Here is a 109796-nt window from a genome sequence, read left to right on the forward strand (position 1 = left end):
AATATGAATAATTTAATTTCAAAGATGAGCAAAACAAATACTGCCAAACTGAATTGGTATTAACAGACTGAAGAATATAATGTATATTAAATGTAAGATGGCAAAACAAATATAGGAGTTCAATGAAGCTGAAAAGTTTCAGAATGCTGGCATTCATTATACAAATAATGAATGTTTATGAGTGCAATGGACAGAATACTTTATGAGGTGAAAGATGAAATGATCCATTCAGCGAGGCGTAGCCGGGTTGAATGGATCATACATTTCATCTTTCACCGGATGAAGTATTCTGTCCATTGCACGAATGAAAAAAAAATCATTATTTGGTTTATATGACACCTAAAAATTGATATATTTTTTTTTATTTATGAAATTTATGAATTTCGATGCAAAATATGCTCATTCAGTGCGAATTTGGTCTGTTGATTGTTACGTCATTACAACATGCGCACTGCAAACACGAGTAGTGCCTGCAGCAGTCTAGCTCGGTGCGCGTGTGCAATGGACAAAATCATATGGATCCAAAATTGCATTGTTGATGACGTCATTGTAAAATGGGCTGAATGAACGATATCAAACAACCAATCAAATCACAAGGATCTATCTAGGTGTCATATAATGAACATTCAAATTAAGTTTGGATAAAAATCTTAAGACTATGCATACATTTTGAATGGAATAGATTATTTAAGGATAAAAATGATAAATATTGTTAAGAGAATTTCTATGGCAAAAAGAAGCTGCTGAAAACTGCTTATCTAATAAAAGAGAGCCAATGGAGTAAATTAGAAAGTCAAAAAGGGGCCTAAGCTTTCGATCCTAGCAGAATCTTCGTCGGAGGCAAAATGACAAACATATAAAGTGGAACAATCATAATATAGACCACGAACAAGCTACAGCAACACTAGAAACAAGGAGACAAAAGGGGCATTAGTGAGTAGAGAAGACCAATCAGGTTAGTGAAGGGGATGAAAGAAAAGGAGTAGGCAGACACAAAGGGAAGTTAGTGTAAGTAAGGCCAGTAAAAGACCTCAAGCCAAGAGGGATTAAAATAATGAGGCAGGCAACATCAAACAGGATCTGGAACAAAACAGTGATAATGGGATGAAAAACAAGAGAATTAGTGAGAGGTGGGTCAAACAGGTTACAAAGAAAGGCTTAATAAACTGGTGCATTAGAGTGGGGGAAAAAAAGAAAAAGAATGGGGAACAACTGATAATGTGCAAAAGACATATAAGTGTATATGATAAAGCATTAAACAAACTAAGAGAAGAAGGTAAGTGTAAATATGTATCTATAAGTGATATGTATATAAATATATCCAAAAAAGAAATGTATATGAAAAAATATATAAATACACATATGGTGTAACTGATATTGTAATCCGCTAGGTGTGACGGGAAAAAAACATAAGACTATATAGCAGGGAAAAAAAAAAAAAAAAAACCAAACCTGTATATGTGAAAAAGAGGAAGCAAATTGCCTAAAAAGGTAAAAGCAAATATAGAAGAGAGGGGGTGTATTATGAAGAAACCATAGTATACATGTAAATAAGCAAATGTGGTAAATCTAAAAGAGGTGAGTGGAGAAAAAACAAATATATATATATATATATATAATAATTATTATATCGCCTGAATAAGGAAGGAAAAATTGGAGCTGAGCTTGTATGAGATATGGGAGGAAAGTAGAGTAAGAAACTATAATGTAACTATTCAAAAGAGCTGAGGGGAAAAATTATATGTATATATAAACTGAAAGTGGATAGGAAAGAAAAATCAGTCGTTCCCCTCTTGGATGTTCAGGCCATGAGGTTGGGTGGTGCGAAGTCGTCTCATCCAGAGCTTCTCCCTGCTAGTACGGACTGAGTCAGGACGGGTACCTAAAGATTCGATGCCCTGTTGCATCATGTCAGTGATGGAGTGGTTGGGGAGGTTAAAATGGCGGCCAACTGGAGTGTCCAGCTTTGCTGTGTTGACGGTGGATCTGTGCCCGTAGAATCGTTTCTTTAGTGTGGTCTTGGTTTCCCCTATGTATTGTACCCTACAAACTCTGCAAGTGATGAGATATACAACATTAGTGGTAGTGCATGTGATGTTGCCCTTGATTTGGTGAGACAGGCTGGTAGAGTTGCTGGTGAAAGTATCGCCCTCGTGAAGGTGTATTTCACATATGATGCACCTGTTGCTGGTGCATTTGAAGGTGCCATGCTGTATGGGAGAAGAATGGTTAGTGAGGGAGGGCACTTCAGCACGAACAATGAGGTCCCTGAGATTCGGTGGGCGTCGGTATGCTAGAAGGGGAGTATCGGGAACGGCCTGTTGGAGACGATCAGAAGTGTGTAAAATGTGGTGGTTATCAAACAGGATTTTGCGGAGAGGGGGTAGATTGGGATGGAAGGTGGTCACAAGCGGTATTCTGTCGGTGGTCTCCTTGTCACTTTTTGGTTTGAGAACTTCAGATCTGGGGAGAGAACGAACTTTGTTAATTTCCAGTTGGACTGCCCTGGCCCCGTGGCCCCTGGCACAGAGATGTTTCTGCAAATTCCTGGCATGGAAGGAAAAATCAGGGTCCTCGGAGCAGATACGGCGAAGTCTGAGGGCTTGACTGTAAGCGATGCCGGTTTTGCAGTGACGGGGGTGGCAGCTGGATGAGTGGAGGTACTGGTGGGTATCTGTGGGTTTAGAGTATAGGGTAGTGGTGATACCATTAGACTTTTTCTGGACTGTAACATCAAGGAAGTGGGTTTCCTGTTGATCGCAGTCTCGGGTATCTGATCCTTGATGTCATTTAGTTTCCTGAGAAAGTCTGGAGTGTCGTGGATGTAAGAGGGTGCACGTGAGACAAGGGGCTTTATGTGGTAATCAACAAAAAGGGAGATGTTCTCTGTTGAGGAACCATTTCCTGAGAGGATGGGTCGACCGGGGTTGCCAGGTTTGTGGATCTTCGGGAGGAGATAGAAGCGGGCAGGTTTAGCATTAGTAGAGGAGAGAAATTTGTGGGCCTTCTCAGAGAGATGCTCGTGTTCTTTCATGTCATTCAGTGTCGATTGGATCTGTAGGGAGAAATTACAAGTAGGGTCAGAATCGAGGAGTGCATAGTGAGATCGATTATTGAGATGTTTCATGGCTTCATCGATGTACTGCTGGCGGTCCATAACAACGACGGCTGATCCTTTGTCTGCAGGCTTGATGATGATGTCGGACCTGTTTTTGAGTGATGAGAGAGCCTGGCGTTCTTCTGGAGGAAGGTTGTCATGTGCTCTGGTGTCGAGGGTATCTGTGGAGCGAACTTGGGATGAGACAGCTTGGATGTAAGTTTCAAGGGAAGGAACTCTATTCTTAGGTGGAATCCATGTGCTTTTCTTGTAGAAGGGCTCGGGATCAGAAGGGGGTGCATCTAAAAAGAACTCTTTGAGACGTATCCTGCGATAGAATGTAGAGAGGTCTTGGCTGAGAGCTATCTGTTCAACTTCTGGTGGCGTGGGGCAAAACTTGAGACCTTTAGAGAGAAGAGAGGTTTCTGCTTGGGAGAGAGGGGAGGATGAGAGATTAACAACCAAATGGGGGGATACATCATTGTTGTTGGTATGTCGTCTAAATCTGTTTGACCGTTGTCGCTTCTTTGTGAGGTTGCCTATTTTCTTGTTCCTGCGTTCAGTGAGGAGAGACCTGTGTTTAGAGAGATCAGATTCAATTTCATCATTATACTGAAGCCATTGGGTTTGGGTACAGCAAGAACGTAGTTCGTCTTCCAGGCTACTGATGTCAGCTGAAAAAGAATCAAGAGAAGCAATACACTGTTCAGAGAGGATGTTAATTAATCGAACTGAAGCTCCATGTAAGGTCTGGTTCCATCGTTTGCGAAGTTCAGGTGTGAGCGTACCGAGACCGGGAGTGCAATGAAGTTGGAGGCCTGTGGGTATAATGCGATTGAGGGAATAAAATCTGTAATTGTCCTGGTGAAAAGAGGTCTTGAGGGCCTTCAGCTTGATCTTCCTGAGCTGGTGAAATAAAGATAGATGGTTAGTCATGGTAGAAAAGAGACCTAGAATTAAAAAAAAGTGTAAAACAAAGAAAATGGATATTCATAACAAATTAAAATATAAAGAAGGAGAAAAGTCGAGTAGATTTGAACTGGACCTAAAACAGAATGATAATAAGAATACACAAAGTTAAGTAAATCAAGCTGAAAGAGACCTAGAAAAAAATAATAAAAAAGGTGTAAAACAAATAAAATGGAAATTCAAAACAAATCAAATATAAAGAATGAGAAAAGTCGAGTAGATTTGAACTGGACCTAAAACAGAATGATGATAAGAATACACAAAGTTAATTAAATCAAGCTGAAAAGTAAAATCGACCAGACAAAGATACCAGAAAAAAACAAAAAACAAAGTTATGCAAGTTTAACTATGGAAGGAAAGTAAACAAGAAAACACTAAAATACAAATACAGAAAATCAAACATATATGGATAAAACAAGACAAATTAGATAAGGAGGATCACATGGGAGTGATACAACAGCAGAATAGGAGATCAATGGCAAAAAGAAGCTGCTGAAAACTGCTTATCTAATAAAAGAGAGCCAATGGAGTAAATTAGAAAGTCAAAAAGGGGCCTAAGCTTTCGATCCTAGCAGAATCTTCGTCGGAGGCAAAAAAGAGAATTTCTATAAGAATAAATGATGATAAACTGGAGTTTGGATATTGGAACCACCAACAGCAAAAAAAAAAGCTATGAGTAAAATGGACAGAATACTTTATGAGGTGAAAGATGAAATGATCCATTCAGCGAGGCGTAACCGGGTTGAATGGATCATACATTTCATCTTTCACCGGATGAAGTATTCTGTCCATTGCACGAATGAAAAAAAAATCATTATTTGGTTTATGACACCTAAAAATTGATTTTTTTTTTAATATGAAATTTATGAATTTCGATGCAAAACATGCTCATTCAGTGCGAATTTGGTCTGTTGATTGTTACGTCATTACAACATGCGCACTGCAAACACGAGTAGTGCCTGCAGCATTCTAGCTCGGTGCGCGTGTGCAATGGACAAAATCGTATGGATCCAAAATTGCACGATGAATGGATCCAAAATTGCATTGTTGATGACGTCATTGTAAAATGGGCTGAATGAACGATATCAAACAACCAATCAAATCACAAGGATCTATCTAGGTGTCATATAATGAACATTCAAATTAAGTTTGGATAAAAATCTTAAGACTATGCATACATTTTGAATGGAATAGATTATTTAAGGATAAAAATGATAAATATTGTTAAGAGAATTTCTATAAGAATAAATGATGATAAACTGGAGTTTGGATATTGGAACCACCAACAGCAAAAAAAAAACTAAACTAGCAATATTGTACAATCAGAATAATGGATGAAAAGTTGGACATACATGTAGAATTGGAGAAAATGTATATGAGATGTATATTAACTTGATATTGCTACATATCAGCTTGATGCTTTACTATAAGACCAAAAAGCTTGGGAGCGTACTGTAAGCATTTTTTTTTCTTGGCAAATATTGGGGTATGAATTTTGAAAAAAAGAATTTTGGGTGGGATATATGATGTTGATGATGGGTAAGGAATGAGGTAATGGTAATCTAGGTCTTGGGATTGTTCTGGTCAAGTTGATTGTGACGTGTTGACTTTGATTCCCTGTATTTCTTTGCTTCACAATAATACAACACAGCTAATATCATTGTCACCATTATCAAAATACAATTTGCAATTAACAAGTACTTCCAGCTTACATATCTTTGTTTGATGACAACCTGAACAGTTGTACTTTCTAAAGTGGAATAATCATCATGGTCTGTGGTATGATTTTCAGATATTACTGGGATTTTTGTAGACAGTGGAGTAGGGCTAATGTCTGGGAATTCTGTTAATTTCATGTTTTGAATTGGATTCCATGCAAAGTCGGTACAATCACTGCTGTTTTTATATATGTCTGATGTGCTTGAACAGCAAAATACAGGTTGCCCTCTTAATCTAAGTAATATTACTTGACTGAAGAATTCTGTCCTTTGTTCTTGGTTAGCCAATGAAGGAAGTCTTAGACCATCTTGATAACAGATGATATGACCAGCTATGTTACCAACTGGAGCTTTACACAGTATTGAGCCCCACACACCATTATTGTAATAATTACTTGATTCACATGAAGCCTTTCCCGGAGGGTACATGACACGTAACCCAATTCTTGGATAGTCGGGAAGCATGTTGCCATTAATATATGCAGTCAAAATAAATGTTCCTTCATCCTTTCGTGAAACAGGGTCAATGGTTAGATGGATTGAGCACTCTTCAATCCTGTTTTTGTTATGATTTACTTTCAGTACCTGTTTGTTTTGAGGCACAGTGTTAGATTCAGAATTGGCTGAATTGTAAAAAGGCAACTTATATCCATGCCTCAATGTTAATTCTGTACTGTCACACGGATAGCTGAAAATTAGCTCTGCCTCTTTTCCTTCTTGGATATACATCACTGTTGGTTTTATACTTTGTATGCTTAAAAACAGTAGAGCCAAGGTAATGAAAAGGCCCATGATGAGTTAAAATTTACTTTACAAATTGAAATGTCATAAAATGAAGAAAAAAATTGTAAGTGCCTAAGGTTGAAAAAGAAATAAAAAACAAGTGATTTGTATGAAACTTTAATAATAAGCTAGAATGGTATCACACTGCAGTGTAAGAAGGTTCATGTAGTTAGATAGTAAAATAGAAATTGTTTCTTTCTTCTTAATGAAGGGTTGCACTTCTTTAACCCTTAGTTAAAACTGATGTTATTAATTGTGGAGTATGATGATTTTGTACTATAATGTCTTACAAGTATCGCCTGAGTTTATATAATGGTGATTATACATGTATAGAAATGTGCAAACTAAAAAGAATGACACATCCAATCCAGTTTTCACCTATTCAGTTTATGATGATTTTCTGATAGAATGCTATAAAGTAATTGGTAAACAGTGTTCTCCAGTTTCTTTTAAATATGGAGTCTTTGTCCATCTACAATTTATTCTAGGGTATCTAGAATCAAGTTGAGTAATACAGTTCTAGAAGGTGTCCTGGGTAGCAGTAACTTGATGATCTGTTAGAATTTGCTCTCCAGATAGAGTAATCCTTAGCTGTAGCCTTCATCCAGGCCTCTTCCACCGGCTTCCAAGTTGAATTTACTTGTATGAAGTGTTATGGTACATGTATATTATTCTTTCTGAAAAAATATAAATAGAAGTTAATACATGTATTATTATACACATTCAAAACCATTGTATGATAGTGGTAGTAATCATGAAGATGATGATGACAATGACGATATGAAGGATACTAATTAAAAAAAATACCAGTAGTATCGATGATGGTAATGAAAAGGGGACGTTGAGCTTTGTTTTATGGGAGCTGTTTCATAAAGAAATACTTCTGACTTAGATTACATTTATTCTTAGATTCAGTATGTAAGACAACACTGCATTGGTCAGATCATGCTTAGAGAATGCACATTACTGGGTCGTTATCAATGCGATTTAAATGTAAATATATGCACATTGGGATATTAGCATGCTAAATGCTGAATTACAAGAGCTAGGAGCTGATTGAAACTAAACATTACGCTCAGCTCCTCTTTGTGATACAACTGCCAATTAGAGTTGGCGGACGATTGGTAAAGTGCTTGAACAATAAAGTTGTAGAATATGTTGCTAACTTACAAAGATGTTGATACATATTCTTTCCAACATGCTCCAGAAAAATCACCCTTCAATATACATGTATTGATAAGAGTCACGATGATAGGATGCTTTAAAACATGAAGATGTAATTGATACTCCTCTAAAATCCACTGTATAAGTTCCAATCAAGTTTGTTGTCAATTGAGAAGAGAATACAGCAATAAAGACTGCAATATGCATCAACACTGCACACCTTTGCACTCTCCTACATGTACAATTTGGGCAGGAATATCTGTAGATCTGTCTTACAACTTCCAAGCTGTCTAAAGATACAATTTTAGCAGGTGTAGCAGCAATTTATATTTCCCATCATTCGATATGCAACATGTTTCTTTATTGTTCAATTTTATGAATGTTATCTTATTTGTTCAGTCTAATTAATTATATCTTATTTATTTCAATTTGATAAATTATTTTGATATCAGTGAAATTGTACTGCATATGCTCATTCACACGATCCATATCTGTCTATGCCTACACTGTATTTTGTCACGATTTTATTGCTGAAAAGATAAAGGATAAATAATTGAGAAAACCAGTCCCTAAGAAAGTAAATGAAAAGACTTAACATTCCCTGTGGGAAAAGTTTTGTGCTATTGTGTTTTCATATTCTCTTTATCAATAAAGGCACATTTATCAATAGAATTCTTATGAAAGAGAGCTATATATTTATTACTAGTTTAAATGTTGCTATTTGTATTCTAAACAGCAAATATCGCCTTTTCTGTATTTTTGTCTCGCCTGCATAGCAGAGCGAGACTACAGGCGCCGCTTTTCCGACGGCGGCGGCGTCAACATCAAATCTTAACCTAAGGTTAAGTTTTTGAAATGACATCATAACTTAGAAAGTATATGGACCTAGTTCATGAAACTTGGGCATAAGGTTAATCAAGTATTAGTGAACATCCTGCTCGAGTTTCAGGTCACATGACCAAGGTCAAAGGTCATTTAGGGTCAATAAACTTTGGTCAAGTTGGGGGTATTTGTTAAATTACTATCATAACTTTGAAAATTTATGGATCTAGTTCATGAAACTTGGACATAAGGTTAATCAAGTATTAGTGAACATCCTTCCTGAGTTTCAGGTCACATGACCAAGGTCAAAGGTCATTTAGGGTCAATGAACTTTGGCCAAGTTGGGGGTATTTTTTGAATTACCTTCATAACTTTGAAAATTTATTGATCTAGTTCATGAAACCTGGACATTAGGTTAATCAAGTACCACTGAATATCCTGTGCGATTTTCAGGTCACATGACCATGGTCAATGGTCATTTAAGGTCAATGAACTTTGGCCGTGTTGGGGGTCTTTGTTAAATTACCATCCAAACTCTGAAGGTTTATGGATCTAGTTCATAAAACTTGGATATAAGAGTAATCAAGTATCACTGAACATCCCCTGTGAGTTTCAGGTCACAAAACCAAGGTCAAAGGTCAGTTAAGGTCAATAAACTTAGGCCATGTTGGGGTAATTGTTGAATTGCCATCATAAGTTTGAAAGTTTATGGATAGAGTGAATGAAATGTGGAGATGGGTGTAGTTGACAAGTCTTAAGTCACCGTTCAAATGTCATCTATGATCAATGAACGTGGTATTATGTCATTATATGAATGGTGTTTTTGTGAATGATTATTTCATAGTAGTTTTCAAAGTTTGCACTGCTGCTATATTAAATCGCGTAATGCAGGCGAGACTGCCAGAGGCGTTCCACTTGTTGTTTTTGAAGTCCAAAAACCTGAACCATTTCTCTAGTACATTTTCCTTAAGTACATGTATCACTATCATAGCAATATGATTTTATAGTGCTGTTAATCTTTGATTTTATAATTTTTTAACAGATTGTGAACTGATTGCTTTGCTAGAAGATGACACAGGGATGGAGGTAATACTCTTTTATATTTTCATGCAAATGTGTGTTTCTATACCATTCTTCAAAGTGTAATGTAACATGATATTTTCACCACCCCCCCCCCCCCCCCCAATAAGTGGCTGTATTCCGCTCTTGCCCTTGAAAAAGAATACATGTACGGAGAAAATGATAATATAAATGATAATGAAGTATAGATACCAGGCAGGGAAGACATTCAAGCACCATAGCACCTTTGCATTGTAAATTAGCTGTGAGAACCAATGAGAAATCTCGATGCACTTTTCATTGCTACTTGGAGAGTGTAATGATTTTGTTTTTAAATTTAATTACTAACTTCATATGTAAGGCCCAAATGCTACATATATTTGTTTTGTTAATCAGTGGAAATTTAAAAGCAATCAAATTTGAGTGACTTTAAATCAGTAGACTTTGAAACTTTGTAGATACTATGCTTTAACAGGTGTTCAGTTATTTATCCCTTTTTGTGTGTTTGTTGGGTGAGGGGTGGGGTGCAGTAACTAGCCCACCTCACCCCCTCCCCCCATAAATTATACAGAGACCAAAGGTAGCTTTTGTGTTTATAATATGTCTAAGCTGTAGGTTTGAGAAGATATTGTGAAGATGAGTTTTATTGAGATAAAATGTTCATATTTTCTCTTTTTCTTGTAGTTACTAGTGAATAATAAGATCATCAGTCTTGATTTGCCTGTGAAGGATGTCTACAAGAAGATATGGTGCCCAGATAATGAGGTAGAGACATCATCTTTCTTATCTTTTTTTATCCTTGTTACTTCAGTTTTGTCTCCTCATTTCCCCTCTTTGTTAGTTTGCTCTTCTTCCTCCACTTGTCCCTCTCTCTCTCCCTTTCTTTATATTTTCCTCTCCTCTCCCCTCCCCTCCTCCCCCACCCCTCTCCCCCCTCTCTCTCTCTCTCATAAATTATTTCCACATTACTGCTAGTGAAGTCTAACAAGTAATGTCATTACTTTCCTTTCTTTCCCATATTGCTATATTTTTTCCCATCTACAAAATTGTTTACTACATGTAGCTCTTCAAGTTTGATTGCATGTAAAAGTTATAACCATTTTTTAATTTAATTTATATTTGATAGGGTGAACCAATGCGTATCACATACAGGATGAGAGGTCTCCTGGGTGATGCTACTGAAGAGTTTATTGAATCTGTGGATAACACCAATGGTAAGATTAGTGTATTAGTTTATTATACATCTATATAATTGAATATTTCTGAAGGTTTGACTTTTCTTATTCTTTCATTGGATAAAATATTTTACACTTCCAGATAACACTTCTAAAAGCAATTATTGAATCCATTGTTAATACCATTGATCAGATTGATATGTGCCCCCATTTTGGTGTTTGGTGTTCAACGATTATTATGAAATTTTCTTAACAATTTCTTGATTTTATTGTTCCAAATTCTTGTTATGTCATTAGATGAAATATTGTGCACCTTTACATAACCCAAGTGAAGAGTTAATTGAATCAGAGGATAACATGAGCTGTAATATTTTCAGTGTTTAGTGTTCCATTAACAAGAATCAGACAATGAGAGCTCCAATTCTAGAAGATTGTAACCATAACTTCCTGAGGGATTTAAATATCAAAAGTGATTGAAGGAAATGTCTGTGTTATATTCTGATGGAAAGAGTTCAGACACTTTTTCATAGACACTGAACTCTGGTTAATAATGTGCATGCAAAATGGAAACGAGTTATCATTCATTTTACCTCATTCAAATATATTTTTATTTAGATGAAGACACCAATGATGAAGATGTGTACAAGCTTGCATCTGTGATGAGTGAATGTGATGGTCTAGCAGTCATGCTACACAGGTACGTTATACGTAGATTCCAATCATTCTAATTGAATCTTAACCCTAAACAGGCCAAGGGGGTTGAATAAACCTCCCCCCTCAACATTTTCTGCGATCATTCCGCCGCACGAAATTTTTTGACCGCGCCACTCGCAGAGTTTATACTTTTAAGTCTCGCGCATCTTTTGAGAACAAACTTACGACGCCCGGGTACGCGGTTCCAAAATTACGCAACATTTTGTAAGTGCATGTCAGACCAAAAATTGTTCCAAAACGTGATTTTGTGTACAAAGTCAATGCAAATTGAGTTTTCTCAATTTGTTCATAAAGATATGATTATTTTTACTTTAAACAGCTGAAATCAATTGATTTTAGCATAATTATGGTGAAAAAAACAAAGAAAAACAAAAGGTTGAAAAACAGGAAATACAAAAGAAATTCATAAAACAATCAAATACATAAGAAATTGATTTCCAAACCAAAGTTTTTTTCAATTGCGATTGTTAAGAATGCTACAAAGAATATTTTTACCAAATATTAGCATTCTAGGAGCTTTATTTAGTGAATTAGAGCAAAAAGTATGATTTATGCATAAATTAGCATAATTAATTCATATAAAATGAAATCTCATTATTTTGGAAAATTTTATTATACAGCCTTGTAGATTACATCGCACACTACCAGCGTGCAAATTTTTGCAGCGCTCGTGCGATCGGCAGCCGTGATCTCAGGGGGGGTTGAATCAACCCCCCCTGGCCACAGAACAGCCAAAAAAGCCCGGCCTAGTTAGGGTTAATCACATGAACAGATACTGTTCACACAACATCCCTTTCTCTTGACATCCAATATTAACCACCCTCTTTCCTCCTTCTTTCCTGTCCTATCTCATGCCACAATGTGTATTTTTGTGGTAATATATTTGATTTATGTGTTACATATGTTTATGAATGTCAATTTTGGCCTTTAGCACAAGCCTGATGAGCCAGATTTCATTGGCCCATCAATTTTCTTATTCTTTATTTGTATACTCCTTCGTGAATATTTTCATTTTTGTGGAAATATATGAAATGAAATGGAATGAAAATGTGAATGCAAACATCCCTGGAGACACAATTTTGTTTACCCTATATAGGTATTGAAGTTGTGAATTATGGTGGTGTAAAATTGATTCCTGTTATTCATGATGTATGTATGTTTTGGTGATGCCCATCAAAAAGTTGTACAAGCATATATGCAAAGATGTTCTATTTTCAAGTTATCAGAGAAGTAAAAGAAATAAATCAGATCATTTCATGAATGCTTTGCTCATTTTGGAATTCATGTACATGTACATACATCTCTTTTAATTGATACTGTTGTTCTATAGAAAATGTACATGATCATGTACTTTGCATTTCTTTAAATTCATTTTTCCACCAGATTGGCATACCTGAATGACCTTGTCAGAGGTCAACAGCTATTGATCGTCCTTCTCAAGCTGTTCAATTATAGTTCAAAGGTCAAAGCCAATCGTCAGCGACTCATCGAACCAGGAATGCAAACCCTTAACATCATGCTTGCTGTTCTTAATAGGGTTAGTCTCTCAAATTCTTTTTTTTTAGTTGAGAAATAGCAATTAATTAATACAATTAACAATACTACATGTTTGATGCATGTTTGATACCTTTTTTGAGTCTTCATATACAAGGCATTTGAAACCTTACCTATGTTATCAATCTTTATATACCATAAACCGTGCACTATATCAATCCAGTTATTGTCATCATTATGATTAGTAGCAGAAGTATAGTGGTTGGTCTTGGTGTAAGTGGTATTGTTGGTAGTGGTATTGGTGATGGTAGTGTTAGTCATAAAAGGATTTAATTGTAAGAATAAAAAATATGAGAGGAAGGAAGGGTTGAAATATCAAAATATGATATTTTCTTTAAGAAAAATATAATCATATTTGCTACTTTCATTCCAATCAGTATTGTGAAAATGGCTGTAAATGAACAGAAAGATGTAGATCACGATGCCCTTTGAAACTTTACTATAAACTACAAACTAGAAGCTATCAAGATTGGATTATTATATTTTTCCTAATAAAAATGTGAAATTTATGTGATAATTTGGTTGCTTCATAAACTCATCATATTGATAATTGTTGAGAGAGTTTTCTTTATGTTATGCTGGAAATCTATTTCATTCGCTTATCTGTAGGTGCTGCTAGCGGAACACGAGGAGCCAGGATCTGGAGGCGGAGCTTCGGTTGCCGAGCAACTGCTATCCATCATGGAGGTGATTCTTATGGAGGCTAACAATGAGCCTCTGGAGGGAGGGAAAGTAAGTTTATATTCCCAATATTCTACGGACCTGTTTCACAAAACATTCTAGACAGTTAGGACTTGGCAATTTCTCTAAAGTTTCTGAAATGGCTGTATTTGATTGGTAAAGAGCAAATTTGTTCAGAAATGTGACATTTTGCTAAAGGTTATAAGTTTTATGAAACAGGAAACCAGTACCCCATACATGATGCATTATTTTCATCAACAGATACCGTATTGAACGATGGCTTATTTTTTCATATTGAAACATTGAGGGAGTTTCAATGGAAGAGGATTAGCAACACCTATAAAGCTCATGAAAACCTGCAATATGCATTTATAGAAGCAATATTTACAGTTTTAATATAATTGATGTGAATATCAATTAATTGGTTTATATGTAAGTTGAATATTGTAGCATATCCTGATGAATGAAAACAAAGTCAAGCCCGATGTAACAACTCCTGGTGTAAAAAAGACCCGCCTTCGTTTTCATTTCTCAATATATATAAATCCAAACTGTCTATTCAGACCACATTTTTATCTCCATCCATTTGATTGTCTTTATACACATTTTCATTGTACATGTATCTCATTTCCCTTTTTCCCCTCCTCTTGCAGCCTTCTGTGATTCTCTCATGTGATAAATCTCAGTTGGTAGCCCTACTGGATCGCATCAACAGCCCGTTCGTCCGTAGCCATGCCAGCGTCCTCCAAGGTTTGATGAGGATCATACCGTTTCTCTCGTTTGGTGAGAAGGACAAGATGAGAACCCTCATTCACCACTTCAAGCCATACCTAGACTTTGAAAAGTGAGTTTATAGCGTTTCTTCTGTACTGTGCATGAGTTTATATGTTTGCAGCACGCTAAATTCACTGGTCCGATATCACCAGAATTTCCACTTTAATATTATTGCTGCACATAACCAAAATCTTGATATGAATTTTGATGTAATTGCACCCGACTTTGGATAATGGATCATGCATTTTTTTGGATTAGATTGTAATATAAATCTGTTTCTGATAAAAAAGAAATTGGAGTCCATAATTCTAAGTATTTCTAACATTCTAGTACCATTGTTTCTTGTATATTGAATAAAAACTTTCGTGGTAAAGTTTTAGCCTTGTTTTCTCTGTGAACCTCAATATCCTTTGTGAGAATAAGTCCAATATGTCTTTCTCAAAAGGAGCTTTATGTTTAAACACCTGAATTTTCTTTTGATCCTTTATTTGATAGATTTGATGGTGATCATTCCCAAGACGATGAAATCCATGTCGAAAGCTTCTGTGTAATTACAGCAGGTATAGAGGTAAGTGTCAAACAGAATTACCACCATTTAGTCCAAACATTTGTCATCACCATGTGCTGTAATGATCATTTTAATAATAATTATAGGAATTTTTGAAGGGCCGACATTCTTGAAATGTTCTATTCCAAGGCACACAAGAAAAATAGAATAGAGATTTGGATAAGTATCACAGTCCAAGGAATGGAAATGGTTGAAAAGTTAGACTTCAATTCAGATTTGAAAGTCTCTAGATTTGAAATGGTATGGCTAACTATCCTAATTCCAGAGAGGTGCTGCAGCAGAAAAAATCCAACCCATTCACCACTGGCTCCTCGTGTTCTGGAGGAGATGCTGGTGTAATGATGTTAGGCTATGAGCTATTCTAGTTAAAGCTCAACTAGATCTTGTAAATATTTTGGTGCCAAACTGTTCTAAACTATGTTTTTGGGGATTCTAGACATCAATATTCTTGGTATATCAAACTTTTTGTAAGCTTATGGCTAGTACTAGTAAGTTTGAAGTTCAAGTTTTTTTGAGGAAATAAAGAGTTCTCTTTTTTTGGGGCTGTATCTCATCTATCATGAATTAGTAGCAGTTTCTTTTTCAAACTGCAATTCATATCTCATTCTGAATTCTACTTTTTGTCATTCATTATCCTTTGGGAGAAATGTTCAGCTATTAAGTTGAGTCTTGCTTGTTTTTCTTAGTCTTTAATATTTGTCATTGATTTGTCATCTACAGCTAGGTGAAATAGCTCTAACTTGATTTATGGACTTAATTTTCTATTCTTTAGAATAATGCCAATGGTGTTCAGCTGAAGGATATGATGATAGAGGAAGGGATCGTCAAAGATGCCATCAAATATGTCAGTCGCAAGATTCCTCTTGCAAGCAAGTAAGAAATTTTCTTTGTTTGTTTGCCCAGTGTTAACCCATTGCATATAAACATTTCAAGCCTTTCCTGCCAATTGTTAAATAATTTGAATAAGTAATATTGTTTTGAGTGAAAATTTACAATTTTTTTTCCTATTAGTAAAAAATAATTTCTTCTTAAGAGTTGATTCAGATTATCCTCTTTATTTCTGTAAAACACAGTTTGTTTGTTGAAAACCAACATTTAAATCCATGCTGATCAAATACACATATTAGAAATAACCTGGGTGCCATAACACAAAGGATAACGATTGATATGCTTCATTTTCACGATTGATTGTATATTGATTGCTAAGGTTTGTGTTGCAGGGCGCTGCCTATGTTATGAAGCTCATCTTGTTTCTTTCAGTCTCGACTCTTTGCCTTGGAAGGAGTTCTTATCCAAGCCTGCCTTGCCCTATGTTCTACGTATTCTGACAGGATTGTGTACTGGACATGCCAAGTCACAGGTAAGATGGAATTGGGTGCATTGAGGACTGTTGTTGTGGCGATGGGGTTTGGGGGTGGCAGTGTGATGGTGATGATGATGGCAATGGTTGATGATGAGTAGGATGATGATGAAGGTAATGATTGATGAGTAGGATGATGATGATGATGATGGTAATGATTGATGATGATGATGATGGTGACTATGATGATAATGATGACGATGACAACGACGATGACGATGATGATGATGATGATGATGATGATGATGGTTTTGATGATGGTTGTAATGATGATGATGATGATGATGATAGTGTTGATGGTGTTGGTGGTGGTTGTAATGATAATTATGATGATGATGATGATGATGACGATAAGTAGAATGATGACGATGAGTAGAATGATGATGATGATGATGATGATGATGGTGGTGATGATGATGATTAAGATGGTGATGATGGTTGAGAAAAACATAGATACAGCTTTGCTGAAAAAAGAGAGAAGATTTGCAAATGACTTTGTAGAAAGCTACTTAAAATGTTGTCTTATCTTTTGATGAGAGTGATGCATAGACTATGTATATGTGAATTCTAACAAATCTAAAAAATATAGGTAAAAGGTTGACCTGATCCTAAATGCAAAGAGACTAACAACATTTTGTTTTGTACCATTTTTCTTCAAAGCTATTGGCAGGTAATGAAATCATCCCAGCCGTTCATAAGATGGAGCAGATCTCATCCGAAGAAGGCATCGGGTCTCTCTCAGAGAACTTGATGGAAGCTCTTAAATCCAATCCGACGGTCGCTAAGAAGATTGACGACGTCCGGGCTCAGACAAAGGCTGAGAAGAAGAGGCTTGCCATGGCCATGAGGATGAAGCAACTAGGAGCTCTTGGCATGTCGGTAAGAATGGTAGAGAAGAGAGAGTGTAAGAGATTAATAAAGAGAGAGAGAGAGAAAGGAAGAGGGGGAAGCAAAATATAGAGACTGTACTTATATAGTAAGATCGAGGCAGTGTAAAATGAAAAAATAAAATGATATGTTTGTTGATATTCTGATGGAAACCACCATAATAGATATTAATGCTGATAAAATAACCTGGAGATTTTATTCATTCATTTTTTAATTAGTAATATGAAATAGGAACAGAGGAGTGAATTGAGAAATGAAAAAGTAGACAATAGGAAAAAAAAAGAAGAGTTTGTTAGATAGAGATACAGGGTTGATTTGATACAGATGGTGATGAGAAAAAAAAAGGGGGATGGGAAATAAAAGGTAAAGAGATGGCCGGATCAGTATCATTATATAATGAATGAAGTGGGTTAAAGAAAGAGAGAAATATGAGAAGATAAAAGATATATTTCAGTGATTAAATGCCTATTTCCTTGTCTTTTCTGTTTCAGACCAATGAGAAGGGTCAAGTGACGGCCAAGAAGACAGTATTCAAACAGATGGAGGAACTGATGGAGGAGACTGGTTTGACATGCTGTATATGTAGAGAGGGCTACAGATACCAACCTGAGAAGGTAAGACATGTATTAAGGTCCTGTGGCTCAGTGGATAAGTCTCCAGACTTTGAACTACAAGGTATGGGGTTCAAATCCCTTCACGGTAATCTCGTCCTTTGGCGTTTATCTACATTTGCCACCCAGGTGTAGTACATGTGTAAATCGGTATCTGGTTGGAAGGAATTCCTTGAATGCTTGAGCACCTGATCAGGGTAGCCATGCTAAAACCTGCGGTAACAGTGTGCAGCACGTTAGAAACATGGTATTAAACGCTACATAAATGTTGCATATTATTATTATCATTATTATTATCATTAGACAATCTGATACCCCTTTTCAATGTATCACTGGTCTGTGTGAGGTCCTCTCTTAATCATTCAAATTTAGATAATTCAAAAATGCAGGTGGAAATAGCTTTCTTTAATTTAGCACTCTTCCTCTATTTTTTTTTAACTGTACCAGGATAAGAGCAGGCATTTCCCAGGGACCCTGTTTCAAAAGAATGACTATTTTGATAGCTTTGTCATTCACTAGTATGAAATCTTAGATTTTGAGTGGCTTTTTAGCATTGTGACCATGGTAGCTACCATTAAAGTGAATATTATGCAACAGAGCTAAAATCCTTGCATATTCAGTTCAAATCTGAAATACAGTGTAAAGACCTCTTTTTTCCAGCAACTGTGTGAATAACAAGATAAATGGCCCTATACAAATGCTGTTCTTCATTATCATCAATGAGAGGTTTACTATTGTGTATGTTATTCTTTTGTTGCAGGTTTTGGGAATCTACACATTCACCAAGTGTACACCGTTAGAAGACTTTGAGATCAAATCCCGCAAGACTCAGGGATACACTACCGTGTCTCACTTCAATATTGTGCATTATGATTGCCATGTGGCAGCTGTGAGGTGAGTCTTGACTTGATAGATTGATTGGATGAATTGATTAAGTCAAATAAATAAAGGGGAATAGAGGGAAGGAGTGAAGAAGTTGAGATAGAAGCTTGTAGAATAAATAGATAAATCTCTTGAGACTTGAATTGAGAAACATGGATTAATTAAGATAGAGAAAATGAGTATTGAGAGGAGTAAAGAAGTTGAGCCAGAAGCATAAGGATGCACCTCTTCATCTCACTTCAATATTGTGCATTATGATTTCCTTGAGCAGCTTTGTCATTAGTTTTGAATGGATGGATAAAAGTGTGGAAGGGAGATAGAGAGAAAAGTAGAAGAAAGATAAATAGAAGTTTGTGGTATACAGTGTAGATAGAGAGAAATGTGGGGATGTAGATTATTGTTCAAGATTATTTATAGCTTGCTCTGTTTTGTTCTGTTGTGTGTGATCAGTTGAACACAGAGCTGCCAAGTAGTATGGATTTTCCGCATTTACTGATGGTTTCATGCAAAATGCTGATTTTGTAAGTTTCAGTTTTATGTGTTGTCCTATGGTATTTCTTTAAAAATACTTATTTCCTCACCAAAATAATGATCAGCTTTAAAACTACTAAAATGTTCTTGTTCAGGTTGGTACATGTAGCTTTGTGAACATACTTTAGTGAAACGAAAGAACACATAGTCCATCTGTATAAAGTTTAGTGTCATTGACCAATTCAAGTATTTCTTTTACTAATCTCTTTCCTCAGACATGCTCGTGGGCGTGAGTAGTGAGTGAGTGATGTAGTGAAATGAATGAATATATAGTCCATTTTATTATCTTGAATAACTGTAAATATTGTAATTCGATCTGATTTGTAATAAAAAACATCAATACAAAAAAAATAGTTGCATCAGCCAATTTAAGTATTTCTGTTATGAATCTGTTTAATCAGACATGCTCGTGGACGTGAGGAGTGGGAGAGTGCAGCCCTTCAGAATGCCAACACTAAGTGCAACGGACTCTTACCGCTGTGGGGACCTTCAGTACCAGAATCTGCTTTCGCTAGCTGTTTAGCAAGGTAAGTAGGTCAAACGTTTCATCATCAATCCAGCCTATCCTGAAACTGATTAACATTAACATTCTAAATGCTTTTGATATAGATGGTTGGTTGAAATGAAACATTGTATCAGATCTAGATGGCAAAGTTGAATAGAGTATAATTGGTGTGAGCATGTGTAGAGGAGGGAGATTGATCATGTTTCAAGAAGGGTGTTTGAGATCGTTTCATCAACATTTTTGTCCGACAAGTTGTTGGATCTGACATCTTTCCTTGATTCTGATTGGCTGAAAGCACTGTTCCTATGGTAACTGTCAGATAAAATGGGACTTGTCGGATAAAATGTCTGACAACTCTTTTCATGAAACGCTCCCAGGGGGTATTAAAGTAGGTCAATGTAACAGACATCTTTTTGTTGAAAAATCCTTTGTATTGTATTTATGTTTCAAATGGCTACAAAAACACCCTGGGCGTTGTGACATATGCCTGTAATCCAAGCTATGTGATTAAGTTACAAACTGATGCAGAGGTTCAGGGTTCAAGCCCTGGTCACATCTTTCATATGGTGACGTTAAATGTCGGTTCCAGTCGTAAATAATCATATCTGATTTATACACGTCTGAAAAAACTCAATTACACACACACAATGGTTGGTGAAGTTAGGTCTAAGTTTTAGAAATTGGAATTCATTTACTTTTACTATAATAAATGTTGGTGACACATCATTAACCCTAAAATGGCCGGGGGGTTGATCCCCCCCTCAACATTTTCTGCGATCATTCCGCCGCGCGAAATTTTTTGACCGCGCCACTAGCAGAGTTTATACTTTTAAGTCTCGCGCATCTTTTGAGACCAAATTTACGACGCCCGGGTACGCGGTTCCGAAATTACGCAACATTTTGTAAGTGCATGTCAGACCAAAAATTGTTCCAAAACGTGATTTTGTGTACAAAGTCAATGCAAATTGAGTTTTCTCATCTTATTCATAGAGATATGATTATTTTTACTTTAAACAGCTGAAAGCAATTGATTTTAGCATAATTATGCTTCAAAAAGGTTGTGCAATAAATCTGGTGAAAAAACAAAGAAAAACAAAAGGTTGAAAAACAGAGAAATACATAAGAAATTCATAAAACAATAAAATACATAAGAAATTGATTTCCAAACCGAAGTTTTTTTCAATTGCCATTGTTAAGAATGCTACAAAGAATATTTTTACCAAAAATTAGCATTCTAGGAGCTTTATTTAGTGAATTAGAGCAAAAAGTATGATTTATGCATAAATTAGCATAATTAATTCATATAAAATAAAATCTCATTATTTTGGAAAATTTCACCATACAGCCTTGTAGATTACATCGCACACTACCAGCATGCAAATTTTTGCGGTGCTCGCGCGATCGGCGGCTGAGATCTCAGGGGGGGTTGAATCAACCCCCCCCCCCCGGCCACAGAACAGCCAAAAAAGCCCGGCCTAGTTAGGGTTAAGCATCATTTCACTTTTTGCAATAATTGCCAATTCGTGTATTATTTTGCAATTCTTATTCTTAATTTTCACCAGACACAATAGTTATCTTCAGGAGTGTACTGGTCATCGAGAACCAGCACACCATGCCACCATCCACGATCTAAAGCTGCTGCTTCAACGGTTCGGTTTTGAGCGTTCATTCAGCGATGACAGCGGAGGAGGGGGGAGACAGAGTAACGTTCATCTCATTCCTTATCTCATGCACATGGCCCTCTATGTCATCAACACGTAAGTTTTCTTGTTGGCCCTAGAGTGTGGGTGATTAAAGTGAAATGAAGGGTTAGGAGAAGCGAAAAGGGCATGCTGTTGAATGTTTGTTTAACAATGTTTTACAGAGGTGGGGAGAGTCAAAAGAACATTTATTTCATTCCCCATCTCGTCTGTTATAAACCCTTGAGTGATGATGATCAGATTGAAATTAAGGATTAGGTGGAAGATATGGTGCATTGAAAATGTGCAGAATGTATTTATGTACATCTATATTCAATGCAAAACAAACACAATTCAGACTGCCATGCATTGTTATTTTTTTTTTTTAATGTTATTGAATTGGATTTGAATCGAATCGAATATTTGATCAGCGGTGAATGAGGAAGTGGGGAAAGACAGATATTCTCATTTGAATTTTCATCTTAATATCTCAAGTTCATAGCTCTCTTTCTTATCAACATGCAAATTTTATCACATATTGGTGTATCTTCAAGAATGAAAATTAGTTGCTGTATATATATTATATATTCTCTGCTTTTGTCACAGAACTCGGTCTGTGCCGCGGGAAGAGAAGAACCTGAACGCACTTCTCAAGTCCCTCCCATCCAAATGGGTGGAGGCAAGCTACGAGGTGGATGGTCCCTTCTACTACGCTGTTCTCCATGTTCATCTACTACCAAAAGAGAAATGGAAGGAGAATCGTCTCACCATCCTCCGGCAGCTCCTGGTCGCGGCCCAGACCCGGCATGTCAGTCCTTCAGGAGCTACAATGTAAGTTTTAGAAGGAGGTCTTTCTAACTCTCTCTTTTCTATATCCATCTCTCTCCATTCTCCACCCTTCTTCCTGTCTCTCCCTCTGACTTTGGAAATTTGAGATCATGCTATCCCACAACCATCTACTTCACAACCTGTGTCATTTGTATGAGTGCCCACTCCAGATTGTTTCACTTCTTCCTCTTCCAACAGTTTTCACGGATTGTCCAACCCTCCCTTTTGTTTCATGCTCAGTTTTCCTTCCCTCAAACTTTCATGCCAAAGTAATATTCTCTAGGCTTTCTTCAAATTTGATCTGATCCTTGGTGTTTCCTCAATCTTAAAACAATTTTGAAATCGTATTTTAATGTTCATATAAGTTGATGAAAATATCCTCCGGAGATGAACTGTGAACTAACCAAGGTGCGAGGACACCAGAAAGCCCATTTCAAAGTTGTCATTATGTCCACCCCTATATGTTTTCCTGAAATGACTTCTTTCTGTTTTCTAGTTTGTATGAAAGGTTACCTGTAATGCTCTAAAAACCACCATAGCCTGAACAGTCCATGAAGTAAGAATGCGGGAAGATTGGAGTTGGACGTTTGAAAAGGTTTATTATTTCACGGAATCACCCCTCTGTTTTCTCCCGTACATGTAGGTTGACGGACAAGCAGGTCAAGGATTACAAGATCTATAAAGGAACCCTGGTCTTCTTTGGTCTGATAGAGAGACTATACTCACTCCTTCTCAAAGAAATGACCCATACAACAGGGAACACCTGGCCTGTTAACCTAGCTAGCTATATCAGAAACAACGATGAGGTCTTACTGAAGGCTGGAGATAAGGTTAGTTGAAAGTAGCCATTTTCTCCAGGAGCCATTGTCCCTGATACCATTAGAACCATTCACAGGCATCCCAACTTCCATTAATTTCTTCCCCTGTGCCTCAAAGACTGGATACACACTATCAATAAGACCTGTTAACCTAGCTAGCTATGTCAGAAACAATGATGAGATCCTACTCTAGGACGGGGATAAGGTCTGTTGAAAGAAGTCATTTTCTCTGATACCGTTAGAACCATACAAAGCTATCCCATTCATTTTTCCCCCATCATCCGCACTTGGCTCAAAGTTTCGACCTAAACTACCAATATTACCTGGTGGGTGTTTCATAAAGCTGTTTGTAACTTAGAAGCGACTTTAAGAACGACTGATGATCCTTTCTTACGCGCTAAATTATCACCAATGAACATTTATTGGTAAATATTATTTATTACAAGAAATGATCACCAGCCGTTCTTAAAGTCACTCTTAACTTACGAACAGCTTTGTGAAATGGCTCCCTGGCCTGTTAAGTAGCAAACTATACCAGACAAAAATTACAGGGCCTTACTCGAGGCTTAAGGCAAAATAAGTTTAAAGGAGTCATTTTGGCTGATTCAGTTAGAACCTTGTTCACCCCATCTCATTATTTTTGTACCAAAAGATGTAGCTCATTTGTACTTTAATGCAAAACATGGCCTGTTAACCTAGCTAGCTATATCAGAAACAGTGATGAGATCCTACTCAAGGCTGGAGCTAAGGTATTTTTACAGTAGCCGTTTTCTTGGATACCATTAGAACCTTCTGTAGTTCACCCCTTCTCATCACTGACCAGTTATATAAACCTCTTAACATTCCTGTCTGACCTGAAAGGACTGTAATTATTGAATTAGCAGCTGAATCACATTAATTCTAAAGCGTTGGTATTAAAGTTTGATTCTTCTATTTTTTTTCTCATCACTTCCAGTTGCTGCACATGTATGAAGAAGATCTCTTACCATGCGAGTCCTTTGCTGAGTTCTGTGATGTTGATGGTAAGAAATATTGAAGAATTGAAACGTAATGTTTTTTGTTGTGGTTGTTTTTGCAAATAAATTGATGGAATTCACAAATGACATTTAAATCATGAATAAAGATAACCTACACCAGCAAAATGAAATATAATAATAAATGGCCCAATCAATTTCCAGAATGATATAGATTAGCCTCCCTGTAGAAATAAAAGTAATTTAATTCCAAAACACTGCGACGTCATACCAGTATTGCGGTTGCCTGCGATTTACACCAATTTACTTTTACTGTATTCCTGCAAGGCTTGCAGTCAAGAAATTTTTCCAGAAAAATGAATGTAGTGTTGATTTGTATTCCTTGTAAGAACAGTGAGAAGATGAATTTTTTCAAGTGGATTTTAGAGCTACCAGTTAGTTGGATTTTTAGTCTATTTAGTAGGATTTTTAAGGGGAAAGTGACACAAAATATGATTTTCCCCCCTAGAAATAGGATTTTTGAAACTTGTAAGAATAATGATTTTTGGTATGTTTTTCCAAACTTTAAAGAAAAATAGGATTTTAGGCCTGAAAATAGGATAAAATGAAATAAGGAATGTGATATTTCACGATTAGATTTGGCAGCTCTGGGATTTGTCAGTTTCCTTCAGCGAATTATCAACTTATTACCATGTCCTACAGATAGGTTGTAAAAGCTGTCAGCTCACTGATTCCTCAAAAGATGTATTAAAACTGAAAGCAAGCTTCAAATCTATGAAATGAAAGATGAACTGTAGCTATGAATCCAGCCTCTTCCAGTCAGCACCAGATGATCCAGTTTTGCAACAAGTGTACAGTACATAAGTGCAAACGAACAGGAACAAATGTTCTTAATTATTGAAATTTAGGCAGGACGGGTGATTATGTTGCCATTGGTATAAAATGATAAAGCATTATTGGCTGTTTGGCATAGGTATGGAAGTGACGGTATGTTGCTCTCATGGTTCTAAAAGTACTTTACAATTCAGTATTTATGATACATTGGGATTTTCCTTCATGTTCATGTTCTCATATGTGAGGCAAAGTGATATTACATGTATGTCCCCTGCCTCCGTACACACTCGTGCTCATACCGAGGGGTTAGAAGCACTCACTGCACATGATTTTAGTACACTATACTCTGACACTATAGCCAGCTTTAGGAAGCATATCTTATAACAAATTGTTTGTAACACCCCCACGCTTTTCCCATGTCTTGTGATGTTTGTAGAGAATTGAGGTTTATATTTTGTCATAAGTTTGTGGAATTTCGCAGATAGCTTTTCTCATTCCTTTCCTTTATTTTGTCTGTTCAGGTCTCCTCGTCGATATACCGAATCCGGATCAGTTCTTGGCTGACACGCTCAAGTCCATCCCGTAATTGATTCCAGTCTCCACCTGTGCAGTGACTTTGAGTGTCGTTTTAACTTATCATTTTTAAATGTTCTTTGTTATGCGATCACAGTGAAAGTAGGGTACTCTTTTTGTTTAAGGGGGAAGTTCTCCTTGTCACCAAGATTTTTTTTTTTTCACTAAAGGAGAGAAATATGAGAGAAACACATTTATGAAAGTTTGTTGAAATTCCATCAAAGAACAACATGGCCATGGATTTATAAAAAGTATTTTGTGACATCATGTGAGAGGAGCTCCTCCATATTTCATGTGATATAAATTGCAATTTTCTTTAAAAATTTGATATTTCCCCTTTGCATTCAGACATATTATTCGTACTCTCTCTTATGAGATCATAAACTAACGACAAATTATATTTATTTCATGACTAATTTTTTAGAAATAAGTACACTTTTCATGATGAGTGTACTGACTACAAGTATCTCGCTGCACGTTCACATCAATATCAGGGCTCTGTTTCATAAACAGCGCTATCATTGTCATCGCTTACAAACTGCTACAAGCTAGTGAAATCATGGTATATGATTGGCCAAGAGATTCTTCATAAAATTTTTGAATTTTACTAACAAGCTGTGTAATAGACCCCTTGGTTGGGCAGTTGCAAAGAGTACACTACTTTCACTTGGTATCTCATTTATATTTTTTATTTTTGCAAGCAAAGTATGTACCTGTATTCCATGGTCTTTATGATGAATACTAATTTAGCTTTACTGAACATTTATAAATGCACTGTTTGAAGCCTAGTTGGTTCACTTTACGTGTACATGTTTTGTGAGTGGCATTTCTATGTGAAAGAGTGTCAAAATCCAGTCAATTTTTTTGTCAATAACTTCTTTACCTGATGATTAAAAGCTGTTTGAAATGTATGTTTGTTCAACAAATGTGTTTTCGTTCTATTTGAAATAATTATTTTTAGTAATACCCTTATAGCTTTCTGGAAATTCATACATGTTTTTGTCTCACCTGCATAGCAGAGTGAGACTATAGGCGCCGCTTTTCCGACGGCGACGGCGGCGGCGGCGGCGTCAACACCAAATCTTAACCTGAGGTTAAGTTTTTGAAATGACAGCATAACTTAGAAAGTATATGGACCTAGTTCATGAAACTTGGCCATAAGGTTAATCAAGTATTACTGAACATCCTGCCTGAGTTTCATGTCACATGACCAAGGTCAAAGGTCATTTAGGGTCAATGAACTTAGACCATGTTGGGGGAATCAACATCAAAATCTTAACCTAAGGTTAAGTTTTTGAAATGTCATCATAACTTAGAAAATATATGGACCTAGTTCATGAAACTTATACATAAGGTTAATCAAGTATCACTGAACATCCTGCATGAGTTTCACGTCACATGACCAAGGTCAAAGGTCATTTAGGGTCAATGAACTTTGGCCGAATTGGGGGTATCTGTTGAATTACCATCATAACTTTGAATGTTTATGGATCTGATTCATGAAACTTGGACATAATAGTAATCAAGTATTACTGAACATCCTGTGCAAGTTTCAGGTCACATGATCAAGGTCAAAGGTCATTTAGGGTCAATGAACTTTGGCCAAATTGGGGTATTTGTTGAATTACAGCCATAAATTTGAAAGTGTGTTGGTCTAGTTCATAAAACTTGGACATAATAGTAATCAAGTATCACTGAACATCCTGTGCGAGTTTCAGGTCACATGATCAAGGTCAAAGGTCATGTAAGGTCAAAGAACTTTGGCCACGTTGGGGGTATTTGTTGAATTGCCATCATATCTCTATAAGTGTATTGGTATAGTTCATAAAACGTGGAAATAAGAGTAACCAAGTATCACTGAACATCTTGTGCGAGTTATAGTAGTTTTCAAAATCAGCACTGCTGCTATATTGAATCGCGTGATGCAGGTGAGACGGCCAGAGGCATTCCACTTGTTAAGTATAGATGTTCATCTATGTGTGTTAGGTATTATTACTTGGAAATTCAATGTCGAAATCCATGTAAAATATTTGGAGCAACGTTTGTTCATTTATATTTGTTATAAGCATATCGCAATATTTTTCTTTGTTTATTATTGTAGTTCAGTAGATTCATGTACAATGGCAATATATCTGTAGCTCATTTTTTTATAAGCATTATAGAATTAAAATTCACAAATTGTCTTTGTGAAACCATACAAATAGTACCAATATGTCAAGGCATATAGCGGGTGTTCAGTGTTTTCCTCTGTTTTTTATAAGTGACATTGTTTTCCTATGTTTTTATGAGTGGCATTGTTTTCCTATGTTTTTATGAGTAACATATTCCCTGACCAGGTCAGAATCCACCCAAATCAAAAGGAAGATCAATTGATTGCAATGTGTGTATTTTCTGATCCCTCGGATAGGACGTTAAATGGAGGCCCCGTGTAGAGGAGAGTAACCACCTTTGCACGTTAAGAACCCACTTCACTATTCGTATAAGAGTAGGGGGAAACCCCGGTGTAGTGGTCCACCTGCATCCCCCCCAATCAGTTATATCGGGAGGAGAGACCTGCGGGTCATAGTGATTCAGTTGATTCAAATTGATACAGATTTGTTGTTTGATAAAATTAGCTGATAACTGTATTTTCTTATCTTTTAACACTTATTAGATTACTGATAGAAAGAACAAGTGTGTATGGTGGTAGATGTGTTGAAATTGATATGGACTTGTTGTTTGATAAAGTTAGCTGATAATTGGCTGTGCGCACTTCGGTTCAGATGATATACATGTAAATGTACCAGTATATAACTATATAATTATTGTATGAATGAGTACATATCAATATTTTTGTTTGCTTGTCATTATCTGACCCAGATTTTTACGATTTAAATGTAAAAATAAATTCCTCTCAGCAGTTTTTCTGTTTCTGAGGAGTACAAGGATGAAGTTAGTGCCGAGATTTGAAAATATATTGAAAAATATTTATTTAGAAACAGTTTAATTAGTTTAAAGGTTTATCCTGTGTCATAGCTTTTCATTTGAATAACAACTTTTAGTCCATTATAATCATGTGCAAATTAAACCATATCTAATGGCAAATAAAGTAGTATGATACACAGATGATAATTAGGGTTTATGTAATCAGTGATTTATGTCTCAAATATATCTGTGTGGTATCGAATAGATGAATATTAATGAAAATATATGTTTGTGCGTTATAATATATTTCATCACCTTCATAGTCGAGTTAAAAGATAATTATTTCTATCTGCGGATTGTAATATGCACCTCCACATTTACTTGAACAATCAATGTGCTTAAGTAACTTTTCATTAGGTTTTGCTTATGAATTTTCATTTGTTTACTAATAAATCCTATTATTAACTGTGATTTAATATGTCCTATGGTAGATGCTATCATTATTCATCTATATACAGAGTAGCCATGCAATATAGAAGTATGTGAGATATTACCACAAAGTAGCCAATAATTCTGAATTTTTACATAGATAAGAGATATTTAAATGATATAAAGGCCATGAAATGCAGGTATTCTAGATTTATAATTCATTGTGCGTGATCTTTGATGATGTGTACAGCAAAAGTGCATGGCTTAAATATGCAGTAAAATTTGTAGCATTACAGTCAGTCGACAGCGTAATATATTGACATTTAGAACTGACCAGAGTGGATTATTTTGAGAGTTGTATCAGCCAGGCGCCCACAGTCAGAGATCAACATTGACTTGAAATGTCCCTCTACATAACCTTAATGGATTTGATGATAGTAATGACAATATTCCCTTCTTGTATAGCACTAGATCAGAAGCTGCCGTCTCTGTAACATTGGTTGTTCCGCTGAACTACGTTGCCGACATTGTGTTATTGGGTTATTCTTGTCTTGTATAGCACATACCTGTATCGCATTATCATCTATGTGCTGTAAATAACATTGGATATATAAATATATAGAAGGATCTTTGAATTATCCAACCAATCAGAATCAGCGTTTACTGTTGAATGCGCTGATGGCACTCTCCTAATAATACCACTCTGGTTTAAAGTGGATATTGTCCAAGCAGAGTAATTGTGAACTGAATGTGAACTACAATTGATACCTAACTACGGTACCGTACAAATGTAATCATACTTCATTTTTTAGCCATATTTGGAAATTAATAAGTAAATAGGTAATTCCACTGTACTGCTACTATACAATTGCACAGAAAAAAAAAATTATTTCCTTAGGAATTTTCAAATGGATGACTTTTCATACTAGAAGCTCAGCTATTAAAGGGAATTTTGGGCTGTTTGATTGGAGGCAATAGATATATGGTTGTTTTGACTAAAACTGTTTGCACGTGAATTACGTGTATTTGTGGATTGTTGTAACACATCTTGGCACAGTTTTGATTTCATTAGCCTATATTTGTGAGATTTTGTAGTTAAATACGCATTATAATCACAGTTGAATATACTTTGCTTGCAAATAAACAAATCTAAATACATTTCATGCTTTCTTCATTCTTAATTTGTTGTGTATCTGAAACGAAAGCAAGTGAAATTCATGTGCACCCCTTCTCTTATCCAGGGGACGCGAAACGTTTTTCAAAGTGGGGGAGGGGTCTGACCATGCAAAAAATCACAATCATATGGTCATTTTTACGTTTTTGGAAAAAAGTGGGGGAGCTGAAGCCCCCCCCTGCTTCCGCTGCCCCTGTTATCTAACTGCATACCGTAGCTGTACGTTATTTTTTTAAACTGTAGTTACATAAAGAGCAATCAGAATCCTTTGTTACAGACTTTGGCCAAGGCACATATATTGTATTGTTAGGCAAGCACAGTAATAAACTAAAAGGTAGCCCACTTGAAGCGAATTGGCCAAACTCTAATAAGGGGCTCTAATTGCATTCAACTTTGAAGGAAAAAACAATAAGGGAGAATGCACTCTGTCACATGATTACAATTACCAGACTATTTTAATAATTTTGATAGCTCCATTACAGTATCGCAAACAGTGCATTCCAGTTATTACCAAACATAATTATATGCACCTCTGTTATATCAAGGACGCAACACGATCACACAAGTCAGACAAAAATAGAGAAAGAAATGGACTAAATAAACACAGTATTGAATGAAAACACAACAAGCAATTACCACATGACAAAGCCACCAACTTTAACTGTTCATTGAATTCAAATTGTGATTTCTGACTAAAAAAGTTGTCATTCCGCCATTATTAAATTTTTAAAATGTATTTGAATCATAAAACGAACAAGTGGAATGCCTCTGGCCGTCTCACCTGCATCACGCGATTCAATATAGCAGCAGTGCTGATTTTGAAAACTACTATAACTCGCACAAGATGTTCAGTGATACTTGGTTACTCTTATTTCCACGTTTTATGAACTAGACCAATACACTTATAGAGATATGATGGCAATTCAACAAATACCCCCAACGTGGCCAAAGTTCTTTGACCTTACATGACCTTTGACCTTGATCATGTGACCTGAAACTCGCACAGGATGTTCAGTGATACTTGATTACTATTATGTCCAAGTTTTATGAACTAGACCAACACACTTTCAAATTTATGGCTGTAATTCAACAAATACCCCAATTTGGCCAAAGTTCATTGACCCTAAATGACCTTTGACCTTGATCATATGACCTGAAACTTGCACAGGATGTTTAGTAATACTTGATTACTATTATGTCCAAGTTTCATGAATCAGATCCATAAACTTTCAAAGTTATGATGGTAATTCAACAGATACCCCCAATTCGGCCAAAGTTCATTGACCCTAAATGACCTTTGACCTTGGTCATGTGATGTGAAACTCATGCAGGATGTTCAGTGATACTTGATTAACCTTATGTATAAGTTTCATGAACTAGGTCCATATATTTTCTAAGTTATGATGACATTTCAAAAACTAAACCTTAGGTTAAGATTTTGATGTTGATTCCCCCAACATGGTCTAAGTTCATTGACCCTAAATGACCTTTGACCTTGGTCATGTGACATGAAACTCAGGCAGGATGTTCAGTAATACTTGATTAACCTTATGGCCAAGTTTCATGAACTAGGTCCATATACTTTCTAAGTTATGCTGTCATTTCAAAAACTTAACCTCAGGTTAAGATTTGGTGTTGACGCCGCCGTCGCCGTCGGAAAAGCGGCGCCTATAGTCTCACTCTGCTATGCAGGTGAGACAAAAATGAAGAAGTTCCTCTTAATTCTTAAATGAATGTAAACTCTTAATTTGGCAGCTCTGTATGACAGACAACTATGGGGAAAAAAATTAAATACACAAAATCAAAAGTACTTCTAATAGCAAGTACTGCAATAATCAAAGAACGTATTTGTACTACGATGTAAACAATAGGAACGCAAATATCACAAGTCATAGCATGAATCTACTCATTGAATTCTAAAATTGGGTTAGTGGAAAATCCAACATCTTGTGTACAAAAATGACTGGCCGGAATCCCATTATAAATGATGCATCATCATGCAAGTAGATCTTTCAAAGAAACACGTCTTTAGAAGCGCATGTGCATTTCACTTTTTCATTATTTCCATTGATTTTCATGACCAAACTACATTCAAATTACACAGTCTGAAGATTGATGAGACAAGAAAAGCATATAAAAAGATTTAGAGTTGCCACTAGTCTCAAATGTGATCACTGTATGCACGAGTATGGAGTAAATTGAAGCACTGAAAATTTGCTCCTATTTACATTACCACCATCATGTGCTTTAAAAAAGAAATCTATCACAAAAGTTAGTTGCCCAAAATGTCACATATTCTACATTCAAAATTGCAGAGTACAAAGATGCTTTACTTTGACAAAAGGAAGCAAATGACATTTACCAAAATTCAGTTTTCAATGACCCATATTCTGAACTCTGATTTAATTTAAACTCTGGTCTAAAGTTGTGGTTTAACTATGGAGAGCCAACTGTGACAAGAATCTCAAGCTGTACAAGGTCGATTATTTGACACTCAAATCATTCATAAATGTCAAGTATGAATAAAAGGAAGTTGTTTTCTTCACCATGAATGCATGAAGAAAGAGCAGAATAAACTTAAACAATGTCGACAAATTTCAATGAATTATACGCATGCCTTCAGAAAGTTACAGAGAAACAAAAAAAAAACCTACAAAACATCGCCATGTTCACAATGCATCTAACAACTCGGTTAAAATGTACATTTTCTTTCTCTTCAAATGAAATTGAAGGAGTACAATGTAAATAATTTACATTCCTCTAAATAAAAATCAGTACCGGTATTTCAAATTTTGAATCCCCCCTCATTAAAATAGATCTTCCAAACCTCTGATTTCACAATTATTCATTAGAAATATAATGAAAATACTAATATACATGATATTAAAGAAGAAAAATAAGTTAAAGCCGTTACAACAAATTTCCTTTCAATTCTTCTTTAAACCCATATTACATCACAATAATTTTATATTTAGTGAATTTTTTTTCCAAAATATGTACTTTTTTCAAAGCTTTCCAAAACTAAGATCACTTCATTATTATCATGATTATACCGTAATTGTTTTTGTAATTTCTTGACTCTTTTGTAACATTACCTTTTTGTTGATTTTATGTATATTTTTTATGCTCTTTTGTAAAACATTTGTCAATTCAGCTTAACAAGCTGCGATCATATGTTTTAATAAATCTTGAAATCTTGAATGTACATCTATGTGTTACTAGTCCCACTATCAAGATTTTGTGTTTAAAAAAAATAATATCTTGTCACCTTCAAAAGTTTTCGTACAGGAATAATTAAACACACTTTTTTTCTTGTTTTGCCCATCTTCGTGGCCTTCAAGTCACGTTTGAAGGTCTCATTACTTGAAATGACAAGGCATAAAACATAACTGGGAATATTGTCCAATGCAAAGAAAAATATGAACCTGTATGGTATCTGAAAGTTTAAGATATATAAATCTGTTTGGAATCAATTAAAATACAACAATTGCACGTCTTGCAAAGGCACATAGCAAGAGACATTGTGCTGCCTATCATCCACAAATGAAATTGAATTTTACATTACAAGTGCAATACATGTACACTAAATCATGGTATATAGTAAAATGCCTGCTTCTGCAACATCACCATATAGAGTAGAGCAATGTCAACACTCGATGCACATAAAGAAACTTGTGAAATATACATGATCACGTACATACAACATACTTGTTTTCACATTGTTTGCACATTTCACAATCCAAGTATGATATACATTTTAGTTCAGATTTCAACTGACAAATAATCAATCTTTAGAAAAAAAGAGAACTCTTCGAAAAACAAAACAAAAAATATTAGTTTAACCATTACAATGCTAACCACAAGTCTGGTGCAATATAGGCAGGTTAATTAAATCAACCTCATGTCTGCTTAGAGTTAGTTATTAGATATGTGATATTTAAAACATATGTTCCTTCATCTACATCGACAGTTGATCAACTTTTATTCAGATCACAACTTTGTGCTATAAATTGATTAATCACAAAATGAATGAAATTACATAGAGGACAAAGAGACTCAAAAGGAGAGACTACTTATCATTAGAACTGGTGCAGATCCAGCCGGATTAGACACATAGGAGCCATACTGTTTTTGCACGATACTCTGCCTCTCAAAACTATTGTGTCTTATCTGGCTGAATTTGTGCCTGTATTAGAAATAGCTATGCTACATTAAGAGAAACTTTTAAAAAAAAAGAATAGACAAGAATTACAATCAATTGGCAAGAAATTAGAACCTACCTACCTATTCATACAAAGCTATAAGATACATGAGTCCCACCCCGGCCAAGAGACCAGCGATCTCCATGATGCTCTGTTTCAGGGTGGTGTCTTCGAGGAGTTCTGGGATGACGGTAACGGTAGCGATGTAGATGAAGCCCCCAGCGGTGATAGGGAGGACCCAGACGGAGGTGGCGTCCCCTGCACCTTCGGCCAGGAGAGCACAGGTGCAGCCTGCCAGGGCTCCAACGGCTGTCAAGAGCTGCAGGTACATTGCCTGTTGGATTGAATATCATATTCATGAAATAAAAGAACGCATTTAGTGGTACCGTACTCATTATGGCTTATGCTACTGTCACATGAGGTGCTCCTGCAACAATTGCTCTGGGCTTAATTTCGTCTTAGATGTAGGGTTAGGGTAAGGGTTGCAATAAAGTTGTATGTTGGGTTTAGGGCAAGCTTTACGGTAGGGTAAAGTGTTAAATCCACGGTTGAAGTTGATAATTTGATAAGTATGTGAAATTTAGAGCAGAGCAATTGTCGCTGGAGCAAATGTCATGGAACTGTCACATCAACAAGCATTCAATACTTCATTGATTAGTCTCCAGCTTGACTGTAATGGTCTTTCTCTTTCTCACCACTCTTTCTGCCAAGAATAGACGAGCGATGTTCCAGCTGGAGCTTTTCAACGATCTAACCCTGAAACCCTGAGATTGAAACAAAACTGACTCCAGACCGATCAAAGGTATTACGTTATTACAAATGGCAAATCATTAGTCCGCCTGAAGCTGGTTCGTTGGGGCTACAGTAAAATAAATCTTTATTCAGTTTGATGTTGTTTGAAGGTTTGCATGGTGGCATGTACAATTGCTGATGTGGTTTACGGTACACCATGTGGAGTATTGTAGAAGAAAAAAGGAAAAGAAAAAAGAAAAAGAAAAGGATAGGCGAGAAAGTGGAAATTTTAGAGTAGAGTAATCTTTCTTGAATGTAGTCCTGAAAAGGACTGTAAACCAGAAGAGATTGATGAGTTGAAACAGCTTGAGTAGCAGGATGGATGAGGAGGTGCTGGCTTTAGTCGGCGAGTAGAGATGAGCAGAAGCAGTAGAGAGACTTGACGTTTCGGGCAGGTTGACTGTCCGTCTTCCTGCTCATCATCTCTACTCGCCGACTCAAGCCAGCATCCCCTCATCCATCCTACTACTCACGCTGTTTCAACTCATCAATCTCTTCTGGTTTACAGTCCTTTTCAGGACTACTTTCAAGAAAGATTACTCTACTCTCAAATTTCCACTTTCTCGCCTATCCATTTCTTTTTCTTTTTCTTTTTTCTTTTCCTTTTTTCTTCTTCTACAATACTCAACATGGTGTACCGTAAACCACATCAGCAATTGGTTTATTCAGTTTGTTTCTCCTGCTTACAAGGCAGAGATGAGGGAAGATTGTGAGGATGAAACTTCAATGGTTACTGGATCTATGACAGTTTAGGCCTCAAGATGATGTTCAAAATTTAGGTTTGCTATAAAATAGCACCCAAATGGGTTTAGCAATAGAAATGTAGTAAATTTGGGGATTAGACTAACTGGTATTATCCTATTATGTCTACAATGCAATAATTTGACTTTGGTTTTCAAAATTTTAACCCCAAAAATAAATCAATGCTTAAAATTGATTTTTATGATTTTTAGTCCACAAACATGAGACAAGATGTATACAGCTGATCAAATACTATGGAAGTTTGATTTCCAATTATATCAAATGAAGCTGTCAATTAGGAGGATAAATGCTCATGGAAATAAATAACCATGGAGACAAAACGTACATATATTAATGCAAATGAACTTTCAGCAAATATCAAATGATATGGGGCTTTAACAAAAATTGTTTGAATCTCAAAGTTTAGATTATCAAACAGATAATATGCTCCACTTTTTTAAAGACTGCTGCACAAAAAGTCTTTTATATAGAAGATTTTTAAATAGAACTGAAGTACAGAACTTTGTTGAGAACTTTTCTGTTATGACCAATAATGCTAATCAAATTTGGTAAGCAATATCATTCCTTGTCAAACTGTACAGTAGGCAGTAGAGCATCTTGAAAGTAAAAAAAAAAGAGTATTTGAACAGCATTTCCTAGAATGCTCTCCTGCAGAAACCAAGTTTCATGTTTGTGCTTTGATCCGTGAGCCATGATTGCGATTCTAGCTTAAATTAATTGCTTGAACGCACCCCGTATACGACACAGAGAAAAGACATACCTTTCTCTTGTTGCATCCAGACTGCACAAGGATGGCAAAATCTCCTATCTCATGCGGGACTTCATGAAGAAGAATGGTGATGGTGGTCACGATGCCGACATTGCGACCCGCTAGGAACGAAGCCCCAATGGCCAGGCCGTCGGTGAAGTTGTGCGTGCAATCGGCCACGAGGTTGAGGTAGGCAGAAACTTTAATAGGAGGGTCTTCTATGGTTGTACAGAAATAGCAAAAGTTAGAAAAGGTGAAAATAATTGTATGTATTGAACTGTCAAGATTACCAAATAAAGGAATGTAGATACAGAGCAATCCATCCTTGGCCATAAAATGATTTGTGCAAAAGCATGTCAGTAAGGCAGGAGTGTGAATGTTTCATAAAAAAATTGGACAAGGAATACAATGGTTATGGTTAATGGTCAATGTTCCAATTCAGATCAGACCTCTCAAGACAAAACAGAAATACACTTCCATAGTAGATGATGACAGTTAAATGCGTTAATGCAATATGATCTGCTGAGGACAAGACTCAAATCATAAACTGTAACAAAACTAAGCTTTCTTATCCTGAATATTTTTTAATGGGAACTAAAGATGGCCATATACAATATCTACAGTCATCAACAAATTGATTACAACTGTGTTCAGTCAATGGTCATACATGTACCTTCTGGTTCAACGCTCTTTTTATCTTTTTCAGCCTCTTCTTGCTTCCCAGCTATCCTGCGTCGTACTTGCGAAGAACTTCCATTGGTTTCTTCCTCCCGTGCTGGTCCTTCATCCTCAATTTGTGCTTTCTTTGGTTTCCCCTGGCTGTGGGAATGGGCCCCATCACCCTTCACAAGGCGAACAAACTTCTCCACCAGCAGAAATAAGAGAATTCCAACTAACACCCAGAAGCCTGTTGCAAAACAAATCAAGAAATTGCCTCAATCTAACATATTCATGAAGCTAAATTGCATTCATATTGGGTTGATAATTTTGCAGATCAAGTTGATCACAAGTGAACCCATATCTTCTGAAATAGATAGAAACAAAATTAATTCAACAAGGAGAAAATAATCTTGTCGGATGTCCGAATAACAAGTGGAGAATAACTTTTTAAGTGCTTTGATCATGAAGTATTTAAAAATGTATTCATAGACAGGCATGGAAACTAATCAAGAAATTAATTAATGCAGGGCTCGACGTCAGCGGTGGCCCGGGGCAATCTAAATTGAGAGTTGGGCCACCAAATTTCTGTAAAAGCTTACACTTGGTGGCCTGGTCGGGCTACCAAAGTTATGACAAATTGTAATGTTTTCTATTGTTTTAGGACCACCAAATTTGCTTTGCGGGCCACCAAAAATATAAAATTGATGATTTTGGTGGACCGATCGGGCCACCGAGCAAAACAGCTAGTGTGGAGCCTTGATTAATGTCATAAAAACTACCAAAACATTTATACAAATTTATAACAAGGGTGGCATTTGATTGTTTTTCACATAGGCCCTAATGGATTTCTGATGACAGAAATGGACTTGTACAAAGAACACTCACTTCACTGCAGTTTAGTTATATGGAAATAAAATCATGAAAATGCCTGTATACCCAGTTGTTGTGTGTCTGGACAATCAATTTCAAACAGCCATTTGGAAAAATAACAAGCAAAGTTTATCATTTTTAGTACAGAATGTTAGACAGTATAGAGAACAAAATAGATGATTACAAGTTACAACTATTGAATTTATATTTTTTTTTTGTAAATCCAAAGACAAAAAGGCTTCAAAATTATAAAGTGTCTGGACACCCAATCCCCAACCTACATTCTACTAGTAGTAGTACTACAATCAATTTGAACTTTTTGAAATAATGATACACCAGTACCAGGCAGTGGTGGCCTTGTGCATTTAAGGTTAACTGCCAATTAAACGGTTTGCTCAAAAACAAAAGCCAATGAAGGAAGCCATATTTTGAGTTACCTATATGATTATGTAACATGAGTCAGGACCCAGTCCCAGAACAGAAAAATTGATAAGAAATGAATGGTTGACCCTCTAACAACATTAGAATAGAATCGTTTTTGTACATCTGTGTGGTCATTGTTCATAAAAGGTTGAGTGTTACATACAATATCTCTATCCATGCTACCTCGAGCGAAGTTCGTGCAGGCTCCACTCCACTTACTTCACTACCGCTACACTACGCTCCACCTACCCAAACTTTGAGACCATGAATTCAATCAGAAATTCCGAGTGACAAAAGGTGGGATTTTATGGGGAGGAAATGTAAAATTCATGCAACATCACAATCTTTAAAAATAAGTACAACTAATATTCTTACTTTACACAAAGTTTCACTTCTTTTCCATGCTTCTATCAGTCTCAAAATTGATGATTTAGAGCCAACATGAAGTTCCTCACACGTATAAGTAATTCGCTGCCGATTTTAAAACATCTCACACGCGAGGTAACGGGTCCGGTCCGAGCTCGGTACCTCGCGCATGCAATGTTTTGAAATCGGCAGCACATTAATATTTATACGTGTGAGGAACTTCATGTTGGCTCTAAATCGCCAAAACTTGAGACTGATAGAAGCATGGAAAAGTGAAACTTTGTGTAAAGTAAGAATATTAATTGTAACTTGTACTTATTTTTAAAGATCGTGATGTCGCATTAATTTTATATTTTCCCACCATAAAATCCCACATTTTGTCACATGGAATTTCTGATCGAATTCATGGTCTCAAAGTTCGGGTAGGTGGAGCATAGTGTAGCGGTAGTCATGGTATTGAAGTGGAGCCTGCACAAACTTCGCTCGAGGTATATCCATTGCATTTAATTGTTTCGATATCAAAACTTTTGCTAAGTATAATACTAGGAATTAGATAAACCCTGTAATCTGTATTGACAGATCCAACGTTAAATATAGTCAGACCTAAGTACACTATTCTGGATTCGTGGAACTTTATCTAGATTCATAAACATTATTTTGAAGTTAGAGGAGTATATCTAGTTTAAGCTTGAATTTACCAACAAGCATTGGTCCAGAGTGGTCATGATCATGACCATGGCTATGGCCGTGATCATGACTGTGCTCATGTCCGTGATCGTGCCCGTGATCATGTCCATGATCGCCATGACTGTGCGGAGAAAGCGAATGCGGGATCAAATGCAGAAACGCGTCACCAAGCAATCCACCGGATGCGAAGCTGAGCAGCACTTTCAACAGCGACTCCTGTCCCTCGCGCCCCTTGTCCAGCGGGATGAGAAAAAGGATCACGAACGGTGCTGCAGAGATCAAAACTGTGGCACCTATTGCATCTGTCCAGACATTTCCCTCATAAGATTTTGCTCCAGCTGCTTCAGCGTGGGAATGCTCATGGCTGTGTCCACTTTCTGTTTCATGATGACCATGGGCGTTGTTGTAAACGGCGAGAATTAACAACAATAAGCAGACGATGGGCATTCGCGTTCTTCGCACGGAGGCTGCCATGTTTCAACAATAGAGAATTATACGTGGCTTATCAACGATCGCAACCTCGTCTCCAGTCGTCATGTACCGTACGGTAACAATGAAACGAAATATTAAAGGGAGGAGGGGTTGTGGGGAGGGTCTTGGGAGGGGATCATTATTGATTCGCTGACTTAATGGCCCGTATTCTGAAGTCAGGTTTAAGTTAAACTCAGGTTCAAAGTTGTGGTTTAAGTATGGACAGCCAAAAGTATCAATTTTTTTTATTAAGTTGTACGTTTCTTATGTTTGCTGTGCTCTTTCCGGATTCATCGATGGTGAAGACAATAATCTATATAGACAATAATGAATGATTTGAGAGCCAAATGAGCTGAAATATTATATCCCTTCTGTTAGTGATTTATGTAACAATTGGCTATCCATACTTAAACCACCACTTTAAACCTGAGTTTAAGTTAAACCCGACTTCAGAATACGGGCCAGTGTATTTGATTTTTCTTAATTCACCAGAAACAATGATATTTTTTTTTGAAGTCAAAATAAAAAATATCATTGTTTCTGAGTGAATTAAGAAAGGGTAATATGTATTCATATAATAAACAATAAAAGCGACCTAGGAAGTGAGTGCAATCCCAAGGGCCCGGGGGGCACTCAGTATATGATGCATAGTGGGTATGTGCCGCGGAGGGCCGGGACCCCCATTTTTACACTCAAATTTCCGTTCCAAGGCATAGCATTTTTGTCTTATTGAGAAAAAAGAAGAAAGAAATCCGCTCCAAAGCTTCGCATATTTTTCGTTACGCTGTTCCGATAGCATTGATCTGCTAGCTACAATGAGCTGCAATTTTGGTGAAAAGCGGCCGCAGAGCGCTGTCCGACCATCGCCTCAGCTCTGCGCGAGCGCACCCGGCGGAGGCCGCGCTAGCTGCATCATGCACGCATGACCGTTCCATAGGGAGGCATACGCACTCACACGCTGGCGATCCGTTCCAAGGACCCCCGTTTTCACAAACATTTGTAGTTCCAAAGGCCGTTCCGAGGACCCTCCTGTTTACAATAAGCCCGCTCCAAGGCCCCCGTTTTTTTTGTCTCGCCCGCGGCACATCCCCACCACTTTTTTGGTCGAGTGCCCCCCTCTGGGCCCAAGGGGCGCGCGCCAAAAGTCATATTTCCGAATCAAGTACGGTTCCCCACCTGACAGAGTTCAGAGCTGGACCTAGTTGGGCCCCATCTTACAAAGAATTACGATTGATCCAATCAATCGTAACTCTATATGGAAATTTCACCATTAGGGTCATATTTTTTTCTACATGAAATTCACAATATTTCTTTTGTAAACAAAGCTAGGAAAACACACCAATTCGTCAAGAAATCAGTGAATCAATGGATATACATTCATATCCAGACAATTTTTTGAACAAATATTCATTTCATATGTTGACCTTGCTGCACGTACTGTAAAAAAAAAACATTGAATCAGTAGTTAACACTTAATGTATTTAAGTAGAATTTACAATTTGTAATTATTTTTCGTTGTTTTTAAGTAGTTTCAACTTGTCTTTTAATTTACTTGATTTACTTGATTTATTTGGTTTCAATATACATTTAAGAAAATTCACGTATTGATAGCTTGCTTTGATTGAGTAAATCTAACTCAATTAGGCAAAGATGATTATTACTTATAAAATCATGTTGAATGTACTTATATTTTCAATTAACGCCATATTTAAATAATGCATGAATATTCATTAGAGCAAGTAAATGTGTTTTTTTTTTAATAACTGTCATTTCTATTTGTGTTTGAAATTGTTTTGGATAAGGGTGTGCTAACTATTGTATTCTTTTGTTGAATCAAAGAAAAGGCAACATTAAATAGTCATTTAGCAGAAAATTATTCTCACTGTTTTATTTGTAAGAATGAAACGATCGCGTACTAACTATCAATGTCAGTACCTATACATGTACAGGTAAGTGACAATTCACAAAGTCTAATTGGATAAAACATGTATAAAATGAAAATGATGCCACCAAAAGTGGGACGATGGGGGAGCGGACTTTCGAATCACGAAAGTCCATCCACTCCCCCATTTGATATTTTCAAATATTTTAGTGATTGTTTTACTTAATTGAATTAAGTTATTGTAACTTAATTTTCTTGAGTAAAATGGAAGCAAAGAAAATAAGTAAATTTTACTTAAAACTGCCAAAGTCATAAATACTTGAAAAAATTAAGGCAATTTTTTGCCACAATTTTATTAAGTAATTTCTACTAATTTTTTTTTACAGTGTGGCTGTCCATAGTTACGATTGATCGGATCAATCGACACTCTCTGTACAAGACGCCCCTATTGTGTCAAGAGACATAGACCCCATAACAAAAAAAAGAGGTTTGATATAAGCTGGCCATAAGCTGACAATATAGCTCTTATAAATAATTAGTACGTAGTCTGTTATTTAATAATGTTTGAAAAGATAAAACGAGAAAATGAGGCCTGTATTGGCCTATATATAGGCCTAGGCCTATTTCGTAACTGAAATTTCATCAAAATCGAATGAAAAAAATAATAAAGTTAAGGTACTTCAAAGTTTCATTTATTTTCATAAAACGGTCCGTACTGTAACACAGGCGATAAAGCAACCAATTGTATCATTTCTTTTGTAGGCATAATATAGGCCGGCTATACTATTGTAAAACCATGCAGGGAGTTGGGAGGTGAATGACTCCGGCATGCATCTATAAACGCTTAAGCCCCCCCCCCCCCCAAAAAAAAATAATAATAATAATAAATAAAAGATACAACCAAGATGGAAATAAGAAAAAAAAAAAAAAAAAGAAAGAAAATGAAAGGAATAGAGGTGAATTATGATATTACTTTTCTATATGTCTAAATTTATCATGTACAATAATAATGTTGCCCATATACGCCATGTCTGGCATTCTCAGAATTTTTGGAGCGTTACACTGCGACCTTTATCTGAAAGATTGTTGATTACATGTACTACGAAATCATTTTTTCCTATAGTGTTTGACACCATTCATTTTTATAGAGCTATACCACCCGTAATGTGTTTGTTTTGTGAAATCATATTATAGATCAACACATATTGATATCATCCGTTGTTTTTCATGATGAAATAAAGCGCAGCTTTGTCATGCTTATTTTACCTACTATTTTGTGAAAATGTTGTTTCAATTCAAATCAAACTATATTGTTGGGGTGCATTGACCTAAATTGGTTGATCGAGTGACTAGTACTTTTTAATGAACAAAATAACTATCAAAACATAGCAAACTTGTGTGATAAGAGAGCATTTGTGCATTTGTGGATCCGCATGCAGATAGAGGCACAGCCACAGAAAAATGTCGTAGATACACAACTGACGACATTTTCCCTCGATCTATTTTTTTACTTGCTTGCTTGTTAAATTTGTTGTGACATATAATTATAAATCGTCCTTCATTAAGAAGTGAAAACTTTCTCCTTTTTTATTGGGGGGGGGGGGGAGTTGTCAAATTTAACAAAAATGAACAAAATGTCCCGTTATACCGTGACACCACAGGGGTGCTGGGGCGACTGCTTAGAATTTTCAATTAGTGGAAATATAACAAAGGAGAAAGGGAAGAAAGAGGGAGAAAGGGAAAGAAAGCATCTACACGAGGCCTACGTATAAATAAATAGAACTGTTTCCTATCATATTCAGATTTTTTAACAAAAAAAGATATTCATGCATGACAACCCAAAGGCTTTCCAGATGCTTGCCATGCATAGCAACGGATAGTATGCAAATAATTCCGAGTATTGTCGGCTATTCTTTCCTGGCAGATTGAATGTGATGTCTCGTTAAGGTTCCTGGAAAAATCTGTGAACTTGACCATTATTTGCAAAGTAGGCCTATTATGCAGTCGATATTACTGAAAAGAACTTCGATCCAGCATTTGAACAGAAGATTTTCAGTCGTGGTCGAAGTAATTAAACCAATATAACTGGATGAGGTAATCACCAATCATTATATGTTTTATTTCATGTAAGAATGTATTTAAAATCATGCATTGATTATTATAGAGGTTGTTAGAACATGCGCGGTTGCAAATTATATAGGAGCAAATAAGGGGGCAATTATAATAACATGTGCAACTATAAGTGGGGGTGAGGCAAAGAGAAAAGGAAAGGGGAAGGGGGTTGAAGAAAAGGCGGAAAGCGATTAAGGGGTATGTATTAAACTACGTTTATTTTTTTTTTGTCTTTTGTCATGATGATTGACTGATTTTTAGCCCGATATACTTTCAAAATCTTAGCCATTTTCCCACGGGGTCGATCAGTTCCGGTCTTCCCTTCCACCCCCCCCCCCCCCCAGTATAGGATCTAGCTTTTGCTAATAGTTTGACCAAGTATTTGACTAGAAAAATGAAACAGTCATAATACATAACCCCAAAATGATTGCATTTTGGGTTACGCCTCTGCATCCTACCCCTCTTTCGCGTAGATTACATCCGACATGCACCCCTCCCTTTTCCTCTTTTTTTCTAGGGAGCTCAAACGTATATAAAAACGCCCCCTTCGTTCAGTCACTGCTTCGTTAGTCAGAGCTGCTTGTTGGACTTTGTTTTTGGGTATTTCCAATGACATGAATGCGGTGATTAATATAGAATCGGAAATCCGACATTATACGTGATGATGTAGCAATATTTCGGCATGCATGCCAAAACCAGCTCCCTACATGGCTTAACTTAATAGAATAAAGTGTGTCACTCACTCTAGGATTTTGGATATGTTTTTGTTTGGGTCTTAGAGTATATTGTTTTACTTCATTCCTCAGGAAAACAACGTCACGCCTTGCTTCAGTTTGCCATGGATAGTGTAACAGGGTTGACCATCAAGAGTTTTGTATTTCTTGATTTCGAGACCAGTCATCTGTTCCCAACACATCGCCCCAAAATCATTGAACTTAGTTTGATTGCCATCAACCGTGCTGGTCTTCTTGACCAAGATGTAAACACATCTTTGTATCTTGCCAAGAATCATGAGAACTCAACCTTTGATTTATCCAAGGTTTCGTTACCAAGAATTGTTGATAAACTGACGTTGTGCTTGGATCCAGGAAAGAACACAAGTCCACATTCTGCGCGTCTCACCAAGATGGGTAAGCGCAAGCTCGATATAAACAAGAAGCTGCCTTTCGATGAAGGTGTGGTCACCATGCTTAACATATTCCTAAGCCGACAGGATGCACCGGTTTGCCTGGTTGCACACAACGGGATGAGATTCGACTTTCCGATACTGAGATCAGAACTGTCAGGTCTAACCACGGGAGACCCCCCTGCAGAACTTTATTGCTTGGACACCTTAAAGGGATTCAGAGCAGGATTTGGGGCAACCGAGACCAAGGGAGTAAAGAAGAAGAGAGAGTGGATGAAGGACAAACAGAATTCGGTTAAAATTTCTGGGATAGCAAACGTGACACAAGATCGAACGTATTTCAACTCATCTGGAATAACTTTTGCGCAGTCTCAGGATAGAAGATCCGGTGATTTTTACCATCGCACCAATCAGAATGGCGTAGATAGAAGTTTACTTCATAATATGACCCTTCACAAATCTCATGATGCAAAGATGAGTCTGTCGTCATCCAGTGAGGCTATGTCGCACCGACCATCAACATCTGATTCTAGCGGTTACAAAATTCTCCATGATTCTCCTAAATCCAGTCCCAGATGCTACAGTGCAACTGAATATCTCTTTAATAGCATATCGCAATCTTCAGCCGCAGCTTCTCTAACAAAACCCAATCCATCATGTCAAACAATTGCCCAATCCGCAGAGAAAGCACCCGCACCTCCACTTCGTTATTCTGCTTCTGCCAATGTTGAAAAGAAGCAGACTGAGAACTTCGCAAGCCAGACCGGTTCTCCCCCAACACTCGGGAAAGCGCAATCAGCGCCTAGTCGGCACACCGTCGATGACCATCCCCCAAAACGCCAAAGGGTCTCCTACTCTCTAGTGAATATCTTCAAGAGGACATTCGAGAGGGAACCACCTCACTCACATTCTGCAGAAGATGACGTGGTGTCTCTGATCAAGGTACTGCTACCGGTAATATCTGACTTCGTGTCTTGGGCTGATGAAAACGCTTCGCCGTTCAAGGATTGCAAACTGTATTATGACGTATAGTCAGGGCCGGTGCAGGGGGGGGGGGGCAGGGTTGATCGCCCACCATCACTAAAGGAGAAAGTGAAGTAAAAAAAAAAAACAGGGCAAAAATGTTTTCTGGATCGCATGCTCATATTTCCTGTTTGAAAGAAAAAAAAAAGAATTTTCTTTGGGGACACTTCGCTGCCTAATTTTCGCACCCCAATTTTTTTTTCCAATTAATTTTACAATCTGGGAATCTTATCATTTTTACATTGTAAAATTAGCCAAAGCAAGCTATGAAGGTATATTACTCTAGTGTTCAATTTAAAAAAATGTTCTTAAACGCTGTCAAAAAGAAGGAGGTTTTTGATATGTTCTAAAGTAGGGGGCTTATCTAATAATGAGTTTGAAAAAAGCTTGCGCCAAAATGAAAGGAACTTATTGATCTCAGCATAGGTTAATGTTAGTTATACTCTTATGCGTGATTCCTTATTATGATCTCATGGTTATTGTAATGTTTCTTACATTATAAAGGGGGAATGCACAATAATATTTAGCTTTTATTGAAGAACCTGACCAGGTATTTTACTAGCCACATGGGCGGATCCAGGGTTTTTCGAAAGGGGGGGGGGGGCACATTTTCCCCAGGAAAAAAAATGACAAGAAAAAAAATGGTTTTAACCCAAAATTGAGGGGATTTCGTCCACGAAAAGAGTTGACAACCTAAAATAAAGAGTCTTCACTTCCAGGGGGGACACTTCTGTTTTAACGGCATTTTACATTACAAATTTTAATTGCGCCTCTCAAAGGGGGGGGGGGGAGCACAGCCGGCCCGTGCCCCCCCCCCCCCTGGATCAGCAACTGGTTAGCCACACCAATCAACATGTCAGTCATGACTATTTCTTCATGTTGACAGTTACTGTTCAATGTCTTATAGTAAAATTATAGTAAAAAGTAATTTTCTTAATTCTGAGCATTTTTAGAGTCATTTTCAGTTGGGAAAAAGACTCACATAAAAAAGGCTGGTCAAATTGTCAAATTATTATTCCATATTTGTGTATCACAGCAAGATCTTGAGGGTAGGCCTAATTAAACATGAATAATCCCCAGCCATATAAAATGTTACAATCGTAGAATTAATTTATTTCGACATCGTAATGAATTAATTTAAAAATCAAATCATTTGATTGGGAGCATTCAATTTAAAGTGTATTTTTCGCCTAATCCATGCATGCATTTTTTACACCCTTGACAAAAAAGTGATGGTATTTAGTGACATCTTAAAAATAACACTTCAGAGTAGTTTTCAATAATAAAAAAAGATCGTTCAATAATTTAGAAACATAATTTTGACAGCTTTTCTAAAATTGTAACATTTTTTTAATTATTTGAACTGAATAGGCCAATTATTCTTTTCGAGAAATTGATAAGCTTATTGTTTATGTTTTAGGAGATATTAATTGTATGGCTCAGAGAAAACTATTTCAGAGCTTATGCGAAAATTTGCGAAGCTATAATCTATGCAAAAAAAGCAATCGTGTGTTATTTCGAAATAGTTAGCTCATAGACTGCTCACTGTTCGGCTCGGTGTAAAAATGGCAGAGGTAAAATTGGCAGAGGTAATAATGGCAGAGGTAAAAATGGCAGAGGTAATAATGGCAGATGTAAATTTGCAGAGGTAAAAATGGCAGAGGTAAAAATGGCAGATGTAAAATGGCAGGGGTTATAATGGGAGAGGTAGAAATGACAGCTCTAGGTAAAATATGGCCAGTCTTAAAACCCCATGCAATGAATTGTCAAAAAGCCCCCGCATGTACATACATTAATTAAGAAGTGCATGTCACGGTTAGGCATTTCATCATCATTATGTCTTCATCGGCCTAACAATGCTATTTACAAATTCGTTGGAGGTGTACCGTGAACGCTTTTTAAAAAGAAATAAAACCACATATTTTTTCATTCAATTTATCAGGAGCAAAATGAAACTGCACCATTCTCATTCATCATTTTATAACATTCCTTTTTGTCTGGCTGTTTTTTTATATCTAAAGTTTTGCCTTTTTTACCGATGCAAAAAGGAGGAAGAGTAGACATAAGAGAGGTGGAGAGACAGAGAAGGTTAGGGGGGCGGGGAAAAACATAGAGAACATAGCGGGGAAAGCTTATAGACGTTGCAAATTGCCATGAATGATTGTGGTTAAATATTATGTCATTATTTGTAATGTCGTCTATACTATTCTTTTAAAATATTTGAATGACAATATACGCATGCGTTCCCAGGCTTGGCACTGAATATGTAACCGATTATGAAACTCAATAATAATCTTGTTTTGACTGGTAAACCAATTTGGGGTTGATCGAGGAAGACCGTCTGGTTCAGATTCTTTGCATAAAAGAAGACCCTGAACCTTTACCACTGCATCCAATATGATATAAACGCCTTGATGGTCATAACTCCGTAGCGTTGGTGATCGCATTGTTCGGGTGCTCGTGGCCGTCTCATTGTTTGTCCGATTTTTCTTAGGCTTTCGTTGGTCTGTTTCTTTGATTTTTCTGATTTCACTCGGGCTATTTTGTTCTAAGGGTTTCATTCTCCTCTAATACTTATCATATGAAGCATCATTGTGAAAGGTTGGGGTGGTGTTATCAGATTATCTTGCCGTAATTACTTAACTAGTTCGAACTGAATTTCATTTTTTTAATGTCATAATATAATTATTTACAGTATTTTTTTAATCATATTTTAGTAGCTAAGTTTAAATATTTATATGTATTTTGCATCATGATATTATTGTAACTTTATATGTTTTTTTTATCCCTGTTAAATCAGGACATTGATGTAAAACAGCAATGTAGCTGATCTTTTTATCCTGAATAAATATTTTCTAATAAATAAATAAATAAATAAAACTCTTGTAAGCGGAAGTGCTGTTGGGTATTTTGTACACCATAAGCAGCACCCTCTTGGTAATTAGCTAGGTATGCTAAAATGTAGAGATTTGATACAAATCTCTGTTTTTTTTTCCAAACAGATGAAAAAACATTGTTTATTATCTAATTGTTACTTTTTTTGTTGTAATTCTTTTTCTGACCTAAAAGAACTTCATTTAGTTTAAATAATTTTTGGTGTCATTTTCCCGGCTTAACCAAATCCCCTTTCATTTTGGAGTGAACATTTTCTCGGCTTTTTAACAAACCAGCACCCCATTTTCACTAACTTTTCAAAAGTAAGTGGTGCTCACTCAAGCGGAAATATTTTTCGACAGTTATATCGTTATTTGCTTATAAGTGGATCTGTACCAATGTTAAAATGTGGAAAAATCTTCAGGATTTTACATGCGGGGGCTTTTTGACAATTCATTGCGTGGAGGTTTAAGACTGGCCATATTTTACCTAGAGCTGTAATTTGTACCTCTCCCGTTATAACCCCTGCCATTTTACCTCTGCCATTTTTACCTCTGCCATTTTTACTTCTGCCATTATTACCTCTGCCATTTTCACCTCTGCCATTTTTACTTCTGCCATTTTTACCTCTGCCATTTTTACTTCTGCCATTTTTACTTCTGCCATTTTTACCTCTGCCATTATTACCTCTGCCATTTTTACCTCTGCCATTTTTACTTCTGCCATTTTTACTTCTGCCATTATTACCTCTGCCATTTTTACCTTTGCCATTTTTACTTCTGCCATTTTTACCTCTGCCATTTTTACTTCTGCCATTTTTACTTCTGCCATTTTTACGTCTGTCATTATTACCTCTGCCATTTTTACCTCTGCCATTTTTACTTCTGCCATTTTTACCTCTGCCATTTTCACCTCTGCCATTTTTACCTATGCCATTTTTACTTCTGCCATTTTTACCTCTGCCATTTTCACCTCTGCCATTTTTACCTATGCCATTTTCACCTCTGCCATTTTTACTTCTGCCATTTTTACCTCTGCCATTTTTACTTCTGCCATTTTTACTTCTGCCATTTTTACCTCTGCCATTATTACCTCTGCCATTTTTACCTCTGCCATTTTTACTTCTGCCATTTTTACTTCTGCCATTATTACCTCTGCCATTTTTACCTTTGCCATTTTTACTTCTGCCATTTTTACCTCTGCCATTTTTACTTCTGCCATTTTTACTTCTGCCATTTTTACGTCTGTCATTATTACCTCTGCCGTTTTTACCTCTGCCATTTTTACTTCTGCCATTTTTACCTCTGCCATTTTCACCTCTGCCATTTTTACCTATGCCATTTTTACTTCTGCCATTTTTACCTCTGCCATTTTCACCTCTGCCATTTTTACCTATGCCATTTTTACTTCTGCCATTTTTACCTCTGCCATTTTTACTTCTGCCATTTTTACCTCTGCCATTTTTACTTCTGCCATTTTTACTTCTGCCATTTTTACCTCTGCCATTTTCACCTCTGCCATTTTTACTTCTGCCATTTTTACCTGGCACCCACTGTTCATGGTATATAAGGAATTATTTAATCATTATTTAAACATTGGTTGAATGCATGTTCAAGAAAAATATGGGCATTCAAATAAATGCTCAATTCACAGAGTGAAATCTGCAAATAAGTTATTAACCTTTAGCGGATTAAATTCAATAACGTGTGAGCTATGTTGGGAAATTATGGTGCCCATCGTATCTTTCATGATATTAGACATAAAAGAGCAAGATTATTACTTTCAGCCGGAAATCAACTGGCTCATTGCATGCTCAGCATTATTGTTAAATCAAGATTCTTTTGAAGAAAAATATTGGCACCTCAATAGATTTTTATCTCGCTTATGATTAGGTTAAAAATAGGGTTTGCAGGGAAAGATTTCATCACTTAAGTGTTATTCTTAGGAAATTAATCATTCCATTCTTCATGATTGTGGAGACATTGATATTGAATAACAAATTCTTTAAGATAAATTTGGGCATTTTACCTTGCATGCTTTTGAGAATATGCAACATTGAAGATGTTTTTAACCATGTTTGATCCAGCGTATTTCGTGATCAGAACGGAACGAAATACAGATGAAACCTTTACATTCAAAAAAATGAAAGTGATGATAAACAGGCAGGGTCGAAGATATTTTAAAGGGATTGGCCGAAGTTTATAATTGATTATTTCACGGTCTTAAATTCTCAATTTTTATCCTTGACCATGCTGAAACAAAATGGTTTCTAAAACGTGGCAACCATGCTGTTTGTATATTGCAAAAAGGAGGAAGACAAGAAAAGAAAGGTAAATATTATCAGTCTTTGGCAAAGAATGGGATGAACGTAATGACGTACGTCACGCATTTCGTGTTAAAACGAATAGACTTACAATAAAACAATTATATTTCATTTGAAATCATAAGGATATTTCCTGTTTTGCTAATTCTTTGACTTGCTGTTGATGAATGGACCTATTTAGTCTTTATTTATTCCAGTGTATATTTGAAATAAATCGGACATCCATTTCATGTTTTTCTTTAATTATCTTTTATTAACTTAAAGTATGATATGTGTTAAAATATTTTGTAAAAAATTCGATTTTATGTTATGTTATGTATGGCATTTAATGTTATGTAAGAAATAAAACCTGAATTTGATTTTAAAACTTGGTCTATCCTGTTTCACAGTGTCAAAAATTAAAGGGCCCACCGACTTTGTAGCGCAATATGACAGCTTGGGCATAGGAGAGGTCCACAGGGGAGGGGGGCTAGGGCACGGGGAGGGTAGGAGGACGATATTAACGTCATCATCAGCAAAAGCATCGGCATCAACATTATATTATCATTATCACTACACATCAGGCGACATCATTATCATCACTATCGCAAAAATTAAGATCATCAGCATTATTTTATGTTAATGATAGCCATCACTATTAGCAGCACTGTTATTAGCATCATAATGGTCATCATCAACATCATCACCATCATCTTCACCATTATCACCACCGACATCATCATCATCGTCTTCATCATCATTTTCATCATCATCATACTCATTATCTTCATCATCATTATCATCATCGTTATCACCTTCATCGTCGTTATCACCTTCATCATCATCACAACCATAACCATCATCATAATCTTCATCATCATCTTCATCATCGTCATCATCATCATCATCACCACCGATCATCATCAACATCATCATCACCTTCATCATCATCACCATCATCATCATAATCATCACCATTATAACCATCATCACCATTATCACCATGCAGAAGCACCATCCTTACGATCACCATCATCTTCATTTATCATTTTTGTCACAGCTGCTCAGCAATACATGATATATAGATCTATTTCATGAGTATAATAATTTTTAATCAACTCGACAGGGGCTGCGGAACGGTTATGGAGGGTCGACCATATGCAAAAGAAATCACAGTAATGTGGTCATTCCAAGCGGTTTGTACTTGTTTATTGAAAGCCCCCCCCCCCCCCCCGTTCCGCGTCCCTTTGTCCTTACTCCAAAAGAAAATGCATACTTAATAAAATGAAAAATCAGGGGTCATTTTTCGTTTATGTTTGTAGATTTTTCGTTTGATTTTTTTTTTGCTTATTGATACGATAGTTTAGTTAGAATAATATATCGCTGATTACTGATTAATGCTGATTACTAGAAAATACATTACAAAAAAAAAACATCGTGATATAAACTATAAACCTGTTACCAGCAAATTATAGAAAAAAATAGACCATCTCTTTTATTCAGATCAGAATTAAAGTTTATTCCATCGGCAATCAATGGAATTAGAAATGAAACACTGCATTATAGTGGAATGATACAATACAATAATTTTGAAACCATACACGCATGCAGAAAACCCAGTTTTCTCATCTTTCTGCATTGTACTGTATTTCAGTTTTAATCAAATTAATCAAATTACAATCACGGCAAAATAATGCTGATTTGAATACCATAACTTGCAAAGATTTTTGTCAATATAAATGATGCCATGTCGTTTCTTGTATTGTGGTATTTGCTTCTATATTCAATCATTCTTTATTTATCTTTCCAAAAAGGATATCAGATACTATAAACAGCTGCCCTTGCATAGAAGAAATATGTGATGAATTCTTCTTCTCAAAGTAGAGGTGCCGTGGCCGAGTGGACATGGAATGTCCAGTGTTCGATCCCCGGCCGCGGCACCTATGCCCGCGAGCAAGGCATTTAATCTACAATGCTCTTTTATCCTGCTTCCAAATAAATGGAAATGCTATATGCATTATTGGTAACTAGGTGTGCACTTTTTTTTTAAAGAGCCTATATACATCCTTTGAATAATAGGAATAATAATAAATTGTTTTTGAGTACTCTATACGCACTCTGATACCTGTTTTTTTTTACAGCAAATATGATAATGTATCAGCTAGTGGGCCTATAATCAAGGCAACGAAATATAAGAACATATTTTATAGCAGGGGTGGATCCAGGATTTTCCAAAGGGGGGGGGGCACAAATTTCCGAGGAAAAATTTGACAAGCAAAAAAAAAAAAAACTTTTTTACCAAAAATGAAGGATATTACGTCCCCGAAAAAAAATTAACAAGCAAATAAAAATAAAAATTTTGCTTCTCAAAGGGGGGGGGGGGGGCATGGGCCGGCTGTAACCCCCCTGGATCCGCCAGTGGCTTATAGCAATATCGAACAAAGGCACAGTATTTATTAATGAAATGACAAATATCATTAATTATTTTGATACATAAAATGCTTTAAAAATACAATTAGAATGATGATTGCAAACGAGTCCTGACTATAATCATACATAAATATCAAAGTTATTAAAGCTTTCTCTTCATTCTTTCTTTATCATTATTATTTGGGGGGTCATCAAGTAATTACTGTTTGTTTTGAAGCGATTGTTGATTCGGAGAATATATGTGGTATGATTTCAAAGTGTTAAAATGTCAGGGGTAAACAACAGATTTAATATGTTAAAATCGAACACGTTCATTGCTGACTCAAACTAGGACTTGATCATCAGTCTCAGACCATGCTGACTTGAACCTGGACTTTCCGTTGGACCTGGGTCATCATGGCCATGTTGACTTGAAGCCGGACTTGATCGACCTCCGACCACCGAAACTACTCGACTACAGGACTGGCTGGGTGGCATAATACAGTTTGCAATCCTTGAACGGTGAAGCGTTTTCATCAGCCCAAGACACGAAGTCAGATTTCACCGGAAGTAATACCTTGATCAGAGACACCACGTCATCTTCTGCAGAATGTGAGTGAGGTGGTTGCCTCTCGAATGTCCTCTTGAAGATATTCGCAAGAGTGTAGGAGATCCGTTGACGTTTGGGACGGGGTGAGCATTCCAAATCAGACAACTTTCTTTTCCATGCAGTAGAACTTTGTTTTGAAATTATTTTCTCTGCATTTTCCTTAACTCCCTGTGTCTCCGTCGCAAATCCTGCTCTGAATCCCTTTAAGGTGTCCAAGCAATAAAGTTCTGCAGGGGGGTCTCCCTTAGTCAGACCTGACAGTTCTGATCTCAGTATCGGAAAGTCGAATCTCATCCCGTTGTGTGCAACCAGGCAAACCGGTTGATCCTGCCGACTCAAGAATATGTTGAGCATGGTGACCACACCTTCATCAAACGGCAACTTCTTGTTGTTATCGAGTTTTTCCTTGTCCAACTTGGTGAGACGAGCAGAATCTGCACTTGTGTACTTTCCTGGGTCCAAACACAGCGTCAGCTTATCAACGATTCTGGGTAACGAAACCTTGGATAAGTCAAAGGTAGAGTTCTCATGATTTTTGGCAAGATTCAATGACGTAAGCACGTCTGGGTCAAGAAGACCAGCACGGTTGATGGCAATCAAACTCAGTTCAATGATTTTGGGGCGATCTGTAGGGTGCAGATGACTGGTCTCGAAATCAAGGAATACAAAGCTCTTGATGGTCAACCCTGTTGCACTATCCATGGCAAACCAAAGGAGATGAGAAATTCTTGGAAAAAAAAAAGAATCAACAGCTACTGCGGACAAGATATCTCTCGATCACTGAAGAAATTAATGCTTTTTTTTTAACAGAGTACTGACTATAAATATACTCCGCAGTATATAGGATGCACGCTGAGAGGAGGTTTGAGGAGCAAATATTGAGGATATGTCGCGGAGGCGGACAATAAAATACCCCCCCCCCTCCCGAGAACAATATAGAATACGAAACAATAGGTTATAGGAGGGGGTATATTGACAAAGACCATATGAGAAGACGGTCTGTTTGTACTTTTTCTTTTGTTCACGATTAACTAAACAAAAATCAATACTTCAATCGTAACTAGTGTTCGTAGTGTAACGCGTTGATTTGTAGTTTATATACAACTTGGACATGAAACGCTGAAGACTTTTCTGACGTTCGACTTGTGTTTCCAATAATCCTAGTTACAATTAAGAAACGTTTAGACCTAAAGTGTATTTGTATACCTAGGTGAAAGGCATTTCGAATTATATTGAACTTGGCTCATTTTGTCTCAACCAAAAATGATATGGAGGGGGGGGGGGGGTTGGATGTGGCTTATTAATACAGACCGTACATATGGATGTACCCCTATACATGTGGACGAATGTGTGAGTGTGTGGGGAAAGCTCAATGACGCATGGGATTAATGCGACCGAGAAGCAAGAGGTGAAAGTTTTTGATTTCCCAACCTAAATACTGGACATTCTTAGTATTTTTTTTATTATGAACAAGATAGGAATCTAAACAATTAATACGGGCGCGAAGCGCGAGCTGAAAGTTTGTATTTTCCAACCTAAAAACTGGACAATCGTAACAGTTTTTCAAATCATGAATAGGATAGGAATTTTACGTGACAATATTAGATTCGAGCGCGAAGTGTGTGCTGAAGATATGTCATTTCCGGCCTAAAAATTTGTATTATTAGCATAGTTTAAAATCAAAGACATGGTAGCTATCTAACTAAAGTTGAATTAATGTGAGCGCGAAGCGTATCCTATATTTTGTTTTATTTTCCGACCAAAAAAGTCATCTTCTTTCACCTTATAGCAATAAACAGGATAGTATCTGACTCAACCATATTACTGATGCGAGCGCGAAGCGCGAAATTATTATTTTTTTATTCAGATCTGAAAACTGGATCTTTCAAGCACTTTTGAAATAAAGAACAAGCAGTTTATCCCATCAAGCAATGCGAGCGCAAAGTGCGAGCTTTTTTTTAGATTTAAACCTACAAATTATGAAAAGATGGATATCTTCCTTAATAAATAATTTGATTTTATATATTTCGATCTGAAAAGTAAAAAAAAATGAAGCACGTTTTGAAATAAAGAGATGGCTGTGTATTAATGCAAAGCGAGAGCGAATTTTTGTATTTTTATACTATGACCTGAAAGTTTTCTTTTTTTCCAATTATTCCCCTCCCCTTCCATCATTTAATTTTCTTTCTCGTCCTATCTTTCTTAATTTTCTCCTCACCTTCCTATTTTGCGCCGCCAATAGGGGGTTGGCCGCCGCTTCGCCCCCTTGATCTACCTATGATGACCCCTCCCTCGGCAGGAATTTTGTGTAAAAATGGAATATAAAAGTCTCGTTAATAGAGTATCTAAAAACAAATTTGGGGGGATTAAACATAATAAAAATTCACTGCGAAGGATTAATCATAACTCATGAAGACTATTCTTTTTACTGAGTACGCGAACTATGAAAATATATTCCAAGTAAATTTGGAATAAAGGGATAATAAATTGGTTTAACAAAAGTATGTTTTTACGGGGTATGGAACATTCTCGTCTACCATATATACACTAAATTTACTTATAAGTATCCAGGGGCGATTTTCATTTTTCATTTATAATGGCCATCGATGTCATCAATGTCATTACTCTTTGGCTGGCATATAGGGCTAGATGCGAGTTCGAGAATTTTCGGGCCGGTATGCCTTTTCTTTTCCTATCCAAGTTCTTAACAAAAACTATCTGTTTATATATACTTCGAAATTCGAGGATACATGTGTATAATTTCGATTTCAAATTATTTATTTTTTCGATAATAAAAGACCACAAATAGTAAGGGGGACATTTGATATTATGTCCCCCCCCCTTTCCAAAATGGTAGGGGGGACGCGTCCCCCTGTCCCCCCTGGGATTTCCGCCCATGGTTATAACTATTTTACTTTCTCCTTATCATAATCCATTCATCGCTTTATATGTATGTTTTGTTTTTCCCTTTTGTACAATCGTAATTTTCTGGGGGTTACTAAATTTCTCATAACGACCAGAAAAGCGTAGAATTTTAAGCACTTTGGGGTTTCAATCTCGTTTAACTTCTCATCAGATAAAGGCCCCAGCATTATGAGCGCGAGTTGTAATGTATTTACTAGACGTTTTAGAATATCCTTCAGGTATATTATTGAAAACCTCTTGGAAATTATGTAATCCCGGAGGCAATCGCCTAAGATCTCCTCATTAGTGGCGTATATATGATTTATTCAGAAGGGAGCACGTGTATGGGCTCGAAATTTTGTAGGGGACACGAAGATAAGTTTGTTGTAGGGATAGTCTTTATACCTGAGACCGAAGTTTAAGAAAATATTATTTTAAAAACACGCCATCTCACAAGGCCTTAATAAATAACGCGAGCGCGAAGCGCGAGCTGATTTTTTTTTATAATGGTATGGCCTATAATAACCTTTCCAGTTGTCAGGTTAGAATATCAAAAATATTTAGCTCGCGCTTCGCGCTCACATCAAAAGTTTTCAGGGCAGGGTGCTTACTAAACAATTGATAAAAGCGCGAGCCGAAAATTGATATTCGACACATGACAACTGGAAACTTTAACTTCCGGCATGTTTTAAAAAATATCAAGCTGTGTATGCGAATCAAGAAATAAGAGCGCAAATCGCGAGCTCAAATTTTTAGATATATAGTGATATATAATTGCATATTCAGAGCAGTTCTTTATAATCATGAGTGAGATGCGTATGTAACTAAATAATTATTGCTGATCTGATATGGGACTTGATAATAACAGTTTGCGGTGACTCATGATGATAAAGTGAGCGCGAAACGCGAGCTGAAAAGTTTAATATACTGATCTGAAAAGCGACCTGTTAATGACGGTTGGCAGTGACTCATGAAAAGGAAACAGTCATAGCTTATCAATTAATAATGCGAGCGTAAAGCGCGAGCAGTATAATAGACTTTTAGCACTTTTTGTATATTGATGCGAACACGAAGCGCGAGCCTTAACGTTTCATTTTCAAACTAGAAAACTCGATATTCGTAATCATCATGAAGAGGATAAGTATCTAACTAAACAATTTTGCGAGAGCGAAATGACAGTTTTTCGCTTTTTATACTGAATTTTTAAGCACCTTTTCTGTAACCATGAATAGAAAAGTATTAAACTAAACAATAAATTGATGCGAGCACAATTGATGCGAGCGCAAAGCGTGAGCTGAAAATTTTTGACTTTCCGACTTTTAAACTGGAAATTATTAGCACTTTTTGTAACCATGAACAGAAAAGGTATCTAAGTAAAACAATTGATGCAAGCGCGAAGCGCGAGCTGAAAATATTTGATTTTCCAACTTTTAAAATTGATGATTTTAGCACTTTTCGTAACGACGAACAGAATAGGTATCTAACAAAGCAACTGATAAGAGCGCGAAGCGCGAACTGATAAAAAAGTATTTTCCGACTAGAAAAGTTGACAAGTCCTTTTTGTAACCATGAAGGAAATGGTCATCTGACCAAACGATTAAAAAGGAAGCCTGAAATAATTATTCTTTTTTAAATTGTACGACCTGAGAAGCGGACATTCTTAGCAGTTTTGACAGGATTGATATCTATAATTAACAATTTGTGTGAGGCGCGAATGGCGAGCAATTTCTTTTATTTTATAGAGACCCCAAAATGGGATATCTGTGCACTTTTTGTAACAATGGAAATTAATTGATGGGTAACTTTACGAAATAAATTATGCGAGACTGCGAGTCAGTGTAGAGCGAGCCAAATGTTTTATATTCCGATCTGAAAGTTTACATTAATCGTCTTTCTCATAATTAAGAATACACTAACCCTCAAAACAACATGATTAATGCAAAGCGAAGCGCGAGCAGAATTTATTCATAATGGATTCCTGTTCTAATATTTTTTTTCTCTCTCTCTTCTCTTTATCTTTTCATTTCTATTTTCTTTTTTCCCTCTTTCTTTTGCACCATTATGGGGGGCTGCGTTGACCCCCTGGATCCGCCTATGTATATACTTTCCTTAAAAAAATTACATTTTAAGGATGTACGTGGGATCCGGCCATCGATCGAGGGCCTACGTAAATCACTAATCAAATAATGAGAGCGCGTAGCCCGAGCTGAGTTTAACATTGAGCACTTTTTTGTAATCATGAACAGGATACCTATCTCGATCGCTAAAAAGAATGAAAGAAAACTGGAAACGCGATATTTTCAGTTTCATTTAATCCTTTTGGGCAGAAAACTATAACTAGGCAATTCGAACAATAATTTATTGGGTGACACGGCCGAACATGTATTTGGCGCCCCCTAGGTTTAAGGTCAATTCGGCGTCCTCGTTTCTATTGAAAAAATAAACATGAGTTTGGCCGCCGCCCCCCCCCCCATGTGAAACATGAATCGGCGCCCCAAATGTCAAACATGATTTTCGCGCTCCATGTAAAACATGAGTTTGGCGCCCCCATGTGAAGCATGAATTTGGCACCCCCATGTAAAGCATGAGTTTGCCCCCCCCCCCCATGTGAATGAATTTTGCGCCCCCATGTGAAACATGAGTTTGGCGCCCCGCCCCATGTAAATCATGAATTTAGCGCCCCGGTCGAACATCAAATTGCATGGCGCACCCAAGGTAACCATCAAATTGGTGCTCCCTCCCTGTTTGCTCTTACATTTTTTACCCTCTCTCTCTTCTCTTAATTGTCTCCTTTTCCCCCTTTTTTCTCTTTTCAACTTTTTCCTCCTTTTTCATTTTCTTTCTCTCCCTTTCCTCCTCTTTCTTCCCTTCTCCTACTTTTGCCCCTTTTTTGTCTTTCTCTTCCTCTTTCCCTCCTTTTTTCTCTCACTTTTCTTTTCCTCAGCTCTTTCCTTCCCCCTTATGGCGCCTATAGGGCCTATTATAATACAGTTAACTGGCGGCACTGGCGGCCAACCTAATTAATTCGCCTACAGCTACCCGGGGGCTGCCCCCTTCCCCCAGAACATGGGCATGTTCATAAATATGTTAAATTTATATTGACAGTTATGTGTAAATTTTATTGAAATCTAATTCGATCTGATTTGTTCATAGTAAATTTGTTATAGAAATCGTGCAGTTTTGCCCCGGGATTTTGCCATTATGAAATGGTGCCTGGATGGAGTCAACAGGCATCACAACGGATGCCGCTCGAGATTGATATGCCTAGTCTAAAAACAATACTGCTGTGAAGCACTTCTTCATGATTTTTTCTAACGACAGAAAAATTCAAGCATAAATATATTGAATAATGAAAACATAATTAAAATTGGGTATTTGTCATACTAATCTTTTCGTTTTCAGTTAATATTTTGTAAGTTACACTAGAACATAACAGAATCAAAACTGATTCAAAGACTAATTCTGAAGGAGGAATTGACAGTATAGTACCGCTGCTCTCGACTTGGGAAGAAAGCCGTGCCTGTGAGTTGAGTAATACCGGTATATGGTACGTGTTTTTGGTTTTTCCTGAGCATATCTTGGCAATTTTTTTGTTTTTTATGCATAGTATGGCATTATAATCTGTTCTTAAGTAATTTTGTGACATTTGATTGAACTGTTTTCTTCTGATATTTCCAACTCTGTCCCATTTCCTCTCCGGCCCGGTACGCTCTACGACTACGCCGACGGTACAGTGCAGGCCCGTCCTCGGGCTAGCCGTGGCCTAGTTCCGACTCGGGATCTCGTTAGATGGAGAGCTCTGAGCGGGGCTCTGACTAGCCAGGCGGCTTCTAGAGAGTAAAAATCATTTACTAACGTAAGGTTACTCTCAATCTCATACGAAGCCAGGACTTCTACCTCATAGACCTACACAAAGGAAGCCAAAACCTGAAACTTTCACCCCCGAGATTTCTACTTTCCTTCTAAAATGAAAAGATCTAACGTTAGCTCGACTAAGTCTAAATCATGATGTACATGGGATAAAACTTCATTTCCGACATTTCTACGCTCTCGTTGTTATTTTTGAAGAAGAATTCATCAAAAAAAATGAGAAAAATATCATGAAGAGACTTGCCCGATGTTTACGCCGCCATCTTGTTTCTTATAGTACTTCCCCAACGTTCCGCGACGCTCGCGTCCGTAACGTTGGGGATATATGGTATATATGGTATATTATATAGGAATTTTCCTCACCTCTGGGGAGTGGGCCCGTTTCATAAAGAACTTGCAACTGTTGTATATTTGTCTTATTTCTTGAATATATCACAGCCACCACATGCAAAATTTTGCTTATTTAATTGCCTTTTATTTGTGAAAGGATGTCTTCATTCCTTCTTGCCTTTTGCTCACAATGGGACTGTTGAATATATTTTTCGGATCAGAGAGCAAAATGATTCATGACTACGCAGAATTTTTTTTTGGGGGGGGCAAGACACATAGGCCCTACAAATTATTTAAGAAACTCGAAAGTGAGGGAGCGAAGCAATTGAGCTTCTCTTGAGGGTGCTTTTGAATTTTCAAACATGAAATTAAAGGATTTTGTGGACACTTGGTAAATTCTATTGAAATTGTCATTACAAAAATGTAGGTTTTCAAAAATTTTCGCAGGGCGACTGCCCCACCCCCCTACTGCGTACGGCCATGATATTGATAATTATCGTTGTGAATATTTATTTTTTGTTAATCTCTTCATGCAGTCATGATCTTTATTTTTTTAGTCCGTGTTCATGAAATTTTAAAACCAAATTCATTTTTTTTTCAATGGAAGTTCATATTAATATCAAGTAATGTTGGGGATTCAGAGGGAAAATTGGATAGGGTAATTTGGGTTACAAACTTACGATGAGGGTGTAACACAAGGTTTAAAGGTCAAGTCCATCCCAGGAAAATGCTGATTTGAATAAATAGAGAAAAATCAAACTAGCATAATGCTGAAAATTTCATCAAAATCGGATGTAAAATAAGAAAGTTATGACACTTTAAAGTTTCGCTATTTTTCTCACAACAGTGATAATGCAAAACTAGGTGAGTCAGTCGATGATGTCCACCACTCACTATTTTTTTAATTTTAATTGTTTGAATTATACAATATTTCATTTTTCATAAATTTGACAAGGACCAACTTTACTGAACCATATAGTATTAAATAATGCTAATTCCACATGTTCAGGGAGGAATTAATCGTATCACTTGACAATGAGGAGAGAATTTGAATATTTCATATAATAAAATACAAAAGAAATAGTGAGTGGATGACGTCATCGTCTCCTCATTTGCATACCAGCCAGGATGTGCATTATAACCGTTTCGTGAAATTAAGCGAAACTTTAAAATGTCATAACTTTCTTATTTTACATCCGATTTTGATGAAATTTTCAGTGTTATGTTTGTTGGATTTTCTCTTTTTATTCAATTCAACTTTTTGTTGGGGTGGACTTGTCCTTTAAGGTTTGTTCTCTCCCCTCACCACCCCCCCCCCACTACTTCCCACTCCTACCCCCACTGCTCACCCAATACCTTTGCTCTTGCTTCAATGTATTGTTGAAATAGATTTTGAATAAATTAATGAATCAACAGGGTCAGGCAAGTATAAGAACATATTACAATTGACGGGTAAATAAATGAAGAAATGAATGAATGAATAAATAGTAGGATATGGATAAAGAAAATAAGTAAAGGAATGATAATAATTAGAATGAATAAAAGGTACATGCAGAATAATAAACTGAATGAATAGAAACAAACATTCACATTATTTTGTTGGGAGGGATTATCAACGATGCCGATGGGCTGATGCTTATCTAATCAAATGCACAATATTCCATTTGAACAAACTGAAAGTTGTGCGAAATTATAGATTCATACAATATCCTACATAATCCATGCAGACTTAGGTCATTTTGGATTCACCTCCATGCATGCCGTACAGCTCAATTACACCCCTCAACCATACATAGAAACTAACGCGCGGGACACCGCAAGCAGATGACGCTCGTGCATAGGGTAGTGTACATTACGCATTGAAACTCTGCACAGAAAGGCCTTGCAATTGAATGTGAGAAAATGTATAACTTTTAAAGAAAAATCCTAGGATCGAATCGAGATTTTATAGAGAAATAGTACCTCAATTTGGTGACATAAATTTCTGATCTGCCAAAATTATGGTTTTGAAGAGAAAAATCATAACTTTGGAGATATTTTTCTTGTGTTAATAAAAAGTCTTTCAAAACCTGGAAGTTGAATTAAAATGCTTCCCGAAAGATTGTTTTGTTGAAATGAACGTTGTTACTTATCAATCATTATTATCGTTCTTAAGCTTTATGGAATGGCTCCCTGGCATTTATCTTTAAGGATAAATTTCAGATCCATCTTCATCTGTGTTTATTGATGTGTGTAGTTGATAAAACTGTTTTATTTTTTCTTAAATATAGGTCCATCCAGCACATGGCACTCTTATTGAGTTTGCTCTGCTAGCTCCCTCTAACATACAATTATTCAGGTTGTACATCATTGTATAATGATACCATGGGATTAAGACAGAGCAAATCTAAAACCAATTCTACCAAGTCTGCAAAATACATGTAAGTGATATTTCTTTGTTTTTCTTTTGAGATGGGTGATTATGTTGATTTACAGTTGTGCAATGGACGATCATTCTGAGGTGTTGGATTATTGTTTTAGTGGCCCAAAGATGGAGTAGTGTGTGTGAAGCGCTTTGTAACTGAAAGGAAAATGCCTTATGACCAAATGACCATTGAACTGGATTGTATTTCAAAGTTGTTTTATGATGTTGTTCCCATGTTCAATTGTAAATGCGAAAAATTTATTAAGAATGAAAAAAAAATCAGTGAAGGACATCCACAGATATCCAGGTAACGGAAACACTTCCTCAATTCGTTTAACATATGATGTTTGATAAACTTTACATTGCCAGGCCCAGGCGAAAAAATATCTACAATTTACAGGACTATTTTTTTTAACTTATGTTGAATTCGGAATAAATTTACAATTGCTATTGAATTTAACAACAATTTTCAGATACTTTTTTTGCAATTTTTTAAGGCTAAATTTGGGGGCAAATCGCCTTTGTCATTATGGATCATGATGATCACAATGTTGACTAGGTGAAAGCTTTGATACAGAAGTCAATGTTACGTGATCAATGACATAAGAATACTGAAAAATACAACTTGGCAGCTCTGTCAATGATTGAATTTCTTGATCATGGACTGTACTGTAGGTCATCTAGTCCTGAGCCAGCATCAGATGGAGTGAAACGCTATGATCCCATTCACACGGATGCGGTCTTGTCAGTTGGTCGCCTTGGCAACAATCAGTTCTTGTCAGCTGGAGCAGATCAGGTCTGTAGAGATTGTAAAGTATGGCCCGTAATCTGAAGTCAGGTTTAACTTAAACCACGGTTTAACTCTGTGCTAAAATTATGGGGTGCCAAAATTTCAAAAATTATGTTTATATTGTATATTTCTTATGTTTACTATTTTGTTTCCTTTTGCTTTCATAATGAAGAAAAATACTTCAGTTATCATTCCTAGACAATTTTGAACAATTTGAGTGTCAAATTAGTTAATAAAGTGGATTTGTACTGTTTGGGATTTGTGCCTCAATTGGCTATCCATAGTTAAACCAAAACTTTAAACCACGGTTTAATTTAAATCCGAGTTTAGAATACGGGCCTATGTGTTGAATGAAGGGGGTCTGTTCAATTTTCAGAATGTGAAGTACATTTACATACAACACATGTTTGATAAAGTAGGTTTGAGAGGAATAGCTCAGATAGTTTAGAAAGTATTTGAAAATTTGTGGATTTGTAGTTACCACCAGCCAAATGTCTGACGATTGCAAGACCCCTCAAACTTATTGATCTGTTTCCTTTAATTTTCACATCCTCCTTTTCCTTAAATACATTTCCTTTCTCTTTTCATTCTCTTTATTGTCTTCTCTGTGTCCTCCCTCCCCCTTTCTCCCTTTATCCATATTTGAAAAAAAAAAATTTATATGCCTTCCATTGTCTCTTTCCTTCTATTCCATTATCTTTCCTTCTATCCCCTTATCTTTCCTTCTCCTTCCTCCCGTTTTCCTTTTCATGTTTCTCTTTAATTCTTCTTTCTTGTCTTTTTATTATTTCCTCTGTTCGTTTCCCCTGTCGTTTGTCCTTGTTTTCCCCTTTCATCCTATCTACCTATGTTACTCTTCAATCTCCTGTCTTCATCTTTTCCATCTCCTTTCTATTCTTGATTGTTCTTCTTTCCTCCTCCTTGTACTTCCCTCTTAGGCTCTTTTCTCTTCCCATTTCTTACCCTCTCACTTCTCCTTGGGTTTTTCCATCTCCTTCTACCTAATTCACTTGCTATTGCTCTTCTCTTTTAAAATCTCTTTGAAGAGTAACATTTCTTTTGGCTCATGGTCACGAGCAGTTTTGCATGTGTCAATAATTAATTTCTTTTCTTTCCTCCACTAGACCATTGTATCCTACAACTGGCAAGAAGGGAGACCATTGCAGAAATGGACAGGGCATAGCAGAGATGTGACGAAGGTAATTTCTCATTACATCCCATCATATCACAATGCAAAGATATATGTGGCATGCACCCATTGAAGATGATTGTGAGTCTGAACCACCGGGGCTGTGTAAAACAACGGGTTGCGATCAATCACTGAATATCGACAACCAATCAAGATTATTGTTACATGCATACTTTGTTCAAAACACTGACCAGGAGCCAATCAGTAGTGTTCTTTCATATTTTATATCCATCACAAACCTCTGTGTTACAGGGCCTGGGATGCTGACCTGTCAGCTGCTGCTTGCCAGGCAATGGGTCAGATGAATGTATTTATTTGCAATAGATGATTCAATAGCATACTACCATTGCATTAAAGATTCATCCAGTAGGCATTTATAACTCATGTCTGTCGCAGGGCATTGAATTGGTGAACACACATGCTCTGACCAATTGGGCACCTCTTAAATCGAGCATACTGTGCGTAGAATTTCATTTTGTTTGTTGCATTTTAATACGGTCAATGACTTTGTCTAAATTTTCTGTCACTTGCCAATGATATAAGTAACCATAAGGGTTTTTTTTGATTGGCTAGGAACAAATGATTTTAGCATTTGCTGTTGGTAGCAAGCTGTACATGTAGGAAACAAGATGTTGTGTCATAAAGATGATTGGAAGTTATGACATTATGCATGACTTTTGACGCTTTTTCATGCCTTATCCGATTATCAATAATTCATATTCTCATCAGCTTGAGTTAAATTCTGATCTTTTTGGATTGACATATTCAGTGTAATCAAGTACTATTAGCTGAATGGAAGATCGTTTATAATTTGTCAAATTTTTATGATAATTGTACAAAGTTCATTCTCATGTTCAATTCAATTCAACTTATTTCCACAATTAAAAATTATTGACGTAAAATAAATATATTTTACATGTGGATGGGCCGAAGTGAGCACAACTGCTTACATAACTTGGCCCGTACTGATAGCAAAAATCATATTAGAATTAGCACGAAAATTATATCAATACAAGCATAAGATAAGTAAGAATAATATCCAAGAGGGGGTAAAGACTTATCAGTACGAAAGGAAAGCCATTTATATGTTTGGTCCTGGAGACATGCATGGGAAAATCTGGAGTCTTGATCTAGCACAAGAAAGGGTCACCAGTCATTTGTTAACGCATGCGTAACCTATGACTTGTTCGACTCTCACTACAGGTTACTTATTCTCCGACCTTGGGTCATGTATTCAGTGGATCAAGGGACAAGACTGCCAAGATGTGGGCTGTAGAGGGCGCCACAGGCACCATGGTCAAGGAGGCTGTTCTTTCATTTGTGGGCCATAATCTAGTGGTCAACGGGCTTGCTGTAGGTATGTGGTAAGCTTCTTTTCATTCAAGCTACATGTAGGAACCAAAAGGACTTATGATTGTTATAACTTTGCCATTATAACAGTAACAGGGCTCTGCAGCCAATCAAAATCTAGGTTTCTGTGGCTAATGGCAATTTTACAATGATTGTAAATCTGTATGAAACGGCCCAAGAACATGTCTGTGTATTGAACTTAGGCTAGTTTGAATGGGTTTTTCTTGCTTGGACAATTGCTTTGTTCTAATTAAAAGCTAATATAATTCCATGAGGTCTTACTGTATTTTGTGTATGACCAGTATGTTCATAATAATAATAATAATAATAATACATCGGATTTATATAGCGCCTTTTCCATTTTAATTAGATGCTCAAGCTGCTAAGAAAACAGCAAAATAAAAAAGTAAAGATAAGTACAAGAAAAGGCACATTACAATAGAGGAAATAATGTCTGTCTTCAAACCTATTACCTGCTGGTGAACAAATGCAATTTTAGGCTGCCCTTAAGCAGATGTTGCAGAGTTCGAGTTCTTCAGCTCCTGTGGTAGTGAATTCCACAGTGCTGGTCTGGCATTACCAAAGGCTCGATCGCCTTAGGATTTTTTGGATAGTGGAAGATGTAAAAGACTTGATGTACCATTTTGTCAAATTTTTCATTATCTAATATCCAACTTGGCTAACTCGTTTAATATTTAGTACTTGAGCCAAATTTTCTTTATGGCTAAGTAAGATTTTAGACAAGTGGTTTTAGAGTATGTACAAACATTTGTAATATTCACAGCAAGCATTTCTAAGAAGGACATTTCTCAGTGTAGATAAAAGTCAATCTTGTTTTTCCTGATACGCATGAACTTGATTCATCTGTCAGAATTTATAATTATATTAAGTGCATGTACCTACTTAAAATGTCTGTGACGTAATTGTAATTTTCTTATTTTCAACCTTTGAATTGAAAAAAAAGTGGATGTGTCAAGAAGATTGTGCACAGGAGGGAGGGATAACTCGGTCAGATTGTGGGACACAGAGACTGGTGGGTGCATCAAAGAGGTCACAACCTCACGCAATCTAGTAACACACATGGTGACAATACCCAGAACAGAGATGGTCATACAGTCCAGTGAAGACAAGTCAATCAGGTGAGAAAATGGATTTTCAAACTTTGTCTTTTTTACATATCTTTTAGAAAGCATGTGTCTGCAATGCTTCATAGAGTTGTTCATGAAATCATGCATGGCTACTTTCAAGTTAAATATAGAAAACTTCCAAATTGGTTTGTCTTTGATTTTTTGCCATAACAATAAAGAAAGGAGTTTTTTTCAGCAATTATCAAATTCCCTTATATAAATGTAATTAAAATAAACAGATTATTAAAAAAAATACAACTTATCTGTGTATTTCAACTCATTCAAAAAGTTTACAGTTGTAATTCATTTCATTTAGTTTGTTAATTCATTTTTGTTTCGTCAATAATGAAGCCTGTTTTGCTTCCATATTCAACTGCCAAAATCAGGTTATTTTGAAAGTGAATAAAATGGGGGGGGGGGGGGGCTATCATTGTCCCCCCTCCCCCCCCCCCCCAACGTTTCGGGCCATTATTCAGATATGTAGGCCTACATATTGTATGATATTTTTTCTTTTGGCATTCAATGTGACAATGCCAATGCAAAAATGGCTCAATATTTTCAATCTAATTGGTCTGCTTTTTGGATTAAGGATTAATAACAGCTCAAAAAACAGAAATACTTAAGCAATTCTAAAACAAAAATATGCTTTCTAAAGAGGCAAAATCTCAAGTGTAATTGAGTGTCTTATTTGCGTGTAATTAGCATTATTCATAAGTTGTATTGAGTAGAAAATAAATTAACTATTAAATATTTTATAATGTAAGGAATATGTGTACTGGATTTAAGTGTAATTAAGTGGTCTAAAAGTTGTTACATTTTGAAACCATAATGATTGTTTTTATTTGGTGCACCTTGATGAGTTTGTACAAATATTTTGTTTGATTGTGGTCTATGTAGAATGTGGGACACAAGAACACTTGAGGAGAGTGGTGTTACCAACAAGAAGAGCTATATACAGACATGTTGTGATGTCAGTTCGGATGGAAACTACTGCCTTTCTTGCAGCAACGGCTTCAGTGGCCAAGGCTGCGAAGCTTCGGTAAGTACCTGTCTTATGTTATGTAATGGATGATGATCCTTGCTAGAACAGCTTTTGTGGTTGTAAAGGACAAGTCCATTCCAAAAGAAAGTATAAATGATATTGATAATAAATAAAGTGAATAAGAAGAGAAAAGCCCAACAAGCATAATACTGAAAATTTCATCGAAATCGGATGTAAAATAAGAAAGTTATGGCATTTTAAAGTTTTGCTTAAATTCACAGAACAGTTAAATGCACATCCTGGTCGGTATGCAAATGAGCAGACGATGTCGTCACCCACTCACCATTTCTTTTGTATTTTATTGTGAGAAATATTCTAATTTCTCCTCATTGTCAAGTGAAACAAAGATTAATTCCTCATGAACATGTGGAATTATCATTGTTTAATACTATATGATTAAGTCAAGTTGGTCCTTATTGTCAAATCTGTAAAAAATGAATATTGTATAATTCAACCAATAAAAAACAAAAGAAAAAGTGAGTGAGGGACATCATTGGCTGTCTCATTTGCATGTCACTGAGTTGTGCATATCACTGTTTTGTGAAAAATAAGTGAAACTTTAAAATATCATAACTTTCTTATTTTACATCCAATTTTGATGAAATTTTCAGCATTATGCTAGTTTGATTTTCTCTATTTATTCCAATCAACATTTTTCTGGGGTGGACTTGACCTTTAACAGTAAGTTCCTCTCTTGTAATGGGCAGCACTTTGGTTCCTATATCACAAGATCATGTAGTCTAAAGAAGGTTGAATAGGTCACGTTTTGCCTCAAAATTTTAGAACAAACAGCATTGTTTTTGTCAGGAAATCCCCTAAACATTGCTCACAAACATTTCAATTTGAACAGGAGCAACATGCACTGCATGTTTGCTCTAATATAGCTACAATAATCAGGATGATTATGTTTTGACATTCGAATTAGATAAATGATATACAATTAGAACTCTCAGAATGATTGAATAAGCCAGGGAAAATGTTAATGAATTTTATGTATTTTAAGTCATTGTCAAAAATCTGAGAGAGAGAGAGAACAAAGTTGTTGTTTGTTTGTATATTTCACCCAATATTCCAATGATTAACACAGTGATAATTAAATTGTAAACTCTTGAGAATGGGATAACATCTTCTTTAAAGAATAATGTGTACCGGTAATTAAATTTATTCAAATTTTTTGTGATTTCAGAATCATTGTTATGTAGTTAAAGATCACCAAAAAAATAGTTTGCTTGTATGCCTGAATTTTTCCACATTGCGTGAAATACCTGGGGCCTGTTGCATTGAAGTTATTCGTATCTTTGCCATCCAACGGTAGCTACCATGGTAACAGTGTTCAACAGCCAATCAAAATCCAGGAGGGTGCTTCACAAAGAAGAGTTAGGTGTGACTTAAGAGTCCTGCCTAAATGATGACGGGTACATATGAAACACGCAATCTCATTGATTAATATGCAGTAGTATGTGTCATCTTAGCATGGTTTGGCCAATGCGGTGATGCCTATTATACCGCAAGCAACTGGGAATTGAAATGCTCCTCTAAGTTCCACTTAACTCTGTGTGAAACACTGTCCAGGATTTAATGAAAGTTATCAACAGAGTTCCCAGCCCATCAGGGAAATCATTGAAAATTATTTTACTTTTTTCCAGTCAGGGAATTTGATAGAAAATACCTAAAATCAGGGGAAAATGCCTCAAATGAGGGAAGGGAGTTTTGATCAGCCCAAAAGTCGAAAGCACGGTAGTCAGTTCAACTCTGTTATATTTTGTTTCATATCAACCTCTTTCTGTATAAGGTGAGGAAAGAATGGCTGTTTGGGGAGAAGGGAGGCCATTACATGCCTGTGTAATAGTACCAACTTAGTTTTACATTATTGTCTTTATACTGAAAATACGGCAACAAAATCTTAGAAAACATGCGAACCTTAAATAATTATCAGGGAATTTTGAAACTTCATCAGGGAAAAATCAGGGAATTTTGATTTCTCAAAATGCTGGGAACTCTGTATCAATGGACAGCAAAGTTCCTATAATTGTGGCATTTATGCAATGGTCCAGTAGTAAAATTCATCTCCCACTGTGTGCAACTACATCGCTGCTAGTATGTCCTGGGGCTAGTGGTATATTTTGGTTTGATAGGTTATGTGAGCTCATGCACAGTTCACTTACATCTCGTCTTGTGTTTGTATTATTCAAGAGTGTGAAAGTATTATATGATTCATTTTTCAGGAATAAAACTTCACTTACTGTCCTACTTGATTATCTTGTCCATGCATATTACAGATCTGGGACTTGAGAAACTTGAAAGATCCTGTTCGAGAGTTCAAAGGTCACACGCAGACGGCCAGCGGTTGCTGCTTCATACCACATTCTCATGGTTCCAATCCAGTGTTTGTCACATGTTCACACGATCAGACAGTCAAACTCTGGGATCAAGCTTCGGGAAGTAAGCATTTTTGTTTACACCCAAGAAATATGGTGGTCATTAAATTGGAAGGTCACCCTGGCAATGAAGGTGTTTTAATGACATCAGAAAAAGAAGTAGAGGAAAACATTTATGAAAATTTGAGGGAATTGTATCAAAGTATAAGAAAATTGTGCTTTTTTTAAGTTTTGAAATTGTGGCCTCTTATGCAAGCAGTTGTCCCATCGGGCATTTAATATAGATTCTATAACTCATTGATTTTGTTTGGCTTTTTGGTTTGATATTGCTCTATTATTTATCATTGAATAAGTGAATGAGAATTAATATTGTACATTGAAAAATAAATAGTATTTTGATTAATGTAAGAAGAGCAATTTTTGTCTCACCTGCATAGCAGAGTGAGACTATAGGCGCCGCTTTTCCGACGGCGGCGGCGGCGTCAACACCAAATCTTAACCTGAGGTTAAGTTTTTGAAATGACAGCATAACTTAGAAAGTATATGGACCTAGTTCATGAAACTTGGCCATAAGGTTAATCAAGAATTACTGAACATCCTGCCTGAGTTTCATGTCACATGACCAAGGTCAAAGGTCATTTAGGGTCAATGAACTTAGACCATGTAGGGGGAATCAACATCAAAATCTTAACCTAAGGTTAAGTTTTTGAAATGTCATCATAACTTAGAAAATATATGGACCTAGTTCATGAAACTTATACATAAGGTTAATCAAGTATCATTATAGAATGGATGGGAAAATCCCTGCAATCTGATTGGTTGAGAGCTATGCAAGAATTTTTACTGGGCTGCATGAACGATATCCCGATAATCAAAACGATATCCACTGTAAACAAGCTATCGTCCGAAAAGGTCATTGTGATGTCATCGCGCATGTACTGTTACGCTTGTTTACGTCAAAATTTTGAATTTTCGATCAAGGCAGAATGAATCAAATAAAGGATGCAAAATGATCTGTAAGTACAAATACGTTACCGTAATTGTCATAGGGATTAAAACTGCCTGCATACTCGTTAGTTGAGAAGTCCAGACATACGATCTAACGTTTATAGATCTACTGCCCTGGGCTGGCTGTGCACAGCCAAATCTCCACTGCGGGCCCAGGCAGCCGTAGGCACTGGCCACCGGCGCGGCCCGGGCATACACGCACAGCTATTGGAGGTCTGAGGCTGCCTCATACTCATACTAGATCTAGTCAATGCAAAGCTGTATCTGGCATTTTGGGTATAATGATGCCTTTGTGCCAACATATTATCAAGTTAGGCATACATATTTATGTTTTCCAGGGTTATCAAAGGGTCTGCATTACATTTTGGAATTTTCATGCATCCGGTAAAAAATCATGCGTCCGGTAAAAAAAATCATGCGTCCAGTAAATATTTTCATGCGTCCAGTAAATTGAATTTACTGGACGCATGAAATTATCATGGATCCGGTAAATCATTAATTTTTGTGGTTTATTCAATAAAATTTTTCCATTCTATAAAACAGATGATGCATGGGTTTCTTTCGTGGGTCAGTGGAACTGTGTGCACGCGGTAACTTTGGCATTATGGTCTAAACCATGCCAAAGTTACCTTGTGCACACAGTTCCTACTGACCCACTCTAACCCATGCATCATTTGTATACTGAACATCCTGCATGAGTTTCACATCACATGACCAAGGTCAAAGGTCATTTAGGGTCAATGAACTTTGGCCGAATTGGGGGTATCTGTTGAATTACCATCATAACTTTGAAAGTTTATGGATCTGATTCATGAAACTTGGACATAATAGTAATCAAGTATTACTGAACATCCTGTGCAAGTTTCAGGTCACATGATCAAGGTCAAAGGTCATTTAGGGTCAATGAACTTTGGCCAAATTGGGGTATTTGTTGAATTACAGCCATAAATTTGAAAGTGTGTTGGTCTAGTTCATAAAACTTGGACATAATAGTAATCAAGTATCACTGAACATCCTGTGCGAGTTTCAGGTCACATGATCAAGGTCAAAGGTCATGTAAGGTCAAAGAACTTTGGCCACTTTGGGGGTATTTGTTGAATTGCCATCATATCTCTATAAGTGTATTGGTCTAGTTCATAAAACGTGGAAATAAGAGTAACCAAGTATCACTGAACATCTTGTGCGAGTTATAGTAGTTTTCAAAATCAGCACTGCTGCTATATTGAATCGCGTGATGCAGGTGAGACGGCCAGAGGCATTCCACTTGTTCTCAATATGTATGATCTTTCTTACTGAGCTTTTATTGCCGAGTTTAATCACATCAGGAGAGCCCAAGACTTTCCTGGAGGGCGCTGTGTGTATTAGACTCCACAGGCAGCACCCCTGGAATTCTGGAGGGTGTGAACAAAATAATGGAGAAATGTAACTAAAATGACCTTCATTTTGTAGAGAAACCCTTTTTTTTTTTTTTTTCAAATTTACATCAGCACCCCCAGTAAAAAATGTTCCCAGGGCCCTGCTGATCCCCCCTTCCTCCCTTTCTGTTGCTTTAGATATCCCATTCTTTTTCTCAACTCATCCCCAATACATGGCAACTATCATTTACCCCCTCTATTTTGTTTTGTGTTTCACAGATTGTTTGTGTACAGTGACATTGTCTGGATCCAAACAGCTCACATCCGTAACAGCCAATGCAGACCAAAGGTATAACTAGTTCCTTTTTTTAAAACAAAATTTGAATATGGAGGAGGGGTGCATCATGAAGTGTTAAAAACCAAAACCCAAGAAGAAAAGCAATCTTATTGGAAAGAGAAAAATGAGAGGAACAATTTAAAACAAGTTTGATCAAAATTGGTTATGAAATAAGAAGGTTGTGGACGTTTAAAAAGTCTTATTGTACTTTCTATGGGATCCTCAAATTGGCAAACGTGCTTCAAAATGGCTGATTTTGTGGACAACTCTCCATTTGTTTCGTACACCAATTTTCAGATTTTCCCCTTTCTTTTACATATTTCACATTATCTCCTCCTGACCTTGACATATGTGGTGTGAGTTATATTTTCCCATGACATATGTTGTGCTCAGAAGGATGCAAGATGCAATTTGAAAGAAAATGGGAAGATCTGAAAATTTGTGTACAAAACAAATGGAGAGTTGTCCACAAAATCATCCCATTTTGAAGTACGTTTGCCAATTTGAGGATCCCCATAGAAAGTACAACAAGAGTTTTCAAACTTCCATAACTCGCTTATTCTATAACCGATTTTGATAAAACAAGTTTTAGATGGCTCCTCTCATTTTATACTTTCTGATAAGATAGATTTTCTCCTTGTATTTTGGTTTCCTTGAAAGTCTGTATTAAGCTTTGTTAAAGGGTCGATAATGTGAATTATACTCGAGTATCATCTAATATTCCAATCTTTAAAACTTGTGGTAGCTGTACGATCTTTTTCATCTGCCAATTCTCTGTGAAACTTTTAATGCACAAATCAAATATATGTAGTGCCCTCCTCTCTTGCCGACATTTATTACTCCAGTATAATTCACATACCTGTGACTGACTGACTGACTCACTCACTCACTCACTCACTTATGTTCATGTAAAACCTCTTATAAGAGCACCACAATCAGACTATGAATTCTAAATGATGAATATTGGTGTCACTCTCCATAGTTGATATTGATTTTATTCATTTACGTTTTTTTTTATTTTTTTTTTTAAGATGAATCTCTGGGTCCCTGTCTTTCAAAGACTTGTGATTTATCCAATGAATTCAACTATGGAAAGCCAGCAACACCATCATTGATTGTTATTATTAGTATAGTTGCATTAGCTGTGTCATTTTCCCCTGGTACATTTTTTTTTCTTTCTTTTCTTTTAATCCCAAGTACAAACCATACACAGAACACAATGCGCTTAGAAACACCAGTAGTAAGCGCCTTCTAAATGTAATGTTTTATTATTATTATTATTATTTAGAAAGCATATATGTCCTTTATAAGTGTTTTTTTTCTTCTAAATATGGTGAATACTTGACAACGTCTCGTTGTTTTTGCCAATCAGTATGCTCCTTAACTTTAAGAAAGGACAATAAGAATTTCGACAAAGATAGCTCCAACATAGTTCAGATTGATAAGATCAGTCAACACATTAATTGATACCATTATGGAAATATTCAATCAAAACTTGTAGGCTGGGCAACATTGGGGGAAAAAAGACCCCAAGTAACAATATTTATTATTTTCTTAATTTTCCTATTCATTTTTGTCTGAATTTCCCTCCATTGCAGTATCTGTGTCGGGAGCTTTGAAACGGGAGTTCATGTGCTATCTGTCAGCCGGGACAGCAGTGGATTGTGGGATATGAAGCCCGTAGCACAGTACTGAAATCATTCACTGCACTTTGAAAGTGGAGTCACAGGATCAACGGTTTGTAGAGTAGCCTGCGAACAATTAATGTAGACCTGGGTCCCGTAACACAAAGGTTAGCAATTAATCAATCGCTCAGTTTTTACGATCGATTGTACGTTGTAGTACATGGAATCAATCGTACAAAAATGTTTTACGATCATTGCTAAGCTTTGTGTTACGGGCCACTGGAGTGGGTGATGTTATTTATGAAGGTATGAGATGTCCTCTTGTACAGATTATCCACTGTTTAAATAGTGTATAGCGTCTGGTATGGAGAGACTACTCTCATGAGCTGCGAAACATTGAGCACAGCAAGATGTCCTTTTGCATCTTGTTTGAATTTCTATACCAATGTGGGAAAAGCCAACCAGGGGCTATTTATCATGGCTGCGCCACTCAAACAATCGACAATGTAGAGCAGAGCACTAGTACCCATTGTTTTGATTGGTCAATTGTCCCAGTACAGAGTGATGAATATTCATGTACCCTGCCAATGAGGATCAGAGGCTCACAAGACGGCCTGTGAGTATGTATTCCTTGTCAACCATTTAGGATTATTGCTGTGTAAAGGTTGAAAACATAATTATGTCCGTGGAGCCTTGTCACAAGTCTAGGTGTGAGACGGCACGTGGAAAGACTGTTGAATCTTGTTGCACAGTACAAACAAAGAAATTGTAGAGTAACCTGTGGAAAAACATTGTAGATCTGGAGTGAGTGATTTCAGGCCACCATGAAGATGATGTTTATCATTGCCATTCGCAAGCTCTCAAACCTTTCAACCACCAGGCTCACTTTGCTTTGAGATCTTATTTTTTTTATTTTTTACCAGCAAGACTGCCACTGTGATAAGCTTGTACATGTATGTCTTTTTTTGCCTTGATCATGAACAGCAAGTGCTTATACATATATTTTTGTGCAGACTTGTAGGATTTATTTATCAATGTATTCAAAATTCACCTTGAAATCATTTTCATTCAAAATTAGTGAAGTGTAATGTGTATTCAACTTTTTAATGTAAATAGCATAATTAATAAGATATAAATCTTGGTGCCAAGTGTCATCTTGTGAATGAATGAAGTCTTAATTTTTATCATTGTTATGTTGGTATCGTAACTTCAATGTCATTGAATTATCACACGTATGTCATTTCTCTCAGTAAACACATAAGACCAGTGGCTATGTGTCCTATCCATAGGACAAGACCAGTGCTTTAGCAAAGGGCGCTTTCCTCTAGAAATTGGCTATTAAGTTTTATATTCCAATTACAGTATCGTTAAATAATAATAATAATCCGTTTTATATAGCGCTTAATACATCGAAACGACGTGTCTAAGCGCTTTACAAATATATTATTACCCCGGTCATCGGATTCAATCAGTCACTCCCGCACACAATGTGTTCACATCCTCCACTCCCTGGGGAGTATTCAGGTCAGTCGCCGATGAGGCGCACACAGTACTGGACAAGCTACAATGACTTTCACATCCTACCGGGTACCCATTTAGCACCTGGGTCGAGAGTGGCAAAGTGTGGATTAACGCCTTGCCAAAGGACGCCAGACCGCAGTGGGATTCGAACACACGACCCTCTGTTTACAAGGCGAGAGTCAGAACCACTACACCCCGGCTCCTCCTTCCCTAAATGGGAATCCAATCCACATGTACAAGTTAATATGAATTTATATTGGTTTTCTTTTAGTTGAGTAGTGATGTAAATTAACATACATCATACATGTAATAAAATCATTTAATTATTGCTTGTTCCCTAGTATGTTAAAATCAGTGGATATTTTGCAGTCAACAGAACATGACACTTTGTGACAATGAATGCACAAGAAATCTTGATTCATTAATTGTTTACTCAAGATTGTGACCCGTCATTGTATTATTATTTTTTCTTTGTATATGAAGGAAGTGTTAGAATTTAGACATTATTAATTAAATCACCTTGAGTATGTTCTATTAGAAGTAAGTGCAATATAATTATAACTACATGTATATTATCTTCTTTGGTGAGAATGTGGATGAAATTTATAATTGGTCCAACATAATAATAATGATAGCTGGATTTATAAAGCGCTTTTTGCCAGAGGATACAAAGCGCTGCTATCATTACCCCGGCCTTAGCTCGAGCTACCATCACCCGCGCTCAGTGCATGCAAGGAATTAATCCTGCCGGGTACCCATTAACCTCACCTGGGTCGAGTGCAGCATTCCACATCATTCAGTAAGATTGTAAATGGATATTATCACTTTTCATTTCTTATGTGCTTTATATACTGGACATAAAATTTAGATCATAATCTGAAATTGTTTCAGCTGAGCATAAAATTAAGTGAGCTATGGTATTCTTAAATGTGTTTATCAAAATTGAATGAATTTTTCCTCCGAGGCACATAATCGTCAGTTTTCATGGCGAATCAGGCATTATTTGGTTATCCATCATCCAGAGTAGAACATATTTTTGACCAGCATATGTTAAAGGTAATGCCAATGGAATTTGCTGTATAGTTAAAGAGAAATTCCAGTAGTTGCAGTAAACACTGATTAATTTCATGAGAAAGTCTGTAAAACCAGGCTTAATTGTCAGTATATCATCGAGGATCTAGATCTGGTACAGTTACATACACTGAACTTTGTGAAATCTTGAAATCTACACTGAAAATGTTCAGACTGAACTTCCCCAACACAGATAAGCGCACGTGGGACTGTGTATAATTATTGCTTTGAGCGTCGGGCCCGACGCTCTCCCCGAATCCTGTGCTTATTTGCTGATTTCTCAGCAATTACACAATTTCTTCCAGAATCCTTTGGCACATGCGTTTTATTTATACAAACAGACACTTTGGTGGTCATTTCATTGGATTCTGTACGAACTCATTTTGATATCGTTACCAAAACTAGCATTTACCTTTAAGTCGTTACCCGAGTCTAAAGCAGTCTTTGAATGTCTTGCTGGTTCACGAAGTTTGCTTTCCTCCACATAAATCCTTAATACAGGGATTTTTCAATGCTTTTTCTGGGGTCAGCCAATGACAAGACCACTATCCATTAAACCTGACAACCTTATGATGATATGACTCAAAAACAATGAACAAAAAAATGTTTGCTGATTTCATAATGGTACTCGAGTCATAAGATCAATATGAGTTAAAGCCTGCATGTATCTTTTGTTTTGGTAAATTCCCCCAAGTGCACATCACTATGGGCAGCCAAAAAGGGCCAAAATCTCAAAAATAAAGAAACTCAGAAATAAATGTAGTATCTCAGAAATACATACAGTCTTTCAGAAATAAATGCAGTCTCTCAGACTCTCTCAGAAGTAAATTATTTTTGTGATAACATCATAACATATATTCCTGCAAAAGCATGCAAATCTGTGATTGTGTTTATTTCCAAGAATTGTATTAATTCCGTGTAAACTTATGATTCTGCACTTGTCTTTATTTCCGTGGTTGCTTTTATTTCTGTAGTTATCTTTATAGAGTTTTCTTATTTTTTTTAAATTATCTATATGCGAGATTATCTATTTCAGAACGATGACATTCATTTGTAAGATGTACTGCCAGTTCAATTACGGTATTTTTTTGTGAATGAGTCTTAGTATTTCTAAAATCTATGATTGACAAGATTTATTTCTGAGTTGTCTTTTATTTCTCAATTATATCCAGTTCTGGTTAAATACTTTTATTTCTGAGGAAGTTAATTTATTTCTAAAAACTGCAATTTTTTCTGAGACTGCATTTATTTTTGAAAGACTACATGTATTTCTGAGATAATACATTTATTTCTGAGCTTCTTTATTTTTGAGAATGTTAATTTTGGCCCTTTTGGCTGCCCATACATTACTACATGTATTCCATTTCATTGTACTAGATCATATAAACTCCTCAAAAAAAGTTTGGAAATCTGACTTTGATCGATTATTCCTCCGTGGTTTTAGTAAATATCAATGTGTAATTGAGATTAATGAATAAATCATTTAATTTTCTTTAAAATAACACCCTACATGATATGATTATGGTTCACATGGAGGTGCATTGCTTAGAAATGTGGGGCAAGGTCAAAATTCAAAAGTTGCAAAATGACAATATTGAAAGTCACTGAGTTTCTCAGCGGTTTCTTTTAATTGTTTTCATGCACCTTAACATTAACATGGAATCAAACCCGGGGGGGGGGGGGGCACTTCCATTCACGAGTGGATACCATGCGCGACCATGAGATCTCAAAAAGCACCCTAAACACATATTCTGAAATTGCACCCCTTAACAAGTATTGGCGTGTGAAACCCTACCCTTAACAAGTATTGGAAACAAAACGATACTATTGGCAAGTATTCCCTGAATTGAACCCCTAAACAAGTACAGCGGTATGTCACGGACGTCGGTTTTACCTTTACCTACATCATTGGGTTTAGAACAGCCCAACTCGCACAAACTCTAAACACGTAGTGTTGACTCCTGGAGCAAAAAGTACATCCTTTATAAAACATTTTAGTCTTGATTTTTATACCCTCGCAAATTTGACCCTAAACACGTAGCTTTCCTAGCGAAAGAGATACCCTTTTTTCATTATTTTAGTGTTTTTGACACCCTTATTACGTTACGTACGTAACGTGCCCTATCTTGAAAAAGACATCCTTTTTATGGTTTTTTTTGGTCGCGCATGGTATCCACTTGTTAATGTAAGTGCCCCCCCCCCCCCCCCCCGGGAATCAAACACACCTCTGCACAAGCAAACACATAACAAAGAAACAAACATGCATGGGTATTTCAAACCACGACTCAAAGTCTCAAACCATGTTATCTCACAGAACCATCACTACTGTCCATAAGCAGGGGCTTGATTTGAATGGATTTTCATCTCTATTGACACAGATAAAAGAATCATGTTCTGTATTGAGTATTGACCCTTCATGACTACTTCTGCTCGTTTTGCAGCTTTTCAAGGCCCCTTCCAACACTTTTGAATACTGCTCTTTTCATGATGGCGTGATCATAACAAGCATGGTACCATTTTAAAGAAAATTAAATGATCTTTTGAATGATATCAAATATGCATTGTTTTAAATTGGGAGTTGGGAGAAATTAATGGCCAAACTCAGATTTCCAAACTTATTTTGCTCGTTTTGCAGCTTTTCAATTCAGACCTTATCCAACACTTTTGAATCCTGCTCTTTTCGTGATGGCATGATCATAACAAACATGGTATCATTTGAAAGAGAATTAAATGATCTTTTGAATGATGTAAAATATGCATTGTGTAAAATTGGGAGTTGGGAGAAATTAATGGCTAAACACAGATTTCCAAACTTTTTTGTGGGGTTTATAAATACATGTATTAACAGTTGTGGTGTGAAGGATGTAAACTAAAAGTGTAAAATGCAAGTCAATATGATCAAATATCTTGTGAAAGTGAAACATGAAATATGTGTTTTTATTAAAATATGTACTTTTGAGACCTTGATTATGAAGCTGTTCTGATTTCAGATGTTTGGTGTAAACCCTGTCATGTGACCAATGATAATTCCATTTGTCATGAAATTGGACAAAAATGTCAAGAATCCCAACATCACAAGCCAAGGATAGTATCATCATCACCATTATCATCTTCATCATCATCACCATCAAAACCATTCACGTTATCATCATCACAATCATTTACATCATCAAAATCATTCACATCATCAAAATCATTCACATCATCAAAATCATTCTCCTTATCATCATCACCATCAAAACAATTCACATCATCACCTTCATCAACATCACTTAATACCAGTACTAGTTACTGTCATCAAAACTATTCTAGAAATTTTTGTCACTGGACAAGCCACCACAGGCACAGACCCTGATTGAAACTTTTATCAACAAATGGGTCTTCACATAAGACTAGCACCAAAAAAAAACTTGCCGTCTCAATTTCAATGCCTGGGACCTTCATTAGGCTGTACATGTATATTCAGACCGCTTTCCTTAATCATGGACCTACAGTTCCATGCCTCAATGAAGGATTTGCACAGCAAATTAATCATCATCATCATTACAACCAAAATCATTAATGGCTTGATCACTGTCATCATTGCAATCATCATCACCACATCATGAGACTACTGGGACCTGTCTTACAAAGAGTTATGATTGATCCAATTAATCGCAACTATGGAAAGCCAGCAAAGTCAACATATAAAATACACGTTTGTTGACATTTTTCTAGATACATGTATGGTGTATATTCATAAATCTATTGATTTCTTGAGAATTTGGTGCATTCTCCTTTGTTTACAAGGACATTTTGCAAATTTCCTGTAGAAAAAATTATGACACAGAAGAAGGAGCTTTCCTCCTTGCACAGATGGATTTCCATAGAGTTACGATTGATTGGATCAATCGTGACTCTGTGTAAGACGGGGCCCATGACACATTCCCATCTCCAACAAAATCAATCAGGGAGTTATTTTTCTTGTTGCTAATTTGATTAGCATTTCTTGTGAAAGAAAAGCTTTCATTCATGTTCTGTACAGTCCATGCTAAACATACGAAAATTTTGTGTTTCAATCCTTAAAAAAAATATGGAGCAAATTGCAATGTGATACCAGGAAAATTATTCTCTGTCAATCATCATCACACAGTTTCAACACCATCCTCATCTACTACATACTGGCACATCAGTTTTGTACATGTATTTAAGACTTCAGATCAGATATACTGCCATGATAGTTTATTATACGAAAACCTCTCTAAAATATAGATTTCAATACAAAATTCATAGATTATTGTATATTAAATGTATAACACAACAAGAGATATGAATGACTATAAGGCCTACTTTGTCATTAAAGTGGAATCCAAACCAGATGGAAAGTTGTTCTCAGAGAAAAACATTATTATATATTTTTTTAACAATACTGTGAATGAAAAAAAAAGCTGCATAAATTCAAATTGTGACTATACATGTACCTATGGAGAGTTCAAATTGGTGATGCCATAAGTACATGCACACAGCCTATAGATGGGAAAATTATCCCTACACCTGTCAAAATACCAAAATGCCAATTTGGAATTACTTTCTTATGCCTTGTACGATTTCTTACAAGTTTTCTACATTCTGTTTTTCTTATCTGGTTGGATTCTCCTTTAAAGGGATAGTCCTTGCTGGAAATATTTATATCTTAATACATAAAGTAGAATTCACTGAGCAAAATGCCGAAAATTTCATCAAAATCGGATTACAAATAATAAAGTTATTGAAGTTTAAAGTTAAGCAATATTTTGTGAAAACAGTCGTCATGAATATTCATTAGGTGGGCTGATGATGTCACATCCCCACTTTCCGTTTTCTTATGTTATTACATAAAATCATATTTTTTTTCATTATTTCATACTTGTGTGAATAATATGTCTCCCTTATAATGAAATAAGTTGCAGCAATAAATATCTAATGCACTACATGTAAATCAGTTGTCAATCCAATTTTTCTAGTTCTTAGAGGAAAACATTTGAATAAACCTAATTTCATATAATAAAATAAAAAGAACAAGTGGGGATGTGACATCATCAGCCCACCTAATGAATATTCATGACGACTGTTTTCACAAAATATTGCTAGACTTTAAAATTCAATAACTTTGTTATTTGTTATCCAATTTTGATGAAATTTTTGGCATTTTGCTCAGTGAATTCTACTCTATTAAGGACGTTCCACAGTTAAAGTGAAATCCATGTCATTTTCACCAAACTTTGCACATAGATACTTTAGAACCTCAATATTCGAAATATGCAAAAATTAACATAGGTCCATATTGATGTTCTTAAGAATTGCGCATTCAAAAGAATTTGGCATTTTTAGACCGCCCAAGATTACTACAATGAGTTTAAACCTGTATTACTCAGTCAAAATACATGAAAAAGTCATCAAATTTCGCAAGAGAGTTGATAATTGTATCGTTAGAATGGAGAATATATTTATAGTGCTATTTGTTTGCAATTTTAAGTTTAACAGCACTGTCAGTTCTTAAAAATGGCGTAAAAGATAACAAAATCCCAATCTAAAAAATGTGATATTTCAGTAACAAACTACAAAAGTACAATAAATGCTGCACTTTATTCAAAATCCATGTCATTTTCACCAAAATTTGTAGAGTTGTAGCGAAAGGTATACCTAAGAGGAACAAACATTAAAAAATAGGGGTTCATGTGCTTGTTTTTAAACTATCAGTATTTTTATTAGAGCAAATGTGCTTTTTAAAACACCATTAATGCGCCGAATGCTTTGTATCTATGTGAAGAAAAAATCAAAACCACTCTACCATTTATTCAAACTCGGGGTAATATTTGTGATTCTTGGCAGCACTGCAGAGTAAAGTATTTTGAAATTGTAGAGAATCTTTTTTTGAATGGTCCATGGAATAATTCAATTTTTTAGCTTCATAAAAGAACGCATCGGATCTGCAGTTAAAGTGCAGAAGATGAGAAAAATCAGAACATACCCGCAGCTAATTAATCACCTGTTCATCCATTGTGACGTCAGCGCGCAGGTTGTAAACTATGCGCAGATCATAATGCGCACAAACATAACTGTGGAACGTCCTTAAGTTATAAATACTTTCAGCCTGGACCATCCCTTTAAGATGACATGTAATCTACATGATAATATATAACATTTACATGATTTCCAGTGGTAACTCTGGCAAGATCTTAAGGAAGTATAGTTTATCTACATTTGCTTTACCTAATTTATTTATTTATAGTTTTTGTTCAATTTTGTGAACATTTTCTGTCGTTACTACTGCCAGTGTTTATCTTTAAATGAGCATCAAGAATACACAATAGTTTAATAGTTCCATGATATATTCATTACTTGTATTCCAAGAGAATGTATCTAAACTAACTTTCCACTGAAATTTATCAATGGCTTTATATACATTTAGAACAACAATATATTTTTTTCTAAATTGTAATATTTTCTAATATCAGCTGCATGTCAATATATACATTCTAAACAGAAAAAATATATAACACATCTTTATTCCGGTTCACATTTACATGGTGCATCAGTAGTCAAAATAAATGTTTTTTGTTGTTGTTTGCCCAAATCACCAATCTTTTAGCAATGAGTGAACTCTTGATTTTCCACTGAATGCAATCATAGAAATTTGTTCTCCAATTATTACACTACACCTTACACTTACAGGGTCCCTAGTTGCTTCCAATGCTGTTATGCATTTAAGTCCTCGCACATCAATCTCATATAATTTATTCATGAATACAATTAACAAGTGACTTGGGCGGCAAGGCCTACATGTGTAGTATGTCATGTGATGAGCGTGTGATAACTGTCTAGCACTTAATATTAGAAAGTGATTGACTGTAAATTTGGTAAGATCCAGATGACATGATCTCCAACCGAGAAACGATAAAAGAGACAGACGCAGTAAAAAATACATGTACATGTGGCAATCAATCATCAAACAATTTACGTCTGGGCTTGAGGGGCTTGTAATAGTAGTCAATATTTTTGTATTGCACGGCACGTACATCAGCCCATTTCACAAACTCCTCCATTCTCGGTTGAAGAACCTTGATTAAGGATGCGACATCATCTTCCGCAGAATGAGAAATTGGTGGTTCCCTTCCAAAAGTTCTCTTGAATATATTGATGAGGGAGTACGAGATTTTCCTTGGGGGCGGGGGAGGGGAGGGGCGTTTGGCGAGGGTCCGATCCGGTGTGTTATCAGAAGTACTGCGGTCGTTCACTTTATCATCACCATTATCAGCAACAGCAGCATGATCTGATGAAGGGAACGCAGCATTGCTTGATGTATGGATGGTGGGGATGGTGTCGGACATATCTGTCCCTCGTTTTGCTGGAAGATTTGAACCTTCACGCTCTGGATTCTTTCGTTTCAGGAAGCCTGGATCCTCCACCTGCTTGACCTCTGAAGCAAAGTTATCCCTGAAGCCATCCAATGAGTCTGCACAGAGAAAATCTTCAAAGGGTTCGTTCGCAGTCACACGAGAGAGTTCCGTCCTCAACATGGGGAAGTCGAATCTGTTTCCATTGTGAGCAACCAGGCAGATTGGTCCCTCTTGTCGTCTCAAGAAGATGTTCAGCATGGAGATCACATCTTTATCGAGGGCCATCTTCTTGCTCTCGCAAAGATTAAGGTTGTCTAATTTGGTGAGGCAAAACGACTGAGCGCTCGTCTGCTTTCGCGGGTCCAAGCAGAGAGTCAACTTGTCAACGACTCTTGGAAATAGCACCTTCGACAGATCGTACGTCGTATCTTGTCTTTTGGCACGATTTACTGACGCGAGGACATCTGGGTGGAGAAGTCCTGTCCGGTGGACTGCAAACAGACTCATTTCAATTATTGTTGGCCGGTCACCTTTCTCGAGATGACTTGTTTCCAAATCAAGAAAGACAAAGCTATTAATCCTGATCTCTCCTGGTCCAGTATCGTTATCCATGGCTACAACATTAAGGTGTTGAGATAGATCTTGGAAAAGTACATTGCTCTCCCCAGATTTGATTAGCAGAGTACAGTCTACAGACACTGAAGACAGCAGTCACCGCACATGCTGCTGCTGCAAATGTGAATGCATGTACCGGTACATCATACTAGCGGCTTAACTTTGCAGCTCAGCCCACACAAATTTCTTAGTCGACATTGCAATTGTGTTAGATTTGTTAAAAAACTTATAATATCCTTCTGGATCTGGATGTAAAGATCTAGCAATATACAGTGATTTTCACTATCAGTGTAGAGGCAATATCACTTCCAATTGTTCAGTAAAATTGGCGGAGTACAGCAAGACTGCATCATTACAGAACTTCACTTGTTTACTTCCAGTTCCATTTATTGCGCAATACTACGCGTCATGACGCCGACATGTCGTCACTCGTTCGTTCCAACTTAACTGTACTCGTAGTGTTGCTAATGCTAGTTGCTGTTTTTTAGTGTTGGCTCCTCGGCTTCGGCTCAGCTCAATTCAATTTAACGGGGTATACGTCCAGGATTACATATGATTAATTGACCGGTATTTTCAGTGAATAATACCCCCATTCACTCTGTAATATAATTTGATGATAATTACCATAATTATGTCTTCTTAAAGTCTCTGGAAAGCAGTCAGGGTGTCAAGAGCACAGAGCAATAGCAGAGCAGAGAGCACGCATGCTCTTAAGTTTAGCTCGAGCTCGGTAAACAGGAAAGATACTGAATACGCATGCGCAATAAATCTGGGGATTACCCCTAAAAGTTTTTTTTCAGCTTTCCGTTCGGACGCAGATCACGAAATTATTTATTCAAATAAAAAAACATATAAACATTAAGTGTACATTTCTCAATGCGTCGTGATTTGACGATTACATTGTGCATTGGATTACAAAAGTATTTTCACAAGTTCCACATAAATATAGTCTGCAAGCTGCTTAGACCTTTGGTTTTCGCATACTGCATAAATAATGCAGAATCGAGTAGTGAGACTCGAGTCACTATGTACTGCGACTTTCTCTAAGGACACAGACAGTATTTGGAGTCTAGTCTTCACACTAGACCTGCTATTTGTTGAAGTGTCAAATATGAGTATGTGCTTACAGACTAGCGTTGAAACGCCACGCCAACAGATCAGACCCCATATGGACCCCACTAATTCAAATTCAAATTAAGCAGGAATCGTAGAGAAGAGAAGGAAGAATAAAGTGAAATCAATGTCATTTTCTCCAAATTTTGCACCTAGTTCATTTAGCACCTGACTATTCCAAATGTGCAAAAATTAACATGGGTCCATGTGCTTGAATTTTGGCTATCAAGCTTCAAAGTTCACCCAATTGTTAAGAAATGCGTATTCAAAATAATTTGGCATTTTCGGACCTCACTATACGTTGAGTTTAAACCTCGATTACTTAGTCAGAGTCCATCAAATTTCATAAAATTTCACAGTATATAGCTTACAATTGTATACTTCAGATGGGGAATCCATTTATATTGCTATTTGTTTGCTCTTTTAAGTTGTAGCACCGTCAATTCTTAAAATTGGTGTGAAAGATAACATAAACATTTAAAAAATGAAATTTCTATAATGAATTTGAGAAGTACAATACATGCTGCTCTTTATTCAAAACCCATGTCATTTTTACCACTAACATTTGCGATGTCGCAGAGGAAGGTACGTCACCTATATAAGAAGATATTTCGATCTGAAAAAATGACAGTTTAATGGACGTTTTTAATATATCCAACAAAAGATTATTGCAAATCGAAGCGGGAGGTTTAGTACTGAATACGGGACATTCTATTCGCCTATTTAAACATGAAAATCATGAGGGTTTTTTTCTAAAGAAATGATGCGAGCACGAAGCGCGAGCTGAAATTGTTTATATTTCAATCTGAAAGCGGACATTTTGAGCACGATTTTAAATAAAGAACAAGTTGTGTATCTCAATCTCGCTTGCCGATTTCTGTGTAACATTACAATCTTGTTTTATTTTTGCACATCCGAATTTTTTTTGGGGGGGTAAAACGATTTGTTTGCCCCGCATATATTTGGCCCCTCCCTATATTAAGCTTTACGTTCAATCAGGGGGGGGGGGTCTTGGTTCCACACCGAAGGGGAAATAAACTAGGAGGCAACGTAATGAAATGAATGGAAAACAATGAAATATGTAATTTGCTGAATATAATGTAATAATCTATCAAATAATTATAATTTTCTTTCCCGGGGGGGAGTCAAATAAATTGCTGTACACATGCATGACCAAATTATTTCCAAACACCTCCTAAACGAGTTTTTCTCTGTGTGCAATATAACCCCCTAAACAACTTTTTTTTCGCGGGCTTCATTTACACATTTTGGCCCCTAAACAAGTTGTCGCCAGAATATGACCCTGGCCTAAACAAGTTTTGTCCCGGGCCCTAACACTTTTCAGAAACGAGGAGGAAAAAGCCCCGGGGAAAAATCTTGGGCAAAAAACATACCCTAAAAACGTTTGGTTAGTCTTAAATAGGACTTTGGAGAAAAAACATACCCTAAATACAATGACCCTTGAAGTTTGACCCCGCGATTGACCATTGACCAGTCTTTCAAAACCACCTTTTTCTTAAATCGGTGTTTTTGATACCCTTAAAAATAGCGTCAATCTGTAACAGCTTTGCTATCAAGAGGTTCCGCGGGGGCTCTGCCCCGGAACCCACCCGCATAGCACTGGCGGTTCGGCAATGGCCCCCAGAAGAACAAACATAGAAAAAGGGGGGAAGAAAAGCAAAGGAAAAGTACAAGATAATATTTACTGGATGCAATGTCAGAAATGTCTCGAAGTTAGATTCACACGAAAAGGGTTTTTTTTTTCTAACAAGAACTAAAACAATAGGATTGACACCTGTTAAGTGCAATAGTTATTTACTGCAGCAACTTATTTCATCATAATGGAGACACATCATTTACAAATGTATGACAAATGAAACATTTATGATTTCATGAAATAACTTAAGAAAAAGGAAAGTGGGGATGTGACATCATCAGCCCACCGATTGAATATTCATGACGATGTGCACATAACTGTTTTCACAAAATATTGATAAACTTTAAAATTCGATAACTTCGTTATTTGTTATCCGATTTTGATGAAATTTTCAGCATTTTGCTCTGTGAATTTTATTCTATTTATTTTCTTCGAAGGATCATAACGCTATGACCAGTGACAATGGTGACCCAAGCAAGGTGTCAAATGAAAGTTGATGAGTTACTAAATCACGTAAAATAGAAATCACAAGAATGAATCATGAATTCTTGATATAGCTGACCTTTCAGAACTTCGGTTACCTTTTTTTAGAAACACCCTGTATAGCATACATATAGCATACGTGTATTTTTGGGGCCCTAGGGGGCCCGCCCGCCCCCCCCCCCCGGTTAGGCGAAAAAGAAAAAGGGGGCACTAAAAAGAAGAAGAAAACAAGAGAGGGAAAACAAGGTGGGAAAGAAAGAGAGAAGGAAAAAAAAAAAGAAGATGGAAGAGGGCGCCGAATTGATGTTCGATCTAGGGGGCGCCAAATTGATGTCCAACTTAGAGCGCCGAATCGATGTTCGACATAGGGGGGGGGGCGCCGAATTGATGTTTTACTTAGGGGCGCCGAATTGATGTTCGACATAGGGGGGCGCCGAATATTGATGTTCGACTTATAGGGGCGCCGAATTGATGTTCGACGTATAGGGGAGCTGAATTGATATTTGACATAGGGGGCGCCGAATTGTTGTTCAACCTTGGGGGCACCGAATTGATGTTAAACCTAGGGGCGCCAAATTGGTGTTCGACATAATTTTGGGAGCACCGAATTTATGTTCAACCTAGGGAGCAACCGACTTAATGTTCGACACAGGGGAGCGCCGAATTGATGTTCGACTTAGAGGAGCCGAATTGATGTTTGACTTAGGGGCACCGAATGGATGTTCGACTTAGGGGCGCCGAATTGATGTTTACCTGGGGGGGGGGGGCAAATTGATATTCGACATAGGGGGCGCCGAATTGATGTTCAACCTAGGGGGCAACCGAATTAATGTTCGACACAGGGGAGCGCGGAATTGATGTTCGACTTAGGGGCGCCGAATTGATGTTCGACTTAGGGGCACCGAATGGATGTTCGACTTAGGGGCGCCGAATTGATGTTCGGCATACGGGTGCCGAATTGATGTTCAACCTCGGGAGGGGGTGCCAAATTATAATATTCGACCTTTGGGGCGCCAATTTGATGTTTGTCCGGGGGCTCCAAACTCATGTTTGCTCGCATCAAATGCTTAGTTAGGTGCCTATCCTGTTCATGATCACTTATGCTCAGAATGTCCAAGTTTTAGGTCAGAAATATCAAAAATTTTAAACTCACGCTTCGTGCTCGCATCAATTATTTAGATAGATACCCATCCTGTTCACGGTTACAAAAAGTGCTTTGAATGTCCAGTTTTGGGTCGGAAATTCAAAAATTGTCAGCTCGCACTTCGCGTTCGCATAAAATATTGAGAGAGATATACCGATGATGTTCTTGATTACCAGAACATATAGATGAACCCCCCCCCCCCCTATTGGCAAAAGCTGGATTTTAAAATTTTAAATTAATCTTTGAAAACTGGCATAACTTCATTATTCCTTGTCCGATTTTGATAATTTTTCTAGTGTTATTTTTGTATGAGTTTTCTATATCTGCTCAAATCATTATATTTAGTCCGATCGAAGTACCTCCCTTTAATGCAAGTGCAAAGCGCTGAAAATAATTGATATTGCCTTATATACTGACCTAAAAATATAATATTCCTAACACTGTTCGTTGGAATTCAGGAATAGGATATATACAAAGCCGCCCGTGCCCCCCTTTTGAGAAGCACAGTCAAAATTTGTAATATAAAAATTCAGTTAAAACAAAAGTGTGACCCCCCCCCCCTTTGAAAGTAAAAACCCGGTTTTCTCGTCAAATTGTTTCGTGGCGAATTGACAAGGAACAGCCATTTCAACTTCAGCTATACCAGAAAGGGTTGGTATTACTCATATGCTACAAAACATTGGAATTCTCTTCCCAATGACCTATCTTTCACTTTAACTTGAGAGTCAACTGGTCAAAGCTTCATGACCTTTATTGCACTGTTATATATTATAAGGTTTTTGGTTATGAACTAGATTACTTGAAGATCAAATAAATTTCCTTGGAAAGTGAAAAGAATTTTTTGTCATTATTAGAATTAGAAGCTAAGATGCAAATGAAATATAGTTATGAATGGTTGATTTAGCGTGTATACAGACATGTTCATAATTTCTCTTCCCTGTCATTCATTATGTTGTTGATGTTAATGATTGAACATTTTTATCGATATGTCTATTTTCTTTTCCTTCTTCGTCTTCTTCCCTTTCTGTTCTCCTTCTCTAAATGTCTTCCTCTTATTTTAGTTCTTCCTTTCCTCCTGCTCCTCCAACTCCTTTTAATTATTATTATTATCAATATCATTATTATATTATTATTAATTCTATATCGATCATCTCTATATCTTATTCAGAAGCGGATCCTGCCTTCGCCAATAGGGGGGGGGTTCAGCTACATTCCCCCGATCGGCTGCTCGAAGTTGATTTTTGTTTGTTTGAAGGGGTAGTCCTAATAGAAAGTTCTAAGCTTTATTCTAATAATCTTATAATAAGCCTTATTTAAATAGTGCGAGCGCAAAGCGCGAGCTTTTTTTTTTTTTTTTTTCATGTAAAATTCAAACATTCTGGGCAATTTTTGTGATCCTAAACGAAATGTGCATCCAACCAAATAGAAAATTTTATATAAGTTATATGATCATTCTGATAAAACGGCTGATTTTAACGGCTGCTTGCAGTTAGCCATGAAGACGTTGCATATTTCAACAATCAATGAGCGAGCGCAAAGCGTGAGCTGAAATTTTTTGACATTTCTACCTGCAAGAATTGAAATTCTAATTAAGCACTTTTTGTAATCGTGAAAAGAAAAGTGTATAACTAAACAATCGATGAGAGCGCGAAGCGCGAGCTGAAAAATTCGAGAATTACACCTGAAAATGGGACACTCTATTCATGTTTTGTAAATCATGAAAAGGATGAGATATTGGGAAATCTACCTTCATTTATAATGAGAGCGCAAAGCACGAGCAGAATTTTTTTAATATTGTGATCTGAAACTGAATGATTAGATAAAGAACACGCTGCGTATCTGAATAAACATGCGCGCGCGTATTTCAGATTTCGACCTATGATTTCGACCTAGAATCTGGGCATTCTATACCTTTTTTATCATGAAAATAAATAAAGCTAGCGCGAAGCGCGAGCTTAAAATATTTGATATTCCGATCTTTGTAGAAAAATTGCGAGCTGGATATGATTCACAGTTAAAAAGAGCTGATACGTTTCATTATTATTACTTTAAGTTTGACATAGGACCGGGACATTCTAAGAACAATTATGTCATCATGATTATGAAAATGATGATCTTCCTATTTCTCTTCCTAAGCGCGAGATGAAAATTGTCGATATTCCATTCTGAAAAGGGACTATTTGATTATTAAATCAATTTATTAATCTAATAAGCCTAATGAGAGCGTGCATGGAATCTGTCAATATTAAAGCCTGAAAACTGGACATAAAGCACTTTTGTAATTATGAATAAGATGCATGAGTTAATATATTTTCAAGAATCAATGCGAGCGCAAATCGCGAGCCGAAATTTTTGATAAACTGTCATGAAATGGAGATTTTAAGTAGTTTGTTATAGAAATAATATTGAGATATAGGCCTACATAATGCACCAATTAAACTTCCAGCGTAAAGCCGGCTATACTATCCTGATACGTTTTGTTACTCTGACCTGAATAGGGATACTATGAGAACTTTATGGAATTCAGGAAAATAATAGGTACCTGACAAATCAAATTTTGTGAGCGCGCAGCGCGAGCAGAAAATGTTAATATTCAGACTAGAAAACATACATTTTTACAAAGCACTTAATTTTTAAAAATGAATTTGTAAATCAAACAAAATAATGAAAGTTTCATTTTCGAGCTGAAATGTGTTTTGTATATTGACTTCAAATTTGATATTTTAAGCTCCATTTTGAGCAAGATATAAATCACCTAAAAGGCAATGCGAGCGCGAAGCGCGAGCAAAAATTTGACATAGTGACATGAAAGATTTTCAATTTTTTGTCCAAGTCCTTAATTCCCCTCATCTTATATTATTCACTCGTTTCCCTCCTTTTTTCTCCTCTAGCTCTTTCCCCTTCTTTTCTTTCTCTTTTTTTTGCTCCGCCTATTATTGATTTCTGGAATTAACTCCTGATTTTTCGTAAATAGTAAGAGTTTCCTTCGTAGTTCTATATATTGAGGACCCCACTGGGAATTTTTATAAAGGGAACTAATTAAACGTCCACAGTTATGTTTGTGCGCATTATGATCTGCGCATATTTTACACAGTGCACGTTGACGTCACAATGGATGAACAGGTGATTAATATTAGCTGTTATTAGGTATGAGCTGAATTTTCTCATTATCTGCACTGCAGATTCGATGCGCTTTCTTATGAAGCTAAAAAGCTGGAATATTCCATGGACCATTTTTTTAGATACCTCTACAATTTCAAAATACTTTACTCTGCAGCGCTGCAAAGTATGACGAATATGACCCCGAGTTTGAATATAAAATAATGGTAGAGTGGTTTTGTATGAGGCGCCGAATGTACCAATATTATATAGAACAATTATTTGTTATATAATCATTATTTATTAAATAATAACTATTATTTATATATAATTTACATTTTATTTGTAAATAACTACTATTATATAAAATATCATTTCTAATTATTTATATATAATTCCAAGTAATACTTCATTATTTGTAAATAATAATAGTTCGACATTCCATTATTTATAAATAATGATTATTTGTTTTTCATTATTTATAAATAATGATTATTTGTTTTTCATTATTTATAAATAATGATTATTTGTTTTTCATTATTTATAAATAATGATTATTTGTTTTTCATTATTTATAAATAATGATTATTTGTTTTTCATTATTTATAAATAATGATTATTTGTTTTTCATTATTTACAAATAATGATTATTTGTTTTTCATTATTTATAAATGATTATTTGTTTTTCATTATTTATAAATAATTTGTTGAGTTTTCCATTATTTATAAATAATGATTATTTGTTAAATAATGAAAACGTCTACTTCATTATTTATAAATAATCATTATTTAATGTTCGAGTTTTCCATTATTTATAAATAAAGATTATTTGTTAAATAATGAAATATCTACTTCATTATTTATAAATAATAATTTTGTTTCAATATCCCATTATTTATAAATAATCATTATTTATAAACAATTTTTACAGTTTGCCATTATATACAAATAATCATTATTTATATACAAATAACCATTATTTATTAAATAATGCCATTATTTATTAAATAATGCCATTATTTATTAAATAATGGAAAACTCGCTATAACATGCAAATGTGGGACCGCCCATGATATGAATATTCATGATGCGATTTCCTTTTTCGTGATTTTTCTTCACAAATTTTTGTCCATTTCCTCTTCATAATGACATTTCTTGAAGCAATTTTCTAGGGATATGGTCTGATTGTAATATTCTTCATTTTCTATATAACTTCGTCTTCGTAGAAATATCAAAAAGTGTAATTTTATACGATTTTTCCTACAGTTCACAATCCCCATAGGCGCGCGTGTACGGTAGGGACAACCGGTGAATCGACGGAGTGCTCTTCATCGAAATACTACGTTGGTTGGTCCCCGGAAGTGGCGGGCGGAATTTAGCCCGAATCCTCGATGGAAGTCGATCAAGTGCATATGAGCTGAGAGAGTGAAATATCAGTGTACTTGTACAGGCCCTTCTACTTTTTATAAATATTTCTTGTTGCTTTTTTTGTTAAGTTAATTTTTCCTGGTGTAGAAATAAGTTTCAGTTCTAATAATGCACTTCAAATACATTTTGGAGTGTCTGTTTGAGGCGTTTGGGGCGATTTCACCCTGGCCCCAAAATGCTCGCAACGACAATACGGGGGCATGATCGCGATGACCCCTAATTTTTTAAAAACTTATTTTTCTATTGAAAATTATCACAAAATTCACCAAAAGTGTGCACGAAAGCCTTCGTATTTCACTTTTAAAACTCCAAAAAGTGCCCAAATGACAAGCTTGGTCGCTTCGCTGTGTCGCTTTCAACTCATTGAGAACGTTTACGCGTCTGCTTCCCCCCCCCCCCCCCTCCTCCGAAAGAAATTCTGTATACGGCCATGCTCTAAAGAGCCTGGCACATTGATTTATGTATACTTCATTTTCATTATTTTTATCTCATTATCATCATGGCCTTACGCAGAATTTTTTCCGGGGGGGGGGGGGGGTGGGGGGAGCAGGACGCGCGTAAACTTTCTCATAAAAATCTTGAGAAAGCGAAGCGACCAAGCTTGTCATTTGAGCTTGGTCGCGTCGCTGTCTCGCTTTCAAGATTTTTTTGAGAAACTTTACGCGCGTCCTAGCTGCCCCCCCCCCCCCCCCCCGGTAAAAATTCTGTGTAAGGCCATGATGATAATGTGATAAAAATAATGAAAATGAAAAGTACATATAAATCAATGTGCCATATGCTCTTTTGAGCGTGGCTGTTCACAGAATTTCTTTCGGGGGGTGGGGGCAGACGCGTGTAAACGTTCTCAAGTTGAAAGCGAGACAGCGAAGCGACAAAGCTTGTCATTTGGGCTTGGTCCCGTGGCTGTCTCGCTTTCAAGATTTTTTTGAGAAAGTTTACGCGCGTCATGCTCCGGCCCCGGCCCCCCTGGAAAAAATTCTGCGTAAGGCCATGTTGATAATGAGATAAAAATAATGAAAATGAAAGTATACATAAATCAATGTGCCAGGCTCTTTAGAGCATGGCCGTATACAGAATTTCTTTCGGAGGAGGGGGGGGGGGGAGCAGACGCGTAAACGTTCTCAAGTTGAAAGCGACACAGCGAAGCGACCAAGCTTGTCATTTGGGCACTTTTCGGAGTTTTAAAAGTGAAATACGAAAGCTTTCGTGCACACTTTTGGTGAATTTTGTGATAATTTTCAATAGAAAAATAAGTTTTTAAAAATTTAGGGGTCATCATGCCCCCGTATTGTCGTTGCGAGCATTTTGGGGCCAGGGTGAAATCGCCCCAAACGCCTCAAACAGACACTCCAAAATGTATTTGAAGTGCATTATTAGAACTGAAACTTATCTCTACACCAGGAAAAATTAACTTAACAAAAAAAGCAACAAGAAATATTTATAAAAAGTAGAAGGGCCTGTACAAGTACACTGATATTTCACTCTCTCAGCTCATGTGCACGTGCACTTGATCGACTTCCATCGAGGATTCGGGCTAAATTCCGCCCGCCACTTCCGGGGACCAACCAATGTAGTATTTCGATGAAGAGCACTCCGTCGATTCACCGGTTGTCCCTACCGTACACGCGCGCCTATGGGGATTGTGAACTGTAGGAAAAATCGTATAAAATTACACTTTTTGATATTTCTACGAAGACGAAGTTATATAGAAAATGAAGAATATTACAATCAGACCATATCTCTAGAAAATTGCTTCAAGAAATGTCATTATGAAGAGGAAATGGACAAAAATTTGTGAAGAAAAATCACGAAAAAGGAAATCGCATCATGAATATTCATATCATGGGCGGTCCCACATTTGCATGTTATAGCGAGTTTTCCATTATTTAATAAATAATGGCATTATTCAATAAATAATGGTTATTTGTATATAAATAATGATTATTTGTATATAATGGCAAACTGTAAAAATTGTTTATAAATAATGATTATTTATAAATAATGGGATATTGAAACAAAATTATTATTTATAAATAATGAAGTAGATATTTCATTATTTAACAAATAATCTTTATTTATAAATAATGGAAAACTCGAACATTAAATTATGATTATTTATAAATAATGAGAATAATGGTGCACTCGAAAAAATTATTTATAAATAATGAAGTAGACGTTTTCATTATTTAACAAATAATCATTATTTATAAATAATGGAAAACTCAACAAATTATTTATAAATAATGAAAAACAAATAATCATTATTTATAAATAATGAAAAACAAATAATCATTATTTGTAAATAATGAAAAACAAATAATCATTATTTATAAATAATGAAAAACAAATAATCATTATTTATAAATAATGAAAAACAAATAATCATTATTTATAAATAATGAAAAACAAATAATCATTATTTATAAATAATGAAAAACAAATAATCATTATTTATAAATAATGAAAAACAAATAATCATTATTTATAAATAATGGAATGTCGAACTATTATTATTTACAAATAATGAAGTATTACTTGGAATTATATATAAATAATTAGAAATGATATTTTATATAATAGTAGTTATTTACAAATAAAATGTAAATTATATATAAATAATAGTTATTATTTAATAAATAATGATTATATAACAAATAATTGTTCTATATAATAATGGTACATTCGGCGCCTCATAGTTTTGAATTTTTCTTCACATAGATACAAAGCAAATGGCGCGTTTTTGGTGTTTTAAAAAGCACAATTGCTCTTATAAAAGTGCTGATAGTTTGAAAACAAGCACATGAACCCATATTTTTTAATGTTTGCACCTTTTAGGTATACCTTCCTCTACAACTTTGCAAAGTTCGGTGAAAATGGCATGGATTTCGAATAAAGTACAGCATTTATTGTACTTTTCTAGTTTATTGAAATTTCCAATTTTTTAGATTGGCTTTTTGTTATCTTCTACGCCATTTTCAAGAACTGACAGTGCTGTTTGACTAGCTAAAAGAGCAAACAATGAGCACTATAAATAGATTCTCCATCTTAACGATACAATTATTAAATCTCTTGTGAAATTTGATGAAATTTTCATGGATTTTGACTGAGCAAATTCTTTTGAATGCGCAATTCTTAAGAACATCCAAAAGCTGGTCTTTACTGGTATTTTCTACTGGTCTGACTGGTCCTTTTACTGGTCGAACTGGTCCTCGTACTGGTCTTACTGGATCAATTTATTACATGCATTTGGGTTGTTATATACCATGGTCAGTGAGATGTGATGGAAAAGATGGTTAGTAAATTAATCTTTCTGCTGTTATTTTAAATGTGATATATGAAATTACACATTTTCATTGTGAATTAGTTCACACACTTATTTAGAAAGTTTTTAAACAACAATGAGTGCCATTGCAAGGATATTCCATTCTAAATCCTGATTTTTATTTTAAAAACAGGAAATATGCAAATGAGGTAAACCACGTGATCAGCATCATCAGAATTACTGGTCTTGACCAGTTCAATTTCAAACAATGAATTACTTTAGACCAGTTGACTATATCATAGGAATATATCTTACTCTTAATCATAATTCAAGGAAATAATTATTTTAATGATAATGTTAATACTTGATAATTATGATATTAACAATAATAATTACAATATCAATAACAATGATAACAGTAATAAGAATGATAACAACAATGATCATAATAATCATAAAATTAATAATTATGATAATTATAAGAAGAATGATAACAATCGATAACGATAATAACTTTCTCTGAATTGCAAGATTCATTTTCCATAATTCGTCAAATGATCTGACTTGAATTAAAGTCATTATTTATTGGACCAGTAACACCAGTTTGATGAAAAACAATTTAACTGGTATTACTACTTTGCTTCAACTGGAATGCAATTGTTTGAACTGGTCTCCAGTTGATTTTTACTGGTCCAGTTAAAAATCAACTGGTCCCGTAAAAATATACTGGAAACCAGTAAAATTCTACTGGAAACCAGTACAAATTCTTACTGGTCTTACTGGTTTTACCTTCTGGGTTTGAAAAGAGGGGGGGGGGGCTAACTATGCAAAAAAAATCACAATCACAATGGTAATTTTCACGTTTTTGTCTACGTTTTTTTTTTTTTTTTTTTTAGCTGGGTGAGGGCTGAATTAGCCACCCAGCAGGCCCAGCCCCCCCCCCCCTCTCCATTTTACGTTTTTGTACACGGTTTTGGAAAAAAGTGGGGGGGGGCTGAAGCCCCCCCCCCCATCCCCCACGGTTCCGCGGCCCCTGCAAAATAAGTGATAATTATATAGGAGAGCCAGTGTCAAAATAAAACAGTCCTACATTGTCAAAACAAATTCGATCTTCCACTGTTCCAGGGTCGTCGGTCAAGTCGTTTGCTTGTAAAAGTCGCCGTTACCGGTATTCCAGTAAATATAGCCCGCGTCCAAACTCCGCGGGCCAAACTCAAGGTTATATACGGTGCATTCATTTTCGATCTTTGGTACCAAAGTTGGTACCACTGTAATCGAACGTACATACACCGAATTCGCGAAAATGCCACGAACCGATACTAGTAACAGAATAGAAATGGAGTCAAAACGACTTTCTCTTGACGCTTTGGGGCAAATGTCTAAAGTTGAACTTCAGAAACATGGCTATTTTACATCTGAACAAGCTGAGTTGAATTTCCACCTGAGCCCTCCTGGTATGATGGCATTTTCTTCTGGGAGACCCGCTGAAGAGCTCCTTCGTGAAACCTCACTCTTGATGCAAAGAGCTACTCACCAGCGATTCGTAAGTTTACGGTCCCGCCCGTGCCATATCAAGCGCATATGTTGACGTGGACGATGACCCCCAGCCGCTAGCTGCGTCGCGCCGCGCCTGTACTATCGGGTTGTTGAGCTGATCGTCTCGTGTTTGGTGTTTCTTTAAAAAAAAAAAAACCCATCAGACTTGAACTTTCATTTACATTGATGTGCGTGATTTGAATTGAAGCTTAAACATATCAAATGGCGAGGCGAATTCCGTTGGAAGAATTGGAGAATATGACGAAAACGGAGAGGGAAAAGTACCGGTACTTCGTTACCGAGTTTCGTCATAAAGACATAATATCGGCAGACATCACTTCCATGTTCCCTGGAGCTCCTGGGGAGATGGTACTGCAAAGAACCGCTGAGATGATGCAGACAGCCACGGCAGCACGTCTGGTACAAAGCATGCAATAAAAATAAGTTTCCTATAATATAGGCCTTATTGATAGACTCTGTAGTCCTGTACTGAAGATTGTGGTTTTTTGTTTGTAAATTGTAGACAGTAACTTGATTAATCGAAACCCCCACAACTGCACAAGTTTTGGTAACTAAATCCACTCTTCAACGACAGCGGGTATTATTAACAAGTGTCTTGTCACCGAGTGTGTTAAACTAAAAAAAAGGGGGAGGGGCTGTCTGCGCAGTGCGCACATAAAATATTAACTTGACCTTGAGAAAAATGTATTTCTTTGAAATTCCACAAAATTTTCAGTCGATATTGTGTCAAGAATATTTTTAAAATTAGATATTTAAAATTTTAATAGAAAAAAGAAAGATAGATATGATCTTCATTGAAATAAAAATGCTGCCAGTATCAAATTAACCAAAATATTATGTCCCATGTCTGTGTACCCATTCACAGACAAACAATTTTAGGATTTTGATAAGAATGGCTGCATTTTGATGCTGTTCTGTGAAGTGCCTAAAATAAAAGTCAGAAGGGGAAGACCGGACACTTGCAATTTCTTTAAACGCTTGATTTCGCTCATGGGGAAGGGCGCCCAAAAGCGTTGAGTATTAACCTTCGCACACGAGCATGCGGCTGTGTATAAATATATGGGGAAAAGAGGAGATTTGGAGAGGGCACAATGGCGGTGCATGTGGATCATTCCACATTTTCTTTCCGAGAAACCTATATCCATCACTAATTTTAGGGAAAAGATTTTGAAGAAAAATAATGTAAAAATTGTCTATTCCTTCACCCCCCCACCATTTCCCTCATATGTCATGTACACAACCCAAAATCACGATACGCAAAGGTCTACTTACTCAACGCTGTAGGGCACTCTTCCTGAGCATTTTTTAACATTTGTAATTTTTTTGTAAATTTCTCCTCATACACAGACGGCTCGCTATCGTGCAGCCACCATTAGGGGGTTTACAAAGCAAAATCCCCCTGACGGGGCTCATCGATTTTTGTCTTTATTTTATAAAAATATATTTAAAAAGAACTACCAAAATACAGATTATTATTCTGTTTTAGCCTGAAATGCACCAAAACAAGGAAAAATAAACTTAAAAGGGGAAATAACAGTGACTTACTTTGGCTGTCGCGCAACTTCACTTCCCTGTTTTATCCGAACTTAATACATAAACATATGGCCATTGAGTCGCTTAATTGAGTCCCTGTACAAATCAAGCTAGAACTTCGGTCTCTGTATTTGTTAAGTGGAGCCAATGGAGTTCAGCGGAACAACCAACATAACAGAGACCGAGGCTTTTGGTCTACCTCTACTGTCCAGTCTTCCCCTTGTAGTTTCTTTGCTAAAATTCAATATCTTTTCACTATTTTGACTCAATTTTTTTAAATGAATATTTGTGTAAATGTACGTATCACAGGTGTAAGGTTTTTTTATTGTTTGTTAGACTTCTGTCTTTTTTTAGAATTGCAACAGACCCCAGATTGATTTGGGGGTATCAAGGTCAGAGGTCATATCGTACAAACACAAGGGTCGTGCAGTTCTTTTTATAATCTCTTCATCTTTGTTTTTAATAACTCTTAAGTTTTCATGCTCTTTTTCTCTGTGTTCTTTGAATATCTCTTTATCCCCTTTTCCCTATTTCTCTTTCTTTTCCCTTATTTCCTTCACCCTACATGAATGCCCGATCTTGATCCTCCTTCCGCCCACGTTTTTATTGCCCTAAATATCATTACACGTATTATCACTGTGATATTTTGTCTTTTTCATTTTTTTTTCAGACTGAAGAGCTAGCTGATAATTGTGACCTTCTCCAGTATGGCTCCTTGCAAGGTGACCCAACATATCGTATTCAGATGGCCAAGTTTCTCACAAGAATATACCAAAGCCCAGTCCACAGGTAAGCTATAAACTCAAGGTTCAGGGAGTATTCATCAACATTTTTTGTCCAATTGATTGGACAACTCTCCGTGATTTCGATTGGCTGACAAGTGCTGTTTCTATGGTAACTATCAGATAAAACAGTTCTTGTCAGACAAAAGGACCAACAAGTCCTTTCATGAAATGTCTCTGACACATTCTTTTTCACAGGGAGTTTCATGAGCAGCTTGTCAGTGATTTTCACTGACTTATTTGCTCTGAGCTAATCAGATGCAAGTATTTCAGTAGTTTATAACATCAGTCAGTGGAAATCACTTACAGGTTTGTTTCATGAAATATATGTACTTCCCAGTCATGTGACTTTGGCTTCATCCCTGGGACTGAGATGACACTAAGTGGCAATGGAGAGAGAGTGAGATACGCAGGGCAAAGACCCCCTTTCAAAAGGACTTTTTGGATTTTTAAAATTTAATCGTTTAGTCTTGACCAAGGCGTGGTGCTATGGGTAAGGGAGGGGTAGGGGGTAACTGAACCCCCCCCCCCCCGGTCATTTTTGGAAGGGAAGAAAGGCATCATGAACAAGCTTATGTACCATAAATGATCCTGAGATTACAAAGGCTTTTTTTTTATTCCAAGTAATTGCTTATTCTGATATTCTCATACATGTGAGCAAGCAAAAGCAAATGCCACATTTTAATTCAAATACACTCGGCAAAAAAAGTTCTTGGACACTTAGAAAACTTAGAATATTTCATATAGATATTTGATTAAAGTTTTCTAAGTGTCCAATAACTTTTTTTGCCGAGTGTACATTCCCCAATATTTGGCATGGTAGTACTTGTATTTATTTACACATCAATGTAATATACAAGGGCCCTGATTCGATATGAGCCATCAATTTTGCCATCCTCTAAAGTTTCTCTTCATTTGAAGTATGAGCTGCTGTAGTGCTTGAGTAACTCTGGTTTTGAGAAATTACTGGTGGCAGATTACCATCTATAGACAAAGCAAGGAGTGAAAATTTCAGTTTCAATTTGATTCCATTTATTCAGTTCCTTTTTAAACATAGTCATTGTTTACAGAATATACATAAGTTTATTCAAAGCAATAAGTTTGATATAGATGTTGAAAATGTTTGTCGCTTGGACAATGTGTATCTTTGTAATGAAAATGTCCACTTTACCGTTATTCTCAAAAAAATTACTCAAGAGCTCTTTTTTAGATAGGAAGTGTAAATGTTGTGAAAAATTATTCATTATTTTGACTTCTCCCCGTAAGACCTGGGGCTTCAGATTTCTGCAGAAATTCTTAGTGTATACCCTAGCAATTTTACTAAAAGGTATAATTTCCGAACCCCTGTAACACAAAGACTAACAATGGATTCTTATGACTGATTTTAATTTTACTACACAAAAATAACTCATAAAAAACAGTTGTTGATTAATTGTAATATTTGTGATACAGGTCCCTGGGTCCCCGTAACTCAACTTAGGTAGTGATTAATAATATGCTTGATATTCATGATTTATTGTACATTTTAGTCATTGGAATTAATCACAGAAACTGTATTATGATCATTGCTAAGCTTTGTGTTACGGGCCCCTGGGCCCAATCTTACAAAGAGTTACAATTGATCTAATCAATCGTAACTCTATGGAATCCATCAGTGTCATAATATTTTCTACAGGAAATTTGCAAACTGTCCTTTGTAAACAAAGGCGAACACACCAAATTGTAAAGAAAACAATTTATGAATTATACATCATATCTGGAAAACATTTTGAACTAACATACGTTGATATTGCTGGCCGTCCATAGTTGTGGTTGATCGGATCAATCGCAACTCTTTGTAAGACGGGGCACTGGGGAGCGTTTCATCAACATTTTTCCTTGATTTTGATTGGCTGATAAGCAATGTTACTATGGTAACTGTCGGATAAAATGGGACTTGTCGGATAAAACGTCTGACAAGTCCTTTCATGAAAGTTGAAACGCTCCCCTGATCATATAAAACCTCTCTATAGATACAAAATGATGTATGCTGGCTCATTTTCAATACTTATTACATTGTGTATTTTGAACCTCTGTCAAATCACTCTGTGCCATGAAAAGCTTTTTCGGGTTGACCCAAAAACCTCTTCCTTCCCAGCCCCTGTCTCATTTTATTAGACCTTATAAATGCTATATACCCCATTGGAGCGGGTCGTGTGGTCCAGTGATTAGAGCATTGGACTCATAATCGCATGGTTACTTGTGAGTTTGAATCCCCACTCTGCCATTGTCTCCACATTGATAAAAAGGCCCACTTTGATATAAAAAGGTCAGCCATTATCCTAGGTAATTGGTTATACAGCTTGGCATTTACCAGCAAAATGCTGTCCTGCTGAGTTCCTATGGGAGTTACCATAAACAGAAACAGGAAGGTAAACATTTCACCCTTGCCTATTAAAGCTAAATGAAGGTAGTTGCAGTAAAACACTGATTTCGTGAGAAAGTCTGTAAAACCAAGGTAAAGTATTGATATATCATCGTGGATCTAGATCTGGTACAGTTACATAAACTGAACTTTGTGAAATCATAATATCTAGCTAAAAAACGATCACACTGAAGATCGCCAACACAGCAACCAAAAAATTACTTTTTTTCTTTCCAGGGCTCTTTTTGGAGAAACTTGAAAATTTTCCAGGGCTACTTTTTCATTTTCCAGGGCTCTTTTTCCACTTTCCAGGGCTACAATTTCTGGAGCTATTTCGCGGCTTTTTTGCGTTTGTGTGTGTGTGTATGTGTGTGTGTGTATATATATACACGGTAGCTAGCATATACCAGGGAAGTATAACACTTCCCTGGTTTGACCTTCGCATTGTTTCTTCGAAGTGATTGTTTATGATTTTAGTGTTGTGATGATAGATTGATTTTGATGCTTGAACGATATCTGAGTTGATTCATGGACCTAATACAGACCTATTCAGATTAAATCATGGAGGTAGAACCTCCATGAATTAATCCAAGTTTGAATGTTTGATACTTGGTTGACGTGAGCTTTGCGTGTTTACTATTTAGTGTTATAGCCCATTTGCTAAATTAATCTAGAAAGATCTGTATTCGTGTCTAAAGACAATGTAAAAGAAAAAGAAAGTTCTGAATTTGTACAATTCTGAGGTAATTTATTTTATCATACAATATAGGTACCTGCAAATGTTATGAAGTTGAACAAATATCCTTCGTACATATTTGACTGAAAGTTATTTAAATGACACTTTTTAAAAAAGACTTAAAATTATTCATACAAAATAATGATATAAGTCATAAAGGTCATTGAATTGTTAAGCGTTCGTATCAGTTACACAGATTCATGACAAAAAGGCCTACCAGAACCAAAACTGGCCATCATGAATGCCTAGCCTTGCACGGCCTCTAATTGAAATGAACTTATCCACGTCTTTGCAAATTTTACCTGACCTAATTTCTCCACACAGTGAGAGAGGCCATGTGGCGGGTGTCTATAAAACAAAGACCTAAGACCTAAGACCTAAGACCCCATATATATACTACCAAAAAAACTACAAAACTAAGACCCAACCAACTACAAAACTAAGACCCTGTGTAAGTAATCCCCGGTAATACTCATGGGTATGAAGCTTAGTCTGTGATCCAGACCAAGTTACACTACCAACTATATCATACTTAGACAAAACTACAAAACTAAGACCTAACCAGCTACAAAACTAAGACCCTGTGTAATATTCATTGGTATGAGTCTAGTCTGTACTCCAGACCCAGTTTGGGCGATACACTTCACCTATCCTATGTACTCAATACAAAACTACAAAACTAAGACCCAACCAACTACAAAACTAAGACCCTGTGTAATATTCATTGGTATGAGTCTAGTCTATACTCCAGACCCAGTTTGTGAGAAACACTTCACCTATCCTATGTACTCAATACAAAACTACAAAACTAAGACCTAACCAACTACAAAACTAAGACCCTGTGTAATATTCATTGGTATGAGTCTAGTCTGTACTCCACACCCAGTTTTGAAGTTACACTTCACTATCCTATGTACTCAATACAAAACTGCAAAACTAAGACCCAACCAACTACAAAACTAAGACCCTGTGTAATATTCATTGGTGTGAGTCTAGTCTGTACTCCAGACCCAGTTTGTGAGAAACCCTTCATCTATTCTATGTACTCAATACAAAACTACAAAACTAAGACCTAACCAACTACAAAACTAAGACCCTGTGTAATATTCATTGGTATGAGTCTGGTCTGTACTCCACACCCAGCTTTGAAGATACACTTCACCTATTCTATGTACTCAATACAAAACTACAAAACTAAGACCTAACCAACTACAAAACTAAGACCCTGTGTAATATTCATTGGTATGAGTCTAGTCTGTACTCCAGACCCAGTTTGTGAGAAACACTTCACCTATCCTATGTACTCAATACAAAACTACAAAACTAAGACCTAACCAACTACAAAACTAAGACCTGTGTAATATTCATTGGTATGAGTCTAGTCTGTACTCCAGACCCAGTTTGTGAGAAACACTTCACCTATCCTATGTACTCAAGACAAAACTACAAAACTAAGACCTAACCAACTACAAAACTAAGACCTGTGTAATATTCATTGGTATGAGACTAGTCTGTACTCCAGACCCAGTTTGGGAGAAATGCTTCACTATCCTATGTACTCAATAAAAAACTACAAAACTAAGACCTGTGTAATATTCATTGGTGTGAGTCTAGTCTGTACTCCACACCCAGTTTGTGAGAAACACTTCACCTATCCTATGTACTCAATACAAAACTACAAAACTAAGACCTAACCAACTACAAAACTAAGACCTTGTGTAATATTCATTGGTATGAGCCTAGTCTGTACTCCAGACCCAGTTTTGGAGATACAGACTAGGCTCATACCAATGAATATTACACAAGGTCTTAGTTTTGTAGTTGGTTAGGTCTTAGTTTTGTAGTTTTGTATTGAGTACATAGGATAGGTGAAGTGTCACTTCAAAACTGGGTCTGGAGTACACACTAGACTCATACCAATAAATATTACACAGGGTCTTAGTTTTGTAGTTGGTTGGGTCTTAGTTTTGTAGTTTTGTATTGAGTACATAGAATAGATGAAGGGTTTCTCCAAAACTGGGTGTGGAGTACAGACTAGGCTCACACCAATGAATATTACACAGGGTCTTAGTTTTGTAGTTGGTTAGGTCTTAGTTTTGTAGTTTTGTATTGAGTACATAGGATAGTGAAGTGTAACTTCAAAACTGGGTGTGGAGTACAGACTAGACTCATACCAATGAATATTACACAGGGTCTTAGTTTTGTAGTTGGTTAGGTCTTAGTTTTGTAGTTTTGTATTGAGTATATAGGATAGGTGAAGTGTTTCTCACAAACTGGGTCTGGAGTACAGACTAGACTCATACCAATGAATATTACACAGGGTCTTAGTTTTGTAGTTGGTTAGGTCTTAGTTTTGTAGTTTTGTATTGAGTACATAGGATAGTGAAGTGTAACTTCAAAACTGGGTGTGGAGTACAGACTAGACTCATACCAATGAATATTACACAGGGTCTTAGTTTTGTAGTTGGTTAGGTCTTAGTTTTGTAGTTTTGTATTGAGTACATAGGATAGTGAAGTGTAACTTCAAAACTGGGTCTGGAGTACAGACTAGACTCATACCAATGAATATTACACAGGGTCTTAGTTTTGTAGTTGGTTAGGTCTTAGTTTTGTAGTTTGGTATTGAGTACATAGGATAGTGAAGTGTAACTTCAAAACTGGGTGTGGAGTACAGACTAGACTCATACCAATGAATATTACACAGGGTCTTAGTTTTGTAGTTGGTTAGGTCTTAGTTTTGTAGTTTTGTATTGAGTACATAGGATAGTGAAGTGTAACTTCAAAACTGGGTCTGGAGTACAGACTAGACTCATACCAATGAATATTACACAGGGTCTTAGTTTTGTAGTTGGTTAGGTCTTAGTTTTGTAGTTTTGTATTGAGTACATAGAATAGATGAAGGGTTTCTCCAAAACTGGATGTGGAGTACAGACTAGGCTCACACCAATGAATATTACACAGGGTCTTAGTTTTGTAGTTGGTTAGGTCTTAGTTTTGTAGTTTTGTATTGAGTACATATGATAGTGAAGTGTAACTTCAAAACTGGGTCTGGAGTACAGACTAGGCTCATACCAATGAATATTACACAGGGTCTTAGCTTTGTAGTTGGTTAGGTCTTAGTTTTGTAGTTTTGTATTGAGTACATAGAATAGGTGAAGTGTATCTTCAAAGCTGGGTGTGGAGTACAGACCAGACTCATACCAATGAATATTACACAGGGTCTTAGTTTTGTAGTTGGTTAGGTCTTAGTTTTGTAGTTTTGTATTGAGACATAGAATAGATGAAGGGTTTCTCACAAACTGGGTCTGGAGTACAGACTACACTCACACCAATGAATATTACACAGGGTCTTAGCTTTGTAGTTGGTTAGGTCTTAGTTTTGTATTGAGTACATAGGATAGGTGAAGTGTAACTTCAAAACTGGGTCTGGAGTACAGACTAGACTCATACCAATGAATATTACACAGGGTCTTAGTTTTGTAGTTGGTTAGGTCTTAGTTTTGTAGTTTTGTATTGAGTACATAGGATAGTGAAGTGTAACTTCAAAACTGGGTGTGGAGTACAGACTAGACTCATACCAATGAATATTACACAGGGTCTTAGGCGGGACGTCAATATCCGGGAGGGGTGTGCAAACGCGTTTGCACGCCCTCATTACTTTTCATGCACGGGCTTGCACGCCACGAAGTTAATGAGGTTGAATTTGCATATCAATAGAGCACCCTTGCGATCATCGCGGAGTGACATAACGAGCCCGTGCAGTCGCGTTCTGGCACTTCTATTGTTCCCGGGCATTGGGCTGGCAAGCCTAGAGGAATTTATTGGCGCGTGTAGAGAAGTTCCTTACCTCAATTGTTTGCCGTGAAATGTTGTGAGGGTGCAACTACTAGTATAATGAATGACGATGTGTGCCGTAACTAATTGGTTGGAAGGCGTG

The 109796-nt window shown here is 36.4% G+C and overlaps 6 protein-coding genes across 8 annotated transcripts; 3 read left to right on the top strand and 3 right to left on the bottom strand.

Annotated features, from left to right (window-relative positions):
* Positions 1-9596: 9596 nt before the first annotated feature.
* On the top strand, positions 9597-30052 carry LOC129277850 (E3 ubiquitin-protein ligase UBR4-like). Its single transcript, XM_064110730.1, has 19 exons — positions 9597-9639; positions 10297-10377; positions 10739-10826; positions 11403-11484; positions 12885-13038; positions 13665-13787; positions 14390-14580; positions 15006-15078; positions 15851-15951; positions 16339-16438; positions 17099-17317; positions 17818-17940; positions 18698-18831; positions 19752-19877; positions 21418-21612; positions 22141-22365; positions 23006-23192; positions 24136-24202; positions 25510-30052. Exons 1-19 carry the CDS (start codon positions 9634-9636, stop codon positions 25572-25574), a joined length of 2340 nt encoding a protein of 779 aa, XP_063966800.1. The 5' UTR covers positions 9597-9633; the 3' UTR covers positions 25575-30052.
* Positions 30053-30504: 452 nt separating this feature from the next.
* LOC129277851 (protein catecholamines up-like) lies at positions 30505-40133 on the bottom strand. Of its 2 annotated transcripts, none has more exons than XM_054914030.2 (4): positions 39590-40133; positions 37246-37479; positions 36585-36790; positions 30505-34604 (listed from the first exon to the last, which is right to left on the bottom strand). In XM_054914030.2, exons 1-4 carry the CDS (start codon positions 40050-40052, stop codon positions 34353-34355), a joined length of 1155 nt encoding a protein of 384 aa, XP_054770005.2. In that variant the 5' UTR covers positions 40053-40133; the 3' UTR covers positions 30505-34352. The 2 variants fall into 2 exon arrangements, with proteins under 2 accessions (XP_054770005.2, XP_063966801.1); XM_064110731.1 differs by having other exon boundaries at positions 36585-36787; positions 39590-40096.
* A 4569-nt stretch (positions 40134-44702) lies between these two features.
* LOC129277377 (uncharacterized) lies at positions 44703-49072 on the top strand. Its single transcript, XM_064110511.1, has one exon. It carries the CDS (start codon positions 44882-44884, stop codon positions 46199-46201), a length of 1320 nt encoding a protein of 439 aa, XP_063966581.1. The 5' UTR covers positions 44703-44881; the 3' UTR covers positions 46202-49072.
* A 3765-nt stretch (positions 49073-52837) lies between these two features.
* Positions 52838-55269, bottom strand: LOC129277125 (three prime repair exonuclease 2-like). Its single transcript, XM_054913347.2, has one exon. It carries the CDS (start codon positions 55087-55089, stop codon positions 54253-54255), a length of 837 nt encoding a protein of 278 aa, XP_054769322.2. The 5' UTR covers positions 55090-55269; the 3' UTR covers positions 52838-54252.
* Positions 55270-60781: 5512 nt separating this feature from the next.
* On the top strand, positions 60782-79418 carry LOC129277126 (WD repeat-containing protein 31-like). Its single transcript, XM_064110389.1, has 10 exons — positions 60782-60838; positions 63762-63911; positions 64571-64691; positions 65810-65884; positions 67078-67231; positions 68189-68363; positions 69249-69390; positions 71673-71835; positions 74414-74483; positions 76070-79418. Exons 2-10 carry the CDS (start codon positions 63856-63858, stop codon positions 76164-76166), a joined length of 1053 nt encoding a protein of 350 aa, XP_063966459.1. The 5' UTR covers positions 60782-60838; positions 63762-63855; the 3' UTR covers positions 76167-79418.
* A 3455-nt stretch (positions 79419-82873) lies between these two features.
* On the bottom strand, positions 82874-87378 carry LOC129277127 (three prime repair exonuclease 2-like). 2 transcript variants are annotated; one of them, XM_064110416.1, is made up of 2 exons: positions 83776-87378; positions 82874-83497 (listed from the first exon to the last, which is right to left on the bottom strand). In XM_064110416.1, exon 1 carries the CDS (start codon positions 86656-86658, stop codon positions 85648-85650), a length of 1011 nt encoding a protein of 336 aa, XP_063966486.1. In that variant the 5' UTR covers positions 86659-87378; the 3' UTR covers positions 82874-83497; positions 83776-85647. The 2 variants fall into 2 exon arrangements, with proteins under 2 accessions (XP_063966486.1, XP_063966485.1); XM_064110415.1 differs by having other exon boundaries at positions 83755-87378.
* Positions 87379-109796: the final 22418 nt, after the last annotated feature.

Source organism: Lytechinus pictus, chromosome 15 (genome assembly GCF_037042905.1).
Source record: "Lytechinus pictus isolate F3 Inbred chromosome 15, Lp3.0, whole genome shotgun sequence".
Taxonomy (NCBI): domain Eukaryota; kingdom Metazoa; phylum Echinodermata; class Echinoidea; order Temnopleuroida; family Toxopneustidae; genus Lytechinus; species Lytechinus pictus.

What these genes read in the sequence shown, in the direction of transcription:
- LOC129277125 (XM_054913347.2), bottom strand. Translation starts at nt 55,089, where the DNA reads ATGGATAGTGCAACAGGGTTGACCATCAAGAGCTTTGTATTCCTTGAT.
- LOC129277377 (XM_064110511.1), top strand. Translation starts at nt 44,882, where the DNA reads ATGGATAGTGTAACAGGGTTGACCATCAAGAGTTTTGTATTTCTTGAT.
- LOC129277126 (XM_064110389.1), top strand. Translation starts at nt 63,856, where the DNA reads ATGGGATTAAGACAGAGCAAATCTAAAACCAATTCTACCAAGTCTGCA. An exon ending in TGTCAGCTGGAGCAGATCAG is followed by an intron (nt 64,692 to 65,809) that starts GTCTGTAGAGAT and finishes TTCCTCCACTAG; the next exon opens with ACCATTGTATCCTACAACTG. An exon ending in CTGGGATCAAGCTTCGGGAA is followed by an intron (nt 71,836 to 74,413) that starts GTAAGCATTTTT and finishes TGTGTTTCACAG; the next exon opens with ATTGTTTGTGTACAGTGACA.
- LOC129277850 (XM_064110730.1), top strand. An exon ending in GCCCTCTATGTCATCAACAC is followed by an intron (nt 21,613 to 22,140) that starts GTAAGTTTTCTT and finishes CTTTTGTCACAG; the next exon opens with AACTCGGTCTGTGCCGCGGG. An exon ending in TGAGTTCTGTGATGTTGATG is followed by an intron (nt 24,203 to 25,509) that starts GTAAGAAATATT and finishes TTGTCTGTTCAG; the next exon opens with GTCTCCTCGTCGATATACCG.
- LOC129277851 (XM_054914030.2), bottom strand. Translation starts at nt 40,052, where the DNA reads ATGGCAGCCTCCGTGCGAAGAACGCGAATGCCCATCGTCTGCTTATTG. An exon ending in CTCTGGACCAATGCTTGTTG is followed by an intron (nt 37,480 to 39,589) that starts GTAAATTCAAGC and finishes GTTTTGCAACAG; the next exon opens with GCTTCTGGGTGTTAGTTGGA. An exon ending in AAAGAGCGTTGAACCAGAAG is followed by an intron (nt 36,791 to 37,245) that starts GTACATGTATGA and finishes GTACAACCATAG; the next exon opens with AAGACCCTCCTATTAAAGTT.
- LOC129277127 (XM_064110416.1), bottom strand. Translation starts at nt 86,658, where the DNA reads ATGGATAACGATACTGGACCAGGAGAGATCAGGATTAATAGCTTTGTC.